This window comes from Phodopus roborovskii, unplaced genomic scaffold (assembly GCF_943737965.1).
Source record: "Phodopus roborovskii unplaced genomic scaffold, PHOROB, whole genome shotgun sequence".
In the NCBI taxonomy this organism is placed as follows: domain Eukaryota; kingdom Metazoa; phylum Chordata; class Mammalia; order Rodentia; family Cricetidae; genus Phodopus; species Phodopus roborovskii.
Genome location: NW_026126542.1, coordinates 585,146 through 729,324, shown reverse-complemented (window position 1 = coordinate 729,324; position 144,179 = coordinate 585,146). Strand labels below are relative to the sequence as shown.

General features: G+C 44.5%; 1 protein-coding gene across 3 annotated transcripts; it reads left to right on the top strand.

Moving 5' to 3' along the window:
• The first annotated feature begins 54,718 nt into the window (after positions 1 to 54,718).
• Apba1 (amyloid beta precursor protein binding family A member 1) lies at positions 54,719 to 119,002 on the top strand. Of its 3 annotated transcripts, none has more exons than XM_051200125.1 (12): positions 54,719 to 55,989; positions 82,462 to 82,557; positions 85,778 to 85,817; positions 87,163 to 87,308; positions 100,226 to 100,258; positions 101,247 to 101,333; positions 102,387 to 102,572; positions 105,280 to 105,459; positions 107,343 to 107,555; positions 116,854 to 116,973; positions 118,072 to 118,212; positions 118,869 to 119,002. In XM_051200125.1, exons 1-12 carry the CDS (start codon positions 54,790 to 54,792, stop codon positions 118,938 to 118,940), a joined length of 2,514 nt encoding a protein of 837 aa, XP_051056082.1. In that variant the 5' UTR covers positions 54,719 to 54,789; the 3' UTR covers positions 118,941 to 119,002. The 3 variants fall into 3 exon arrangements, with proteins under 3 accessions (XP_051056082.1, XP_051056081.1, XP_051056083.1); XM_051200124.1 differs by having other exon boundaries at positions 100,223 to 100,258; XM_051200126.1 differs by lacking the exon at positions 100,226 to 100,258.
• The last annotated feature ends 25,177 nt before the right edge of the window (positions 119,003 to 144,179 follow it).

Sequence of the window (144,179 nt, the reverse complement as noted above, 5' to 3'; positions counted from 1 at the left end):
CCCATTTGATCCTGGACAAGTTACTCCATTTTTTTTTTAAAACCTCGAAGTACTTAGCAGTAAAGTAGGTCTAACCCCAGGCTTGGGTTACTGTGAACACGAGAATGCTTTTATTACACAAATGGATGTAAAATATACCCCCTGTCTATACTTTAACTGGGGAACTAAAGTAGAAACAAAATTGAGCAAAAAATATAAACATTCCTTCTGTAGTTGAAGTCTGTATGAATCACAAGATTGTGGACAGGAAATCGCTAACTAGGAGAATATGATATGATTTGGGCCCAAAATATCCCCAGATGCTGTGTACTAATGGCTTAGTCACCAGCCTAGGGCACTATTGGCAGGTGGTGAAATCTTTAATTCACCAGGAACATGCCCTTGAAGAGGATACTGAGATCATTGTTTCCTGGCTACTGGGAGATGAGTGGCTTTGTTCTACTGTGTCTCATTCCCAACAGGATATTCTCCCTTGTGTGGGTCCAAGCGATTGTGAACTGCCACTTCTGAGACCATACACCTAAATCAATCTTGCCCCATTCCAGTAGGTCATCTGGGGTATTTTTTTCCATAGAAACTGGCAGCTGCCTAACAAGTGTGTCCTTTTTGTTGCCTTCCACTGACACTGACCTTCTAGGAAGCAGAACTCAATTATGGAACTCCATGTCCTAATCCACTTTTGTCTGCCTAAAGAATGGTTTTCTATAAAACTATGTTTGACCAAATACTTATTCACATCCATCCATCCAGCATCCACCCATCCATTTATGTAACAAGCACTTAGTGCTTTGTATGTGCTGACATGGTGCTCGGTGCAAGGGTGTTCACAAAGACAATGCCCCTGTCCTCATGGAGCTATGTACTTAAAGTTTGCAGTTTTGATACAAATGATTTGTCTCCAATGCAAATCTCTTATAGCACACAGACTGCATATGCACTAAGTGGATGGTCTCTACAAGGGGATAAGCAGAGATGACACCAGTGGTGTGCAAATTGGGGCCATCTTGCTTCTCCCCTCAACTGTTCACATCTTCCCAGCCTTCTGTATACTATCCCAACAGTGAAAGGTGATTGATTTCTTAGGTGTTGTAGAATATGAACAATAGCATTTTAGAAACTACAGCTTGGTATTTAAAGCACATACACAGTGTGCTTGTTTTCAACCGGGTTGTAATCCACTTCTACCCAGAGTTCTGAGTGGAATTTAGAAGAGAAATCTGTGAAGATGAAATCACTCCCATCCTTCCAATTGGATGAGTAGAGCCTCAAAAGATGATTAAAATCTTGGCCTTAAATGCCTTAGGCTCTGCATGCTGGGGTGCCACATGCTTGCAAAGGAAGCCATGGTGTGACAGTTGTGCCTTGCTGGCAATTGTAGGGTCTTCAAGACTTAGACTACTTCCATGGTTAGATTTTGTGTTCCAGTGTAGCCTAGTGAGCACAAAGGAACACTGGGTATCTGTTTCTCCTGGCATGGTGGATCTGACCAGGCTCTCCCGCCACAGCACCTGGGATGATCTCATTTTGCTTGATTTAATTTCTCACTCTAGCGTCTAGAGGGAGAAACTGCAATCGATGTTTGCTAATTCGCCCTTAGACTCATTTAGCAGTTACCTGCTCAAGCTTTGTGTGAGCTTGATTAAGAAGTGCAGAAGAGAGTGGCCAGAGTCCCCAGAGACAAAAGGGTTTCTGTATCGAGACCAGTGTGGGTTCTGGTACTTCCCTACATTGCTGCCATACAGGAAGAATTCCAGTTGTGAATTCCAACTGTGTAACCTTAGACAACTCTCTTTACCTCTCTGGACCTGTTATGAATATATATATATATATATATATATATATATATATATGATATAAGTTAAATAAAACATTCCCTGGAATGTTAGCCAGATGACTTTATACTTGACCTTGGTTGAAAGGTCGATCAGAGAGAGTTGGATGACTTTAGATAACTAAAGAAAGCATTATTTAGTTACTCACAGAAATCTGCCTGCCTCTGCCTCCCGAGTGCTGGGATTAAAGGCATGTGCCACTATCACCCAGCTTAATTACTGTATTGTATTAATTTTTAATGCCCATATTCCATTTATGTTAAGTGATACTTTGGTTGTAATGTTGCTGTCCTTTACAAAATTTCATGTGGATAATCCAGACATACTTGCATACTCTTGCAATCCCAACACTCAAAACACTAAGCATAATTAGGAGTATGAGACAATCCTGTAATGTATAGTGAGATCCTGCTTCAAAATGATAGTAGTTATTATCATTAATTCATTATTATTATTATTATTTAATTGAATAACATTTCCTCATGCTGTTTCTTCACTCCGAAGCTGTCTCAACTCTCTAACCGCCTTCTCCTGATGGTCCTGACTGGTCCACGCTCTTTCCAAAGCATCCCCCTCAGTTTCATTGTTCCTTCTGCATCAGGTGTGCCACAGTGGGTCCTCATTAGAAAATAAAAAAGAATCACGAAGGCTACACATAAAGTAGGGTTGGCCTCTCTGGGGCTCCCCAATCCTACCTTTGTCCCCTCCCTATATCTGTACAATATCTCATAATTATTTCAAGTTTTGTCACTCTGAGTCTCCTTTTTACTCACATAGTTTCTTACTAATATATTTCCTGTGCCCTAAAATAGTAATGAACAAGCATAGCAACTTCCAAGAACCAAGTGATCCTTTTTTTGCTGGTTTAACCTCTTATTCCCCAGAGACCTCACAAGGTCTCATCCCCAAGAGTTCAATAAGAGACTGGCACCTTTATTTTTTGTTGCAAGCTATCCCCATAAACATGGGGTTTAAAAATATTAACTTATTAATCTGCTGACCTCCATTTTCAACTCAGTGTACAGAGAAGCAAATGTTTGCCCTTAAGATGGAAGGCAGGGGGGCGGGGGTGGAGAGAGGGAGTTGTATATGGAGAGGCCATGGCTATGATGCAGGAATGCAGGACTGAGGTTCTGTGCTGATGGTTTATAGAGTTTAGCAAGCTCATGATGATTCTGGCAGCCTTTTGAAAATCAAGCACCCCATGTCCCACATCAGCTAGGAATAAATGCAGGTGATGCTTACCCTGACCAGAGACTGACTCACATCCGAATAGCTATCATTCTTAAGATGTTTGCTTTATTAGAAAAACATACTTGGAGATGTATAAATACACGTGCATTAGCACATACACCCACAGTTATTATTGTGCTTATAGGAGAAAAACGTTGGAATATCACCAGTTTCATTAACCTGATAAGACAAAGGTAGAAGGGACACAAAGGGACAGGTCAGGGTAGAGGGAAACCACTCAGGAGTGCGGCAAGATGACAAGGCTGAAAGGCAGAAGCCACTCTTCACTCAGCTCTGCAGCTGTGGAAGCTGAGGAAATTGACAGCCCTGAGCCTTCCCAACCTGTCAGTGTGATGTGTATGCCTCATCAAAGTCCCTGCTCTCTGCAGCGGAGTGCAGTCTCCCAGGGAGGACATTAACCCTTGCCGTTGGGTTGATTCATTCAGAACATTGCAGCAATAAATGGATGTGGAGATTGGGCCTGAGAGAGTGTGAGTGTGTGTATTCGAGTATGTGCATGTGCATGTGTGAGAGAGTGTGAGTGTGAATGTGCATGTGAGAGAGTGTGTGTGCATATGTGCGTTTGTGTATGAATGTGTGTGAGTGTGCATTGTGTGAGTGTGTGAGTGTTTATGTGTGAGAGTGTGTGAGAATGTGTGTGTGTGCATGTGTGTGATTGTGTGTGGTGTGATATGTGTGTGTTGTGTGTGATGTATTCATTGTTTTTGTATGATGGAATTTATTAGAGTGGCTTACATCACAAGAGGCTAGATACATGAAGTATGCATACAGTGAGAGGATGTGAAGGCGCTTCCTAACAGAGCAGCACACGCATGAGGCAGCAGCTGAAGGGAGCAGGGAGCAGTGGACTATTCAGTCCACTTCTGCTATTTCCTTCGCTGGAGGTGAGTGCCGGTGGCTGGGGAAGGGTGGGGTGAAGCTACAGCAGCAGCACATTTCTTTTTCCCGGAACATGCAGGAACTCTGTACATACTCTCATTTTGTTCCATCTCATCACTGAACTTTGAAGGGTCTGTAAGGCAGAATGCCAGGGAGAAATTTCTGCACTGCCTGTGCCCGAATCGCTGCAATGTTCATAGCACGGCTGAATCATTAGCAGCCTAAAATTTCTGGTAGCATAGGCAGAAATTAATTCAGTGTGAAGGGATACAGGGTGAACATTCCTAATCTGAAATCCCAAACACCCCAAAAGCCATAACTCACTGCTCAGAAAGTCTCAGGATTTGGGCATTTCAGATTCTGTGGATGCTTGGCCACTCAAGTCCACACTAGCATCCCATCATCTGAAAACCTGGGACTCCAATCCCCTGTATGTTAGATAAAGAATACCAAGCCTAGAATAGTAAAAACATTGACATGATCTGTTTTTTCCTCTCAAAAGATTAATAATTAATGGAATCTTATATGACTATGAAAATGATAGTTACCAACACTAGAAACATGGAAAACTGTAATTTCCCTTACACAGTGATAAATGTTCATTACAGAAGCTGAAAAAAAATGTACTAAGGTAATTCTACCATTCACAAACTGCCATTTGTATTTGGCTCTCTCTCTCTCTCTCTCCTTCTGCCTCTCCCTCTCCCTCTTCTTTTCCTTTTCCTCTCTTTCTCTGTGTGTGTCCACTTAAAAATTATGGTCGTAATTACATAGTTTTATATTTTATATGTATCATTATATTTATATGTTACATTCTAGTGAGGATTTTATTATGCATGTAATTAAATATTCTCAGAAAAGATAGCATCAATGTAGTATTCCATATTATAGAGAAATAATTATTTCAGTGAATTGTGAGGACTTCATAATTAGAATTAATAATGCTGGAATTATCAACAAAATGATTTAACAAACCCGGCATTCATTTATTCAATAATTATCATATTTGCCATCTTAAAAGTTCTAAAGTTACCAGTTGGCAATAAAAGCATGCTTCTGCTTCAAATCCCACCTGGCTTTAGGTTTACAAAGAAATAAATGTTGCATGGAGGGCAAGAGAAGTCTGAACAGTGCCTTCCTAACACCATAGCTTCTTAAAAACCCAGGGAAGTCGACCTCCTCACAGCCCCAGAGCAGCGGAGAACCAGGGAGAAAGAGAGCTCTGTGCACTGTGAGACAGGTCTCCTGGAACTCCCCTCCACCCCTGTCTGCAAGGAACCCAGAAGGGACTTGTTTTATTGGGCTCAAATTGTTCTAGTTAATTTATTAACATAATATTGCTTTTCTCTGAGCACATTCCCAAACAAGCTAAGGGGGCAGCCCAGAGTGTCCTCATAGACTTCAGGGATCAGTGGCTCTGGAGTAAAGTGTGATCTAATTCAGAGTCTGCTCACATTCGCGTGTGGGTCCTGCAGTGCTGTGTAGGAGGGGTAGGAAGCTGGCCTGCAGCTGTGTTGTTCAAACTTGTCATTTGGGTGAGAATGATATAGAGAAGGTGATGGGCTCTTCCTCACTGAATTGCCTGGCTCTTTAGACCAGCAGCAGAGCTAGAATGGGGCACCCTGGGACTGTAAAAGCTTTGTCTCCTTTCAAGGAACCATTCTGTCAAATTCTGTTCATAAATCTTTACTAGAAAAAAAGCTCCAAACTCTTTGGAGAGTGACTTCAAATTTAAGATAAAGAATGTGCAGGTGTGGCAGCACATGCCTCTAATTCTAGAATCCAGGAGGTAAAGGCAGGTGGATCTCTGTGAGTTTGAGACCAGCCTGGTCTGCATAGGGAGTTCCAGGCCAGCCATGGCTACAGAGATAAAACAAGATAAAAAAATAAATTATAGAATAAATAGTCTCAATAATAGTCATATGTAATGATGAGAACTCCTAACTTTATGCTTTTACAGCTACATTTAGGATCTAGGGAGACGAATCAGTTTGGTAAAGCATGTACTGTGCAAGCATGAAGAACTGAATTCGAATCTCTAGCACCTATGTAAAAGCCAGGCATACTTATGCCTGCCTATACGTCTAATATTGGGGAGGGAACGGAGACGGTTGGTTCTCTAGAGCTCTCTGGCTCAGTTGGTGAGCTCTGGGTCCAGTGAGAGACCCTGTCTCAAAAGATAAGGTGGAGAGCAACAATGGAAAGCTCTCGATGTCTGCCTATGTCTTCTACACACATGATCTAACACATTAATCTGCATATCCACATGCACACATGTACACGTGCAAAGACATGCATTTCATGCATACAGACAAAACAAATAAAAACCCCTGTGTTTATGTGCTGGCTGCAGCTTGTTTTTCTAGTTCTAACTTTGAGAATCATGGCTGTGCATGCTGACACGTTCTTTCTGCCCCAAGAATCCAGTGTTGAACCTCCTTGGGTACCATGCCAGATTAGACCCAGTGCTTTTGCACAGTATGCCCCAACATTCTGCATCCTTCAAAAAACAAGGAAGACATTCTGCTTTCCAGGAAGCCTGCCACAGCTACCTAGATTTTGACATCTGGGTTTTTGGTAAGATTCTATGAGTATTAGGTGATACTACCATATTGATATTGTTCTTCTATAATGGATGCCTACATCTCCAGCCATGGGAAGCCAAGGATGTGTCTTAATCCTTTGTGTCCTCATTGCCTAGTATGTAGTAAACACTCAGTACCATTTATATTAAACACAAATGGATTAGGAAAGTTGTGTTTGGGAGGGGCATTTTTTGTTTGTTTGTTTGTTTTTATGAGTGTGGTCACTTGCACATGCTAGGTAAGTTCTGTACCACTAAGCTACATCCCCAGGCCCACCAAGTGACTCTTACTAAGATGTGCTGAGGGCTGTAGAGATGGATGTGGAGTATGGAGACAACCAGAGATCAGTTCCTAGGATCCAGCTGAGCAACTCACAACCTCCTGGAACTCTTGCTCCAAGGGGCTCCAACAACCTCTTCTGACCTCTTCAGGAACCTGCATTCACATGCACAAACCCATGCATGTATGCACATACATAAAATTAGTGAAAATAAATATTTTTACTAGAAAGATGTAGTAAGCAGGCTTTTAGTCCCAAGCTTGTACCATGCTCATCTAGAACAGTGGTTCTCAACCTGTTGGTTGAGACACCTTTGGCGGGGTAGGCAGGATCCTACATCAGGTGTCCTTCATATCAGATATTTAAATTATGATTCATATCAGTAGCAAAACTATAGTTATTAAGTAGCACTGAAATGATTTTTTGCTGGGCTCACCACAACATGAAGAACTGTACTAAAGGGGCAGAGCATTAAGAGGATTGAGAAACACTGCTCTAGAAGTACTGGCAGTGTGTTATGTGCCTCTTCAGGCTTCTCAGACGCCCAATTAATATTCTGAGACTCTGTGTCAGAATATGTTTAAGCCTCTCCTCAATCCTGACCCACCGGGCAGGAGGCCAAGAATCCCCAGTGTGTATCTTAGTGAAAAGTGCATGCCTGTCAGCCTGACTTAATCCATTCTGGAGCTCCATTCAACTACTCTTATCTGTCTAGGAAGAAGGAAAGACTCTAGGAAGTTCTTTTCCTGGGGTGTGGGGCTTTTGAATCAGTGTTATCCCAGAAGAAAGCAAGGGGACCCCTCCCCATTTTTAAGCTTGGACCTCACTCCTGTAGTTGTGCAGTGTGGATGTTGCTGTTGTTTCAGAAGACTGTTAACTCCTATGCACAAAGTTTTCCTTTCATGGTAATAGCAGCTTTTGTCCCTGGCAGCCTCATTAGTGTGCATATTAGAAACAGGTGCTTAGGCTTTTCAGAGTTGTTCAGTCTCTGCACTGGATCATTCTTTGTAGGGGGATCTATTAGTCAGGTTTTAAAAAAAATGCTTTTATTAGCAAATACTGATTAATAGTGGGCTTCATTAGGACATTTCTTACATGTATATAATCCATTTGAATCATATCACTCCCCTTACCCTCTCTTGACCCCACACTACCTCTGCTAATCTTTTTTTCTCTTCCCTACTAGTCCTCTTCTACTTTCTCTCCTGCCTTTGGGTTGATGGGTATGACTCAATGGGTTTTATTAGAGCTCTTTATGGGTGTAGGGGTACCCCACCAGTGGCTAAGTACAAAAGAAAGTCTCACTCCCTCCTCCTCAACCATTATAAATTCTCAGGGGGAGGCTGGGGATGACGGGCATAAACCCCTTTCTATGACAGGATGTTCCAGAGTCTTAAGTTTGTGAGCTCTTATTTCTGTAATCACAGATTCTATAAACAAAAGAGTATAATAGCCATGTCATACCTAGAAGTTGGGATTGCATAGCAGTCCTGCCTCACACCACCTCAGCCTCAGCCTCCTCTCCATGACTATCTTAGTCTTTGTGACAGAATGCTTTAGAGAGCTAAAGGAGGAGAGACTTATCTAGTCCCATGGTTTCAGTTCAAGCCCATTGCTTAGGGCCTGAGGAAAGTTAGATCACGGCAAAGGAATGTATGATTTCCAAGGAATAATCCCCAATGACCTGTTTCCTCCAATGAGGCCTTGCCTCCTAAGAGTCCATTCAGTTATGAACTAACTCATCAATAAGCTTATTCATTGATAGTGTCCTTGTGATCCAATCCCCCTTAATAGTTCTACCAGTAAAGGGCCAAGTTTTCAACACTTAAACCTTTTAGGGAACTGTATGTGTTTAACCATATCATATAGACTGTGCAGTGTATGAAGTGTAGTAGCATACCTAGCCTTTGCCTTTTCCATCTACAGCACACACACACACACACACACACACACACACACACACACAGTTGAGAACCAATGATACACATACACTATAATATGTAGCAATCAATACATGTAACACACATTCTCATACTTGTATAGCATGGAAAGTTCTGTTTGGATTTCATTTATTATATGAAAACCTATGTGATGTGATTATGTGTAGAAAGCCACACTTCAATGAAAAAAAAGGTAACCCCCTGGAAAGGTGGCAAAATTAGCCTGTAGCTAAGCGAGCATTACATTGAAGGAAGGGGTCAACCTTTGTTTCTTCCTCTTCTACATCTTTCAGTTTGGAACATCCTCTCCCACTAACAGATCAGTTTGTGGCTACAAGGCACTTCTGCAAAGTTCATGTCTGAAATTCTGGCCCAAATACAGCTCTAATATCCTTGTTGGCAGTATCAGAGCTGATGGAGATTGTGTAAGACATGCCAGACACGGTCCAAGCCTTGACTCCCATTGTTTTCTTTGTCTTTATGACAGTCCCACTAGGCAGACACTATTAATGCCACCATGTAACACCTGGAGAGCCAGATGTGAACCATGAGTACACACACAGCAACTGAAGAGCAGGACTCACTCTTAGCCACTTCATTGTGTCACTGTCCAAAGAACCCATACATTTGCTTTTCAAGAACCTCAAATGATCTCAGTTCTAAGCTACTTATGTAGGTGAGTCCTCTTCCACTGCTGACAAGAGGGTCAGAGTTCATTTTCTTCAGACATACTAATAGTTCTAGCAGAGATGACCAGAAACTTTGGGGACAGGCTGTTGCTTCTTCTGCTGGCATACCCATGATAGAATGCATGCATTCTGGCCATATTTTTGTGGCAATTACGGGGAAGATGTAATTAGTTCTCTTGTTTCAAATAATGGGTTATACCATAAAAACTAGAGTGCTTGGCTAGACTCTTTCTCCCCAGATTTAGACATTTACAGGAAAAAGTGAGACATTAGCAGCCTAGAGGGAGCTGTAGTTGCTACTTAAGCTTTGCTCTGTCACTACTGTTAACATGGGATCATGGACCTTCTGAGAAATTTCACATGGTGCATGGGGCCTTTTCAGGACATCCTAGTGGTGTCTAGTTCTTCTATAATTGAAACATGAACCCTTGCCCCAGGGACAGTTGGGCAAAGCAACCAAGTAGCCTAGGCCGAACAAGAATGCAACCACCCCCCTTTCTTACTTTGAATTTTTGATCGAAGATGCTTTTTTTTTTGAGGGCCGAAAAAGGAGTTTTCTGGGGAATCTTCCAGCACAGGCCAGCCTTCCTTGGTTCTGAACAGAAGACCACTGTCTTGCTCTAGAACAGTAGAAGTCACAAAATCATTTTAAAATAGAAAAAGGAACACGATCAGGTAGACATGTGTTGTTTTAGAAAGGGCACTGTCTTCAGAATGGAGGATGTTTTAGGAAAGACTAAACAGCTAAAAGGGAACGGTTGGAAGCCATGCTGAGGCCAAGGTGCAGAACACCTTGGGTATGAGGTGGTGTGGTGGACCTCACTAAACAAGTGAAGGGCTGGCTGATGAGAGGACCTGAAACTTGGCAAAAGATGGAGTCTCAGTTACTGTCGCAGTGCTACCCGGTAAATGGTAGATGTCGGGCTTTTTACCCAGATACCGACAGAAGTCTTGTGAGAGAAGCAGTGTGATAGGAGTAGAAGATAACGTGCTCTTAAGGGAGAAATTACAACAGCTGCAAGGTGATACGTGATAGACCATTAGCTGTCTGGGTGTGAAGCCCCACAGAGGGCTGACGTAGGGAGACGCTTCTTGGATCATTAGTGGGTACTCTTAAGGGAGTAGGAATGGGCAATTGGTGCACACTAGCTGGGTGTTTTCCTCAGCTCTCACACAGTTGGTCTAGGGCAGAGGTATACCACAGTGTTTCATGACACACTGGGAGGCCCTGGAGTAGGGAGAACACTTTGCAACCAGGAGGGGCTTTGGGCAGGTGGCCTCTGAGATGACTGACTGACATGCATCTCCCTTCACCTTTATTTTCCTGCTGGGACTACAAGATTAGAACTGGGATTTTCGGATGCTTCCTTTATTTTTGTTTTTTGTTTGCTTGTTTAGTTTTGTTTCGGCCTTATGCCCCATACTATCCTAGGAGCCCCAAAGGAAGATGGCCTTTCTTCTTCCTTATTTACCTGCTCTGCATATTTTCAACTAACAACTATTGTATTTCTGCAAGTGTTGCTGGACTCCGGACTCAAAGGGGTAGATGTGTTCCTTTGGGGCCATTTCCACTTTGTCCCTGTTTTGAGCTAGTGTGCATGAGGCTGTTAGGAACGTTGGGGGGGGGTCTCTGTTTCATTGATCATGAGCAGAAACCCAGAAAGGAGGAGTTGCTGGAGGATATGATCATTAGCTTTTCAACTTTCCAGAAACAGTGTTCTATCTTACACAGCAGCTACCCCACACTGCATCCCATTAGCAATGCTCTATGGTTCTGGTTTCCCCCGTCTTGCCCAAACTGTTTTCTGATTTTCATACAATAGCCACTCTGATAGCTGTGAGATGTCATCACCTCTTCCCAATTGCTCACTGACTAGCGCATACATTGGTTATTCACTTAGAAACGTGACAGATTGAAATCATGACTTTCCCTGCGGCCAACTTAGCAAGAGCACACAGGGATCATGTGATCTCCTAACCTCACTTACAAAGACGAACCCACCTCATTGAAATGCACACCATAACCTGTGAAAATGAAAGGGAATGGGCCTTTGGGAGCTCAGAAATGTTGCAATGGAAAATGAAGACATGCTTTTGTTTTTAAATGTTGCTGTGATGGCTCTATTAATATTCATAAAGCTCTTGAGAGGAGATTGTCATTTGGTATTGAGTCCATTTCAGGTGTCACTGGGTTCAGGTGTTACAGGGATTAAATTGCCCCTACTCTCCAGTGTGCTTCAGATTAACTGTGCTCGGGTGTGAGTTCCATCACTCGTCTGCCTGAAACAGAGGCATGTTTATTAGAAATGCAGAAGTCAGAATGAATGCTTGGGAAGAAGTTCTGGAATTCGGTGTTGGGGAGACACTTGGGGGAGACAGAGCTGTGAGACACCTGCAGCTTCAGTGAATGCCTCATTGAGGAGCTGCTACATCACTCTGTTCTCAGAGTGAGAAGCTTGTATTTCTTGACACTCTGTCCTAGTGACAGAAGCCTGGTGGGTACTATGGAAATAATTAGTGCTGGCAAAGCTAGAGGGCCCTCCTTTCTATGCTTTCTGCATCCCGGGGAAAGCTGATCACCAGGATGTCAGGGGCCAGGGGATGCTGAACTGCTTAGAGGAGACCTGGTCCTTTAGCGATCTGGTCTTGATGGACACTAGGTGAAGTGGGACAGGCTTATGGCTCTGCCCTAGTTTGATAACCATGCAAATTATAAACCATGTAATGATATTAATCTGCATAGTAACCGTTTTACTTCTGAATTAAATGGAATGTTTTCACTTCAGAGGATAGAAATTGTGTCTTGAGAACCATGTCAACAGCAGGGTGACTCTGCACTGCAGCCTTTAAGGGAAGTTCTGATGTTGTTGTCCCCTTTGCTAGTGAGAGGGGACAGTCACTTGCAAGGTGCTGCTGCTGTTGTTTTCATTTCAATGTCCACTCTTATGAATGGGGAAAATAAGTCATTTCTAGGTAGAAAAGTGACAGCTGGAGCTGGCTATCCTTTTTGCCTAAATGTATTACCAATGATAGAACCAATATGTGCAAGATTCTGAAATCCATTTTATTTAAGGTCTTTCCAATTTTGGTTCTCAACCTTCCTAATGCTGTTCATCATGTTGTGGTGACCCATAACCATGAAATTATTTTTGTTGCTACTTTATAATTTTGCTACTATTACGAATAGTAATATAAATAGCTGTGTTTTTCCAATGGTCTTAGGAAAGGGTTGTTTGATTCCCCCAAAGGGGTCATAACCCACAGGTTAAGAACCATTGGTTTATAGAATAAGATAAACTTGAGATTTATGTGAAAAAGGATCCAATTTACAAATAAAATGGCCTGGTCTAGGGCTGCCAAAGGCCAGGGCAAAGCTTAACAGAAGACTTTATGTGTCATCTGATTTCAATTTCTGTTCAAGAAAACATTTATTTCCAAGGAAATACGCTAAATTGTATAAACAACCCTGTATGGAATTGGTGGTGACAGTAAGTGTTAAATAATTGTTTTTCTACAGTGTTCCTGTCTGCTGATACTACTTATTAGACTGGTTTTTAACTTTCTTGTTTTTGTTTTGTTTTGTTTTTAATCAGTATTATATAAGAGCACCATCTATATTTAAGTTCAGAATTAAAATTTTCTATCTGGGGGGGAGCTGGAAAGATGGCTCAGCAGTTAAGAACACTGGCTGTTCTTCCAGAGCACATGAGTTAGATTCCCAGGACCCACATGGCAGCTCACTCCAGTCCCAGGGCATCTGATGCTCTCTTCCAGCCTCTGTAGACACTGCAACCACATGGTAGATGAAAGCAGAAATACAAGTAGAATCAGTAAAAATTCAGTGTTTTGAAAGTACTAAAAATATTTACATTAAAGAGTATAATCTTACTGTGGTTGAAACCTAATATTTGACTTGACTTACAGGGACCATCTATTTCCTCTTCAGTGTACATGGAAACTACCCTCTATATTTGAAGTGCAGCTAATGATTCTTGGGAAAAATAAAAAATAACCTGACTTAGGAAAATGACCACCTTTCCCTCACTTTTCTGTTGAAGATCAACTAGCAGAAATGATTGCTCTAGTAGACACAGTCACCTATACCCTAGTCTCCTAGACCTACAAGTAGTAAAGTATAGGTTGGGCAGAGCCACTGTAGCCCTAAGTCAGTTCCTGTCAAGGCTCCAGTGAGCCTGCGAGTGTGTGGAACATGATGTCCCTCGTTAAATGTCCCTTGATGATGTGATAATGATTTGTTCTACTCCTCATCTGAAGTTTCTTCTTGACTCAAGCCCTGAGAGCATTGTATACAACGGTGGCATCACATTGTATGCAACAGTGACATCACTCTTGCTGTAATATTCCTATTTCCCCAAAACACTGAGCCAGTGATCCCCACACCCAGTCAGTGTGCAGTTTGTTATGAGCCCACAGTGAGTCACACCCTCACAGAAGCCTACCACTGCATAATATGCTCTTCAGTGCAGTCCCTCATCACAGTACCTTTCTCTGGGCACTGACTTACACACTGAGGCAAGACCCTGCCTCATTGTGCATTGCTATGTCTTGCTATCTTAATCTTCTCCTTGACTTTAAATGATTTCTCTAACCCAAGGAAATTACAAGAGTATGGTCTTTGGTTGAGTAGTATTTGAAAAAGATTACTTTACATAGAGTAGGCACTCTTATCTGTGGTTTTGCTTTCTACAGTCATCCATGGTGTGAAAATAGGATGCAGTACATTGAGGAATTAGCCTATTCAGAAATACAGACACAAGATTTACACAAGATTTCATTTATATGCATTACAGTATATTATTATAGGTCTATTTCATTATTAGTTATTGCTAACCTCCAACTGTGCCTAATTGATAAAGCATACATTATCATAGTTATCATACATTATCATACATTATATAGTATTTATGTATATATAAAATATGCGATGTCACTATACAAGGTTTCAGGCATCCACTGGTGGGCTTAAAAATTATCCCTGCATAAAAGGGTTTGTCACTGTATCCAACATATATGAAAACTATATTACTATATTTAGTTATCCAATTTTATTCCTTTTCATGAACTACATCTTTCTTTGTGTCTGGAACATTAACTTACACATGATCTGCTTCCTGGGCAGGCAAATTAACAAAATAAATTATTTTCCCATGTTTAATAATATTAATTATTGATGATGGTTTGCTGAGTGCCATCTGCTTTATATGTAACCACATATTTTATCCTCACAACAGCGCTCTAAGGTAAGAATTTTTATTGTCTCTCTCTTTCAGATGAGGAAACAAAGATAGAGATCTAGTATAAAATAGCTAGTGAGTGGTAGTGGGGCTGTCTGGACACCACCAGTATTCTAACTGCCCTCATTCAAAAACAACTTGCTTAGGACAAAGAAATGACTTTAAAAGGCAATCAGCTTTTTGCTGGGGTCCAAGTCAAAGGTTTCAGCACTGCACTCAGTTTACTGGGCATCGGTGAGCCCTGCCCATCAGGCACACAGATCATGCAGCATTAGATCCAGCTCATTAGAAAGCAGATGGTAGTCAGGTACTGTGGCACACACCTTCAGTCCCAGCACTTGGGAGGCAGAGGCAGGCAGATCTCTGTGAGCTCAAAGCCAGCCTGGTCTACAAAGTGAGTTCCAGGACAGACAGAGAAACCCTGTCTCAAAAAAGAAAGAAAATAAGAGATGGGGGGAGGGAGGGAGGGGGGCAGGAAGGGAAGGGGAGGAAAGGAAAGGAAAAATAATAAAAACAGGCAGTTTTGCTCAAGATAGCTGTTATAGTGATGACCAAGATTTAAGTCTCTACCTAGGGAAACCTGACTGTTAAGCACTCAAAAGTCCGTAGGTGAAAGGAAGAAAGTAAGGGGAACATGCAGCTTCTAGCAGTACGGTAGGCAAAGTCCATGCAGAGTTATAAAAACTGGTTAAACTTTTTCAAATATCATTTTTAGTGTCATGATAATCGAGATCAAAAGAAAGAAAAAGAAGGGTGGGAGAGACGACCCAGTGGTTAACAGCACTGCCTGCTCTCGCAGAGGACCCAGGTTTGATTCCCAGCACCCACACAGCAGTTCACAACCATCTGTGTTACCTCCAGTTCATCTGATGTCATCTTTTGATGACATCCAAGGTTACCAGGCATGTACATGGTGCATAGACAGGCATGCAAAGCACCCACATATACAAAATATGCTTTAAAAAAGAAAGGAAGGAAGGAAGAAAGAAAGAAAAGAAAGAAAGGAAGGAAGGAAGGAAGGAAGGAAGGAAGGAAGGAAGAAGTCAGCAGGTAGGAGAAAGGAAGGGGGAACTCAGAGGAGCCAGACAAGACACGTCATGGAGCAGGGGTCTGCTAACCCTGGAAACAGATGCCTGCCTTAGTTCTCATCTCTAAGGGCAGTAGATAGGACTTGACTGTGCATGCAGAGAGCCAATGCACAATAAACTCTATAAGCTGAGTGCCTTCTGGTTCTTCTCAAGAGGAGAAATTAAATCTCTGTCCACTCTTCTATGAACTGATATTCTGTGTGAGTTCCCATCTTCCCTCTTGGGACAGATGTCTGAGGTGGGCTTAGAAATGAAAGGGTCATAAGGCCATAGGCTGATGAATCACTTTGACTTCTGTAAAGTTCTTAAGTATTAGCTAAAGCAAATTGGCACCATGATATAACCTGGAATTTTAGAACACCAAAGAGGAAGGAAGCGTTTTAAACCTAGAGGGTAGAAAGCCAATAGCCACAGGAAATAGTCCTCAAAGGAAATGTGATTGCATTGACAGGGTGGAGCTTTTTTGGCAATAATAAAGACTGAAAGCCATTGGAATAATCTTTTCAGAATATGAGAAAAGTAAGTATTGACCCAGAGTTCTATACCCTGTTAAACTATCACTTCAGGGTGATAATGACATGGAATCACAGTGAGAAAGAAGAAAAAAATTACAGATAAACACAGCAATCTTCAAAAGCATTGTGTTACATGAAAAGGCCAGAAACAAGAGTAATTATTGTGAGATTCTGTTTATGTGAAATTTAAAATAGGAAAGAATTAATGGCTAGGAATAGCTGTCTGAGTGGCAGAGACAGGAACTGACAGACAAGGGTTATGAGAGGGCCATCTGTGCAATGAATTGGTTTAAATTGATCTGGATGTTATTCACATGGTTGTGTACATACCCAAAGCTTATTGTCCCGAATAGCTTTTGTTCATACTCATATGCCACATTTTACTAGTGTGCATCTCAAGCCTCCTCTACAAAATGATATTGTTCACAAAGAAGTGGTTAAAATTTTTTTCTTCAATTTTGTTTTTTTAAATAGTAAGGAACTATAGAAGACACATTTTCTGAAAAAATGAGGTAGAACTCAGAAGTCTGTAATGGGTTTTAATAATGAACAAGAAGGGGATAAGTAGTAAGTATTTTCATTTAAGCAAACCTTGACTAACAACAATAATGACTTTGATGGGAAGGCATCAAAGCCAGATAGAATTGACACACTAATAGCCATGAGAGGCAGGAAGTAGGAATCGGAGCCAGAAACGTCCAAGTTCCTTGTTTTACTCTAGAGAAGGTAGGGTGCTGTTTAACTCTGAGGTGATGTTAGGGTAGTGGGGGAGGGGTGATGATGAGGAATAAGCCCCTTGTCTAAAGTTTGGTGCATTTGTGATGGATTTGTATTTCTTTCTTTCTGATCCTCAGAAGTTCACTTCTGAGAGAGACTGGATAAAGTCTTTCGCTGAACCACTTCTTTCTCTGAAGGAACAGATTAAGTATCTTTCTTCCTCTGGTAACATCATTGTATTTATGTCTAGTAAGAGCCCACAGGGTTGGACCATAAATTGAATAAGCAAGTGGGTTTATCATGGTGATTATATAAATTCTACTTAGATGGCTATTTGTCTCAGCCTGATATGTTTATAGCATCACTCATTATCATGGCTACATTATCCAAGGTTTAGGTATTCCTAATTTATAAGCCCAGAGTACCCTTTGCCACTAGTAAAGGGTGCAGGTTAGCCCTTCTCTTTGTTAGGGTTCAGTGTCTCTTAGGGTTCAGTGTCTCTTCTGAACTTCTTATTGACCTAGAAATTCCACAGACTGCTCCATTTTTAGGCCGGTGGAAAGCAGTGATCCCAAAGTAGCCCAGCAGTCTCCCACAGGGAGCTTTCTTCAAGCCCGAAATGATTCCTGTTCTTACCATGGATCCCTGACCCCAAGAGTATTTTAGTTGAATGTACACGGATTTCCCTTCTATGCTCTGCCTTTGCAAATCAGATACCAGGCTGTATTCTGGAGTCTTTCTTAACTTCCTTCAGTTCAGGCTTTGATCACCAAATTATGTATCCCGTGGGTGTTTTGGTTGACACAAAAGGAACGAAACAATCTGTCACCATTTATTTTACACTATAACTGAAGAACTGAAGCAACTATTGAGGGCGAGGGCGAGCTTTGTCCTGTCGCTAGAGATTAAATACAGTGAACAGATCTGTGCTTTTCAAAACAAATGTTATTGGCCCCATCACAGAGGGAACATAACTGTGCTTGGTCACACACTCAACCTGGGCATCAGAATTCTTTACCTGGTAGAAGCTGCCCCTAGCAGCATTGTATAAACCCTGACAGACTGTCCATCTAAGTGACTATGTCCAGCATGCCCCTGGTTTCCTATATCTAGACCAAGACTTTGCACTTTAATATGGGAACAAAATGATCATTTGGGAGGCCGTGGCTCAGTCTTGATGATGAGAGGAAACTTTATTTTATTTCACATATGGATATATTTGAATCGATTTCATATTTTTCACTTGATATAGAGTTGGAGACACATCATGAGGAGTAATTGCTGTGCTCTAGGGTGACCTATGAAAGACTCAGTTCACTACATCTGAGTCCCCAGCTAGAGAATTAGCTTATGCTTCTTCTCAAGTAACAATTCATGTCATATTATAATACAAAAGTAGATTGTTTTGTTGTTGTTGTTGTTTTCTCTGCTTATGCTGCATAGACTGTTTCTTCATTTTAAGTTCAACTTTAGCTTAGATTAATCAGGTGTCTAAATCATATACAAAATTTTACAGTTAAGTGGACAATAGCCTCATTGTGTAACCAGGTTATATAACTTTTATGAATAACGATGAGGTCACACCCCACAAATGAGCAGACAATTCCCTAATGAGAAAATCAAATAGCCAGGGTGTGTTGAGAAACTGCCCAGTCCACCAGAGACCACCAAAATGTGAATTAAAGCAAGCACGATGCATCTGCCCTCATCTTTAGGTTTCTTATTTTTAAAATTTTGATTAAACTTGGGAGGTTACTTAATGGGTAAGGTGCTTGCTTACTGGACAAGCATGAGGGCCTGTGTTCAGATCCCTAGCACACAAACAAGACCCAGTGTCTATAACCCCAGTACTAGGGGTAGGGTGGTGGAGACAAGTGAATCCTTAGAGCTCACTGGCTGACTAACATAGCTGACAAAGACAAGTGGAAAACTCACTGATAAATTCTATCTCAAAAATAAGGTGTAGAGCTAGAGAGATGGATCAGTGGGTAAAGACTCACTTGTTAACATGTCTGATAATCAAGTAGGATTTCTATAGCATGGATGTCCATGCATATCTCTCTCTTCCTCCCTCCTTCCCCCCTCTCTCTCTCCCTCCCTCCCTCCATCTCCCTCCCTCTCTCTCTCACACACACACATATACACACAAATGATGATGAGATGATGATTAAAAGACATTCAATTTTTGATGTGTATTATTAAAATGATAAATTTTCATATGTATTATCAAAGAATTTGCTAAATGTATACCCATAGCAATTTATGTTGTTAATTGTTCTACCACTTATACTTCCCAAGGGTGTCAATATTCAGTGAGAGATCCCTATCTCTCTACACCCTTGTCTATATCAAAGTGATCATATTTTTGTTGTTAAAAGTTTTTTTCTAGATTTTTTTTAAAATTTTTATTTTATGTGTACAGCTGTTTTCCTGCAGGTATGTGTGTCCCACAATCATACAATGCCCACAGTGCCCACGGAAGCCAGAAGAGGGTGTTATGTCCCTCAAAACAACTGGCATTACAGATGGTTGTGAGCCACCATGTGGGTGCTGGGAATCCAACACCGGTCCTCTGGAAGAGCAACCAGTGCTCTTAACTACCAAGTCATCTCTCCAGCCCTGCCATGATAGTTTTTAAGTGTTAGTAGTGAGTGAGCCCATTGTTGCATTTATGGAGATGTTTTATAACCCAGACAACATATCTATGGAAAAGAAAAATGCTATTTTAGGTAGCCCTGGTTTCCCCTGCTCACCTCCCCAGACAGGTGATTATGCAGTATGTGGTGCTCAGCTCAGGGTGGACATCCATTCCTTTTGTCCTCTTTCCATACAGCTTAAGGCAGTGATTCTCAACCTTCTAATGCTGCAAACCTTTAAGGACCCCAACCACAAAATTATTTCTTTATAGCTGTAATTTTACTATTATCCTTCATTACTATGAATCATTGTGTAAATATATGAAATGCAGGATATCTGATATGCGACCACAAGAGAGTCACTACCCCACAGGTTGAGAACCACTGGTCAAAGGACTTTCAAAGCTGAGTGAAAGACTCAGAGCTATAGCTTGGTTCCTGTCACACACTGGAAATATGCAAATGTCACTGAAACTTGTCTCCATTGTTACATCATCCACTACTGTTTAGAAAAAACGTGGACTGTCTCCAAGCACAATGATTGTCCAGTAGTGGGATGTTCTTGTCTGCTGTTGACTTACTTAATTCTGGATGCTTAAAAAATTATGTAAATGGCGCCTTCTCAGGACATGTTAGAAACACCGGAATGAATTCTCCATACTATTACCTGATGACATATTATCCTGAGGATGCACTGTCTTGTGAAGGGATCTGATTTCTCCACAGATGTTTTTAACTACAGAACCAGGATGAGACCAGAAAGCTCACATATATACAAAAGCTCATCACTGGGATCCAAGATCGTCACCACATGTGTTTTCAACCTAAAAATAGCTGCCATTCCAAGCTATTTTTAAAGTATATGTCCCATTTGAAAGCCAATGACAAAAATCTCACAGTCAAAATCATTCTATTTTAATGTAGCAAACACAGAAATTGAAGTATTTTGATTGGAGTGGCACTGAGCACTGTGGTAATACATTGCTTATGATTTATTAAAGCCACGGAGATTAAAAAAAATAGCAAAGCTGCCATAATATTTAGCCATAGAAACCAGGCAGTGATGGCACACACCTTTAATCCCAGGACTCGGGAGCAAAAGCAAATGGATCTCTCTGAGTTCAAGGCCACCCAGGGCTACATGAATCTGAATCAGTGTAAAAGAGTAACGGAGCTAACACATTTAACCCGAGGACTCATGAGAGATATTTAAGACAGAAGGAAGGTCTCAGAGCTGGCATTCATTCTCCAGCCACATTGAGGAGAGGCAGCAGTCTGAGGCTTGGTGAGGGCTCATGGAGACAGGATCAGCCTGAGAAAGAGGTAAGAGCTCGGGGCTGGCTGCTTTGCTTTTCTGATCTTCAGCTTGAAGCTTGATCCCCTATACCTGTCTCTCTTTTACTTTATGTGCTACAGAGCACTGTTGGTGTCGTCCTCTCTGCACTTCAGACACATCTTTGTTGTCTATTTAAGTTCTCTGAAAGCTCTGTGTGCCGATGGAAACTTCTGGGGTCTGTGTGCTGCTCTTTTGGAATAGAGATGTTTGAGGCCTTCAACACCATGAGAGAGTCAGCTGCATTTGCATGGCTTCTTCAAGTAGGGGCCATGCAATACCAAGTTATTGGGGTCTTAGGGTAAAGCATGAAAGGGCTTTGGGATGTGGCAATCTCAGGTCAAAGTCTGGCTTAGGTAGATACTAAGAATATGACTTTGTTTACCTAATGCCCTCGGTCTGATTCTTCCTCTGAAATATGGGGGAAATGTGCACTTATTTGGTGAAGCAGTGAGGATTTAGGAAATCCTATATGACATATAAGAATAAATATGTGGTTATTACTAGGTTATCAGCACAGGTGAATCGCATATATCAAAGATAATCCATGTGATATTCCAGAGTCAATATATGGTAATTATAATATTTACATACGATCTTGACCAACAGTACATGCTGGAGGGGAGGCCTTGGAATAAGTTCCTTATTGACTGACTTTAAAGCTGCACATTGTGGATGACATTTAGTGGTTACATTTCTTGTCTGAATGAGGAATTTTCATGGGTTACCCACACTTCTTCCACAACTTTCAGCTCATTAGCATGCTCCGGTGAGAAGGCTCAAAGGTCACTGTTGTTTTCTGAGACCAGGAAAGAGAATCCTTTTTATCAGAAAAGCCAGCAAGCCTATAATGGACTCTATCCACACTTGTTTGCTGAACCAAATAGATTGAACTGGATTCTTACTAATTGTGATTCAGACACTTTATAGAGGGTAGCAAAGATGTGTTTGTTCTATTTCTGCCAGAAACTTGCAATAAAGCATCCACAACAATTTGTAAAAATATCTATGCTGATAACTTGGAACTCTCAGCTCATTTCTTTTTTAAACTTTTAAGTAAGTTTTTGAGAATTTCTATACATGAATACACTGTATTTATGTAATTTCTACCTTTCTCATCTACTCTTCAACTCCCCCCATTCCTTCTCAAATTATTGACTTCTATAATTATTATGGATATGTACATATATATGAATATATATGTATATATTCATATATATGTATATATCCTCCTGAGTACATTTAGTGTTGCTCCATATACATGTGTCTAGGGCTGGCTAATTGGGACTGGATAACCTATCAGGGCTCTCACATCTAGAAAAAAGTAATTCTCCCTCTAAATCCATTGCCAACATATAGTTCTTCATCTAGGGTGGGACCTTGAGAAATATTCCCCATGTCCATTGGTGTGTCGACTGCTGTAGTCATTATGTAAGTAAGTCTTGTTTAGGAAACCATAATGTTCAAATTTCATGGGTACTGTATCCCAACCATATCTAGCAGATACTGTCTCAGGGCAGGTCTCCTGATCCTATGGCTCTCACAAGCTCCTCAAATCCCTCTCTCAATATGTTCCCTGATCAATTGATTTCTCATGTCCATCTAGCGTAGTTTTCAACTCCATTAAGATCTGTCAGAAACACTATCCACACAAGAAGTAACACTGATACTCATTACTGAAAGAATGGATGGATGGAAAAATTATAGTATATTCAGAACAGTATTCTAGTCTATAATAAAGAATTCTGAGGAGCTGTTTGATCTAATCTTTGAAATTACTTGTTGAGCTAATGAAGCCAGTTACTAAAGAATATTTACTGCAAGATTCCATTGTTATGACATCCAAGAACAAGTAAAACTAATCTACAGTTATGGAGATATGAATGGGAGTCATATACAGGTTACAGATGGGGTACTGGATGGAAAAAAGCTAAAAGTTTTCTGGGGGGGGTGATGGCAGCATCCTGTTATTCATAGATAAAAGGATAAGCAATCGTGCCCAGACAAACTCACCAAACTACATAGTCACAGTCTGTGCATAGACAATATGTAACTCACACATTCATTTACAATGGTGACCAAGAAAGGGAAGAATGGATGTGGTAAAGGTAGGCTATCAGGCCCTCCTGGGTCTGGAGAGATGGTTCAGTGGTTAAGAGCACTGCCTGCTTTTCCAGAGGACGTGGGATGGATTCCCAGCATCCACGTGGTGGCTGACAGACATCTGTAACTCCAGTTCCATGGGATCCAGTGCCCTCTTTTGGCCTCCTTGGGCACTGCATACATTGGTCCACAGGCCGCAAGCAAAACACGAATACACATAAAAATTAAGTTAAAAGAAAAAAAACGATCCTTACAAGGTTTAAGTTTATGTAACCACTAATATGGTAAAACATGTTCTCTATTTTACAGAGTTTATAGTCTATAAATTCTAGTATATCGATAGATTATGTTTTATTTATAGAATATGAACTCTCTAAAAATGAAAGTATCGTTGAACCCTGATCTTAAAACCAAACAAAACTTGCCAGCGTAGCTTCCTACAGTGTGAACAAATTATTTCATAATGTTTAAACGTTTTGCACTGAAATAAGATTCAATATAAACAACACTAACTTCAACAGCTAGAGGGCGTGTGTGTTTTAAATTCCAGAGTGACACTTTTTTTTTTTTTTTTAAATGTCTCTTTGGATGCATTGCTATTTTCATCTGGAAAAAAGAACACGTTGTTTTGTAATTTCATCTGTGCACCTTGGGTTTGTTAAACTTCTCCATGGGAGAAGGGGCAGGTACATTGCCTGGAGCTCAACAGAAGTGTGTGTGGTTGAACTCTGTGTAAATTGATTTTTCATGCAGGACGTCTTCATTTTGTGTGTAAGAAGGAACCATCAACTGGTTGCTCTCATTTGCTCTGGGGTGTGTGTTTGCTGAATTGTGAAAAGCAAATTGTACCATGCCGGGTGGAGGCAACATGTAAACTGAGTCTGGACAGTCATCTCCCAACTTAAGAGGACCACCTAATACTTTTCATTAGCTTTTACTCTTCAATACCTTCATGATGGTTAAAAAGATCCATAGACCATCTATCTGCTGGTCGAAGCTATTTGTCTGTCTTATTCATGCAGTCATTTGGCTGTGTACTTCATCCACAGGAACCTTGGCCCCCAGCCCTTTTTTGTACCTTGGGCCATGTGACATTTCCTGAAACCCTCAGAAACAATTCCATTGCAGTCTCTTAGTGACAGTCATTTCTGGCCCCTGCTGCGTGTCTCTACCTCTCTGCTGTAAGGGCAAAGCCCACATCTCCAGCAGAGCAGCCACTAAGGTACCTACCTGAGAAAAATAGAGCCTGCATCTGTCTCTACAGGAGGTTCTTCTTCGAACTGAAGTGTTTCCAAATCACCATTTCATGGTACACAAGATTTTGCCTCAAAAGATTGCATGGAACCTCTTATTTTGTTCCAGCAACAACATAAAAGGTCACCCAGACTATGTTCAGTGACCAAATAACAATGGTAGCAAAAGAAGAAAAAAAATGATTCTGAAGTTCCATAGGCTAAAATAAGAAGGCAAAGACATTGTATTGTTAGTTTTGAATATAGACATTAAGATCCAAAGCCCCACATATTCCTGTGAGCCCTGTTTTGGGATAGCAATGCAGAGCAGCTGGGACACATCACCTGAAATCTGTCCCTGAGACCGGGTAGCTAGTTGGAGACTCAGGTGTGTTTGTGAGCACTTCACCATTACCTGAGCACATAGGACACCAACACCGATTTCTTCACAGTACTTTTGACAGGGTCTTAATATACATCTCCATTATTTCCTCTTCGTGTATACTTGTCCATATATATTTATTCATACAGTACAACAAATCAAATGTCTGTGAGATAATAGTAAGTTGTTTGTAGGTGTTGGTAAGCTCATGGTCTCCTTTGAGTCTACCTCAGGACCCTTAAACTTTGAACTTTCTCTTCCCTCTATCTCCATTCTTCTCCCTCCCCAGATAACTAGGCATTCACTCTCCTCTCCTGCGACTTCACCTTGCTCAGCCCCTTCCCAGTCCCCTTTCAGAACTCCAAGTATGTATTTGTATTGTTAATTCTAAGTTCTATGCCAGTTTTATTCAGCCCATGTTTCTAGTGTTTACACACAACCACACATATCACAGAAAGTCAAGAAATGTATGCAAGATGGAAGAAGGAGTGGATGGATGGTTTGAAGGCCATTGATGGGCTCTATAATATACTGGGCATCATTCCCAGTAAAAACCCATATGCATGAGCAAACTAACTGGCACTCACAAGACAGATTGAAGACAGAGGAGGTTGGGGTGAACTGATTCGAGTTGAGCTAAGAAAAAAAGGGGGGACTTTCTGAAGGCATTTAGGAGGGCTGGGCAAAGGAGATGTGGCTCTGACCACTGGGGGGGGGTGTGCCATGAACCAAAAGATTCAAGGCCCAACCCAGGCAACACTGTATGTACCTGGTCACGTTGTATGGAAGGAATCCCCTCACAGAACCAAGTGGGGGTGGGTATGATGAGTCCCATTTCTCAAGTGTACAAGCTGAGCCTAAGACTTTGATTTTCACATGCTCAGTTCTAGAGTTGTTGCCTGGTCTTTGACACCTGATATGCAACAAGACTTTTTTTTTTTTTTTTTTTTTTTTTTTTTTTTGACAATCTTGAGTTTTAAAAAGCAATTGGAAAATTGTCCCTTCTCTGTCTTAACATAGGCCTCAGTTCCAGGTTTATAGTCACATAAAAACAATTCTTTTTTGTTTTGGGGGTTTGTTTTGTTTTTACAAACTTATTTTAGAAGCTGTCTTCCCTTTTTCTTTTTGGATACTGGCTTAATAGTCATCAAATTCAATTTAAGGTTCTTCACTCTGCAATTACACATGCTCGCCACACGAGGTCACTCACAACCCAGTGAGGGCAAAACCTTGGCACCTCTGAGTAGTGATGAACTTGAGAGTTAAAATTTATAGGCCCTGTCATGAGTCCTGACAGGATGTAAAGTGATGACTCACTAGATGGAAGTGGTGGGAAGTGAGATTTGTAGCTTGGAAGAGGACCTGGAGTGGAAGGGGGTTGGAATGCGAGAAGATAAAAAAGGCCAAGGCTCCTCACTTACCACTGTCCTTGCCTCTGTCCCCTGCTCTTGTAGGGTTGTAGGCGGTGTGCTGGGTGAGAGCCAGGGTGACTGGCCTCCCACAACCAGCCTCTCAGATGACTGACAGGCTGCTGAGACCCATGCCCTGGAATTTGTTTTAAGAATAATTGCAGTATGGGGATGTGCGCTCAGCCATGGCGTGGTATTGCAGCATTTCCTTTTCTACCTGCTCAGCACCCTGGGCTTTTGAGGTTCTCCCTCAGGTTCCCTGTGGGCTCTCTTTCACCTTGCCCTCCATGAAGACAAGCTTGTCTGCCTGCCTCTCTGCCCGTGCTTTAGGAGGTCCCCTGCCCACAACCCCGGGCCTTTAGAGGCTTCTGCTGCCTTTCTGTCTTCACCAGCGGTTTCCACAACAAGGGTTCATTCTTCTCCGGATAGATCTGAAGTGGATGACCTTGTCTTCCTCAACCGGCTTTGTGGAGAGCCAGGGATGAGCAGGATGTCCAAACTGGGGCATCACTGCACCGCGGGCCCTGTGGGCATCTATGTCCAAATGGCATTCAGTGAGGCATCCTCCAACATCGTGAGGCATGGCCTTTCTCTCCTGGGGTTTTGGCTCTCGCTCCCCCTTTTCTGTATGCCTTTGGGTACCTTTCCCTTCGCCCCCCCCCCACCCACATTATCTTTTGGTTTCCTGTTCCCGCTGATGGCTCTAGCAGCTTCATTCAGCCTTTTGTTGGAACTGTTTGCCCGATGTCAAGCTTTAACTCAAATTGTCTTGAAGAGCTTTGGGCGTGTTGTTTTCGTTTGTCCCCAGGAGCAAGCATCACAACCCCCCACTGGGTTCCTTTACTTCACCTGCCTGCCCTGGGCCTGACACCCCCTGTGTACCCCAGAGGTTGTTTATTATTATTATTATTATTATTATTATTATTATTAAATAAATATGTGCACTGCTGATCTTATTTTGAAGGCATAGCAGGAAATGCACTGAGGTATTCTGAATCCCCTACTTCCTTTTGTCTTGAGTGCCCATCTCCTGGTACGTTAAGAGCTTTCACCCCCAGTAACTTCTTCTGAGCAGACCAAGGTGCATTTCCTTACCACCTGCACTAAAACAGGAACAGCTGCCTCTGTCTGCTGTGAGTATTCCTTTCGGATTGCTCATGTAACAAATGACTCATTCTTAAGGCCGAAACAGGACAAATGTATCAGCTTACAGAACTGAACACTAGAACCTGACCCAGCCTCCTCTGAACTGAAACTGGGAACTCTGCTCCTTGCTGGAGGCTTCAGGGAGGACCCATTTCTTTGCTCATTCTGGATGGCAGAACTCAGTCCCTTGAGGTTGTAGGATCGACGTCCCCATCTCCTAGTGACTGTCATCAGAGGGCAATTCTCAGAAGCTTACATTGTCCTTCTTCCACTATCCTCAAAGTCACCTGTGGGTCACCCATCAAACCTCTGATTTGGGGGGGGGGTCTCACACCCTGACTCACCTGAAAATGTCTCCCTTTAAGGGCTCGACATTAGGCTGGGTTCAACCTGATCATCCAGGATAATTTTCTCATCTCAGAATCTACTCCCTTCCCCCAAGCTGCAAGAGCCCTGCATGAGGCAGGACAGCATGTGCCTGAGCCCCAGTATTTGATGTGGACATTTGTGGTCACTGTTGTGCTGCCTAGCACAGCGCTTCACAGATCTTTCCTGGGAAGGAAACCCACATGGTGGTTATAGCTGAAAATTCAGGTTGAGCTGCCGAGTAAAGCACATACAGAAGACAGGGAAGCCTGTCTTCTGCAAGCCTTGCATCTGTGAACCTGGCCAAGGCTGTGTGGGCTCTCTAGTCTTAGGACACTGCCAGTAGCTCTAGCTTTGAAGTATAATAAAAGAAACTAAAAAAATTTATTTTTAAAAAGAAAAAGGAAAAAAAAAAAAAAAACAAGCTGGGCATGGTAGCTTACACCTATAGTTTCAGCACACATGTAAGCCGGAGCAGGAAGATTGCTTCAAGTTCAAGATCACACTAGGTTACAGCTTGAGACCCTGTCTCAAGTAGGGGGAGGTTAAAATCTATTAACATTCTGTTGCTGACATCCTTTCTTCTCTTTCTAATTGCCCTTCCTTGGTGAGAGAACCCAGGTTTTATTTGTGCATGAACCAGCTCAGAGGAGGAAGCAATGTTCACAGGGAGCCTCCCATGGACATCCAGACCATTACATGAGGCTTATACACTCTCCCACCCACAACTCTCCAATATAATTAAACCACAGCAGCCCAGGCAGAATGCCTCATGGAGCAATTCCTCAGGGAGCGGAACTGTGGCCAGGAGAGGAGCCTCCAGCCTGAGTCGGCCAGTTATGTCACAGCAGGGCAGATGGATGATCTGGTCGAAAAGTTTTGGTTTGTCCAAGTCTCATAGATTTGTCTGAAAGGCAAAACACTGATTTTTTTTTTTTTATGATCAAATGGAATCTAGGCCAGAAAGTACACACGATACCCCCAAATAGAAACAACACTCTCATACCACTGAACTGCATGCAAAATTCTCAGTCTAAACTGTGAATTTGTGAAGTAAATTTATCTTAAGGTCTGGACTCATCTCAGTGCTAGAGAGGTTATATTAGCAAATTCAAGCAAGGCCCCAAGTAAGGTCTGTCTTCAGCACTTGGTTGGGGGGTGGGGTGGGCAGGAGGAGTTATAATTTCAAAAGTCATCATACATTAGAAAATGTGTGTCACAGAAGAATAAAGACATTGTTCTGGCCAGTGGCAGCTGAGTTGAGTCTTCACATGTTTCTTATTTCCACGGAAGAAGTGACTTCCACCTGGGTCTTCCATGACATTTAAAAACCAATTTGTTGAAGGTCACCCAGCGGTACGCTAATTGGCTTACACATCCTGTTTTCAAACTCTCTTTCTAGTATCTAAAAAAGCATTTAAGGGATGAACCCAACATAGCAAGACTCCGGAGGGAGGCTGGAGAATGAGCATTGTGAATGCGAGTTTAGAAAGGTTAAAAATCCTAGCAGGGGCTTGGTCCCTGTCATCACTGTGTTCTCTAAATGGAGAACCCAATCAAAGACATGACAAAGAGCAAGAACAAAAAGATGCCCGAGTTTTGTGTCTGTTGTCATCTTCCAGTGTGTCGGCGCTGTTTCCTATGCACCAAACCCTGCATTCTTGTTTCTATTGCTTAGAAATACTGTTTGCAAACAATAGAAACAAGTTTTTAGAAAATGACTTAGGGCAAGGAACAAGCTGAGAGGCGATATCTGAAGGGCATATAAGTGTCTTATGGGTCCCAAGAGCCAAATTGTGGCCTGGCTATCAGAGGGACTGGACTAGACAGTTTGAGATTAGGGTTCAGATTTCGGGTTGGATTTATTTTGTTTTTGCTGCAGTTCCTCTCATCCAGCCTTTCCTTTTCCTCTTCCAGTTTCCCTGTGCCTAGTAGCTCACCCACCAAGCCCGTTTTTGTCTAATCTTGATAAGATATAGCTCCTCGTGGGTTTATCAGCCCTGATGAGACTTGAAATCTTTTGCTAAATTTGTAATAAGGAACCATGACTTCCCACTGTTCAGGGTCCCACCATGGATCAGTTGGCTAAGTCTAGGTAGGAAGAACGAGGCTGGCAGCTGCCAGGATTTCAAGCCCTTGGGATGGCAGGGAGGCAGCTCTGGAGAAAGGAGACTTACAATAAGCTACCGAGCCCCCCAAAGGTGTCTAGGAGTCTGACTAGAGAACCTCACATTGGTCTCTAGGCTGTAAACCCAGGCGTGGATGAGAATGGACAGATGGGAAGATGGACAGTCATATTCACCATGCATCTTTGTTTACAGCAACTACATGGGTACCATTCTCTGAAGACTGAGTTGAGACTATGAGAAGATGAGAACACATGCTTTCTAGATATGTATCTCTTCTGATGGATTCAGGCAGTTAGTTCAAATTCCTGTTCCTAAATTAACTGCATCTTGTAGTTATAATATGCATTTTCAATCACTAGGCACTGATTGGAGGGCCATTCCTATGTGGGAAGTTCTGCCATGCACGGCATTTAAGGACCAGTGTGTAAGGTGAGGCATAGGCCCCAAAAGCTATGGGTCTATGCTGGCTGACAGGCAGTGAATTTTATTTTCATTTGTCCCCTCTTTGCTTGTGTTATTATGAACATGTCTGAAGACACTTGACTATGTGGAAGCATAGCAGATGCGTATGAATAAAAAAATTGATAGGATGTTCATTCTGAATCTTAGAGAATGTTTAAAGTGACTACTGCTGTATTATTTTCAGTCACACTCAGTAGCAGGAACTCGGCCAACAAACAGCTGATGCGCAAAGAGTCTTTGCAGCCTGATATAAGAAATATTTAGGCATGACTTGCAATTTTGTATGGTGGTGGTTGAAATGTTTTAGAAATTTAGAAATATCCCTTAAACTCTCCATAAGTACTAAAAGCACTGACATCACTGTTTCATGAACTCTTTTCATGGACATTGCAAAAGGGAAAGGCCGATTGCAGCTTAACCGTCAAAATCCTGTGGTGGGGAAGAAGTTAGCATTGGCACATGGTTTCTTCATGCAGGCTGTTGGCTCCTTGGAAACCTCTCTTTGTTTTATTCTCATGGCAGACATGGGCACTGTGTCTGTACCTGTTTTATCCAGAAGGAAACTGAGTTTAAGATGCGTGAAATTTATGTCAAATTATGTGGAGCTAAATTAATGTGCTTTTACTAGTGTTTGTAAAATACCCCTCGGGATGAAAACTGCAATGAGAAAGACACCCAGTTAGCACATTGGGTTAAGTGGAGAAGATCAAGACATTGCTGAGATGGCAGAGAAGCTCATGGCTTCAGCGTTCAGTATTTAAGAACAAGCCAGACTATCCAAGTTCAAACCCCAGTCTCACCACTCAGCTGCTGTGTGACAATTGAAGAGTCACTCACCCTAGCCGTTTCTCAGTTTCCTCCTACTAAAGTTGAAGGTGGGCAATAACCACTTCATAGAGTCGCTCTAAGGATGGATATCATTTAAACGTTCAATATAGCCCATGGAACACAGGGAAGGCCCTTCACAGCCCGGAGCATGCGCACTTGTGTCAGCACAGCTGCGGGCAGTGTTGAGCATGGTGGCTTCATCAGTGGGCCAGGCTAGAAAGGATGAAGGACACAAGATCAGGCCTTTTCTGAACATTATAAACACTCCATTTCATGATGGCCTTTGGACTTCTTTCCCCCCTCTGGGCAGGGAAACCAACAGTAGTGAAAAAGCTGAGATGCCTGGCAGGCTGTGTTGCACCAGAAGGTAGGGAGGCCAGCCAAATGGGGCAGGAAGGCATAGGGGCCAGCAGCCCGCAGCTCTGCATATGACCAGGACTGTCAGGGTTTCTCTGTGTTCATCGGATATCAGCCCCCACCCTAGGGCCATGGGCTTCTTGACATCCATGGGGTGCCATTCATGGCCACCAAGGAAACGGTGATAATTGGGCCCAGAGGAAGAAATTGGACCTTGAGACAGAGGTGAACACAATGCAGTTTGAGGCAATTGGCCTGCAGCCTGAGGTGCAGTTGGCTGTCTTCGGTGTTCCTGGAAGGAAAAACGAGAGGGGCTCGCTTGCCCTCTCTCTCCTTCCTAGTCATCCTCAGAAGAGAAATTACTATTCATGACTGATTTTGATTTGCCTCAAAGAAATACAACCACAGAAACACTAAAGCAAAATGCTGAATTTCTGTAAACCATGAGAAATTATCTATCTTAAATACAGTGATGGTCTGATCTAACACCTAAATCTGGATAGTTCTGAGAACCAAAGGAAGCACTCAGCATGACTAAAATTATGTAACTTTCCTTGGAAGATGGTTTGGCAGCTTCTTAACAAAGCTAAAAATATGCTTTACTGTACATATGATGATCCATCATTTAACCACTTGGCACTTGCCCAAATGTGTTGAAGAAAGTTTCCATAGAAATCACACAGAGTGGTGCTTATAGCAGCAGCATTGATCGTAATTGACAAAATGCATCAGCAGCCAAGATGTCCTTCAACTGGCACATGGATTTTAAAATTAGCATTCTGCACTAAAAAAGAAGTGAGCTGTCAAGGCATAAAAAGACATGGAGGACTCTTCGGTGTGTCTGAAAATCCATGTGCTAATGGGTCACTTACATGTGTTTCTCAATGTATAGTGAGGTTCAATATTCACTGCAACTGAACCTCACTATAGTTGCAGTGAATATTAAATCCTCAGTGCATGCACTGCTCCTAGCCTGCTAAATGTCCTTGCTTGGCAACAGAACACACTACAAAGTACTAGAGTTTCCCTGCAGATCTCCTGGCTTCCTGGAAACTGTAGTTCACAGGTGCTGCCCCAGTATCTCCAAAAGAATATGCCTTCTGTCTCTACGCTGGGAAGGAACCAACATGCGCATTACTCTCACACAATCAAAAAGCCAAAAAAGTATAAGTCAGCCATCATGGAAGGGATTGTCTGCATATGATGTTCCAGAACAGGCAAAACTATCAAGGCAGATAAAAGTCAGTGATTCCTAGAAGCCGGGTAAGGGGATGGATAAGAGAGAAGGTCACAGAGAACTTGAAGGACAGTGAATGTGTGCTGTTTGATGTTAAGATGGTGGTACATGTTCTAACATCTATCAAAACTCAAGGAACACACACCAAGTCTGAACCCCAGTATAAGCCATGGGCATGCTGGTATGGTTCACAGACTGTAGCAAATGTTCCACTTTGGTGATGATGACAAAGGCTGGGAAGACTGAGGGCAAGTGTGGAGAAGGGGTCTACATGGTCTAAGCTTGCTATGCTTCTAGTTCTGTTTTGCTGTGAACCTGGACTTCTCTAAGCGGTCCTTAATTTTTAAAACTGTGCTGTTTGCACATATTTATTAGCTCTGCCATAAACTGTCACACTCTAAAACAATTTGCAAAAATATTTTTATCAAAATGGGATTATTTTAAATTAGAGAGCAGGAACATATGTTCACCTTGCTTCTAAGCAAGTTGCTATTAATTGAAGCTAAGAAGAAAATAAATGTCAGCTTGCTTATTAATTTCAGGAGAAGTAAATTGCTTTTCTGCAGTGTGTTTGCACTTTGTACTAGAGACTGTACCAAAAGCTTTCCTCCCCCTCCTTCTATCTTAACTGTAGGGATTTGTTCTGTAATTTCCAGTGTACTGATGCTGTTAAGTGCTTTATAATATGTTGATTTAGAGACTTATTTATTTATTCACTCAAAAGTATTTATTGACCTATAACTCAATAGCGAGAAAACAACAATAAAAAAATGAATAAAAACAGAAGCACTTGAGTAGACACTTGACACTTCTCTAAAGATGTGGTACAAATGACCAGTAGGTATATAAAAGGATGCCGCTGACAAATGCCAATCAAAATCACAATGAGGTGCCAGCTCACACATATTAGAAGGACCACTCTAAATGTAAATGAGTTCTTTAAATGTCTCACTTATTATTTTATGTGCATTGGTGTTTTTCTTGAATGTGTGTCTGTGTGAGGGTGCCAGATCCCCTGGGACTGTAGTTACATGTGAGCTGCCATGGAGACTTTGGAAATTGAACCCAGGTCCTCTAGAAGAGCAGCCAGTGGTCTTAACTGCTGAGCCACCTCTCCAGCCCAGAGAGATTATTGTTTTTTTTTTAATGTGTTAGACATAGCTTATTGCCCAGCAACCTCATTTCTAGGTATTTATCTAAAAGAATTGAAATAAAGATCTCACAGAGGTAGCCACACTCGTGTTCTCTGTAGCACAATAGCCAGGATGTAGAAACAGACTAAATGCCCATTGATGGAGAAATGGATAATAAAATTTACACATGCAGTGGAATAGTGTTCTTGCCATTTGTGGCAACACAGATGATCCAGGAGGATCTTGTTTAAGTGAAATAAGCCAGTCATAGAAAAACAGATACTGCATGACTCACGTACATGAAGAATCCAATATAGTCAACTGACAGAAGGAGAGGGTAGAATGGCAGCTGCTAGGGCCTAGGGAGGAGCAAGGAGAAGCTGCCATTCAACGAGTAGAAAGTTTCAATATCCAAAGTAAGAAATGCCCAGAGTTCTGCTGTACACCTTAGTCATAGTTAAGAATGCCATATTATACTGTTTAAATCTTCTAGGGTATGCCCCATGCCCTGTATTGTACTGTTATAATAATCAATTAGCACTGGTTAATCATCATACAATAGTCCTCTGCAGACACAGTGTAAGGAATTTAATAACATATATGAGGGAGGGAGATAAATGAATGTGTAATATGTCAGATAACAAGTTAAAGTAGCCATGGTCCTGGGGACTCTGATTCAGGGAGTGTCTCTTCTGTGATGACATTTGAGCAGAACCATAACAAAGCTCTCTGTCTTGTCTGGGGGACAATAAATTCAGGTAGAGGGAATGCTGGCATTTCACGAAATTGCAAGGAGGTCCCTATGCCTAGGGGTGTGTGTACAAGTTGAGGTCAAAGGTCATTGAGAGTAGAATGGGGCATCGTTACATCATTACGAGAGATATATGTCCCAGCTTACATTTAGGCACAGTTGCTGGAGCCTAGAAGTCAATTGGCCATCTCCTGATAACATGGTGGGGACTGTGATAAAGAACATGGCACCTGAGGAAAAGCTGAACCCATGGAGCAGTGGGGTGAGAACCCAGCCAGAGAGTGTAAGGCAGAGCTGAGTTTAAGGAGAAACTCGGAGATAGCAGAAGGATCAATGGTCTTGCCTAAGCAATCTGCCTTACAAGTGACAAAGCTAGAATTAAAACTCACATGTTCTTACTTCAAAGCCCAGGCTGTGCGCTAAGAGGGAGAGCTCTGGACCAGGGGTCAGAGCAGCTTTGACATTTTCTAGTCATGTGACTTTGAGTCACACTCTGGAAACTTCTTTGACAAAGCCCTGTAATACACCAGGTAGGTGAATAATGATGAACTCTGGTCCTGGCTTGGGGTGGAGAATGCTGAGGGGCTGAACAGCCCTGTTCCCATTCTCAACATCCCTTAAGCAAGGAGTTGAGACCAGGAAAACGCTAAGGTTTTTCTTGTCCTTTGATCCCATGGGTTTGGAATAGACTCCTTTCTTCCTCTCACATCAGACACACAAGGGCACATAGCACAGATACACTCTCCAGAGTGTTTTGAAGGTGTCAATGCCTAATTAGAATTTTTAATTGGGAGAAAAGGGTTTGGACACTTTAGGTGCAATTAGTGCAGTAGATTAAAATCATTTAAGTGGCCTCATTCACTTCCCAGACTGTTTCAATTGATTTTATAACTCTGCCCATGTAAATGACCAGGTGTCATATGGATAGCTAGAACCACTCATAGGTTTTAATGAGGGTCTTTTTGTCAACCACAGGGAAAAGGAAGAAATCGTTGCAGCATGTCTTTTCACTGCACTTGTTGGGGAGGAAGCTTCTAATTCTTTCCAGAAATTCTTCAGAGGTAACAGGAATTGCTAAGACTCGAGGAAGTCACTTGTCTATATGTATTACAGCATAAATATGTAGCATAACATTAAGGGCTTTACAAGAATGAGAATGCCTTTGAAACCACTAAATTGTACATTTACATAAGCTACAATGCTAAATGTTATGTATGATTTACCGCAAAGAAAGGTGTGTGTCGGGCCTAGCAAGATGGTTCAGCAGTGAGGGCAATTTCCAATCAGCCTGACAACCAGAGTTTCATTCCCAATGCCAAATGGGGGAAGGAGAACACTGACTGCAAAGAGTTGTTTTCATACTTTTCTGTGTGCACTATGACATGTACACACACACACACACACACACACACACACACACACACGCAGAGAGAGAGAGACTCACACACATAATCTATTAAAATGTTTATTCAAGCTGATAAAATTATTGAATTTCTTGCATTTACTTTGATATAATGCAAGAGGGGGCTACAAGTGGGGAGAAGTGTGGAAGGACCACAGTTTTGGCCTTTATCCTGTCATCAACCCTCACAATCAAAGTGAGAGGATAATAGCAATGTTCTTTCTAGTTTCACACACTTTCAAATTTTTCCATAATATAGGTGTACTATTCTTAACCACTTAATCCCACTCTCTGGACATTCTTTCATAGGAATGACCATACCCACACATAATGGCATATATCTATGAGAACATTTCTCAAAACTTAGATGTGAGAAAGCCTAATTTTGATGTTGCTAATTCCCACTAATCATTTGTTTCTGCATGAACAGACACCAAGACTCATAGGACACATGGGGGAAAGTAGCATCATAATAGTTAAAGACTAAAACTCCAACAGAAGGAAAGACAAGTCAGGAAGCTGTAAGACAAATGAGAGCTCTTGCCCATATGTTCAGAGAGCTCCAAGAGCTCATAATATCCTTACAAGAAGAAGTGTAAAGCAAATGGTAGAGAAAGGTGCAGCTCTTAGACAGTAAGTGAACATGGATTCTAAACTTCAATAAAATGGTTTGGGGGACACAAGACAGAAAGTCTAACAGGTTATAAAGTGGGGAAGCAAGCTTTAAACAGAAAAAAAGCTAAGAAAATCCTAGGTTCTCTGAGGCACTGATGTCTGACCAGAAATGTAATCAGAGTGTTCTCAAAGCCCAAGAAAGGCAAGCTCTTCAGGTTGCAGTGGCCTTTGCTGTACAGACACCAGGTAAGGTTCCCAAACACTGAGAATAAGAGAAACATGTTAAAATATATCAGAGGTAGGTGACTACCAAGGCAGGTGCTAGTCTAGTCCAGGGCATCTCATCATCCCCATGGCATGCTGAAATCTCATTGCTGAGCCATGCCCTCAGTTCAGCAGAGGATCATCATCTACAGACTTCCAAACCAAACCCACAGACAAGGCTTTCAGTTTACAGAGATCTCCAGCTGATGTCCTTGTAATCAACTTGGAACAAAGCTGAGCAATGGCTTCAAGCAATAAGCAAATGGGGGGGGGGTAATGACCCTGTAGCTAAATGCTCAGTGATCAGCTAGATGGTAAGGAAGTGATCAAAGCCTTGTGAGACTTAAGGAACTCATAACATCATAGAAAGTTTGAGATGTACTCTAAAAACAAGGAAGGAAGAAAGAAAGAAAGAAGAAATAAAAGACAGAGAGAAAGGAAGGGAGGAAGGAAGAAAGAAAGAGAAGGGAGGGAGGGGAAGAAGGAAAGAAGGAAGGAAGGAAAGCAGGAAGGAAGAAATTCTCAAGGGACTCAGAAAGTGGTGCATCAAGAGACTACTAATGGGAAATTAACTAGTAGCTGTGAGCTAACTCAGAGGCTGGACGTTGACCTAGTAGAGAAAAGAAAGCCTCCATGGAGATGGAAGGAGACCCATCACCCACTTTATTTGACTGAGACACCAGAGAAGCTGACATCATGGTGACAACATACTTTCCCTTTTCTTTTGGCCAATAAGATGAACGATTAGAAGAATGACCAAGGAGTTTAAGATAAATAATATTCATATTAATTATCACCTAACTGTTAAGTAAACTATACCACGGCACGTTAAAGCGGTCAGTGAAATTTAGGGGAATTCTATTTGAACTTGGTATTAGGAAATCCCTTTTCATTGACATAGGAGTAATGGCATTAGAGGACCAAAATACTGTGACACCAATCTCCATGTCACACCGATGGATATTATTTGCATAGCAATGGCAAAGCAAAGCTGTGCATCTGTTGCCAGCATTTTGAGTCACCCTCTACACTTAAGTGCAGAAGACTGGATTGTGGCTACAGGATATAAGTGTTAGAATGACAAGTAGCAACTATAAAACTGTGATTGACAGGAGATAGGAGGCCAGACAGTAAAAATTAAAGTGGAAAGATGGGTGGATGTATCAGTAAGAGAAGCCAGAAATGCTAATTAGAAAAATATTTTAAAATTTCAAAGTAGCCAATAAAATATAATTATCAAGCATTGGGGGACAAAAGCAAAAAGAAGACTTCAACTGTTTATCTTTCATGACAGGAATTCAAGAGGTAGTGCCATGTATGTACACATGACAGGAATTCAGCAAATAGTGATGTTTGTATGTGTGTGTTTGTATGTATGTATGTATGTATGTATTCATTCATTCTAGGGCTGTGGAGATAGCACACCTAGAAACAATAAAAGAAGCACTAAAATAAACTCAAGTTAACAGCAATATAAAAGGGTTATTCTTCATATTCATGCTAGTCAGCTTTTCTTCGCTGTGACAAAATGCATGAGAGAAATCAACTTAAAGGAAAAAGGGCTTAGAGGTTATACTCCACAGTCACTCCCTTCTTTTGTTTCTGAGCTGTGGGTGAGGCCGAACATTGTGGTAAGGATCGTATGGTAGAGTGAGGTGTAGAGAAGTAGAAGGAACTGAGGACACATCTCCCCGACCTGCTTCCTCCGACTGGACCCTACTTCCTAACAGCCCATTCAGTAACGAACCACCCCCTGTTAAACTTAGGATGCTCATGATCTAACCCCAAGTCCCTGCCTCTGAACACATCCTCCTGAGGACCAAGCCTTAACAGCTGAGCCTCTGGGGACACCTCATGCCCAAGCTGTAATAATACTCACTTCCTTTTTTTTTTTTTTTTTTTAAGATAATTTCTTCTTTCCTGGCATCACTTAAATGTTCGGTGCAGTGATTGTCTAGAGCAATATATAATACCTTCACACCAAAAGTTAATTTTCTAACAGTGGCATGATTTGTGTTTCTCCATATGGTTTTTAAAGGACCCAGGGCTAGCCTTCCTTGCTGTTCCATTCATTCGCTCTCGGGTCCCTGAGTCTTCTGCATTCAGTGAATGGGGAGAGTATATATAAAAAGGCAAGTTCTCTGCATAAATGACAAGCTGCTTCTTCTCTCCTCCCTTTGATGAGGCCTAATGATGGTCCATCCAGTTGTAGAGAACTTGCAATGTAGTTTTTGATGACAATTGAAGTGGCTCAGTTTGTTTTCTGCTACTGTAGCAGAGTACCTGAGACTGGGTGCTTTTAAAAGAACAGAGACTGATTTATTATGATTCTGGAGTCTGGGAAGACCAACATAGTGGTGGCATCTGGTGTGTACTTCCTGCTGTCTGACACATGGTGGAGAAGCGAGCACAGAAGGCAGTAAGGAAAACTAGGTTGAGCATCCTGAGATACCTAACGCCATCCTGCAGAAACAAGCCTAATGGATTAGTGTGGGCAGAGCCTCCTATGCCTCCTAAAGGCCTAGCCTCTTCCCACTCCTTGTATCATTGTTATCATTGTTGTTTTCTTTTGTTTTGTTTGAGACAGGATCTCCCAAGGCTAGCCTTGAACTTATGATCCCCTTATTTCAGCCTGCTGGTGTTAATGTGCCACTCTATCTAGTTCCTATAATAGTATAATGACAATCACATTTCAACATGATCATTAAAGGAGACATTCAGCCCATAGATGTAGGGATGAATTCAAGATTTTGGTGAACAATAAGCCAGTCTGTTTCCAAATATCCACGTGCAACTAGTATGTATGTGCACCCTGGAAAGGTCAGGGTTCCAGATATGGGAAGAATGATTTGCTTTGAGTTACTTGTACATTTTTAATTCCTGGTCCTGATAGCTTTTATAACCACTTAGTAGGTCTGCCTCTTGCGAGATCCATGTCCCCTTTTTGGGTGATCACCTTGGCACTGTGGTGAAAGAGGGGAAGAAAGTTCAGAAAGAGATCTAGCAACCAGCTGCTGCTTCCAAATGATCATGCCTACGGACTACCTTCCCACTCCTGGGCCTCGTTATCTGTAAACTGAGATTCTTATTGCTGTGGAAGTACTTTCAATTCCACCACTTTATAATTATATCGACAAGTGAATGGACAGCATATTTCTGGAGAGTGATGTGAATGACCACAGCCTAGACTGGAAATTCCCATCAAAGTATAACTTTTGAAGCCATCTTTACCAACCCCACCACCATCGCCCCACAATCTGCCTATAGAGAGATTACTCTTGAACAGTGAGGCTCAAAAAAAAAAAAAAAACCGGGGTTGGATGCTAGAATGGAATGGAGAAGCCTGACAAAGAGTGAGGAGTTGCAAAGCATAAACAGAATGTTTACAGGGGTGCAGTCCTACCTCATCACCTTCCTCAATGAGGGAGGGGTGTGTTTCCCAGGCTTTCTACATTGAAAACAATAATTGTCATCGTATACAGCAGGCAAGATTTTCACTGTGTATTTGGATTTTAAAATAGGTTCCTTGTTCCAACATCGGAGCGTACTTATGCACGAGAACCTGCCCAGTTCTCATTCCTGCCTCTGCACCCCAAAGGGAGCTACTGGCATTGCTTTCTGATTTGGACGCCGACAGGTGCTGTAAGGTCGATGAAGCTCGGTGTGTAAGCATGAGTGGAACCACCCATCGATTCACTGAGGCACAGGCTGGGATGATGAGTTTGGCTGCAGCAGGCTGGAAAGTCACAGTGGCAGCTGTGAGATGAGAACTACCAATGGATGAGCAGGTGCTTTGTGAGCCGGAGTGTGGGAACTGGCATGGTAAGAGGATTCCAGAAATAGCAGACACATGGTATGCAGGCATATACACAGCCACGCACGTGCACGTGCAGGCACGCACACACCCATACACACAGAGAGAGAGAGAAGAGGAGAGATAGAGAGAGAGAGATAGAGATAGAGAGAGAGAGAGAGAGAGAGAGAGAGAGAGAGAGAGAGAGAGAGGAGGACAAATGTTTGAGCCAGGAAAGAAAGAGAATCCTTGGCCCAGTCAGGTTCCCGTCAACCACATCAAGCCTTAGAATCAGGACAGTGACAGAACAATGACAGGTAAGCTTCAATGTAAGATAACTTTGTTTCACACACCTATACATAGACATACTTTAATATAAATACACAGAGATATGTTTATATACATGTTTAAGAGCAGTTTAGGCTTGTGGCAACATTTAATGGTGAGTGGTGAGTCCTCGCACACTCTTTTGGGGTTTTTTTGTTTTTGTTTTTGTTTTTTTTTTTTTTTTTTCTGAGACAAGGTTTCTCCTCTTTGTAACTTTGTAGACCAGGCTGGCCTCAAACTCACAGAGATACGCCTCCCTTTGTCTTCCCAGCACTGAGCTTAAAGGCATGTGCCACCACTGCCTGGCTGTAGTGAGTCCTCATGCACACATACATTGGTTACAACTGCTGAAGTATTGGTAGATCCTCATCACCCAAAATCTCATTAGGGTTCACTCTTGGAGCTGAACAGTCTGTGAGCTGACAAATGCAGTTTTATTCTTGTTCTTAGTGCTATGCTACATTTACTGAGCTAATCTTTCCAACATCTACTGGGGAGGGGGCTATTGCCACTCAAATTTGGAAAGAGGGCACGGAGGCATAGGAAGGCTAAATGACTTACTCAAGGCCATAGGCCTGGCTTGTTTTAACTAAGGCTTGGACACAAGCAGTGGCCTTCAACTTGTTAACCGCCCTCTATCCTGCCTCTGCCTTCAGTCCCAGGCCCAGGAGTTGCTTTCCCCTCCTACCCACCCCCATTGCAGGTAGATGCCCCTGCTTCTCCAGGCTTCCCCAAAGTCTCATGGCCACTTTGGAGAGTTCTTGAGTAACTTGCCCTGCTGTTTCTGGCAGTGGAGCCTCGAGCACTGAAGGGCAGGAGCTGTGGGTTAGCTGCCATACCCTTGAGGGTCACCTTTGAAGGAACCCTGACACAGAAAGGGACAGGAGCTGGGAGAGATGGAGGACAGGTGAGCACCTCAGCTACTGCGTGAGGGGCCAAGGGGCCAGGCCTAGGAAAGAGCAGTGCAGACTGGAGGAGGCAGAGTGAGCCAGCCTCCTTGAGAGATTGACGCTGGTTATAGAATACTTGGTCCCGGGACACAATGACATCCCGGCCTTCACTCACTCGTGCGCATTCCCGATCTTCTGTTATTTAGGAGGGGAAATTCTGAACTTTTGTTTGGTGAACAGGTGATGGTCCTGTAAACACAAAATCATTTCCTAAGCTAATTGTTTTCTATTTCACTTTTTATATTAAATTATTTTATATTAAATGTTTATTTCTTTAACAACTTCAGACATGTACCTAATGCGTTCTGTTTACTCTTACCTCCTGACCTCTCTTATTTTCCACCTCTGTCAACTTCTCTATAAATCACTTCCTACATTCGTGACTTTTGTTTTGTTGTGTGACCCATTGAGTTTAGCCAAGACCATCTGTGTGACCATGGGTTTGGAACTATCCACTGGAACCTGGTGGGCCCACCAATGGGTATGACTCTATGTCTCCCTGGATTTATCATTAGCCAGTAATTCAGTAGAGAGAGATAAGGGCCCCATGAGCCCACTCCTGTTCATATCTGACTATTGACATGGCCAACGTTATACAGACCCAGTGCCCGTAACTAGGCTGCTTTGAGCTCTTGTTTGTAATAAATTTGCCATGCACAGACGATGGCGTTTCATAGCTCTGTTCTCTCTGTCATCTGCCTCCTACATTATTTCTATCCCCCTTCTGTGTGGTTCCCTGAGCATTAGAGGGGGATTATAAATGTCTTCTTTAGGGCTAAGCAGTCAACAGTCACTTATCCTTAGCTATTGTAAACAGCCAGGAGCCTCTGTATTCACCATTCACCACTGTTCCCAACAAAAGAGAGATTTTTTCCTAGTTAAGTCCAAGAGTAGCATTTATCTGTTTAGATATTTAGAAGGCAACTTGATGCGATGTCAATTTAGCTAAACAATACTAATAACTTCCTCACTAGGGCCTATGACTTCCCCAGCCACACACACACACACACACACACACACACACACACACACACACACACACACAGGGTATACATGGTCAGGAGTCTTGAAGAACAAGTCTCAAATCCAATCAAGATCAGTTGGTTACACGCTATCCATGCCATCCACTGTTGCACACGTGGGCTCAACTTACATAGTACACTGCTATCATACTTTTCACTGCCGGATAAGATCATCTATGGCTTTCCTCCCATTGCAGCCTCCATAGCACTTTCTGGCACTAGGAATGCTATCCAGAAGGGAAGAACTTCCTAGCTCTTTCTAAGCTTGATTTCTCTATATTCCGCAATCAAGATGTGTGGTGTCTTCAGCAATAAGATTGTGCCATCTAGTTCCAGTGGGAAGGCAAGAAGAGTGTCAAAAGCTTGTAGTGTTTTAGGGTCTCTGTAGCCTCCCTTAACAACAGCTCAAGTAGAGACACACCTAACACTGGAATGTTTGTTTAGTAACCCATGGCTTCTAGAACCAGCATTGTCCAGCCATGTTGAGTATCTCCCTTCTAACTAGTTTTTAAGTTTCATTTTTGAAAACTTGTGATTAGCTTACAAAATAGCAGGTTTCCTTGAGGTATTTTCTTTTATACAAAATTTGGTTTCCCTTCCCCACCCTTTCCCATGTCCCTATCTTCCTCCCAACTTAGACCTCCCTCTCATGCTCAGTATTCCCTCTTCTGCTTTCGTATCACACACGTTTATTACCCTCCCCACTCCTTTCCCTTCCAGCTTCTTATTCCATCCACACAAGCCTCTTTCTGATTCCCTCCCCTTTATACACAGCCTCTCCCACATAAACACACACATTTGAAAATTAGAAGCTAGGATCATATTAAAGACACTATTTGAGGATCATTGTCTTTCGGAGCCTAGAGTAACTCAATGTAGCACTTTCTAGTTTCATCCCCTTTCCTGCAAATGCCATAATTTCCTCTTTCTTACAGCTGAATAAAATTTCATTATGTATACACATGACTCTTTCTTAATCCATCCTTCTGATGAAGGGGATCCAGGCTATTTCTTTGATATTGTGAACTGAGCAGCGGCAAATATGGATGAGCAAGTATGTCTGTGGTAGGATATGGAGCTCTTTGGGTATGTGCCAAGGCATGGCAGTCTGGATCACACGATAGTTATGTTTTAAGCTTTTTGAGAAACGTCCACATTGATTTCCAAAGTGGATGCACCAGTTTACACTCCCACCAGTGTGAATATGGTGTCTTCTTCCCGTATCCTCTTCAGCCTTGTTGTCTCAGTCAGGCTGACTGAGATGAGATGGAATCTCACAGTAGTGTTAACTTTGCGTTTCTCTGATGGCTACAGATGTTGAGCACTTTAAAATGCTTTTATTGGCCATTTTTATTTCTTCTTTTGAGACCTCTGTGTTCAGTTCATTCGCTCACTTTAATTGGGCTATTTGTTTTCTGTTGTGTTTTTTAGTTATCTGTATATTCTTATGTAGTGAGGTAGTCCTTCTGTAGCACTGACCACGCCCATTGGGGGGTGGAGCGATGGGCGGAGGTGACCTGAGGAAGGAGGTCGGAGGGGGCCAGGAAGGCGCTCTCTTTCTGGCGTGACTCGGACAGGAGAGGATCGGGTTGAATTTCCTGGTGTTCATCTGTCTAGGTTGTAAGTTATTTCTCCCTGAATAAACATCTATTCGGCCTATTTGTTTATCCTGACCCTTATTTACCGCAATATCTGGTGTCAGAAGTGGGATATTTGTTTATCCTGACCCTTATTTACCGCAATACTTAGATATGAATAGTAATACATATATATGTATAGATCTTTGGGCAAATATTTTCACTCAGTCTGTAGGCTCTCATCCAGTTAACCCAACAGCAGGACCAGGGAGATGGCTAAGTGGCTAAAAGTATGAGCCATACAAACCTGATGACTTGACTTCAACACCCAGGACCCACATAAATAGCTCTCAGATCAGCTAGCCCGGAGTGTGCAGCCTGACAGAGACAACAAGAGGCCTGCAAGGAGGAGGCAGAGGAGAAGGAGGAGGAGAAATGGCAGCTTTTATCATTCCATGGAATCCCATTTGCACAATGTCGGCCGTATTTCCTGAGCAACCATGGTTTTACTCAGATAGTCCTTCCTTCCTATGCCTACTATCTTAAAGTGTTTTCTCTACTTTGTCCTCTAATAGCTTTAGGTTTCATGTTAGGGTCTGTGATCCACTCGGAGTTGATATTTGTGCAGATAGTGGATAAAGATCTAGCTTCGTTTTGCTGTGTGTGGGTTTCTGGTTTCCCAGTGATACTCATATTTGGGGCATCTAAGACCTACTCTCTTTAATCGACATGGTCAGTGAATTCTAATGGGTTTGCAGATTACCCATGAATCATTTGGAAGGGGGAGCATTTTCCCACCTTTCCTTCTTCATTTCTTTCCCTATAGACTTTTTGCTAATGTAAGGAAACAGAGCTAAACTGCCTTGGGAGTCTGACTCAATATGGGATTTCTGGCTCATCAAACTCAAATTCAAGTCATCTCCATTGTTGCTACATAGTAGTTGCTTAATGAATTTTGTTTTTAGGGTTGTGGGTAAGGACTTCTTGCATGCAAGTGTTTCAAATTACCAGGGTTAGTCCTTGATTCACAGATTTGAGTATGAAGTGAAAATATTGTTCTTGTAAAATGGTCACGAGACCCTCCGCTGACCGAAGAACAAAAAGGAAGTCCAGAGACAAGGCTTTAAATTGATTATTTGTAATTAGGGCCATAGCTGCTGTTCTGGTTTCTGTTTGGGGAAGGAAAATGAACACAAAACTAGGAAAATTAGAGAAGAGCGAGTTAACTGGTTTTCTAATGAGCCAAATAATTTTCAAAAGTAACAATAGCAGTAAATCTGAGGTGATGTGGTCTCAGAGGAAAGATTGTATTTTAATGAATTACTGTTCAATTTGTCCTTAGCTGGGAACTCCCCTATCTCCTTCTTCTTTCACAGTATAACTTAATGAGCCTCTGAAAAGCCACATAGCTGAAATGATTTCAGAGTCTTATCATCTGTAACTCTATGGTGTTGGTGATAGTGGGGGTTGGGGGTATTCCTGTACAAAAGAAATATCAGTGAAATGTTCTAGATTGGCTGCAACAGGTGACTTAATAATTTTGAACAGCAAAAAGCATAAATACTGCAGGGGTTAGGAAGGAAGGTGGGCCATACAAAAGTAAATTATAACAGGAAAACCATACCAAGTTCCTCTAAGCCCTCTGTAAGTTATGAATTATATAGATATGTTTGATTTTATACCAGAGGCATTTCACAGAAATTTGAAGAAACTTAATCGGCTTTGATTTCCAGACAGTATCCCTTGAGGTTTCTGTAAAAATTGTAAAATCTCCCCTCTGACTTTCTGTGGTTGCCTGGAGCTTATCGTGTGTATTTTATTGGAATGAGACTGATACATGAGTGATCTGATCATTAAAGTGTAAGGAAAAGAGATAGAAAGTAAGGAAATCTGAATAGGTTTAGAAATGTCTTCTTAACCAAAGGCTGGCCTGTGATAAAGCTTTGTGGTTGGAATGACTAAATTCATCCTAGTGGGTAATTTATCATGCTGCTTGGTTAGTATTAATACTGATTTCAAGGTGGGATGAACGTAATGGACCTGATTTTGCAGAAATGGCACAGGGGTCCATCCATTCAGTTGTCTTCCACAGTTTCTCCAGTGAGGGAGGATAAAGCCTTGTTATGAAAGATGGGCCCACTGACCAGTTATTCTTTTTTTAAATTTTTAAAATTTAAATTAGAAACACTCTTATTTTACATATCAATCCCAGTTCTCTCTTCCTTCCATACTCCCCCCTATCCTATCCTCTTTGTGCTCCCCAGGGAGAGTGAGGCCTTCCATGGAGGATCTTCAAAGTCTGTCACATCATTTGGGGCAGGGTCTAGGCCCTCCTCTGTGTGTCTAGGTTGAGAGAGCATCCATCTGTGGGGATGGGCTCTCAAAGTCCATTCCTACATTAGGGATAAATACTGATCTACTATCAGAGGCCCCAGGCCTCCTGACTACCTGGTTTGGCCCTAAGCTGGTTTCCCAGCTATCAGTCTGGGGTCCATGAGCTCCCCCTTGTTCAGGTCAGCTGTTTCTATAGATTTCTCCAGCCTGGTCTTGACCCCTTTGCCCATCACTCCTCCCTCTCTGTAACTGGATTCCAGGAGTTCAGGTCAGTGTTTAGCTGTGGGTATCTGACTCTGCTTCCATCAGCTACTGGATGAAGACTCTGGGATGGCATATAAGGTAGTCATCAATCTCATTATCAGGAAAGGGTATTTAAGGTAGCCTCTCCACTATTGCTTAGATTGTTAGTTGGGGTCATCCTTGTAGATCTTGGGACATTTCCCTAGTGCCAGATTTCTCTTTAACCTATAATGGCTCCCTCTATTATGGTATCTTTTTCTTGCTCTCCTCTACTCTTCCCCGACTGAATCTTCAGGCTTCCTCATGCCCTTCCTCCTCCTCTTCTACCCTTCTCTTTCTCCTAACTCCATTTTCCCCCTCCCAATGTGCTCAGGAGATCCCTTTCCCCTTCTGTGGGAGACCATGTATGTCTCTCTAAAGTCCTCCTTGTTTCCTAGCTTCTCTGACGTGTGTGGATTGTAGGCTGGTGATCCTTTGCTCTATGTCTAAAATCCATATATGACCGAGTACATACCATGTTTGTCTTTTTATGACTGGGTTACCTCACTCAGGATGGTTTCTTCTAGTTCCATCCATTTGCCTGTAAATTTCAAGATTCCATTGTTTTTTGTTTTTCTGCTGAGTAGTATTCCATTGTGTTTATCCATTCTTCAGTTGAGGGTCATATAGGTTGTCTTTTAGGAGAATTACATTTTTAAAACATAAGAAAGTATCAAGAAACATGAACATTTAAATGAAAAAAAAAACAAAACACTTATAGCCAAATCTTTCCAGTGATATATCTGGGTGTTTGTTAGGTTAAAAAAAAAGAAGAAGAAGAATTCTGAAGAATTCTGGGCATTGGTGACTCACACCTTTAATCATAGCACTCAGAAGGCACAGGCAGGCAGATCTCTGTGAGTCTGAGTCCAGCCTGGTCTACAGCGTCAGTTCCAGGACAGGCTCCAAAGCCATACAGAGAAACACTCTCTTGAAAAACTAAAAGAAAAAGAAAAATCAGATATAACTATGACTATACAATGTTGAAAATTATTCACTGGCAGTTTCAAAACCCTTCAATTAACTTAGAAATCAATTCCAACATAAGAGTACCCAGAGAGCTTTGAACAAAGGCAGAGCCCTCAGAACAGGTAAGGGATGAGAGTCTGCCAAGGTCACCATTCTAAACTCGATTATGCCAATTTAAATGTTGGTTTTTTGAAAAAAAATCAATTGCATTACTTTCTGGGCTCAGCATAATGTAACAGGAAGAGCACAGCAGAGTGCCAGCAGTTTGGTTTCCAACCCTTTCTGCACCCAGTGACCTTGAACTATTTATGTAAGCCGCATGGACCTCTGCTTCCCAATCAGGAGCTGGAGCTAATGATCCCCACAGAGATGGTTGTGAGAGTGAGAAATTAGTATATGGAGCAGTGTGTACAGGTGGAGCCTGTGGCTACATTATTTAGTGTGGCGATGGGTTGTTATCTGATGGGTTTATGTACACCTAGTCTTATTTCTAGGTGGACTAAAAGAGCCCTAACTGCTTGTCTTCTGTCTGTTAGTCAGGGAAGCATAATGCTAAAGAATATATCCTGGGTCCAATATTCATATTAATAGTGTTTTAATTTTTGATTCTTAAAATTCTATTTTGACCTCTTAAATGCTAACTATGGTGTGTTCGGAAAATGTACCAATAAACATCAAATAGCAGTTATACTGAATCTGTTATTCTAAGTACCATACTAAGTGGCATCATCCATATGATGACCCTATCCTGTAGATACTATTTTTATGACTGTTTAGAAACTATAAAACACAGCATTTGTTTTAAATTATTCAAAGTCAAAGCTGGTGAGCAATAAACCCAGGGACCAGAGTTGTTGACCTCTATCTCCTAAGCCTGTTGTTTTGATGACCACCATACCATATTACATAGAGTAAATGATGAGATAACCTTCTAGAGGCTTGGCAGTTGAAGAATCCCAAGTACCATTGATTTTCAATACTTGTAAATAAGGTGATGGTACCTCTTTTGAGGTTTAAAAAAATGTGGCTCAATAGTACAATATTACAGTGAGACAATATTTTAGTAACTTCAAATCCTGTAAATTAACTTTCAGAGCTGCTCCCAAAAAGGTGTCCAGTGCCCATGAGACATGTAAGTATAGGGTCTACCAAGCCTGGTTGCAAAGGATTAGGCCTCACACACCCATCCTGGGTAAGTATTAAAAGACAGGATCAGCTACAATTGTGGATGGAAGTTCAGTCTAGCTGGCAGTCTACATATAAGATGCCTGACAGTCATAGCACATTGCTACCCAAACTGTTGGCTTTCTAAATAAAGGGGGGGGGGAGCTAATAAAATAGGCCAGTCAAGGAGGGTTAAGTGGCTTCTACTGAGCAAAAGAAATTGAAGTATCCCAGTGAATGAAGGGCAGGAGGCCTCTGCTCTGGTGCAAGATAAGAGGTAGCAGCTGAGACCCTTGGCAGGGTTCTCATGTTCATCAGACTTCTTGTATGAACTTCCTGTTTTCAGTTCCTCTGGGGGGCCATGTCATGGAACTAGGGAGCAAAGGTGGAGCCTGGTGCGGAGGTTCTCATTAGAGTGTCACCGTCATAGTTTTGATTACAGCTGTACTATTTAGAATATTAACCTTGTTAAGTGGGCTAGCTACTGTGACTAATTCTGCCATCTGTTAATACACATAAGCATCCTACCTTAGATAAATTAGTAGAAAGTCAATGGGTATTCAGATCAGGTAATGTACAGAGACACAAGAACTTAGTATCAGGGCTACTTGTAAAGGTGTAGCCTGTACAGGACCTCAATAGCATTGTGATTCATAAGACTAGAAGGGAAGGATGGGAGCCCTCATGTCTTAACAGCTGTGCCCTTAAGGATGGACATGCTACTGTCAGAGATGACCTGAGAGAACGAATGCCCCAACCTCAGACTCCTTCATGTCCTTGTCATGCTGTTTGTTGGCCAAACAGAACAGAGGACTAGACACCTATTGGAATGTCCAAAGAGGCTGGCCTTGCAGAGCACAAGCAGGCAAAGCAGCCTAGTGTCTATGGAGGGGGAAGTGAAGATGTATAGCTCAGCTTCACCAGCAATTAGTTGATACCTAGCTCTCAGCAACATACCTGACTCAGAATCATTGCAGGTGCCATCTGCCCAGTCATGCTTCATGATGCCAGGTGCAAAGTATGAGGTGGAACAAAGTGTTTAGCTGGAGCATGATAGTTCTGTGTTAGAAGTGTTTTTTCTGACCATGTGACCTAGCTACATGATTTCAGGAAGGAGAAATGAAATGCATGTCCATCTTTAGGCTTCCATTATTACTAAATTTAACTTCTAAAAGCATCGAAGTTCCTTTAATAAACCCTTGCCTTTCTTCATTTTTGTCTTTTATGTTATATTGAAAAGAAATGCATTATATTTAAAGGAGCTGGCCATCCAAGGTTCTTGAGATTCTTTGAACTCCTTATGGGATGTTTCATAGTTGATCTAACTCAGGAAGCGAGGAAGGTTTCATAAGATAGGGAATACATGTGTGTTCTCACTCCATCATCCTTTGTGAGACACATTAGGAACTGGGGAGATAGCTCAGATGAAATACTGGCAAGGAAATCAGTTTGGTCTCCAGAACTTTTATTTTAAAAAGAGCCATGTGTGGTGTTGTGAGCAATTGCAATCCTCGGGGTTGCAAGTAGAGACAGACAAATCGTTAGGGCTCACTAGTGAGCTAGCCTACCCTACTTGTCTAATAAGTTCTAGGTCAGTCACACACTCACACACACACACACACACACACACACACACACAAAGAGAGAGAGAGAGAGACAGAGAGACAGAGAGAGTTACAACATAGCTTTTGTTCTCAGCCACATCTTTCTTCTAAAAGTACTTTTGAATATCTCGAAAATGGACAGGCAATTGGCAATGCTTTGCAAGAAGTTAAGGAGAGATGAATGAAAGTAAACATGCAGCCCTCCCTTCTATCAATCTCAAATTAATATGTATATTGGTCAACAGTATCAAATACCAGGATTTGGCCTCTGAATGCTGAAATTATGTATTCTAAGCATTGTACAGCAGCAGAATGCCTTCTTTTGTTTATTTTCTCCATGCTGTGGAATATTCCTGAACTGGGAACCAAAAGTGTTCTGTGCTTTCCCATTGGCAGCCTGCAGCCTTCCTCAGTCCTGCCGCACCTTCATGCTGTAGTTGCCCCCAAGGATGAGACTTTCCTGCCAATGTCTCCCTGGTCCACAGCCCTTTTATACCCAGAGGGAGGAGTTTCCTTGAACCCTTCCTCCCTTTGCTCTGCCTCTTGAGGTGGCTGGACCACTATCAAAGCCCCAGTTGGATGGAAGTGTCTTTCTCCTAGGCCTGAGCTCTTGGATGCTAGTGAACTCATAAAATGCAGAACACTTAAGAACCACAGCACTTAATGGGACCAGGTGACATAGCAGCCTCCATTATTTTCACTATGGGCTCCTTCCATGTCTTGAGCCTATGTCTGTCTTTGCATTCATCACAGGTATTATAATTATTAAAACTATCTATCTTTGAAGGCCAGAATCCTGTCTTAGAAACATTTGAATCTCCTTTGCACTATACAGTGTCTGGCATGTGTCCAGTAAAGGCCAATGGGGTCTGTTGTTCTTTTGCTGCAGCTAATGCCTATAAAACACAAACACTAGACTCAGCACCCATGTGGAGTTTATTGAGAGAAGGGAGAGAAAGGGGGTAGCTGGTGGCCAACCAAAAGCAGGAGAGAAGCGAGAGAGAGAGAGAGAGAGAGAGAGAGAGAGAGAGAGAGAGAGAGAGAGAGAGAGAGAGCAAGAGAAAGTGAGAGGAAATCCAGAGAGAGCAAGAGAGCGACCAGAGAGAGAGGCTTGCTTGGCGGGCTTGCTTTAAAAGGGGGGCTTGTGCATGTGTAATGAGTCCTCTGGCAGCCAGGTAAAGCTGATGTAGGGATGACAGGGCCATGAACATCCCCCACATTGTTGGGGGTGGGGGGGTCAGCTGGCTGCTAGTTCCTAACAGGGTCCACAGACTCAAATGTGGGAGAATGTTACATCACTAGAATTCTTTAATAAAAAAAAATGCTCTGTTGTACTCAAACTACATGCTTTTAATATTTCCACAAAGAACTTTCCCTATCAGGATCTGGTAATGCAGGTATACAAAAATTCCATTTTTGTTGAATCAATGTATCTGCTAGTCATCTACAATTTAACTTGGTGCACATTAAGATTTCTTTGCAATACCTCTGTGAATAGAAAAGCCTATTTTCTGTGAAAATAGTGACTTTGTCAGTTCTGTACTTGCTATCAAAATCTGTTGGCCGTTCAGGTTATTATGTTTTTAACAATGACCCCACACAGCCGAGATTCTGCATAGCGACAGCACCTAGGGACATCTGCTGTATTCCTCTCAGTGGAAACTTGTCATGTGGGCTGGTACACAGGTCATTGCCCGTGTGCTGTGTTGGTGTCTATTATCTGTAAAGGAAATGGGTACCGTGACTTTGTAATGTATTGAGTATTTGTTTTGTGTTTTCCACAATCTACTGGAGGCCTCTTAACCAGTTAACCAGCTGTGCCTCAGAAGCAACACTTGCTTTTTCTTTCCCACTTAATTCACCTTAGTGAAAGTCTCGGTGATGACTATTCTTATTTTTAGGACATTTTCTTATATTCTGGCCAGTTACTGTTCTCTGGGGTTTAATGATAGGAATCCACTTTTTTTTTCTTTTTTTCCAGAAGAGCCTGACTCTGATCTGGAACTCTTTTCAATTAGGGGACAGTAGGTTTGGCCATCATTGTTTTCTATGGAGAATCAGTGAGGGGCGGATCCATCACAGTGGGGGCCAGGATATGATACTCTGCTTGAAGGTAGATATGGCAGCTCCAACACAGCCTCCCTTTCTGCTTCATCTGTTGGTACAGAACTGCTGTGGCTGTGGTGAGGAATTGAATGGACTATAATGAATGTTGATATTAAGAGGTGATTGGATGCCCCTATCTTCTTGGGGCTATCTGTTACATTTAGGAGTATTTATTGTACAATGAGAGAAATCCAAACATGCTATTAAACCCATGTCCTCATTTGCTTCTGTTGCTGCGATAAACGACTCTGACCAAAATCAATTTGAGAAGAAAAGGGTTTATTCCATCTTACAGCCTCCAGTCCATCACTGAGGGAAGTCAAGGCAGGAACACAAGCCAAGCAATGAAGCAGAAATCCCAGAGGAATGCTGTTTGCTGACTTGCTCAGCTACCTTTATTACACACCCCAGGGCCACCTGCTTAGGGATGGCACCCACAGTGGGATGGGCCCTCTGGCATCAATTAGCAATCAAGAAAAAGCCTCACCGGACATGGCATTGGACCAATCTGATCTAGCCTATTCCTTGATTGAGGTTCTATCTTCCCCGGTGACTGGATTGTGTGAGTTGACAGCTGGAGCTAACTATGACAGTTCCTTTACCATAGGGTTTCTGGAAACCCAAAGAATCCTGCTTGGTTTCATTGTTCATTATATTCTTTGGGTCTGTTTCTATATACACTGTGCATGTTATGCTTAAAAGCTAGTGTGTGTGTGTGTGTGTGTGTGTGTGTGTGTGTGTGTGTTGGGTATTTGAACTCAGGTCCTCTTGCTTTCACAGCAATTGCTATCACCCACTGGAGCCACCTCCCCATCCTTTAAAAACCTGCTTTTGTGATGAGAATTGATAAAAGCTGGAATCAATCTTTAACTGCAAGTTTCCTCACAAACCGGTAGAGACCTACTCTACCTACACTTTGAAAATTAGCCATGTACTCTAGTTTCAGGTATCATGGCATTCACAGAATTACAGAATTTTAAAGCACGTGGGGAAAGTTCTAGGAACTGCCTACTTGGTGTATTTGTCAGAACTCTGGTTTCTAGGGTTAAGTGTTTCTGAGTCGAATGAGTTAGAGAAACCCTGCGTTTTATAACTTCCTCCTCTTGGATCTTCACTGTAAAAAGTTACCTGTCAATCAGCTGGTCCCAAGGTTATTTAACCAGAGATTCCATTTTTTATTCCTATGTTCATTCTGCACCCAAGAAAAGAACCTTGTGTCTCTGTGGCGGTCTAGAAAGCTAATAAAAGAATTAGGGACCTATTGGTGATTACCAGCCTCCCTAGAAAGACTGCACCTTTACACTCATAGCAATGGCGTCAAAAAATTGCAAGATGATATTGGCCCCTCCCCCGAAATGTATTTAAAGAGTTGCTTCCAAAATATCCAGGATCCTAGTTTAAAGAGATTTATCCTTGAGCAGATGTGGAAATGTGCCAAGTGGCCCATCCAATTGAGTAATACTCTAACCATCGACCTCAGAAAACGCAAACTGAATAGCATGAGGAACAAAATGCTGGCGAAGCTCTCAGTCTGGGGGCTTGGGAGGGAGAACGCAATAGGCAATTCAACAAGCAAATATGTAATTACAAATTAGGATACGTGCATGAAGAAGAACGTACTGTCAGGTGAAGCTTATATTTGCAATCGTGTCTTAACTGACCCAGATTCAGAAGGAATCAATAGCGGGTGATTTTCATGTCCGCCCTGATGCTCAGAGCTCATAGTTACCATTTTTGAGCCACACAGCAGTCTCTCTCCTCGTTTCTTTCAGCCCCCGTGGAGCAAAATGAGAGCGCAGTGAGCCAGCTCAGCCTCTCCCCAGCCATCCCCCGACGCCCACCATGAACCACTTGGAGGGCTCCGCGGAGGTGGAGGTGCCGGACGAGGCGCCAGGAGGGGAGGTGAACGAGTCCGTGGAGGCCGACCTGGAGCACCCCGACGTGGAGGAGGAGCAGCAGGCGCCCCCGCAGGCCGCCGGCCGCCACGGTGCCCTCGATGACCCCCGAGCGCAGCTGGCTCGGCGGCAGCAGCAGGAGGAAGAGGAGCGCGGGGAGAGCCTGGCGCGCTCGGCCAGCACGGAGAGCGGCTTCCACAACCACACGGACACGGCCGAGGGCGACGTGCTCGCCGCGGCCCGCGACGGCGGCGCCGACGAGGCGGAGCGCGCGCACGACCCCGACGATGAGAGCGCCTACGCGGTGCAGTACCGGCCCGAGGCCGAGGAGTACACGGAGCAGGCGGAGGCCGAGCACGCCGAGGCGGCGCACCGGCGCGCGCTGCCCAACCACCTGCACTTCCACTCGCTGGAGCACGAGGAGGCCATGAACGCGGCCTACTCGGGCTACGTCTACACGCACCGGCTCTTCCACCGCGGCGAGGACGAGGCCTACGCCGAGCCCTACGCCGACTACGGCGGCCTCCAGGAGCACGTGTACGAGGAGATCGGGGACGCGCCCGAGCTGGAGGCGCGCGACGGCCTGCGGCTCTACGAGCAGGAGCGCGATGAGGCGGCCGCCTACCGCCAAGAGGCCCTGGGCGCGCGCCTGCACCACTACGACGAGCGCTCGGACGGCGAGTCCGACAGCCCCGAGAAAGAGGCCGAGTTCGCGCCCTACCCGCGCATGGACAGTTACGAGCAGGAAGAGGACATCGACCAGATCGTGGCCGAAGTCAAGCAGAGCATGAGTTCGCAGAGCCTCGACAAGGCGGCCGAAGACATGCCCGAGGCCGAGCAGGACCTGGAACGCGCCCCGACCCCAGGAGGAGGACACCCCGACAGCCCCGGGCTGCCAGTACCTGCCGGGCAGCAGCGGGTCATGGGACCTCCGGGTGGCGGTGAGGCTGGGCAGCGGTACAGTAAGGAAAAGCGAGATGCCATCTCGCTGGCCATCAAGGACATCAAGGAGGCCATCGAAGAAGTGAAAACCAGGACCATCCGTTCGCCTTACACCCCCGACGAACCCAAAGAGCCCATCTGGGTCATGCGCCAGGACATTAGCCCCACGAGGGATTGTGACGACCAGAGGCCCATGGACGGAGATGTAAGTATGTACAGCTCCAGGCTGGCTGGCTGGACCCCAGGCCCTGGGGAGGGGAGACTTTAAGTTCTGTGGCCTTGCGAGGCCCAGAAAGGATTTTGTGGGTAAATGGGCTATGGGGACACTGTGCACCTCCCCGTGGTAGTTGTACCCGTGTGGCACTAGCAGAAGGGTGTGACCTGGCTTATCAGACCCATAAAGGCATCCCAGTGCCTTCCAAATGATACCTGGGGGACTTGTTGAGAGTTACATTTTGAGTCAATGCCCACCCCCACACACCCCTCTTGGTGCTCACTGAGAAATTTTCTCAGTACAGTCCCAGAATCTGTATGTGTGTATTGAGTAAGAGGAGATTTGGTTGGAGAGGATGTTCGCAAAACCTTCCGTCCTGGAAGTACAAGATCTGCATGGGTTCCTGAGAGGAAGGAGTAACCCACGTGAAAAAGAACAAGGCCTGAGGAGATGGGATAGGACGGTGGCCTAACACAGGTGGGGTGGGGATACAGTTCTAACCAGAGTCAGGCCTGTTCTCCGGTGTGTGCCAGCACCTGGGGAAAGAGGAGTAACTCCGCTAAAGTCAAGTCTGTGGGCATTCCCCGCCCCCCAATCAATCAGCAGTTCAGCTAATCACACTTAAGAGGCAAAGGATGGGAATGCTTACACTCTGCACACACACACACACACACACACACACACACACACACGGGGACACACACACGCGGGGACACACACACACACACGGGGACACACACACACACACACGGACACACACACGGGGACACACACACGGGGACACACACACACACGGGGACAGACACACACACACACGGGGACACACACACACACGGGGACACACACACACACGGGGACACACACACACACACACACGGGGACACACACACACACGGGGACACACACACACACACGGGGACACACACACACACACACACACAGGGACTGCCCGTAGGTAGCATCTGCTAAGCTTTCGCCACTTCACAGAAGGTATGTTCTCTATTTAAAACCAGATGTGCTTCTCTGTATAGAGCTACAGGCAGAGCTGTTGCCACCTCTGTCAACAGCTTCTTTGCCATTTTTGAAATTGGAGACCGTGTCAAGCTCAGGTGTCACAGTCTGTTGAAAATAAATCAAGACGACTAACCTCTGCCCCTCTGCCTTGCTATAAAGATGCCTTTTGCTCTAACTCTCCTTTTTCTGGACTCTCTGGTAATTTCTACGCAATTTCATTTTAAAATGGAGCTTGAAGTCGGCTGAGGGTCAAGAGGTTAAATTCCGCTTCATTTCATCTGATCTGGGTGCTGGCCCCTCCATCACTATTCTTAGCTGTATCAGCCTCCTGAAATGACCTACTAACCACTTGACCATCCAAACGTCACTCTGAGCACCCTCCAGGACAGTGGTAGGGCCAGGACAGCTTTTGTTCATTTGAACTGGGAGGACACTTTAAACCTCTTGTGTAATGTTTTACTCAGGAAAAAAAAAAATGTAGTTTGTTACAAAATGTTGGATGATACTTAAGATCCTGAGCCATCAGAACTCATCTTGATGCTGAGGAATCGATGAGTAGGGCTTACCAGGGTATGAAGGGTTAACAGAAAGCAAAGCCAAAAAGCTATGCCGTAAAATATGCCCCATCTTCCCTAAGCTGTTTGGATCTGTGGGTCATGTTTCATGTGCTGTCCTATACTTGTAGGAAAGACCTTTATTTACTCCCCCTTTGATGGTATTATTCCACATCACCTCAGCTTCAAAAAAAGCATTTACTGAAATCTCATTCCACACATGCTGTCATAGAAAATGGAAAGACACCATTAAAAGTACTGCAGCCTGCAGTCTGCAAAGGTCTTGTTAAAAATGCAGATCATCCACCTTCTTCCCAAAGCCAAGGCGCGCAGGAGGCAGAGCCTGCTGATCTGGTGTTTTGGTTTTGTTTCTCAACTGTATAAAAGATTAAGATCCACTGACACAAAGAGGGGGACCCATTTAGGAGCTGTGGGCTTGAGGCTTTCTTCGACGAAAGGCTGTGCCACTGTGGTTAAGGTCTGCAGAAGCAGGGGGCCCTGAAATGAGAAGGCACCAAGGAACAGGTGAAGGGTGACAACAGCCATATTACCAGTTGGCAGAGGTAATTGCTAACAGTTAATTTTGCTTTTGACTGGCCTGCCCAGTCTTCTGTAACCCCAACATTGTATATGTACAGCAAGCAGGCATGTGTTTGCTGGTGCAGTAGACAGAATGAGAAGTTAGGATTATCCAGGAGAACCCATTCTCCTTACTGATAGATGCTCAGCACCAGATGAAAATAGTTATTTTCTGAAGACCTGAAAAAAAAAAAGACATGGACTCTAGGCCTAGTAAGGATTTTCTATCTTCTAGGTATGTTTGAGAACGTTCTTCCAACTCCCTCCTTGAAAAATACTGATAGTGAATTATGTGTTCTGAAAAGTTCCCTGTCATTCAGGGACAAGTGTCTTGCTATCAGCCAGCACAGTGCATGCTGGGAGATCTGAAGTAATTTGAGTGGCAGTGCAGACTGATAGCTGCTCATTTCCACTCTCTCCTATAACATCTTTAAAATGATAGTAAGGCCTTAAAAAAAAAAAACAGAAAATAAACAGCAGAAGATGAGGATAGTAAACTATTGTTGAATTCTTTGGTAATCCTGGACATTTTCAGGCTGGGCCATCTTTCCAGTTCCCTTTTAAGTAGAGAGGCTTGCACATCCTCACCCCTGGAAATCCTAGGAGGCAATGCCAGTGACATGTGCATTCGGAAGTGTATTTCTGCTGGGCAGGAACAGCAGAGGCCACTCTTCTTGCTTTAAGTGCAACAAACCAGAAGCCAGATGGTAAGAGTTGGTGTGACCCTGAGCACAGCAGGGATCTGCTTCCCCAGCGTGAGCAAGGTTCCCTGGTGACCCCAGTAAGGCAGGGAGGCAACCTCAGTTGAGGCCACAGCAACCAGGGGTGTGGGGGTGAGGGTGGGGGTTGGTTTGTTCCCGCTGCATGGCCCAATCAGTACTGAGTAATTCACAGGGAAGGTTTCTGCTTCTTCCTTTCTACCAAGATTTCTGAGGTTTTGAACATAGACACCTCAGAAAGGCTCAGGAACTTGAAACAGCCCATGCTGCAGATAACAGGGGTATGAAGACATGCTTGGGAAAGAACAGGAGACAGTGGACCTTTGGGTATCTCTAGTATGTGTAGCCAAGTGATTCTTTCCTGCAGATGTGTGGCCTCTATATTAAGGAGGCATGTCATTGTCACCCTAAACAAAAACCCAAATAAAAGAGGTGGGAGGGACTCCACCACAGGAAATATAGGGAGGGAACCGTTCAGGTGGGTGAAGGAGAGTTACTAAGATGGCTACTATGCAGAAAGCCAAGGCAGCAGGCAATCCAGAGCTTCTGGGACTCCAGTAGGAGGCACCCAGAAAGACAGCAGAGAGATCCTGATGGGCATGGAGAGAGAGGAGACAGCAGAGAGATCCTGATGAGCAGAGAGAGAGAGAGAGATCCTGATGGGCATGGAGAGAGAGAGAGAGAGAGAGAGACAGACAGACAAAGAGAGAGAGAGAAAGAGAGAGAGAGAGAAGACGGTGGAGCGATCCTGATGGGCAGAGAGGTCCTGATGACCCGGCTTGAGGGAGTAGAGGTGGTTTGGAGATGGTTTAGCATACACACATAGAACACTAATCAAAAAACAATTGTAACAATTCCCATTTCCTTTAGTTATTGTCCTTTCTGAAAACAGATACGGCAGCTAGAAATGCAGTACTGTATACATGCAGCTGAGCTGGGAAGACCATTGGCATAGTCTACAGAATGCAAACACTGAAAATCAATTAACCAGAAACTAGTAGAAAGGACACAGACTTCATCCCTTACAGTTGAAGCTAGGAAATAATGTCTAACCCTGAAAATGAAAGTGAGGCCATACAGGTACATTACTTCTGCCCAAGAAAGTAAACGTAGAAGAGAGTTGCAAAAGAATTGAAAATGGAACCATGAAGTGAGGAGCAGTGTAAAAGAATCTGAGTTTTGCCCTAAGCTATACAGTATGATTTGACTTTGAAAACTAAATTTGTGGATTTATAAAGCAACAGTTCACTGAACAAAGAAATTATCTCATTGCCCTGTTTTCCTGAACAAAAACAGAGGAGGGCAAATGCTTCTGTTGTGTTTTGTGTTCAATTTATAGGAAGGGAAGGACTACTTTTCTGACTGTTGACCTATGGTAAGATGGGTGCACTGCTGTATGCAGTGTTTGCATTGAGCATGCGCACCTCCATTTGGCTGGCATTACACACGTAACAATGAGGTCGATAGGAGGGATATACTTCCTGTAGACCACTGCTGGACAGTAAGGAATCTGGAGAGTTTAAAAGCCGTGGACTCACAGTGTGTTTAGAGTCTGGGAGCCTCAGAACACTGATGAGGAAGAACACATTAAGAACACTACCTGCAGTGGGAATGATTCAGGCTGGGGCCAAGTGCAGTGCATTGATTTCCACGGAGATGTGAATAATTATATAAGTTCAGAGCCTTCCTTCAAGGATGAAGTGTTTTTGAGAGCTGCCTTTTACCAGGGTGAAAGCACCACAGTTGCAGCATTTACAGCCCATGCTGCCCCTGCAGATGCACATTGAAGTGTCATATCCCAGCAGGGAGTGGTACTCTCTGTAGTAAGACTCAGTTGTCAATAGCAACCACAAAGAGGAGCCATTTTCCTGTGAATCATGAGGACCCAATGTGACCAGGGTAATTTTCTTTAAAGATGTAATAGTCTTAACTGTTACATCTTCAAAATGAAAAGGCTTGACCTTAAACTCCCATTTGGAGAGCAAATGATTCATTTCGGCTGTGAAGGGGATGCAGAATGTTTGCTTTGTTCCCTTCTCTTAGACTCAAAGTGCTACCTCCAATTATCTTTACCTCATCTCTAGAATTTCACCTGTCTGTTCAGTGCCCAGGCAAGCCCGGTTGCCTGAAAGCCATCTGCCTACTGATATCAAACCGCTGCTGTAACCACTGGAGAAAAATCTAATGATGACCCACCACAAATCAAGTATCCTAGCTACTCCATGCTCCATGGAATTAAAAAGAAAAAAGTTATGGGGAAGATTGTTTTAAAAAAAGAAATACAAACAGGCTTCAACATCTCTTCACCCGACTCCGCTGTCAAGAGGAATTTTTCTCTCTGAATTGTCTCATCAGACAACATATTTGTGAAACCATGGGGGAGAGTAACAGGGAAACAAATGGCCAGTTTTGGCTGATAAAATTTTGTTCCTAGAGTTAGCATACAGGGCCACAGTTCAGGAATGTGACCGGCTCACTTAGGAAGTGGGGGCTCAAGAAACTACCCAGGACTTTAGAATATTTGTGTCACCCTGTCCAACATTTCACCCTCAGTATTCCGTGTCCTAAGTGAACTGGGGAGAAAGGGCAGGTTCAGGGAGAGCAGCTGTACGTGAGCCCTGGTTACATCCCAGGGACATGCAGTCCTTCAAAGTCATGAAGCCTGAGTTGTCTGTCCATAGTGGGATCTCCTTTAAGTTGAAATTTCTTCTATTATAAACATAGCTGGCATCGTGCTTTTAGTGCAAGAGGAGTTTCTCGGTAACCATAAGACGTTTGCTGGTGAGGAGTCCTCTCTGGAAAGGACCTGTAAGAGTATGGTGTATGGGCTCCATGTGGAAGTTATGGCTACTGTTTAGGGTGGGTCACTGGCAAGCTGAATTAGGTGCCTGGCTCAGTGTTTCCCCTCACCTTCTCTGCACTAGGGGTTCAATCTGCTGTCTCCTAGCATACAGACCCTCACTACTCCACTTATCCTTGTCCTGGTCCCTCCCTTCAATGACCCTCGTTTCCAGCTTCTGCAATAAGCAACAACCCAAACCACCAGCCTTTTTTTTTTTTTTCCAGGACTGTTCTAAGTAAATCAAACTAACCTGCTGGTCAGTGAAAATGGAACATGCACACATGCACTACCCCCTTTGGGGTAACAATTATTTTATATTGGCATCCTGTTCCCTTTCCAGAGACCAATGCACAAAGTATGTCTAGGCAGGGTTTTTTTCAACATTAACACTGCTTAGTCAGAGTCAAAAAGCAGCCACCTTCTCGCTGAAGTGGAGACAGTTATAGCATTCTGGGAAGTAAAGGTCTGTTCTCGAGTCTATCCCGATCACCTGCACCCCTGTGCCCACTTTAGTTTTTCATTTCAGAAAGCTGATGCATGGAAGCAGTGGCGAATACCCTGGCTTCAGCTGGGTCTTAGATTCCTTGATGTCGTCCCCCCTTCCCTGTCTTGAGTTCAGCATCCAGCCTTCAAGGGTCTTGCTTTTTTTCTTAACTGTTGCTAGGAGACTGTCAACCAAGGTCAAATGCACTTGCTAGTTAATTAAGACTCATTAGCACCACCTTGCCCTGTTGACCTTGCTGCTGTGTTGTCTACAAGGACAAGTAAAAAGAATTGTGTTGCTGCCCAGGATTCTGTTTCTGTGCAGGGTTCCCATAAGGTGCTCAGAACTAAGGGCTTCCTTGCAGAGGGCCATGGGACTGTACAGCAGTGACAACTAGTATTTAACAAGTTAATCCACTAGATGATGCTGGGGACCCCCACTTGGCAAAGCCATGGAATTATTGACTGAATGACTGGTCCTGTAACTGTCTCAGGCACCATTGCTATGCTGTTCTTCCCATAGCCCTTTGGTGGTGTGTTTCATATTTGTTGGGCACACACATAGCTGTGGATAGTCAGAAGATAATGCTTAGGCTGTATAATTTTGATGAATACAAATAATACTAGGATATTTTACATTGCTCAGACTGACAAGATTCTCAGTCACAAAGACAGCCTTTTACACACACAAGCTAACTTTAGACTTCAGAGTAAATTCAAAGCAGGCTGGTTGCCCCTAGAGACAAATATACAAGGTCATTTTCACAGGTATTGTTTTGCTAATTCAATGTCAGAGTTTGAAGCAACTTTAGCCTGCTTGTACTCCCCAACCTCAAGGTTGAGCCAATTGTTTACTTCCTGTCCAGGAACCCTCACCAACTTAGAGCTACCTGCAAGGCCACTTGCTCACGGGCTTGTCGTTGTGATGTTGAAAAACTATGTGACTTAAGACATGTTATGAGTACCTGAAAAGTAACATGTCATTGTCCAGAGTCTGGTGGTGAGAGAGGCAGAGCAGAGGAGAGTCGGGAGACAGGGGCGATGAGGCAGAGTGAAGGAGCAGGGATGAAGGGACAGCAGAGGCGGAGAGATGCAGGAGAAGGATGCCATGGGAGAGAGAAGTGAGAGATGAAGAAGTGTGAGAGAATGACTGAGAGTAAGAGTGTAAGAGTGAATGATGTAAAAACATAAGTGAGAGAGAGAGCTGTGTGAAAGCTATTGCTACATGGAGGAGCTGTGCCTAGAAACTGTCTAAAGTGCTATATGATAAGAGGATATGTAAATGAGATGTATAGATATGGCTGTGGGGAGATTTGTAACTGTAATAGAATATAGAAATATGTAACTGGGCAGGAGAAAAATGTTTGTATGTAAAGAAAGATTGTTGAGAAAGAGAGATTATATAAGTTGAAGTAAAGGAGGTCACCATTAGGAAAGTGTGTGCTTGTTCTTTTCTCTTAGGTTACCAGCAGAAAGCTTATGCATTTATTCTCTTCCCTCCTCGCCCGATAGAAAAGTCTAGCTACCCTCAGATGAGAGTTTTTTCTAAGTCCCACTATTCTGAGGCTTTATTACCCTGGAGCAGATCTGGCAGCTGGGATCCCACTCTCTGCATCAATTCCTTCTTGTGGATGGATCTCCACCTGCTCATAATGTTCTGGCCAGCCACAGTATTTCCAGGAACAGATAGCAAGGGATGGAGTTGAAATGGGATACAAAGTCAAGCAGACAGAATTTAGGATGAAGGTGTGTTCTGTCAGAACCTGATTCCGCAGGTGGGTCAGTTCATTGCTGGGATATGATATAGTGTTCTTGGGGCAGGAGAAGGACCGCCTATGGTAGGTCCGTTTCTCCTGATGTTTAAATCTGAAGAGGACCAAACCCCAAGTAAGCATCCTTGACTCAGGTTGGTCCACTGCTTGCTGTGAAAGAATGCATATATCCCAGGTCACTCTTTGTTATCTTCCAAGTTCAGACTGTTTAGATAAAAATGACAGACAGATCCTGTAGTTCTAACACCCCAAGGCTTGAACAGAGTGTAACCATGGAAGCAAAGGACTGGACACAAAGATGGCAGATATAGGTTCCAGTTTATTTATCCCCATCAAGCAAACCTTGGAAAAGGAAGGAAACCTGCTGCTTAGACAGTCACTTTCTATTTAATTGAATGTTTGGACATATAGGATATTGTCTGAATGAGAAATATGGCCCAGCCAAAGGGAGCGATGCTCACTCCTTTTCCTTTTAAAGATATTTCTACTTCTATTATTTTTTAATTCATTGATAATTTCATACACATATATGCACCAAATTTGCATCCTTTTCACCCCATTGTCCTCTCTCATCTTTCTTTCCCATTAAACCTCTTTTTTCCCCAAATGCCTTCTCTGACTTTGTCTTTTGTTGTTGTTGTTGTTTGATTCACTGAGTTTAACTATGGCTGCTTGCATGAGTATGGGTAGTGGAGTTTTATCAATGGTTACAATACTGAAGAAAATGACACACCCTCCCCCAGCACCCATTAACTGCGCATCATCCCTCAGAGAGCATGGGACCTCATGAGTTCTTCCCGCAGTTGTAATGGCATCTTGTGCAGGTAACCCTAGCTTCATGAGTCCAGTGGCTGCATCACGCCCTGGAGGGAGCGTGTCACAGCGCTTCCCCCTACCCCTGGCTCCTACATTCTTACTCCCAGTCTTGTACAGTGTTCCTGAGCCTCGAAAGGGATTTTATAGAGGTCTCATTTGGGGCCAAGCACTCCACAGTCACTCATTCTCTACTCTTTGACTGGTTTGAGTCTTTACATTAACTGTCCCGTACCTCCATGTCTAATGTCAAAGGGCTCAGATGGCTCTGTCCTTCAGGCTTTGCTACCTGCAACACACTTCTATCTCGCGGCTGTTCCTCCGCCTGCAGCTCTTATTGGCAGATATCCCATGGCACTGGCATCTCCAGCATCAAGGAGCCTCCCGTGCAATCCAGGCTTCACGTTCACAGATTTAGGTAATGGCCTCTTAGGGCTTCTCTGCAGGGACCCCAGTGCCACGTGGCTGGCCGCAGCAGCTCTCTTTAACCTCAGAGGAAGGTTCCACAACCCCTTTTCTTCTGTATCCTTCATGACTCTAAGGTCAGAACCACAAGGATAATACTGACAGGTTTGAAGGACCAGGTAGAGTGGATAGAGCCTGGCCCCTCGAATCGCATTTGTAGCAGCTTTCCTTTGTTGTTCCCTTTCAGGAAAATTCCTCTGGCTTTCCCTTTTTACAAGGGAAGCTTAGCTGGGTGGGGGCTTTCCCTGAGGGCACGGACCCTTTATTCCATTTTTTGAGCAGACCTTTCTTCAATCTCATCTCTTTCTGCATGAGCCTTAGTTCCAACATTAAGTTTCCTGGTATTCTTTTTCACTTCAAACTGTACATTTTGTGCTTTTTCTCACCTTGCTTGCCCTCTTTCATTGTAGACTGCTGATTGATTGCTAATAAATAACCACAGGACAGAGTCAATATGAGGTTGTCTTGAAATCTACTCCACCAAGGAAATTAACCCAGTGCTTTTCATTTAGCCTTGGGTAGATCCTAAGGGCAGAAAGCGGCCACATTCTTTGCCGAAATATCTCTCAGTTGTGATATTGTTCCCCTCTGATATCTCTTGAGCTGGGTTTCCATAGTCCGTGTTTCTCTCAGCATTGTTATATTCCAAGCTCCTACTAGGATGCCTTGTTAAGCCCTACTTCAGCATTCAACTGCTTTCCTAGTCCAAAGTCCTAGAAAGGCCTTCCACATTCCTCTAAAAACAAAAATTAAAAACAGCATCATCAGGCCTGACATAGCAGTATCCCACTTCCTAGCACCATCTTCTGATTTAGTTACTTTTCTGTTGCTATTATAGAACACCATGACCAAGGCAACTTATAGAAATGGTTTCTTTGGGGCTTTGAGGATTCCAAAGCCCCATTCCATACCCAGTTTTTTATTTTTCCTCTCAACTTTGTGGTTGTGGATCAAGCAGTAGGCTTTTAGCTACTGGTCCAGTACCTGCCTGCCTGTCACTGTGCTCCCTGCCATGATGGTCATGGACTCTAACCCTCCAAAACCATAAGCCCCAAATAAACTCTTTATTTTATAGGTTGTCTTGGACATGGTATCTTATCACAGTAGTGGAAAAGTAAGACTATCTGCAACCTATTACAAAAAGAAACTTCTCTTGACAGTTGAGAGCAGCATTGATCTATAGATATGAACGTGTGTGTGTGTGTGTGTGTGTGTGTTTGTTTGTGTGTGTGTGTTTGTTTGTTTGTGTGTGTGTTTAAAAAGCAGTTTGATACCATGTCCATTTATAATAGTAGATTCTCCTCCAGAGCCTATGATCTTCCAGCCATGGTTCTTGACCAGATTTATAGTACCTGCTATGACTCCTTCCTGTGGATCAGGCCTCAGATCCAATCAGAAGGTTATTGGTTAACCCATAATAGTCACACCACTATTGCACTTTTGGGTAATCTTGTCGGGGAGGTTGTTATTGTACCTTGTGAGGTTCACAGATGATTTTGATTGATGACTTAATCTACCCAGCAGTGAGAAAACTTCAAGCTTAGACTCAGTTTGATTTCTCAATGTCCTACAACCCAAGTGTGACATGACCTTAGCAGTAGGATCTTAGGATCTAAGTCTGATTTGCAAAAAAAAAAAAAAAAAAAAAAAAAAAAAATGCATTTACAATAGGCTGTAATGTTTTGGAAGCCTCTAGCTCAGTGATTCTTAACCTTCCTAACGTTGTGACCCTTTAATATAGTTCCTCATGTTGTGGTGACCCCCAATCATAGAATTATTTTGTGCTACTTCATAATTGTAATTTTGCTACTGTTATGAGTTGTAAATATTGACATGCAGAATGTCTGGTATGCAACCCCCATGACCCACAAGTTGAGAACTTGCTGCCATAGAGCCTCCCTGACCAATATCACATAGGGAGATATCCCTCACTTGGTACTAGGATTTCTGTTTAATAAGGTTAGGCCTCCAGAAAGAGCATTATCCACCCATATAGGGTGTTTTTGTTTTTACTATGTTTACAAAATGGTAAGATTCCATAGAAGTTCTTCATAGCATCCTTGATGTTAGTTAACCCCTCCCATTTCCTGTATCCTATCCCACTACCCTCATCCCTATTTAACCCTTTGCACTATCACTCCTATATTTACCCCCTACTTTCATGTCACGTGTGTGTGTTCTCCTGTTCTCCTGCCCTAGTTTGGTTTCACTTTGCTGTGATAAACATCACAGCCAAAAGAAACTTGCATGCAGGGATGTGTGTTTCATCTTATACCTTACAGTCCCTCATCACAGAAAACCAGAGCTCAAGGACAGAAACGAAAGCAGAATCCATAGAAGAACACTGCTTACTGGCTTGCTCTCCCTGGCCCTGTCAGCTTTCTTAGAGGTGACACCGTCCATGTTGGGCTGGGCCCTACCACATCAGTCATCGAGAAAAAGGTCCACAGACTTGCTTACAGGTCAATCTGATGGAGACATTTTCTCAGTTGTAGGGCCCTCTTCCCAGACAAAAAGGGTTTTCCTCCTATAGCATTTTTTCCTCTAGTAGATCCCTTCCAGATTCTCAGCCTTTACAGGCATTCCAGTTTTAGCCTGCTACACTGAAAGTGCATAGCTGAAATCTGTGTGTAAGACAGAGTATGTGCTGCCCGTATCTCTGGGCCTGGGTTACCTTTATCAGCCTATTTTCCCTTTCCATCCCTTTCCCTGTAATTCCATCTTCTGGTGGAACCCTTAGCATCTTTTTTGTATAGACTCATACCATCTGCAAACAGGGGTGCTGTGGTTTCTTCCTTCACTGTTTGTACCAATTTTACCTCCTTGTCTCATTGCTTTAGCTGGTATTTCAAGTACTATATTAAATAGGAGTGGAGAGAGTGGACACCCTTGTGTTATTTCTGATCTTAGTGGAAATGCTTCAAATTTTCTCTATTTAGCATAATGTTGGCTATAGGTTTATGTCTTAGTTAAGGTTTTTATTGCTGTGACAAGACACCACGATAATGCCAACTCCTATAAAGAAAACATTTAATTGGGGTGGCTTGCTAACAGTTTCAAAAGTTCAGTCCATTATTATCATGACGGGGAGCATGGCAGCATGCAGGCAGATGTGATACTGGAAAAAGAGCTGAGAGTCCTACATCATGCAGACAATAGAAGTTGACTGTCACACTGAGGGATGCTTGAGCAAAAGAATCCTCAAAGCCCGCCCCCACAGTGACACACTTCCAACAAGACAACCCCCCCCCAATAGTGCCACTCCCTCTGGGGGCCATTTTCTGTCAAACTACCACATTCTAATCCCTGGCCCCCAAAGGCTTATAGCAATATCATAATACAAGAAATGCATTCAGTCCCAACTTCAAAAGCCCCATAGTCTGTAACAGTTTCATACTTGTTTCAAAGTCCAAAGTCTCTTCTGAGACACATGGCAATCTCGTAACTATAAACCCCCTGTAAAAAATCAAAATCAAACAGCAGATTACATACTTCCAACATGTAATGGCACAGGATATATACATTACCATTCCAAAGCACAGGTAAGGGAGCATAGTGAGGAAATATTGGACAGAAGCAAGATAAAAAACAAGCTGGGCAAACTCCAACTCAGCAGCTCCATGTCTGATGTCAAAACACTCTCCAGATCTCTTACTTTGTTCACTGAAACACACTTCTTTCTCTTGGGCTGATTCCACTCCTGTTAGCAGCTTTCCTTGGCAGGTATCCCATAACTATGGTGTCTTTTAACATCTTGGATTCTCCAAGACGACCCAGGCTTCAACTTCACAGCTTTAAACAATGGCCTCTCTACTAGGCCTCCATTCAGGGACACCCCTGACACATAGAAATAGAAGAAAGAAGGTGGAATAAAGCCGCTGAGGCCAGGCATGTGCCTAAGGGTTATTGTGCCTTGCTGGTGGTGGTTGTTTATAAGTACATAGATGGGTGGGACTGTTGGTTGCTTCTCCCCTTTGTAAACTTGTATGGCACCTTCTGGTACCATGAAATCTGGTCCTTAGGTGGGAGACTTTCAGATCAGTTCTAGCTCAGGGGCCTCCTTTGTCTGAAGTGTGTGGTGTCTGCCTCTGAGGGACAACCAAGGGCAATAGCAATATCCTATAATATTTGGGAGTATTCTTGGAGAACTTTGACCAACAGCCAAAAAGAGGGCTTCTCATGCCTGGTGTTTTTGTTAGTTTTTGGCTCTTGGAGGAAGCATTGTCAGATGGGGAATTTTCATTACAACTTTGTACATATAGTTATACACCAACTTATGTGTATTATAGGTATTTTAGGTAGATAATTAATTGTATTATTCCTTAGACCTTTTTCAGACATCCTTATTGTTTGTTTTACCCTCCTTCTTCTGTATTTTATCACCATCCCTTTCCATAGCTAGAGCACCCTCTACCCAGTTTTTCCCATTCCCCTGTTGGATCACTTATACCCTGATGCCCCCTCTCCATTGCCCCCTGCCTCCACTCCAGCAACGGCCCCTTTTCACTTTCCTGGTCTCTACAGTGCATAACTCCCAGGGTTTGTACTCACATCTGAAGATTTTGAGTTAGGAGCTTTAATTTGGGATAATATGTGATGTTTGTCTTTCTGAGTCTGAGCTACCGCACTCAATGTGGTCTTTTCTAGTTTCACGATTTAATTTTCTGAATAGTACTCAATAGTAAATAGGTGGAACTAGATCTCTATTGATCCCTACTACATTTTTATTATCCATTCAGTAGTTGAAAGACATTTAGGTTGGATTTTGCCAGCTATACATGTGACAAAGGATTAATATCAATAATATATAAAGAACTCAAAAAAAAAAAAAAAAAAAAAACCAAAGACAAGGAAGGAAGGAAGATAAAATGATCCATTCAAAAAATGGGCCTGGTATCTGAACAGAGAGTTCTCAAAAGAATGGGAAAAAAGGCTAAGAAATAGCTCAAAAACATGCTCATGACCCCTAGTAGTTGGGTAATTCAAATCAAAACAACTTCGAGATTTCCTCTTACCCCAGTCAGCTACTCGTCAAGTATACATTGTTTGGGGATTAAGAGTTAAGAGGAACCAGTAGTACTGTATCAACTAATCTATTAGTAGTTGTAGGTCTGAAGAGAAGATAAAAAAGGCAAGAAATCTTGGTGAGATTAGTGGTTAGTATTATTATGCTAGCTGAGAATTGGAAGAAGGAACTAATGGGGTATAGACAAGGTAGGGGGTAATAGTTTTTGGTTTAAGGTATACTGAAAAGAGGTATAAATGTGCATTTAGATCATGTAGTACAGTCTCATTGCTTGTGGGGGGGTGGGTTGAGTCAGAGACCTTGCATATCAAAGCAGCCTAGGAAGGTTTGGGGAAGAGGGAAAGTAAGAAAGAAAAGGTACAAAGCAGTAGGGACCAGGTGACTTACTGTACGTACTGACTAGTTATTAAATAGATAAAGAATAAGCTGCAGAGAAGAAGTAGAGCTGGGAGGAATCTAGCTTTTGTCATGTGGATGTTTCAAAGAAATAGACGCCAGAGGGAGTGGCATGATTAGGAGGTGTGGCTTTGTTAGAGGAGGTGTGGCCTTGTTGGAGGAAGTGAGTTACTGTGGAAACAGGCTTTGAGGCCTCATATATGCTCAAGCCATTTCCAGTGTCTCAGTCCACTTCCTAATGCCTATGAATCAAAATGTAAGAACTCTCAGCTCCTTCTCAGCTCCTTCTCTAGCACCATCCATGTCTGCCTACATGCTGCCTTGCTTTCTGCCATGGGGAGGGGTAGCACAAGCAGATTGCAAGTTCAGTAGCCCAGTGCACAGCAAGCCACCATGTCCTCATCTGCTGAGAGGGAAGGACAGTGACTGGGTGCTGTGCTCCTTGAGAGAAATTGAGAACAATGGAAGCTAGGTGGTCACCTGATTAGCCAGCTCAAACATGGTACTGGATTCTCAGTGGTCACCAAGGTCAGAAGCAGGAGATCTTGGTGGAGACATGCTCACCAGAAGTATCCCTTGTTGGTAGTATACACGGTTTGTGTGCATTGAGGTACATTGACTAGCAGTTACTGAGCCACCTGGGACCTGGGCTTTTATGGTCCTTCTGAACCTTATAGAGACCTTGAAAACTTTTGGTCCTTGCTCCTGATTGGCAAGGGCTGCCTGACTCTAAGGCACTGGTCATTATGCCCAGGTGCTTGCTTCTGCTCTCAGCGTGCTCTGACGTCAGTCAGGACATTGAGCAGGAGTGCCTCTGTCTCATCAACTACTTTTTTGTTTTCTTGTTTTTTGTTCAAAGTGTTCCCTACAGAATTGAACCTGGGTACTTTGAAAGAGGTCCATGATCTTAATCACCAAGAAGTCTCTCCAGTGGGCTGAGAGTCTTGGTGTGCTAACCTCACAGGGTTAATTGGGGCGAGGACTAGCCAGCAGTGGGCACTAGGCACTCCTCCTTGACCTCTGAGCACAACCTGGCAGTGGGTCCTAAGTCTTTGCACATTTCCTGACCTAAAAGCATGACTAGCAGTTGAGTTCTAAGTCTTGCTTCCATCCCTGACCTGTTCATCACTTTTCTACTAAGCTAGAAGAGAATTAGGACTGTGGTCCCTAGTCACAATTTGAAAGTCTATCTTAAAATTGAGCTGATATATTCTTCACACAAGGTGTTGTACAAGACCCCAGGGATACTGTATGTCAGCCAGAGCTCTGTCTGCACAGTGTTCCACTGGAGACCAGTCCTTTGTCAAGTCCACGGCCAGACCACTCCACCTGTTTGTCTCTTCAGGCTCTCATCTGAATCCTTATTTGATGTCTTAGACTACTGCCACATAACATATCATCCCAACATTTAGCAGCTTTGCAGCCTGTATATCTGTCACACTGCAGAGCCTCTGTGGGGCTGCAAGCTGGCATCGGGGTCGGGGGTGGGGCTATTACCATTGTAAAGCTTTCCTGGGAAAAGCTCTTCTCCCAAGCTACCATGCTGTGTGTAGGATTCAGCTCTCCAAAGCCAACTGGCAGGCAGCCTTGGTTTCCCATTGATCTTGGCTGGGATCTTCTCAGTTCTTTGCCCCATAAGTCCTGTTTCACATTTAAAATATGCAAGACAAGAAGGCTCCTGAGCCTGATGGCAAGATGGAAGCCATAGTCCTTGGTAACCCAATCAGTGAGTGGCAATGCACCACTGTCATTTTATTTCATTGTTTAGGCTGATAGATGACCCACATGACCTTCCCAGGGAGAGGATTAAACAGGGGTTTGACTTTCAGGAAGTAGAGATCTTTGGAGGTACCAGAAAAGTGTCTCTCCCATGTTTGGGATCAGTCATTCTATCAGCAAAAAGCAGCTGGCCTTAAAAGCTAAGGGTGTATTCTGCCTCTGACCTCATCAGCCATTTCCAGGTCCTAGGTGGTTGTTCCATCTTGTGGCTGTGAGGGAAAAAAACCCATGGGTCCCAAAGTGACTGGTGGACAATGAAGCCAGAGTGTGTGTGAGCTAGCACAGAGGCAGAACAGATGGTTTCACCCAAGAGTGTAGGGTGAAGGGACACTGTAGACATTTTAAGAGAGAGGGTTTGTCTGGAAGGACAAACATATCCTTGGCATGCTCTTAGCCTGAATTTATTTTCAGTCTTAAGAGACTGCCAGTGTCCAAAGAATCTGCTGTGAAGACTGGTGAGTTGTGGCTAAGCATTCAGTCTCTGTGCCGGTGGGTCTCCTTAGACCATGGGAACAGACATGCCTGCTCTACTGGGCTGTAGCCTTCATCCCTGCTCAGTTGCACTTGGGCCTCTCGTTGACCCAGTGTATTGCATGAATATTGTTTCTCTCTGGGCCAAGATGTAGGGATGATTGGGGAGCATGCCATTCAGGGGAATTGCTGGGTTGGAAGAGGCCTGCAGGGTGGGCGGCCTGCAAGGCGGGCTGGCCTCAAGGACAGCTGTGGTCCCAGCACTATGCTCTCGCCCTCCAGTGTGGCATGTGGGTCCTGTCCCTCATGCTTCCATCTCAGCACCGTCTTGCTGCTGGCAAAGTTTTCCATCACAGACGTGATCCATAATTGATGCAGCCTGAAGAAGGGGATGATGAATAATTAAGTAGGTTTCAGGTGCAGAATTGCCATTAAAGGAAAGGAAGAATGAAAACAAAACAGCCAGGACAAGGGGTTCAAGTTCCATCACGCCAAAAGGATGCTGTGTGTAGATGTTTCCTACATCACAGAAGGCTTGGGTTTTGATTTTGAGTCTTCTGTTGTCTGATAACTCATGTGTGAGCAGCTCATCTCTGGCTAATACCTGAGAAAGTGGCAAGCTTTCCCTGGCAGCAATGACTCCCCTAGCTTTGTTCTGATGGCTTCAAAACCAAAGTAGCTTCCAAGAGTGGTCAAGGGAAAATGGCTTTACCAAAAGCCAGAGAGAGTTAATTGGCAGAGAGTATTAGTCTGTATACTTCATAATGAACATCTAATGATTTCTCCCTTTAAAAGAAATATCAGGAGAAAAAAAGCATAGATAAATGTCTAGCTCAGTCATTTAGGAACACTCTGAGCACAGTCCTGCAAATGGCTTTACTTCTTGAATGTTGGTTACTAGCCACAGGAATTGCTGGCCACTGACTGAGGCTATGGTGGGTACACTCTGATTGCCAACAGGACTCATCAGACTCACAAGAATGGAGATGAGAAAGATGGGCAAGTCCAGAGATGGCAGTCTCTGTAATGCTGCCTCCCACAGGCCACAGGACTTGACCACACATAGGAAACTACCTGTTTAAATGGCAGGTTTCCCAGCTATAGGTTGCTTTAGATCCTATGTGCTTTGATCTACCGTTTAGCCCTTCCCACAGCCATTAACTGCTAATGGCTGACAGAGGGGCTTGGTGGGCAGGAAGCTGACTCTCCTGTGAGGGTAAGGGACTTTGTGCAGCCATGTCCCTCCCTGCCACCCCGGCTCCATCAATCAGTCAAGAGTGTAAGAACTTGGGAGGCCTCTCATCTTCTAGCACCCACTACCTCAGCCTCCCTGTGTTCTCTCCAGCTCAGTTCTGCCCAGCTCTCTCACTCAGGTCTCCCTGTTGGCTCTGGCCCAGCAGGTATGGTTGTTTTTGAGACCAAACCGTGCTGACCAAGAGGCAGCTCTTTCTGGTTTGTCAGAGCCCCTCTCACTTGGCAGCACGTGGAGAGGTTATTAGAGCACAGTGACAGTGTGCAGTTAGTGGTGGTGGGGAGGGTGGTTTCCAGAAGCTTGTGCTGTTGGGCCCAGCCAGCAGCTGATCAGAGTTCCCTGATCTCGCCCCACACACCCAGGTGCATCCCAATCAAGGCCTGGGAGAATTTTCAGCCACCCCTTCCTCCTCTACCAGAGCGGGACAATTCTTCACAGGTTCTATAAACACAGCTGACGTTGGGTTGTGTGAAAGTCTCTGGTAGCACCTCTGTGCTGCGTTTACTTCCCCCAGAAATAGTAGGTGCCACTGACAACAAGGGTGGGCCAGATTCTTCTCAGAAATATCAGCTGATGATGCTGCACCAATGACTGCAGACAGTCCCGGCCACACAGCACTGAAGGGTTAACGTAGAGGGTCAGACACTGCTGGTGGTCACATCTCCTGTTACCAGTTGCATTATTGACAAGGGCACCCAACACCACCAAGACTGTCCACCAAGTGGCACTGAGATCGGGATTTCTTCTCGGCACCTAAGTGGATGCTCTAGAGCTCGCCCGTTGCCCAGACAGTAGTTGGGAGGATGGAGAACTTTTGGATGTACCAGTTTGAAAGTCAGGAAGACGAGGTATGTGCCCCTTGGGCTGCCCCGGGGTTTGCTGCCTGGCTTCAGTTCTCTGCTCCTGGCCCAGTTAGACTGTTAGCTGCACTCTGCATTTCCCTTGACAAGTAGGGAGTAGGTGGAAAGAGAGCATTGCCCAGGATAGAAGGAGATGAGCTTGGAAGTGAATGGTGGCTCAGAGAGCAAAGGCCATCTGCACTGAGCCAGGACCTGGGAAAGGGGTGCTTGCTGCTGTATCTCCCCCATGACTGCTGCTGTTGATTCTCTGTGTTCTGATGGATGAGTTCATCTGGACACCTCATCCCCCCATTCTAGGCTGTGGCATCTTTCACTGTTGAGGGCTGACACCTATCAATGGCTATTAGTGCCTTGTGCACAAATAACTGCCTGGCTGGAAAATGAGAAATGTGCCCCTGCATGGTGCCAGGCACACAGTGAGCCCTTTGAAAATGGTAGCTGTTGCTATTTCTAGAAGATGTTGTGTTACTAGACATTTCAAGTGTAGCTGTGTCTCTTCCTTTGCCTACTTTGGTTTGAGACAGGGTGTTTCCACATAGTTCAGGCCAGCCCTGAACTTGCCATGTAGTCCAGGGCATTCTCAAACCCTTTCTCCTCCCAGTTTCAGCTTCTCATGTGCCAAGATTACAGATGTATGCCACCGCAGCTGGCTTGGTTATATTCAGTTCAGTTACTTTTCTTTATATTAAGTTAAAAGTGCCTGGCCTTTGCTCCCAGAACCTAGGCGAGTGACCCAGAAGGCATGAGAGGTCCATCAAGGAATGACTGGACTAGAAAGGGAAACGAACAAAAGGCTTCCTCATTTGTCCAGTCTCATGCATTTCAAATACATTAAGTGAGGCTATTTGGAGCAAGATACCCTGTCTATAATACAGGCTTACTATTTGTTGGTTTACCCTTACACTGATGGTTGCTGTATAATTAACTGGTTAATCTTTTGCCTTGAGAACATGGCCTCAGAAGCTTAGAGCTCTTGTGATGATAGCAAAAAAAAAAAAAAAAAAACAAGTGATTTTTGTGTTGCTCCCATGAAATCACCCCCTGAGCTGAGTGCTGCCAAGCATAGCTCACTGGAGTCCTGGCAGCTTCCACACAGGGTTAGGAGCTTAGGGACAGGAGCTGAAGGATGATGTTGGTGGGAAAAGAAAGAACAGAAATGGCTTGGAGTAGGTTAACGAGCAGTTCTCTCCAAATTTTCCACCAGTATTAAATGAATCCATTATGAATGTATATGCAAAACACTTCATTAAGCCCAAGCTATTATCATCTTAATGACATAATTATGCTCATTCAATGCCTATACTGACTTTGCTACTTCGCCACATTTAAGGAAATACAAATGTGCATTGATAATGTTTGACTTATACTGTGGAGTGGATAATTACGCACTACTTAATCAGCTCCAAATTTCAGAAGTGTGAACTTGCATTGGGGAAACAAAAAAGCTCACCACATATTTGGGTTTTATCAAAATAATTCTAAAGTGGAATAAGGTTAATATAAAGCAACTCAGAGAAGGAAGGAAGCAGTGTGTACTGTTTGGGGAAAGGAAATAAGGGCAGGTAAGCCAGTAAGCCAAGCATAAACAGAGCACCATCTGGGAACACTGGGAGGCAGAAGCGCCCCAGTCTCGAAACAAAGTAAGAACTGGGGCATGTGCCATGGCCCGCCCTGTGTATCTACATTTGAGATCCCATGTAGAAAAGCAGTCAAAGCAGAATGTTGTCCGGGCTGGAAAGGATTGCACAACAAAGTGTTCAGTTACAGTGTATGTAAAAGCCACTTCTGTGAGTACCGGTGCCTACTGTGGTGTTCACTCTACTATTGTGGGAGTGCGTGATATGCAAACAAGGATGACAGAGGATCATCTAGAATGAGTGGAGAGCCATGGGTACTAATAACCATGTGTGTGCTCAGAACTTACCCGACTATATAAAACTCATTTTCATTTGCTTTATCAAATGATACAAGATAGGTGTCTGTGTATTTCCTGTTCATCACACATATTGAAATCCTGTTGTATCTTTTATGAGGGCCTTTGTCTTGGGTACTTGGAGAAGAAACATATAAATTAATTATTATCCTGCCTTTGTTGTGCTTATTGAAATACTATGCCAAAGTACTGTAGTTTTATAATGTACAAGGGAAAAAGTCAGGCAGTCCATGAATGGCACAGACACAATGCATGCAAGCCATTCAAGAGGAAATCCTCTCACCTAAGAGGATTGGGAAGATTGCATAGGAGAGAGAATACTCAGAGTGTGCCTTCTGAGGCAATTGCATATTTAGAGTCGAGGCGAAGGGCAGAAACATGCAGGTCAAAGGCTGGAGACCATAGGATTCTGTTGGGCTTAATGAAGATGAGTTAGAACAAAGTGGTAGTGCTGAGGGGAACAAAGAGATAAAGCCGAACTTCAGGGTGCTATAGGTACTAAGATAGTGCTCTTGTATTCTAGACCTGTTCTCCAAGCAAAGAAGGTAGATTAAAGGCTTGAATTGAAACTGGCTTGCCCAGAGAAAAGAGAAAGTAGGTCCTTGGGGAAGAAGGCTTGTATATTCTTAGTAGGTATATTGGCTCCTTAGTCATGGGGCGGGGAGGGGAGTGACAGAAAGGAAACCCCTGTGTCTCCAGGAGTTGTTCTCTGTAGGTTAAATGACAGAGTAATGCAGTCCCAGGTAGACTGACCAAACTATATAAGTTTTCAATATTTCCTTTCTCCCTGCCCTTCATCGAAGTGAATTTCTGACACTGTGTTTCTTTGGAAGAGAGAAGCACCAGTATTGCCTGGGACTCAAGGCTAACTAGAGCTGGTGGCCATCTTTCATAGGTGTCCTCACTCAGTGGGGTACTGGGGTCATCTGGGCTGTGCTGGAATTAACAGGCTTAGGGCAGGTGGGCGTGTCTTTGCAGATCAATCATTCCAGCAGTATCACTTTTAACTTTCAGATCCTTGGAGCGCTTTCTTGCATGGGAAGCAGCGGAAGTGCTGGAAGTTACACACAGCAGTTGTAGACACCCGCCCCCAGCCAGAGCCACTAATGAGCTATTTTTACCAATATGCGGTTGAAGTGTTGGAGCTTATGAATTAATGTAGTCTTTGCGGTGTGGTTTTATAGTGCCTCCTGCTTGCTTTTCCCCTTTATCCATGAGTGAAATTTTAATGAGGAAACAAAATGAGACGAAGAAAGCATTCATGGCTTGCTGACCCTCTGAGCCTCTCTTAAGAGGAAAAAAAGAACAATGTGAGATTGGAATTGTAAAAGATTGCTCATACTAGGTGAGTGTTGTGTAGGTGCCCAGACCACAGCTGCCCATCAATGTGCTCTCACACCAGCCAAGCTTCCTGTCACCCTCAGCAGGTGAGTCAGAACTGTCTTCCCCCTTTCTCAGGAAGGGTCACAGTGGGCAGGCCAGCCTCAGAGCTATGAGCAATGAGGACTGAATTCAGTCACTAGTCTATTAGACACCAGGGGTCGAGAATTTAATCACTTTGTCATCCTAAAACACAAAATACGCTGTTGTGTGTTCAGCCATGATATCAAATTAAAACAACATAGTCATTTTCAAGGGGAAAATGTGTTCCTGTGATCACACTGTTTTATAAAATGGGCTCTTGGTGTTACAGAGTCCTATCTCAGGAGCCTTCAAGAGCCTTCAAGACGCAACCTACTGTCGTATGAGTTATACTTTAATATACTTTAATATGTATAATATGTATAATAAAGTAATGAGTATACTTTAATAACTACAGACTCGGGAGTCCCTACAACAAATATGGGGGGTTTTTTGACAGGAAAGGGGCCTGTGCAGCCTCTGCTTCCTCTCACAGGTGCGCTCTCATCACAGCTGTCATGTCAAGATTTGGTGGTTTATATCATGGCTAAACACATAACATCGTATTTTGTGTTTTTAGAATGACAAATGGTTAAATTCTCAAGTCTGGTGTCTAATAGACTTGTGACTGAATTCAGTCCTCCCTGCTCATAGCTCCGAGACTGGGAAGGTGACCTGTCCTCTCTGACACTTCCTGAGAAAGGGAAGACAGTCCTGATCCACCTCTTGAGGATGACAGGAAGCCTGGCTGGTGTGAAAATTGTTAGGGTATTGGTTTGGGGGGGTACAATTTACTTTTCAAGAAAAGTTATCGAAGTATACAATCAAATAGCCTTCTTCATTCATGGGTGACTTTGGTTGCATAAACGGAAAAGAGTTTTAAAATTATGGTCAGTTGAGTGACAGCGTTTCCTAAGGGCCTCCCTCAGTCATGTGACACTCCTGTTCTTTCAGGACACTGCTGTTGTTGTCATCATCCTTCCACATGTGGCTTTGTGTTTGCAACATCACAGGCTGGGGATTTATAAAGAGTTTGTTTGCTTCGTAGCTCTGGAGGCTAAGTCCTGGGCACAGACTTAACCTGGTCTGCCAAGGCCCTGTGTGCCATGTGAGAGCACGGGAGAAGGCAAGCATGTGCAGAAGAAAAGGGTGAACTCTGTTCTGGTTTGATTTCTGTCTCAAAGATAAACACCATGATCCACAGCATCTTGGAGGATAAAGTGGTTATTTTATCATACCCTTCCAGGTTACATTCCATCACGAGGTGTCAGGGCCAAAACAGGAACTGACGACAGAGGGATGCCACTTGCTTCTGCTCAGCTGCCTTTTTTTCTACAGCCCAGAACCTCCTGTCCAGGGCTGGCACTACCTAAAGTGGGGTGGGCCATCCTGCATCAATTAGCAATCAAGAAAGTGCCCTCATTCTCTTTTTTTCCTCTCAAGCCTAGATTTCTCCTCCTATGTATTCTCTCTGCCCACCTGCCTATCCCTCTCCTGACTAGCTATTGACTGTCCACTTTTCACTTAGACCAATCAGATGCCTCAGGCAGGCATGGTGAAATAAATGCAACCCATGTTCACCCTGTTTAAAAAGACAGCAGGAACAAATGTAACACACCTCCACACAGTTAAAGTAACATTCCTCAGCATAAACAAAAGGAACACATCTTTGCCCAGTTAAAGTGGGGTTGAAGGCAACAGAAGATTTTGAAGCAGGCATTTAAATACCTTTTGCTTCATCCTTGTAAGGGTTAGGTCTGTTTGAAGGTGTTTGTGCATGCTTGCCTTGGTCAGTGAGCAGCCATTTGTAGCTCTCTATGAAAAAAAAACAAAAAACAAAAAAACAAAAAACTCGCTAGAGCCCAAGTTAGAGTCCTCACAGGAAAAATACATTTCTAGAAGTCAAGATGAACAATGAATGTTCTACACAGAATCAGAGAACTCACTACTGACCACTAAAAGATGTCATCCCAAGGAGGCAGTGGGCAGTGTGGTCCCTTACCTTCTTCAGTGCACGTTGGAAGTGGTATAACCAGGGTATCACACTGAAGGCATCTGTCTGTGCCTCCCTTTGCTAAGCCCCTAACTACTTTGAAGGCCTAAGCCTAGGCACCTGTGTGATGATGGAGACAAGATTTCTACTGCTGAAGAGCTCTTAGGGCTTAGGCATACACAAGTTTAATATAAACTACAGCACATTCCATAAAGGAGACATGAGCTCTGATTGGCTTCTAAGAAATCCCAGAGAGGGGTGAGCTTCTGAACTGAGCATTGAATGTGGGGGGAAGGACAGGATGCTGTGGACCGAGGAAACTCACCAAAGCCTGTACATGAGCTGATGGCTACAGCACCAGGTGTCTGGGGAGAGGTGGGCTCCTGGTTAGGTCAGTGTGGGGAGTGACCAGCAGACTTGTGTCCTCCTCATCCACAGCATTCTCTGGTGGGCACCCAGCACTACCCCACCTACTTTACTATGGATCTGGGTTCCGTCTTTCACATCCCTGCCCACTGTCTAGATAGATTTCAGTGATGTGGGAAGACAGGCTATTTGTAGAATATTGGAGTAGAAAATAAATAAGTGGGAAATATGGGGCTGTCTGTCAGGTAGGTCCATATGAAAGATGTCCATGACCCTGAAAGCAAGCAGTTCAAAAAACCCAACTGCAGTGGCTTCCCTAAAGCTCTGAGGGAACCTGAAAGTCTTTGGGACAGAGAAAATTACTTTGGGAAAAAAAATCAAGTCACAAATATCAAAAGAAGCCCTTTCAATGTGAAAAAAACTGGGGAGATTTAAGGTATTAAATTCTCAGCCTTTCCACATTAATTTTGAGTCAGCCAAACAGTGCTAAATCTTACTGCAACCAGCAGCTCTCTTGGGCAATGACTGGAAAACGCTGCATGCTTCTTTTGAAAGGCATGCAAGACTGCTTTACTGTGGCTAGGGGCCATGGGGCCTGGGATACTTTATATCTGCTGTCTTCTTCTGCCTGTCCTCCTGCCTTCACTGTAGTGACAGATGTCTCCACATCACCATGTAAGGGGTTCCTGGACCCTCACCTCCCTGCTTAGAATCAAGCAATATGTCCAGAGACTGTGGGCACATAACTTCTTAGCTAAATAGTGCTCTTCGCTGCGTCATCTATTGGTGTTCCCTGTATTTCTTGTAATTCTGGCTTTTTGGAAGAGCCCAGGCTCTCATCCCCACACTGGGAGAATACACCCTGCATGGTTACTCTCACGTCACATGTGGGCTCTCAGATCTATCAGCCACAGCTGGGAAGCACCGCACTGGCCCTCCAGTGCCATCACTAAAGAATTGGTAACCGTCTGTGAGGGCGACCCAAAGATTTCAGGACCACATGGAACTTTCTGGTATCATAGGGGAGTGTTTCCAGACCTGTATTTGTCACATGGCTTGCCTACTTTGGTCATTTCATTTAGCATGTACTTAGGGGGTACTTGTGTTCTGTGCACAAACCAAGGGTTCATGCCCACCACTGGTGCCTGCCTGTGCCCACCCACCAAGGCACCGCCACACTAACTCAGGGGCCATGCTCCCTCAAACCTGTCTTTCTAAGCCTTACTTCAATCCTGTCATTTGACAGAGGGTCTCTAAAGTATGCCGCCATGGTCCAAAACTGTGGTTGGAACGTTGAAATGTCTGACTTTTCAGAGGCCTATGCATTAAGAGGCAGCAGACAGACATCTGAGCTGACAAAGACAATTCAATGACCAGGTTTACTTTTCATTTTCCCATTCAGATCATCTTGGGCAGGTGGCTTGAACTTTTGTAATCTAAGTATTTGTAACTTTCACTAGGAAAAAAATAGCATGCTGTATAATACACCTTTAAGTTTGATGCCTACCGTAAGTCCATATTTTCTTTAAAATGTTAGCCTAATGGCAGAGAAAGCCCCAAAGCTGTAGAACTCCTTTGAAGAGATGGAGTTGAAAGTTTGGGTGGCCGGGTCTACTCAGTGTGGTTGGTAGTTCTTGCCACGGAAGCGTCTCCCACTGCATCGTCCCCTCAGGGCAGTTCTGTTTTTAAGACACTTGTCACATCCTCGGTTCTCACTGCTGTCTGTCCCTTTTGCTGTGTTCCAGTCTCCTTCTCCTGGCAGTTCCTCACCCCTGGGTGCTGAGTCATCAAGCATAGCCCTTCATCCCGGTGACCCCACAGAAGCCTCCACAAATAAAGAGGTAGGGTACCATCTTCATTCCTGTTGCCTATTTTGCTTCACCCCAATAAGGCCCTGAGGAGATATATTTCTTCTCTGATGTGTGAAGATTGTCAGTGAAAGTCATGATCTGTCAAGTTTGGTAGTCACTGGCCACAGGTGTCTGGTAGTTATTGAACATGAGAATTCACACCCTCAGGCATACACACCACTTGGCATTCCAGGTGCACAGTACCATCTGCAGCTGGTTACAGACCTTTTGCATCACAGGACACTGAACCTCAAAAACTATCTGCCAGCATCTTTTCCAAGAGAACTTTCTGTGTAGATGGAATGAGCCACTTTGGTATTGTCAAGGGTACTCACTAGCCTCAGATGCCCATAGAACTCTTGAAACATGGCCAATCAGACTGGGGGACTAAAATTCTCATTTTAACTATAGGCCAGAAGCTGCTCAACAAGGAGGTTGTAAAGTTCTGTGTTTACCTCACTCATGGGGGACATACTGAACTCTGTTAGAGCTTTTAGTCATGAGATGTGATTTCTGGGGCTTGAAAAGGATGTGTATTTTTCCCTGAGTAGAGCCACTGCCTCCTTTAACACCCCCTACCCTCTCATCCAAGGTGATGGGCACTGCCTACTGTGGGTCCACACCAGGTGACCATAGTCCTGCACAGCGATGTGTGGGCCCAAGTGGGGCCAGCTGTAGATGCTCCTTCATCAGCCCTGAGAATCGATGAAGAGGTCCACCTCATGCTTCCTCACTGTGCTGACAATTTTATGTTAAATTCAGTGAGGAAAAGAAAAGCGTTTTTACCTAAACAAAGATTGTGTCCTATTTATGAGAGGGAAGTATAGATTTATTAAAGTTTTTCTAGAAATATGTTTTCTCCTCACCTAGTCTGTGCAGACTCTGCCCCTGGAACATAGGTGACAGAGCCACGGTCCCTGCTGGCCCCTTTTGCCCTTACTTGGTACTTTCTTTACTCATAGCACACTGGTGGGTAAGAAGGGAAGAGTGGCTACTGCAGTGGCAACAACAGAAACAGACATTAGCATCTATTAAGCATTTGTGGTTATTCCCGGCACCAGGCTGAGTGAGTCACAGACTGAATCTCATTGGAGCCCTTCAGTGGTTCTGGGCCGTGGGTATCACTCTCCTCGTATTAGTTCTGAAAGCCAGGGCTTGGGTACCTTAGGCTACACAGCTCACATGTGGCCAGCAGTGGTCTGAATCTGAAGTCCTGTGGGCCTAGGTTCTGAACTGCCAGGACCTACTGCATCTGGTGTGGAAGTGTGTGGTCACGCTTCCAGTTGTCATGACTATGGACTATACCGACTTCAGGTGACCCCTGATAAACCTTGAAGCCCCGCTTTAATTTCCTCTGTTGTTTTTACTTTATCTTAGACAGGGTGTATTGCTGTGTCCAGTGCTGGAGTGATAGGGGTTACCCTCCACATCCAGCCTAGCCCTTAATGTCTTGAATGAAACTTTCTTAGTTCTTGCTAAGGGTCAACCAATGTTCGTCTCAGTCCACATGTGAGAAGGCAGGTCTCATCAGGTATCTGAATATTAAGCTTTCAATTAGCATCAGCTTAATGGAGAAGGTAATGTGTTAGTCTCACAGTTCCTGCAAGGCTTGGCACAGGGCTCTGCATATCTTTAGAAATGATGAAAATCCTCATTGTATGCAATAGATACCCTTTCATTTAAAAAAAAAAAAAAAACTATTTTTAAGTATTACCCCAGAACAAAATAAATCTGATCATGAGCTAACAAATGGAGAGTAGCCAATGTACCAATTGCCTGCCATTACTGCTCCCAAGTAATTCTCCTGTCTTGTAGCTTCTACTAAAACAGGTTTTAGCATTCGGAGAAGTGTCCTAGTAGCCCAAGAAAACTGAATCAGTTTTTTAAATGTACCTGGAGACTAAGCCACTTTGATGATGCTAAGTGATTTCTTGTTACTTCCCCCCACCTCCGAACACTGATAGTAAGGGCAGGAAAAGGATGGGAAATGGTCTTTGGCCCCTGTGAAGAAGCTAGCTGCTTCTGCATAGCATGGACTCTCTGGATGAGAGCATGGGTGCCCTAGCCATACCTTTCCTCATATGCTATGCAGTTTCCCACAGAAGCATTACCAGCCAGGAGCTTCCGTTCTTGGTACCCAAGAGACCCAATTTCTTTGACATAGGTGCCATTCCTTCCCAGTGAACACATTTGCATGGGGTCCTATGAGAGTTGCCCTGTGTGGTCTACCATGCAATTAGTGTGGAATTCCTGCCACTGGCCTGAATGATGAGGTGCGCCAATGTTAGCATGCTCTGCATAGTAACAGGACACCCTAGTCCTCACCCACAGCCTGCTCATCTAGCCCATCAGGTACCCCAGAGCATACTGTCATCTAGCAGGTTGGTGTACTGAACAGATGCCCTCCTCTAAAACGCACATGCCCCAACAGTAATCTTGGCCATGTAAATCCTACCTTTTGCCCATTTTAGTGCTTACTTTCAGATCTGAGCTGTCCTCTGAGGCCCCACACATTTCAGCTATGATACCATTTGAAGCAGAAATCATTTGGAACAGAAACGATTTCTCTGCTCTTCTCTCCTGGAGAGACATAGGTGCTTATGAAAGGAGCCTGTGGCAAGCTTCGCTTCTTAGCCTGCTGGTATAGAAACTTCCAGCCAGATTCTAGAAGGTGTCTACCTCACCCCATCCAACAGTGCTGTTAAGGCTGACACAAAGAAATGCCAGTATTTCAAACTTAACCTTTTATTTTAAAGAAACACCAATTTGTGACTTACAGAATATGGAATTTTTCAACTTAAGTGAAAGATTACAAGGTGCAAGAGTTTATTTTCCTTTTAACCGATACCTTTGTGTCAAAGACCTAAAGGAAACTCTGCAGGGAATCTTACTCTCAAGAGTACAGTCATGCTATTGGTGCATTTAGCAATCAGTAGTTTTCCCACACTGAATACTTTTTTTTAAAGCTTCTCTGGAATGTAGGGGGATTTTGATCACTTCAAACTTCAGTGGGCAATTTGGGGTTTTAGGTAACCTTAATAGTAAATGCATACGTTTATCCACATTTTGCTCTTTCTAATGAAAACTGGTCGATAACTACTTAACAAATGCCACCGGTGATGGATTTCTTTTTTATGTTGCATGGACACTTTTGCTAATGCATATTTCATCATGCTCTGCCCTTTTTGAAACCTCTTTGTCTTAATTACAGTCAAGAAAAAGCTTGGCTTCTTTCCCAACCTACGTTGAAGGTAAGAAAATATTGAATACTGGGGTCACTCATGAATCTTTTAGTATTTGAGGTCACTGAATATAAAACAAAATAGGGAGAAAGACCACAAACTTGCAATATTGAATACTGGGGTCACTCATGAATCTTTTAGTATTTGAGGTCACTGAATATAAAACAAAATAGGGAGAAAGACCACAAACTTGCTAACTCTGAGTATCCTTAGACTGACAGTATAATAGCTGTGAAACCTTTGTTCTTACTACAGACAGAGGCTGGGATAGCCAAGCACTAAAGCTATGCCCCAAGCACACTGTGGAGGTCCTGACTAACAGCCCATTTCTGTGTTTTGACTACAACCTTAGTTGTGAATAAGTTTTAAGTTTGTACTCTGGACAGCAGCTTCTCATGAGGAGAATGAAAATAAAAACCCCTTCAGATTAGCCCTACAAGAAAGAGGGGAAGCAAATTGTTTCCATTTCAAGTTATTTCATTTCTAGAACCTGAGGTTTCACAGTGGGTTATATTTTAGTCTCCTCAGAATTGTCATTCAAGTCAAAGAAAACATATTTTACTTGCAATTTAAATGACTGTCTTTAGTGAGTCTGTTATAAGTAACAGTTGCAGACATGCTTTAATTTGGGGTGTGGATTTTTGGTGATTGTGATTAAAATCAGATGTCCCTCTATTTAAAACAGATTTAATTTAGTGGATGGGTGAGTGAGAAGAGAGCAATCTGATTTTCCTTGGGATTGATCTCAGTGTGAAGCCAGGAGCATTGTGGTCTGTCAGTTGACAAGACTGGTGCTATCAGTTTTCAGAGTTAGAGTCTGATGCCATTATAGAAAAGAAATATCCCATGTTTCCTCCATCACAGACCAAACAGAGGAGGAAATAAGGGAATGGTATTTTCCATTATTACAGCTTTCTGTTCCTTTAACCATAACAGACATATAGTTTATAGACACATATGACAGGCATGCAAGTCAAAATGAGTATGGCACGGCCCTTGTTGCCAAAGAGCTCATGTTCCAATCCCTAGTACTATGTCGGGGGAGTAGGGAATTGCTCCACCTAAGGCTTCACATGTCAGGCAAGTATCTATAAGCAAACTTTCAACAGTCTTCCTGTCTCAGCCTCCCAAGCAACTAGGATTCCAGGCCTGGCTAAGAGACATATTTTTTTTTTATTTACTGTTGGACTTTGATTCATAACCAAGTAAATTATATTATTTTCTCTTGGTAAATTACTCTTAAGATATCTTAGACCACAAGTGTAAACAGTGAGCTTGGGGGTTGGCATGCAACATCCAGTATGTGGTACCCTTCCATGACATTATTCACTCTGTATGTCTCTATGTGTTACAGTCCCTGGACCTTGTGATCCTGAAGACTTGATCGATGGAATTATTTTTGCTGCCAATTACCTTGGCTCCACGCAGCTGCTCTCAGACAAAACTCCCTCCAAAAACGTACGCATGATGCAGGCCCAGGAAGCTGTAAGCCGGATCAAGGTGAGGGGTTCTGCATGGTTTGAGGGGTGGCTGGAGGCACCTGAGCAGTCAACATCAGACCACAGCTCTTAGTGGCTTAAGACACTGCAAGCAGGACTTATTCCTGCCTAGCTAAAAGCCTGAGTCTATACATATAAATGCCATTCAGGTTGATCTTAAGAATACATACATATATGGCTGTGGACTTTGCTCTTTAGGCCTCTAAGATGAGGTTCCAGCACAGGCTTTCTACTGACTAGAGGCCCCTGATGAGAGCAGTCCTCTGTTAGGCTCTATTCAAACGGTCTTGCTTCCAGTAAAATGAGTGACCAAATCTTCACTTGAGTAGGCTGAGGGAAACCAAGAAAATCCCAGCTTAAACTAGTTTGAACACACTCATAACCTATTTTAATTAGTTTTATCAAGACTTAAAAGGAGAAAGCCAATTGGATACATCAAGAACCAATTTCAATAATTCATAAGTAGCTTGAGCTACTCAGAATCAGCCTGTAAATGTGGAACTCTATAATTCTAGGTGGTATTATGGTGGAGATTCTAGAAACACCAAAGCAGCAGGGACATTTAGTTCATGCTATCCAAATGCCCTCATGCTGTCAGATGAAACACACTCAGAGCCGACATCACAGCTTAAGCCCAGAACCAGAAAAGGGAAATGTTAGTATACACCAATTTATTCTTTCTAGTTTCCTCTGCCCCTCTCTCCTTTGGTACCATATAGCCTGGTGTGGTTATAGAGACTGAGAAAAGGACAAGGGAAGGCAGTTGATAAAGGAAAAGAACCCTTGAGCACTCCCCTTATGTAGGACTTCAGGGGACGGTAAAGGTTAAAGTGGGTCCCTTCCCCCTAACCCCAACAGCTCAGAGGAAACTAATCAGTAGAGGTGCCAGGTATATCGGGAAGGGAGATTTATTGTGGCTCATGGATTCAGAGGTCTTAGTTCACGGCTAATCTGTGGTTGGGTATGGTTTCTGTGGCTATAATGAAGCAGAGCAGCGAGGCCGAAGAGCTTGGGGAGAAGTGATACTCACCTCATGAAACAGAGAACTGCATGCTGATCCTCTCTCCAACAGCCCTCACCAGCACTCAGACCTGTACTTACCACTTAGTGTCTCTCAGGTCAACAGAGAATCAAGTCAACAGGAGTATCCACCTCTTGTCTGTAATTAATCTCCAAATGAAGAAAACAATGAGGATGTAACTCTGCTTAATACCTTTTCCAAATCTCCCCTGGTACACTAGACAAACTTTCAGCTATGAGCCCCTAAGAAAAAGCAAGTTAAACACTTCCAACGTACAATGACTAAGTTCTTAATTCCAAAGGGGAAGAGTGATGACAAGAAGGGCATGAGCTGTCATACCCAAACACATAGCTAGCAGAATCGAGTAGCATCTGAGGAGAAAGGGGTGGCATAATGAACTTCAAAGGTCTTGGGCAGCTTCACCTGCACACTTGCCAATTGTAGCACACATGGGCTTGTCTCAGATGGCTGTATGCACTGTCTGGAACTTTAGTGGTATATACGTCCTGTTCTTGCATCTCATTTACTGGCACCTCCATTTCATCTGTCTTTACCCTCATTTTCATACACCTAGAGGGCTACCCCCAGACCAGCATCTCATGGCAAACACAGCTCGAGCAGTAGCTGGACCTCCTTGGATCGTGGCTACAGGAACCTCTGAATGTCTGGGCAACTAAGCACAGCAGAATGATTTCTATGACAATAATCTGTAGGCATCTGTATGCACACAGGTCACCCCAGCAGCCTTTTCTTTCCAGGAAAAGTCTTCCAAGTCATTTTACATTTTTATATCACTAAGCCTGCAGTGAATAAGATCTTGCTGATTCCTGAGGTGCCTTCAAGACATCTTCCTATCTTATAACAAAGTACTTCTCTCTTTTTTGAAGGGTATTTTTTAGAAACCACACCTTCTGTAGCCTCAATTTTTCATGGACTTTTAAACCAAACCGCAAGGTTTTCACATCTTTCTACCCTGCTTCTTGCTCCCTGCTCTAACTGTAAACCTGACCAAAAGCAACAGCAGTGTCCATGCAATAGCCTGAATCGTGGCTGTCTAAAGCTTTAAAGTCTCCAGATATAGACAAACTATAACACAAATAGCCTCTGGTCTAATTCCAAATAAATCCTCATTTCCATTAGAAACCCCATGAGCAGTTTTTATTATCTGTGGTGTATTGATTTGAGCTCTCACCATCATCACCCCTTGAGGCCCTGGTGAGAGAGAATTCTGGGGACTCTTAACATATATCTCCAAACTTGTGAAGGCTTCTGGACCATGTAGTCAGATAGCCCTGAGGATAACACCCCTCCTGGTACGGTACCAGTGTTCTGTTCATTTAAGAGGAAAGGTGGATTTCGGGTCACAGCTGCAGAGCCCATCATCCTGCTATTTCTGGGCTGTGGCAGAATAGAGTATCAAGGCAGGAGCAAAGCTGCTTGCCTCATGGCAACCAGAAAGAAGCCAGGCTAAGACAGTAAGATTGTAAGTTCAAGGCCAGCCTGGGCTGTATCACAAGTCCTGTCTCCAAATAAGAGGAAGCATCAGATCAGCCGCCCACTCACACTGCATTTCCCCAGGGTACTGTGATGTTCTCTCATTGCTTCATGAGGTATCTGTCCATTGTTGCTGCTGCTGGAGCTTCCCTGTGTCAGTCCAGTTCTCTCCCTTAACTACCCTCAGTCATGTAGTAAGCTGTGGCTTTTAAGACACCATGGATATGTGAGGAATTAAGGTGTGTAAGTGGATACTGTCACAACACTGATGACACTCTTGATGTTGAGTCTGGCTGAGCAGTTATTCCACCTGTCAGGGATCCATTTCAGCCACTTCATCTGAGACACAGACACCTTGCCTGTGCCTTGATGGCCCTTCGTAATATGCATGTCGTATCTTAAAATGAACCTCTCCCAGGGTAATGGAAAACAGGAAGATGGGTTCTTTTAAGAGAAGCTCCTCTAGCCTGGTGGTGGAGCACACCTTTAATCTCAGCACTCAGGAGACAAATTTAGTTAGGCAGATCTCTGTGAATTCAAGGCCAGCCTGAACTGTTTCACAGAGAAACCCTGTCTGGAAAAACCAAAGGAGAGAGGAAGAGAGAGACGGAGACATGTATCTTGCCTGACTCCCACCAAGAAGGCACCATGAAAACAAAGTAGTTTGACCCTCACACTGAGTTTTCAAACTAGGTAATGCTATCAGTAGAACATCGCTGACTGAGCTGAGCTGCACAAGTGAAGTGTGTTAGTCAGGTTTCCAATGCCATGACAAATACCAAAGATAAACAAAGAAAATGGGTTCATTTAGGTTCACGCTTCCACAGGTGTGAGCTCAAAGTCACTTGCCTGGGTTGCTTTGGCCAGGAGTGGTCCAGTACAACATTGGGGAGTTCATGGTGGAAGAAGCTGCTGTCCTCATAGTGGCCAGGAAGCAAAGAGAAAGGAATGAGTCGGGGACCTGATAACCCCTTCAAGGGCATGCCACCAATAACATGACTTCCTTCCACTAAGGGCCCCACCACGTCCCAAAAGTACCACAATGCGATGACCAAACCATTGCACATGGACCTTTGAGAGAACATTCCAGATTCAAGTCACAGCAGTTGGCCTAACATTCCAGATTCAAGTCACAGCAGTTGGCCTAATTACTTTGATTTACTTCACTGTGTGGTCTTTTTTCCATTGTCTCCATGATCTTAAGTTAATACATCCCCAGCACAGCTCTTGAAATGATGCATACATCTCTTAAGAAAAACAAGCTGGTTTTCAAATGGAGTCTCTCATTCAGACTGCAAGGGGGACAGTTCTGCAAAACACATAGCATTAAGTAAGGTCCATGAGTGAGTGGTGCTAGCAGCCTCCCCAAGGCTAACCATACTACAGAGACCTGTCACAGCTTGCTTGATGACTTCCTAACAGATAGGAACTAGGTCTGTGCTTGGGGATGGGTAGAGACATCTCTGGGCTGGAACTAAGTATGTTCCACACTCTGAAACCATCCAGAACAAAGCCACACATGAGAATTGTATCAAAATACCAACTTGTGTGACCAGGGCCACATAGGTGTTCTTTCTAGAATGAAGCAACATTCTGACTTTAAAGGTTCCTGGAGACTCCTTGCAACAGAAAACTGTTACCTCAAGGTTAGTTTTGCAGAGGTTCTACTAATCAGATCCTCACAATCTGGCCTTATATGGGGCTTTGAACTCCCACATATGAGTGTGTGTGTCTTCTACTCCTCGTATGACACTTAAGGGCCAGGATGGCAATGGCAGGCAAGCAGCAGCATCCTCCCTCGCCGGCTCCCTTGGCACCAGCTATTTCCTCAACTGCTTTCTTGCCGACATACTGGGGGCTGACAGTGTGGTCCATCTCCTTCAAGTCCATCTCCCTCATGAAAGAGCAGACCCTTTACTCTGAAGCTCCCCATAGACCAGCACCCAGAAATCCCAGAGCTCAGTTAAACCTAAAACTAGATGATGCTTTCAAAACGAGCAAGTAGCCAACTGATTATAAATATGTTTCAAACCTGCCCAGAGCAGAGTGGGTATTTGAAAAACATGTATTTATCCTTCACATCTAAGTTGATGTAGTGTGAGATATTCCCTGTAAAGTAGTAAAATTAAATGGTTCCATTTCACTTACAGCTTGTAAGTATCATTTTACAATGTGCTTCTGTGTGCTGGAAGGAACTGCTTGCCTGTCAATAAATATTTCCTGCTTCGTGTTCCTTTTATATCCATCTAAATGCTTGTCAGAATGACACTGCACACAACCATAGGCTTTTCCCACTTTAAGTAGAGATGACACTGTAGTCCATCCCACCTGGAAAGCAACTGAGTTGGGAGCTGGCTCAGACCTGTTTGCAGATGGAGAAAGGATACTTCCCCAAAGTTCAGTGGGCTCCAGAGCACAGTCACCCACGCTCAGGAAAAACCACTGTCTAATCTAAGAGGGTGGATACTATGCTCTTCCTACAGAGAGCCTGGCCCTTCCAGAGCAAGTTCTTCTAGGGTACCTCAGCACAGGGGACACAGAGCACAGCAGGACCAGTAATTCCAGTGTCCACTTAGAGAGGAGGAAGGGAGGAAGGAAGGAACTTCGGTTTAAAAGGCTGTTTCTATGGAGAGTTTTGTGATAGGCACTGTAGAAGTAAAATTTAACCAACACCCAGTCTTAAACCTTGAGCAACTGGCATTCCAATTAGACCAAAAAGACTGTTAGGGTGATACTACTGCATGGCAAACTGAAGGGTCTGAAAACAAAACCTTGTTCCATCTGTCAATACAAAGAATAAAGCAAGTCTCAACAGCAGCAGCAGAATTAGAATTCTCCTGCTGTTGCTTTCCCCAAGTTTGGTTGGTTCCTTCATGTGTCCTTTATGCCTTTGTCACTTACCATCTTTTAGAAGAAATACTCTCCTTGCAGAAAGTGTGCATGCATGTGTGTGAGTGCACGTGCGTGCACACGCACACACACACCATCAACAATAACAAACTTAAAGATGAATCAGAACCATGAGTCTCAGAATGTGGTCGAGGGACCAGCAGGCCAGCACTGTGTAGAAACCTGATGGACATTCAAGCTCTCCATCCTGACTGCAGACTTCCTGAGACAGACACTTAGTGAGAACCAAGAGTCTGTAGTGAAAAGCTCTGAGCCTACTGTGCATGGTGGCCTGTAAATTGCTGCCTAGAAACATTATGAAGCATTTTCTCAACTGTATTCTTCAGAACTCCAGTCAAGCTGAGTACTTGCCACTCTGTATATTTCCCCAATGCATTTCCTTGTTAAAGGCTTGGAGAATGGATTTTCTAAGATGGCTGGACATAGGTGTCCGGCACTCACCTTCCCTCCGCAAATAAGCAACAACTACAAGTAAAGAGTGTGTGGCTGTTATTTTGAGCTAAGTGATTGGGTTAAGGTTCAAAAGTCTAGGATAGCATAGTAAGAGAAACACAGCCAGGGGACAGGGAGACTAGTCTGCATGTACAGTGCCCAGTAATGAATCATAACCAACAAAGCTGCAGGCAGGCCATAGTACAGTGCCCAAATGGAAATAAAGCCAAATGCCTAGCAAACTGCATACTGACATAAGACACATCTTCAGGAGAAAGGTACTCAGAAGCCCACCCCCAAGAGTAGTCATGATTTGCCCACCCCCAAGAGTAGTCATGATTTGATCTACTAGATGCAGAAACCTCAGGATAGGGACACAAGAAGTGTACCATGTCTAAAAGGATGTCACTCTTCAGCAACAAAGTCCAAAGAAATCAAAATGGAAGAAGTACATGCTAAAGGATTTTAAAATGCAGATATAAACAAGCTCAGTGAGATCCAAAAGAATATTTTAAAAGCATCAAATGAAATTAGGAATACAAAGCAGGACAAGAATGAGAAATTCAGAGATTTTTAAGAACAACCAAATAGAAATCTTGGAATGAAAAGAGACTGCTTAACCAGAAAATACCAAAAGACTAGATCAAGTGGAAGAAATTACATCTGAATTTGAAAACAGGTTTCTTGAATATCCAGTTCAGACCAAACAAACAAACATCCACAGGAAGAAGGCAGAGAAGGGAAAGAGAAAAAAGAAAGCCAGGGGCGATCCTATAGCCCTATAACCCCAGCATTGCTGTTATTCCCACACTTGGAAGCTGATCAGGAGGACTGAGAATTGAAGAACAGCCTGTGCTATATAGTAAGACTGTTCACAAAAGGGTGTAAACTTTTGTAACACTCTAAAGTGAATAAATATCTATGTCATCGGTTAAGGACACAGGAAAATTATTCCATGAAATAATATCAGGAGACTTCTCTAATCTTTGGAAAGATATGATCATCCAGGTATAAGAGGTCTATGGAATATCTAATACTCCTAACAAGAAAAGATCTTCACCCCAGCATTATAGTCAAACTGTCAAAATAATTTTACAAGCTGCAGGGTGAAAAAACAATCTCTGTCACTTCTACTGTATGCACAGTAAAACTGCAACAGACTCCTCAGCTGAATTCCTACAATCCTCTAGTCTGTGAAGGAATGGAATAGCACACTCCAAGACCTACAACAAAGAGAAGCCAGCCAGAATTACTCAGCCAAGCAAGACTCTTTTCAGAAATGGAGAATTAAGACCTTCCAAGATAAACAAAACTGATTTATGACCCCCAGACCACCTAAGGGAAACCTACCCACAGAAGTCAAAGAAAAGTAACTACCATCACTAAGGTCTGTGATAATGTAAATCCTCTTACAAGAATAGCTACACAAAAGACAAATGGAAAAGAATCAAGCATTACCTCTCCAACAGTCAACCCAAAGGTAAGACAGGAAGAAAGGAAAAATATCCCCACAGCCAAAGGAAAATCATCAGGGCCTGTAGAGATGGTTCGCTGGGGAAAAAGCCCTCGCCACACTGTCAAGACCTGAGTCTGGACCCTGAGCACCCATGTAATCGTCTGCCTGTCCTCCTAGCACTAGGGAAAGTAGCAACAGGATTCCCAGGGCAAGCAAGCTAGCTAAACTAGCTGATCAATGCACTCTGGGTTCATTTGAGAGACCTTGCCTCAGTATATAAGGTAAACTGAGGAATATGCCTCTGCCCTCCACCCTCACAATACATATGGGCATGCACCTATCACATACCCATGAAAACATCAAAATGACAGGTGTAAGTCCTTACCAATCAACAATAGCCTCTGATGTAAATGAACTAAATTTTCCAGTTAAAACTTAACGGACATGCTGAATGGATTACCAGCAGACAAGAGCTAATCTGCTTTGCAAATAATTACACAGAAAACATAGGGGAAAGTTGCAAAATGACACCCATGAAGGAATCCTGGAATAAGCAGCAATAACTATAGGAATAGGCATTAAGACAATAACTTTAAGAAAAGATAAAGGTAGTCACCACTTGATAATAAAGGATCAGGTCAATAATAAGATATGTTAATATGCACCTAAAGTACCCAGTTTCATACACAAACATTTTGACATGTGGAGACAGGTTCCAATACAGAAATAGTGTGGAATTTCAGCACTCTGCTTTGGTTAATGAACAAGTTGTCCAGACCTCCTCCTAAAGTCAAATCAATACCAGAGTTAAGTTATAAAAATAAATCATGTAACTTCATACCCAGTAACTACAGAACACATTTTCCTCAGTTTAGGATTTCTCTGAAACAGATTATGTGTTATGTCACAAATTTAAAAACATTGAAATCATATTCTAGATCCTTTCTGATCGCAATGATTGATGGAGCTGGAAACCAGTTAACAAGTGAACCTCTGGATGAACATAAAGTGAAGCATAGGGCTGGGACAACACAGGGCAGTGACTCACTGAGGAACTGAGGGAGATTAGTGCCCTTCCCAGGCCGGCAGTCGATAGCTGCTAGAGGAGGGGAGTCGTTCTTGGAGGGTCTATCAGTTACTTTTCTGTTGCTATAATAAAACACCACGATCAGGGCAGCTCACAAACGAGAACGTTTAGTTGGTCCTACAGTCAGGGAGTGTAGAGTCCATGATGGCAAAGGGAAGGCATGGTGGCAGGAACAGCTGCGCGCTCACATCTCAAACCCTAAGCAGGAGGCAGAGAGCACACTGAGAATGTCATGCGTCTTTTGAAACCTCAGAGACTGCGCCCAATGACACACCACCTAATCCTTCCCAAACATATCTGCCAACTGGTGACCCAATATTCAAACATATAAGCCTATGGGGGCCATTGCTACTCAAACTACCCAGGGAATGTGGCTCCTGGTAGGTTTCCCATGCTCCAGTGGATGGCCTACACTAGTGCACATGTGGGCAGTACTAATTAGACTTAGTAAGTTACAAAAAGCAAAACAACAGCAAATGACATGCAGTTACAAAGGGAAGCTATTGGGGGAAGGGGACATTGGTTTACATTTTTATTGTACACATGGGGGAAATTCTCAACAAATAAAAAGTTATAATAGAAATACAACCCAACTGTGAGAAGGAGTAACACACCCTATGGTAACATCCTACGGTTACATTTAAGAAACTTTGCAAATGCCCTGTTGAGGTATCTCAAGGACTTAGAAAAGCAAAAACTAAACTAAATGCAAAATAATAAAGATCAGAAATAAAACAATACAAAAGATCAGCGAAGCCAAGAGTTGGTTGCTTGCAAAGATAAAGATGGAAACATAAGTGATTCAACAGAAAGTTAATGCATTAATGGGATGATTAAGAACTGCTGACTAGTTAGAAAACCCCTGAGGATATAAACCACATGAATAGAATAGTAATAAGTGATGGACAGAATTCCTACCATACAGCAATGCCCTTCATATTATTTAAACAGTAGCTCCCATAATCATTCAAGCAAGGACTATAAGGACCATGGTGTGTTGCCCACTACAGCCTTGCCGGTAGTGCCTTAGAAAGATTTGGGGGACAGACTTCTTGAGAGAGTTTTGCCCCATGTCCTTATGGTTTGGAATGTCCCTCCCCAAACAGCTCAAGCACTGTGACTGAAGCCTGGGCTAGCTTCCTTGCCATCCTTTCTCCCTGGATTCTCACTTCATTTTTGACTCCTCAGCCAGATACTAGAGCCGTCCTCAGAGGCACAGATGCCTTGGGTTACCCACACACAGAGTGGTGTCTTCGTCTCCATTCTTTCTGTAATCTGTGAGGCTCGTGTGGTGACATCACAAATGCTGTCGAGGGATTGTGTGTTGCACACTTTTTTGTTCAGACCATTCGTTATCATTTTTCTAATCTGTCTTTATTAGCCCATTCCAGAGTTCACATTTTTCCATTCTTTAGTGACTTCTTTTAAATATCCAAAATTATAGTTTCATTGTAGAATTAAATGCTCTGTCACTGTTGCTTTGTCTGAGTCATGTCATTCCCCAGCTTGCTTGGAGAGATCAGTAGAAAGGATGCTGCTGGTACCTGTCAGGCCTCTGCATATACTATTGCCTCATTCACTGCTCATACTGGAGTGTAGGGAGTCCTGGGAGGTAGGTATTACCAGCCCCATTTTATGGGAAGCTGAGACATTCCAGAAGAAAAGCCTAGGTAAACTGCACAAGGGAGGAGAGACAGCAGGGCTAGATTGCCTGGGTCTGAACCACTGTTCTGCTACTCACAGCTGTATGACACAATTACTTAGCCTTTCTGTGCTTGTTTTTTTTTTTTTTCTCCTCCTCCTGGGTGGCTTACTATAGCTCCTGCCTCAGAGGGTTGCTGTAAGCTTTGACAGTGACCTGTGAAATGGTTAGAAGGGTCCTGGCTTAGGACCATAACTCAATAGATGCTATCTGGGTAAAGAATAGATAGGCCAGTTGAAGCCCTCCCCACAGTGTGACCAACCTAGAGGGGCCATCATCAGTTGAGTGCCCAGCTCACACTGAGCCTGAAGTGAGCGGAAGGGACATGGCTCTTCCCAGCCATCCTTGGCCTTGTGGGGTTTCTATTAGCCTCTTCCAATCTCTCATTCAGGCACTGACTCGCTCATCTTTTCAGTGTTACATCTAAGTGTTATAATTTGATGCAGAATACTTAGAAATCCAAGTGATTTCAAGATGGTATTGCTCTACCTGCATAAAATTTTTTCAGCTTTGTGAAAACCATATCAGATACCAGTCATGAAACTCAGTTTGTCTTCTTCATCTTTCTGTGGTTCCAGAAAAGAAAAGAAAAATAGATTCTGGGTATTTTATTGATGAGTTTCCTAGAGTTGAATTTTGTTGGGCTTTCGATAACAACAGGAGTAGGAATTCCTGGGCCATTCCATGTCATTTCAAGAGAGGCAGAGAAAAAAAATCTAAGAGGAGGTTAGCAGGCAGATGAAAACCGACTCGGGTCAGAACATGCAGAGAAGGCCTCTCACTCCACATGCGTCTAACTGGCACATAACCACATCCGCTTAGGGCCTCGTCAGCGGCAGATGCACACCCACTGACAGGTGGTTAGTAAAACAACTACATATGTCTTCCAGAGCAGATTGCTCACCTTACAGTGGGGAAGCTGTGTGGGAGTGGGGTCATCCTCCTTCCTGGGTGTACCAGCAATTAACTATGTGCTGTTTGGATGACTGAGTCATCCAGTTCCCACAGTGGGATAATGCAGACAACACAGCTTAGTCACTAGTGAAATAGAAATGCGTTCCTGAGAGCAAAGTTTTTCCACCAGGTAAGTACCCAGGAATTGAGAACAGCCTTATCCACCCACAACAACCAAGCTTTACCCACCCACCCTGTCACAACAGACAAGCCTTACCCAACAACCCATAACAACACCCCATCCTTACTCACCACCCATTACAACAGCGCAGCCTTACCCACCCACCCCCAACAAACAGCCACGCCTTTCCCACCCCCATCTCAACAGCACAGCCTTACCCGCCACCCCTGTCACAACAGCCAACCCTTACCAACCCATCACAAAAGTTCAGCCTTATCCACTCACATCCACTATAACTAGACAGTCTTACCCATTGGTACCATAACTATCACAATAGCGCAGCTTTACACCCTACACCCATCACAGCAGTGTAGCCTCACATACCCTCCAACCCATCACAATTGTCCAGCCTTACCCACCCATCACAATGATGCAGCTTTACCCTCCCTGAAGCCATTGTAACACCTTCAGTGTGGTCACTAACTCACATTCACATAAAATAGGTCAAATATACAATTGAACTGCATCCCACAAGTGTAAACTATACCTGTACATAGCAGACACAGACATAATGCTCAGTGCTCTGCTTGGAGCTTTTCGTGCATTCATTTTATCTTTTAAAACAGCCCTATTACATAGACCATTTTGATCCCTATTTCACATAGAGAAACTAAGGCATAGAAATGTTAAGTGGCTTGCTCAAAATCACACAAATAGTATGTAGCAGAAAATATACTTAGATTTGGAAAGTCTAGCTCAGCTTTCATTAACTGTGATATCCTTTAATTATAAGTACACGGAGAAATGTGTTCATTTTAGTTAGGTACAAACTATATTCATCTTATAAAATGTAAGAGGAAATTATTGCTGCAGATAAAAGAGGAGGAATGATAGATCGATTCAATAGGAGGACATACCACCCTAAATATATATGCGCCCTATAACACAGCTACAAAACAGAGCAAAGATCAGTGGAACAAAAACAGTACAAAGACAAGTCCACAGTGAGAGCTGGTAATTTCTGCACATCTTTGTCAATAAAAGAACAGGGAAGGCACACACACAGGCCCACATGAGAGTTATCTTCTTAACTGACACCCAAGAATGGTTGCTTTGCAGTGCATATGTCTTCAACATCAGCCACGTGCTGGATCATAACATCTAAGACAACTAAGACAATTTTCAAAAAGGCTGACATCTTACATAGTGTGTTCTCAGTCCACAGTAAAATTGAGTCCATAACTGATGCCAAGGATAGCTAGAAAACCTCCAAATATGTTGAAATTAATAGAACAACCCTAATTGAGGGTTCAGAGAACTCACAGCTGAAGTATTGTAATGTGGCAGTAAAGAAATTGCAGTGCACAGACTGCAAGACAACTAAAGCAGGGCTTAGAGAGGGAGCCAAAGCTGCAGTGGAAGAAAAAACTTTGGATAGCAGTAGCTTTTTATCACAAGCTGAGGGGAAATTGAGCAAGTCAGTCCCAAATAAACAACTAGAAATAAAAATGTAAGGCGAAATCAGTGAAATAACAAATCAGGCATGTGATAAAAACAGAACTGAAAGTAGATTCTTTAAACTGGCAAATTACAATGAAGCATAAGAAGTTTCTTCATGCCCTTAAAGTGGGGTGTTTAAGCCCGTCTTCTCCCACATGCACTGTATGCCCCTAAGCAGTGTTAGCATGTCAGTTCCTCTTTCTAACTATTCTCCTGTCTCTGTTTGTTCCATGCTAAGCAGACGGCCCAGAAATTAGCCAAAAGCAGGAAGAAGGTGCAGTACAAACAACTTCATCACTTGGTGTTACGCCTGTCCTTTTCTTTTATGTTTTGCCTTTTTATGATTTTGTGTTTTTGTTTTCTGCATCCAGCAAGTTTTTTGTTCCAATTCGTTTCGAATCGCTCCATAAGCCAGCCTTTCTCCAAACTTAGTTGCCTCAAGTGGCCATTTTCTGTTGCTCATTTGGTCATTTCACTTCAGAGGAACGACAGGGAGCAGATTGGAGATGCTAAATGAACCCTCTAGTGTGGAAGCTGCAGCCATTCAGGAGCAATGATGTGGCAGGGGCCTGGGACTACTCAATTGCAGTACATTCGATTTGAGGATTTCTCAGATTGCTGGATGCAAAAAAAGAAAACTCGCTAATAACCACACATGTGCAGGGTTCAGCCCTAAATGAGGCAGGCTGCACTTTGGGGATTGTAGAGCTTCTAGGTATTTGTAAATTACTCGGAGGATGTGGGGCATTGGGGGCTCTTTTGTAATGGGGTGGCTGCAGGAGCAGGCAGCTGCTTCTGTGTTGCTGTGGTGTTGTGTGAATATGAAGACCCTCTTACCAGAACCGCATCCAGTGGCTTCATTTGCACCTACTATAGACATTGTCCTCCATCAGCTCTGACAGTAAACTGAGTGACTGTTCCATGGTCCTCACTATGAGTTAGCTGCTCTTACCCTTCAGCCTCCAAAACCCTTGCAGAAAGGGCCACTTGCCATCATGTCCAGAGTTAATCTGGTGCAGTGACTGCTGCTGTAGCGGGAGCAGCAGAGGGGACTCTTCATTCCCCTGTAACGTAGAGATGCTAACTCTTGCCCATGTGTCCATCCTCTCTGTAGTACCTTCAGCTTTGGCAATTTAACCCTTGAGTCTGTGTTGCCGTTCTGGTGACTGTGTCTTGGTAACCCAGTGTGTGAGCTAACCTTTTCCCATGCTCCTGGGTTAAGGTAATATAGTAAAACTGCTTTTGATGCACTTTCTTTTTAGGCTCCTGAAGGTGAATCTCAGCCAATGACTGAGGTGGATCTCTTCATTTCTACCCAGAGGATCAAAGTGTTGAATGCAGATACACAGGTACCAGCTTGCTCCCACTGTTCTCAGAGGTGAAGGCCAATGGCCTTTCACACAGGCTCCCCCTACCTATAAAGTGGCTATCCCCAGGTTTTAGGTTGCTGCAACTTTGTGCTGAGTCCTGGAAACCTGACTGGGGTGACAAGGGAATGAAGAATGGACAGACACACACACACACACACACACACACACAGAGAGAGAGAGAGAGAGAGAGAGAGAGAGAGAGAGAGAGAGAGCTGGGATCTAGTGGACCATCCGTGTGTTCTGATGGAGATGTCCCAGCAGCAGCCTGGAAACTCAGTATGTTTACTTTATACACATCTGAACAAGGAGGCAGGTTTAGTTCATCTCAGTAGTAGGTCCCTCTAGCAGATCAGTCTCTGGCTACAAACACTGGGGAGGACAAAAATGGGTTCCACATTCTCCAACAATATTTTTTTACATCTACACATGGACCAGGGGAAGGCTTTGTCATCCTCATGGATCTGAGATATTGGGACCTTTGATGTAGCTGTGCCCATCAGTGATACACATTCACTGTGGACTTCATCCACTCCCACACTGGGCTGTAGTCAAGGTCAAAGACTTTTGTTCACAAAAGTCTGAAGCTAGGTAGGATTGTGACTAATTTCTTAAAGCACAAAGGAAAACTCAGAATGTGTGTGTTGTCTGTCTCTCAGCTGAATTCTCTGGGAAAGGGGAATCATTAGCCTTAAGGAATTCTGTTTAAAAGTGCACGGTGCATGCACACGCACACGCATACGCACCTACACCTGTGGCATTTAGATTTTATCTTTTCATCTTCAACACCAGAGAGTCTACACAGTATAAAATGTTTGATATTTCTTGTTTTTCTCCTGTATATATCTCCTGTTTTTCATTGGCCAAGGAAAATGCCTTGGGCCTAGGTGGTGGGATTCAGAGTTCTAGCAATAAGTGCTTTGCCCTGTCCCACCCCAGCTGGGTTCCATCCTTAGCCTGGGAGAGGAAGAAGATGCCATCTCCCAAGTACTTGGGTCCTCCATGCCACTCACCTGCCCCACCCTTCATGTCTAGGAGCCTATGATGGATCACCCTCTGAGGACCATTTCCTACATCGCAGACATCGGGAACATTGTCGTGCTGATGGCCCGCAGACGGATGCCTCGCTCCAACTCCCAGGAGAATGTGGAGGCCTCTCACCCATCCCAGGATGGAAAAAGACAGTACAAGATGATCTGCCATGTCTTTGAGTCTGAGGACGTAAGGCTGGCTTCCCCAACCTCCCTCTGGGTGACCTGAATAGCTACTAGGTGGCCAGTTTCTCAGGACCTGATTCAGTCTGGCTCACCATAAATTAAATGTATTTTTTTGAGCACCTACTGTATGTCAGGCACTATTCTAGAACTGCAGATGCAGGGCTGAATAAAGTACATGAGTGATTCTTGGTGCAGGTTGAAGGGGGTAGAAAATAGAGAGATAAATCAACTTAATAAATTAGATTGGGGGAATGCTTTGCTGAAATACAAAACAGGGTCAACACAGAAGGACAGGACTAGTTCAAGTAGGGTAATCGCATAATTATTTTTTTTTTCAAGGAAGGGACATTTGAACAGAGACTTAAATAAAATGATATTGGAAATAGCAAGTGCAGAGGCCCTGAAGCAGGGGAGTTCTGAGTTTGCTTGGGGAGGAAGAGCCAGCAGACTTTGAAAGAGGGTGACCCAGATTGCCACTCTAAACAGGTCTTCATGGCACAGGGTGTTTTTAGAGAGAAATTCAGAGCTGTACAGAACTGTCCTGCTGTCACAGGTAGCGTCCCTCTTCCTCCCAGCCCCAGTGACAGGAACATCACCCCCTTGGCCCAGACCTTATGAATATGTTTGCTGCTCTGTACCAAGCCAGGATCCCTGACTCCATTCTAGCAGGAGGTGAGGTCAGACAAGGAAGATGCCTTCACAGCAGGCATTCTCTCATCCACGATGGCTCTACACCTACACTGCCTTAGCACCTGACCTCCCCCACCCCTGGGCACTTTTCCTCCTGGGACTTGCTTACCTAGCTGCAGTAAATTACCCACCTCAAGAAGTGAGGAGGCCAAGGTAGTCAGCCCCGCACTTCATAGAGAACCAGAGCTGCCACAGTTGTGGCTGCCGCCAGGAGACCAGGAGATGCTGACATTGACCTTCAAGTCTTAAGCAGCAATGCCCCTTCCTGTCTCCCTCTGCACCGTGCTTTAAGTAAGGTTGAGGCCAGGATGCAGCACAAGAGAAATAGATGGTGCCAGGAAAGTTCATGAGTAAAAATGCAGAATTTTTAGGCTCGTGGCTCTTGCAGGACAGAGAGAAGGCTCACCAGCCTGTGAGATCCCTGAAGGACCCCTGCTGCCTCCATCTGGCATGGAGTTCATAAAGAGTCGTTTCTTCCTCTCTAGTTTTTATCTAATCTGGGGAAGAACAGAATGACCCCAGTGGCTTTGTTTCCACCAAACTCTGGAGCAAACGCACCGTTCAGTAGCTGAGGGCTGAGCTGGGCTGGGCCCTCCCGCCTCCCCATGAACAAGCAGGTACAGGATGTCTGTGTGCACAAAGACCAAAAGAGTGTTGGGTAGTGTCCTCTATCAGGTTCTCTCCCTCAGTCAGGGGATCGCAGACAGGCTTGAAGCCACCCTCTTAAAGCTAGGATTATAGACATGCACAATTTTAGTCCAGTCCTCATGGTTATTCAACAAGCACTCTTAACCACTTTATTTTCTACAAAATAATTTATAGCCACAAGGGAAATGAAAAGGGAAAAGAGGTTAAGATTAAAATCATGACATTATAAATGCTTGGGTTTAGCCATCCCCAAAAGCATCATGAAGCAGCCAGACCTGCTTCCTTAAGTTTGGCTGTGAGAACTATATTGTATTTAATGTGATACTATAGATTCTTTCTGACATTTTGAATTGAGGGCTAAGCAAGAATCCTTATCTACACAAGCAGAATCTCCATGAAGCATGGTGAATGAACAGGCTGTTAAGGATGTGTGTAGTTGGATTTTCCTCTGTCTCCCAGTCCCACTGGACCAGTTTCTCTCCCTCCCACTGGTTCCCCACAGCTGCTTATGAAATAACACTCTAAGGCTGATTATTAAAGTATATTTGTTTGGCCATTGGCTCAGACCTATTACTGGCTAGCTCTCTCATAAATTAACCGATATCTATTAATCTATGTATTGCCACGAGACTGTGGCTTACAGGTAATTCTCCAGTATGTTACTCCTTTGGCGGTTATATGGCATCTCCATGACTCTGCTTTCCTTCTTTCTGCAGCTTTGTTTGGATTTCCCACCTAGCTATATTTTTTACAGGCCATTGGCATTTAGTCATCAACCAACAAAAACAACGCATATTCATTATTCAAGGCATACAGAAGGACGTCCCATGTCAGATGTGATCACTGACAACTTATGCTATGACCACAAATGATATGGATGATTTTAAAAGACATGAAACTTACTTATAAAATCTCAAAGGGTCATTTTTCCTTCACTTTGCATAGTATTACTCTTAAAATCTGCAGTGTAGCCTGGGCAACCAATGAGTTCTTGTATTTAAACAAACTAGAATCCAGCCATGGATTCTGTGATTAGAAACAGGTGTTGCATAAAATGAATGTCCAGTGAGATATCTAAAATTGTGCAGGATGTAGAAGAACTTGTCATTGTGTATGACTGTCCTTTGATTAGTAGGATGTCCAGCATCTCTGACTCCTGTCTCCTGAGTGCCAATGACTCCCTTATTAGCACAGACATAATAACAAACAATGATTTTTTTCCAAATAGTTTCTGCTAGGCACTGGTACCCTGATAAAGAATGACTTGGTGATCTGCTGTTTAGAACCCTCAAATGCCACAAGGAATGATCCAGAGGTGCATATTCCAGGAATTTCCCCATTTACCACTGTCTTCCTCCATGCTGCTGCTACAGGCCCAGCTGATCGCACAATCCATAGGACAGGCATTCAGCGTGGCATACCAGGAATTCCTCAGGGCCAATGGGATTAACCCAGAAGACCTCAGCCAGAAGGAATACAGTGACCTTCTCAACACCCAGGACATGTACAACGATGACCTGATCCACTTCTCCAAGTCGGAAAACTGCAAAGATGTAGGTACTTCCCAGAACTTGTTTCCATGCTGAGCCAGCTGGCTGGGGCCCTAGAGGGTGGGGCAGCCCCACCCACACCCACACCCACCCACACCCCACCCCTGCTGTGGAAGGAGAAGCTGAAAACAGCAGTATGGACAGCACATTCTGTGGCTCACATTCCTATCTCTGACTTCCTCCCAGGAGACCCTGTCATTAAATACTATCAAAAGCAAGTATAGCTGATGGCTGAACAGCCTCTGCCTGTTGAGGGAATTCTAAAGGTATGGATACAGGTCCTGCCCTCTGTCCTTATGAAGCCCACAGTCTAGGAAAGGGCACTGAAAATGGTCAGTGACATGCCAGCTCAAGCACTGATGAAAGACACTATACTTGACAAGAGAGAGATCACATGATCACACAATAGGCGCTTCACCCTCTGATGTTGCAGACTGAGCTCTGCAGGATGTCTGGAGGGAGCCAGAGCCAACCAGGCTGGTCTGGACTTCTAGGTCACTGGAATATTCAGGTCAGCAGAAAACCCGAAGGTTAGAATCCTGGGTGTCTTGGGTTAGACTCTTTGGACCACAACCTAGAAGAGGACTCTTGTTCAAGAGGTTTGATGGAAGCCTGCACTTAGAGCAAATGCAGAGTTGGGGGAGGTACTGAAGAAGACTATGGACTTTCTGGGCAAGACCTTCCTTCTGAACCACAGGGACTTAGAGGTAGCTGTACCCTCTGTCCATATTGACCTGGAATGTGTAGGGATATATTATTGGCTAGGCCTGCCATAATAGACCCCACAGATGAGGCAGCTCCAACAGTAGACAGGAACTGCCTCTTGCACAAAGTCAAACTGTTGGTAAGTTTGAGTCCCCAGGGTTTGGAAGAAAGGCTGTGTTCACACCTCTCTCCTTGGCTCACAGATCTCCTCATGGGGAGAACCTCAAATCCTAGTGTCATCTTCCATGTGTCCTCTTATAAGAACACCAGTCACACACTGGATTGGAACATGCTCTAGTCCTCAGTTTAGCTCGGTTGCCTACATGAATACATTTGCTTGGTGTTAAGACACAGGAGGAAGATTAGAACCACAACACAGGAGCTTAAGTGATGGGGAACCATCCAGTGTGTATCAGGACTGTCTCCCACTTGGCTTTGGGAAATGCTTTAGGGAAGGAGCCCACTGCTATTTAAGCTGCTGGGAGGAGTGAACAGCATCTGTGATGGTGGCTTTGCTGGGCCCCAGTATATATGTATGCAGACTCCACTGAAAGGGTCTTTCTTTTCCTGGCTTCTCTGCATAACCCCATATACTACCACTGTCCAGTACTAACTCTTGCCTCTGTGCCAGCCACCAGAGGTCACAAACACACTATGTCCAGGATCTGTTCTTGCCGTGTGCACCCCTGCCTTTTGGCCATGGCAACTTCAGGGTCACTCTCTTTCCTTGTCTTCCTCCTTACAGAGAAGTGTTTCATGTATTAATTTTTCACTCAAAAATCTTAAATACCGAAAATAATTTACAGAGCACTGTGAAATGAGAAAACCTGTGCCCCAGCCTCCAAAGGCCACTTATGGATTAAGGTGTAACAGACACCAATGCTCTCACTACAAAGCACAGCTGATATTTCAAAAGAAAACAGAAAAGCCTGGTGCCCTTGTGTTTGTGTGTGAGGCCAGATTGGTCATATGAAATGAGGGTGAATGCCGAGGTCTAAACAGGTTTGTGTGAAGTGATGTCTTACAGCCCTAGATGCCATGCATGTAGAGAAGATAGGAGCTCACCTGGACTGACATCCTCAAAGAACTCTCTTTTCCCCCCACACAGGCAGGGGACCAGCTCTGATACCTATCCCGTACGGCTGCTGATACGGGCTTTCTACATGTTTTCCTCCTTCCAGGTTTTCATAGAGAAACAGAAAGGAGAAATCCTAGGAGTCGTGATTGTAGAATCTGGCTGGGGATCTATTCTTCCCACTGTGATCATTGCCAACATGATGCATGGAGGCCCTGCGGAGAAGTCAGGGAAGCTGAACATCGGGGACCAGATCATGTCCATTAATGGAACCAGCCTGGTGGGCCTGCCTCTGTCCACATGCCAGAGCATTATCAAGGTACCAAGGCATGACAAAACCTTCTCAGTAGCAGACCTGAAATGATGTGAAATGTGACAGCCATCCAGTTCTCAAAACTTGTGAACACATTTAAGCCCAGGCACTTAGGAAGACCCAGTTACAAGCGGTATGGACTTGTACTCAAAGCAGCTCACCCTCAAGTTACCATTGTAAGTTTCTCCATAGGTCAGGATCACAAGTAATATGTGAGGCTTACATAACACCTGCATCTAATCCAATGCTCATCATAGGTATAACTCATCAGTTAACTCACTTCCTCCCACGTAACCCAGACTCAGCCCCAGCATGATTTCCCTCCGTTCAATAACTCATAGTCCCGATGTATGTGATGTGATTCACCACCCTCTTTAAAGCTCATGGGAATGCTTCAGCTCCTCAGAGGATCTCTAGTGTGGCTCAATCTGCTCCTTTCCGAGCCACTGCTTGAATGGCACAGGGAAAAAACCTGCTCTCGTCCACAAGATGCCATCGCTACAGAAGAGTTGCTTAAAGAAAGTGATTGTGACAATTTGAGGGAAAACTGGGTTTTCTTCTTAGCACTGTGGCATCTGTATACATAGCCTTTCGAGGACACTGATCCTTGTTGCTTGTGAAGCCTGTATGACACTATAGCATCTTTGGCCCCAGAACCCCAGCAAGTGGGCAGACTGGGGTGCTCAGCTTTCCTTTGTCCTGGGGGTTTCAAGGAGAACACCACCCAGGAGGGCAGGGAGTGAATACATCTGTACAGTAGTCATTCTTTGCCCGAGAAAACCCTCAAAGCCAACACCCTCATCCAAGGAGCTGGGGCAAGGCTGCAGGTGAGCATAGGAGGCAGGGTGACAGTCATCCGTGAGGTACACTTGTTGCTCAGTATACAGCCACATGTGGAGAAGTAAGTTCTGAGAGAGGTGTCATTAGGCATTTTTTATAAACTTTTGTTGTTGTCTATACATTCCAACCAAAGGTTCCCCTCCCTCCCCTCTTCCCAGTTTCCCACACACACCTCCCTTCTACCCTGCCCCGTCTATTCCTCCTCTGCAGTCTCTCTTCAGATACAGACAGGCCTCCCAAGGATATCAGCCAGCTACGGTACATCAATTGCAGTGAGACTAGGCTTCTCTTCTATTAAGGCTCAGTGAAGCAATCCAGCAGGGGGACCAAAAACAGACACCAGAGTCAGAGACAGCCTCTGCTCTCACTGTTAGGAGTCTCACAGGCAGACAACGTTATAAAACTATAACACATATGCAGAGGGCCTCGGTCAGTCCCATGCAGGCTCCCCGGTTGTTATTCTGTCTCTGTGAGCCGCTATGGGCCCAGGTAAGCTGATTCTATGGGTTTTCTTGTGGTGTCCTTGACCTCCTTGGCTTCTACAATCCTCCCTCTTCCATAATATTCTCCAAGCTCTGCCTAATACTTGGCCTTGGGTCTCTGCATCTGTCCCCATCGGTTGCTGGGTGTGATAATTTGAATATAATTAGCCTCCATAATCTCATAGGGGGTGTCACTATTAGTAGGTGTGGCTTTGTTGGAGTGGGTATAGCCTTGTTAGAGAAAGTGTGTCACTGTGGGAGCAGGCTTTGAGGTTTCCTATGTTCAGGATACCAGCCAGTGTCTCGGTCAACTTCCTGTTGTCTACATATCAAGATGTAGCCAGCACCATGTCAGCCTGACACCGCCATGCTTCCCACCATGATAATAGCAGGCTAAACCTCTGAAATCACAATTAAATGTTTTCCTTTGAAGATTTACCATGGTCAGGGTATCTCTTCACAGCAATAGAAACCCTAACTAAGACACTGGGTGAAGCCTCTCAGATGACAGAATAGCAGATTATCATTAGGAATCATTTCATTGGGTTTTTTTGTCTTGTTTTTTGTCAGTTGGGTTTAGTTCTATTCTAGTTCTCTGGGGTGTACCACCTGTGGGTCCTGGCCCTCAGGGGTGAGCTCTCTCTCAGGGAATGGGTCTCCATCTGTGCCAGTCATTAGTTGGTCACTCCACAATTTCTTTGCCACATTTACTCCTAGCACATCTTGTAGGCAGGACAGATTATAGGTCAAAGGATTTGTGGCTAGGGAGACATCCCAATCCCTTCACAAGAAGTCTTGCCTGATTACAGGATATGGCTGTTTCCAGCTCCATATCCCCCATTGCTAGGAGGCTTAGCTAGATTCCTATAGATTCCTGGGAGTTTCCATTGTTCTAAGTTTCTAGCTCAACCCAGAGATGCTACCAGATTCCAACTGTCTCTCCTAGTACTTTCTCCCTCCGTCTTCCCCCATCCTAATCTCTTCTGTTCCCACCCCTATTCCCCTTTCCAGGCCCCTTTCCCTGTCCACTGACAATGTCCATTTTATTTCTCCTTCACAGTGAGATTAATGCATCCCCCACTCCCCTTGAGTCCTCCTTGTTACTCAGCTTCTCTTGGTCTGTGAGCTGTAGCATGGCCCTCCTTTACTTTACAGCTAATATCCACTTATGAGTGAGTACATGCCATGTTTGTCTTTCTGAGTCTGTGTTACCTCACACAGGATAACCTTTTCTAGTTCCATCCATCTGCCAGCAAATTTCCTAATATCATATCATTGTTTTCAACAACTGAGTAATACTCTATTGCATAAATGTATCATAATCCCTTTATCCGTTCTTTAGTTGAGTTACATCTAGGTTGTTTCCAGTTTCTGACTTTTATAAATAAAGCATCTATGAACATAGTTGTGCAAGCACTGGCACAGGAGACAGCTTCCTGAATAGAACACCGATAGTGCAAGCACTAAGATTGATAATTAACAAATGGGACTTCATGAAACTGAGAAGCTCCTGTAAGGCAAAGGGCACTGTCAAAAGGCCAAAATGACAGCCCACAGATTGGGAAAAGATCTTCACCAAACTCACATCTGACAGAGCTGATATCCAAAATATATAAGAAACTCAAGAAACTAGACATAAAAACAAAAACCAAAAAAAAAAAAAAAAAACCAAATAATCCAATTTTTAAAATGGGGTGCAGATCTAAACAGAGAATTCTCAACAGAGGAATCAAATGGCCAAGAATCATGTAAAGAAATGTTCAACATCCTTAGCCATCAGGGAAATGCAAAGCATTAGGCAGTTTTGTCATTTTCCAAACATCAAAGAGTATTTACATAATTTAGGTCAGTCAGTCACCTGATGTTGCCTTGTGGTAAAACCAAGAGAGACAGTAATTGTAGGACCCATGAGGTGGCTAATAGCGTTACACAGCATACTGTCTTATGATTAATGTGTTTTAATGAGTAGGAGTACAGTGTAAAATAACAATATAAATACAGCAAAATAAATATGTAAGCTAGTACCATAGCCTTTATTAAGCATTTTGTTCATACATGTATGTGCATGTACACATGCTTTACTTTTATGCATAAATGTTGGCAATGCAGTGAGCTTACACAAATGTCACCAAAGACATGAGGAGTGAGTTGTACTGTGGTGTTAAGATGCCTGTGGAGTCTTCAGGTGTCTTAGGATTGCTGTGAAGAGACATTATGGCCATGGCAACTCTTATAAAGGAAAACATGGTAACTCTTATAAAGGGAAAACATTCGATTGGAGCTGGCTTACAGTTTCAGAGGTTTAGTCCATTATCATCATGGCAGGACATGATGGCATGCCAGCAAACTTGTTGCCAGAGAAGGAGCTGAGAGTTCTGTACCTTGATCCACAGACAACAGAAAGTGAACTGTCACACTGGGTGTAGCGTAAGCATATGAGACCTCAAAGCCCACCTCCACAATGACATACTTCCTCCAACATAGCCACACTACTCAAGAAGGCCACACCTCCTAATAGTGCCACTCCCTATGGACCAAGCATTCAAACACTTGAGTCTATGGGGAACCATACCTATTCAGACCACCACACCAGGTAATAGGAATTTTTCATTTCCAGGATTGTCTTATAGGACTGTGTCGTATATGTGGTCTAGTTGACTAAGATCGCTGTGCAGCACATGGCTATACAGTAATGATGAGATCAAAAAGTCTGCTTAATGCAGAGATTCATTCAGATATGTCTAATTGACCTTAGTTAGGTGCTCAGATGAACCATGGAGAATTCATGCATGGACAAAATCATTACATTGCTGAAAGGGGGTATAGCAACATAGAAGTGTAAGGCTGCAAGAGGAGAGGAGGAAACATCTGACTTTGGAAGTTTAATTTGACTTTGATAAAGTTAAAGTCCAGGTTTGCATCAGGAAGGACAGTGTGTTTAGAAGTTTCTGCTTGAATTGGCAGCCAATGGGCTGGCATGGAGTCCAGGGGAAGAACTCAGCCTGACCTGCAAGGGTTGATCTGGTGTTGTCATGGTGACCTTTCCTGAAAGGCAGGACCACTGCCCACTGGCTTGTCCCCTCCCTTCTGTCCTGTGAACAGATTATGTGTGTGTGCATGTGAGAACTTCAAGGGCCCAGACAGTGGGTAGATCCTCACCGAGGAGCTGGGCCTGGCAAAAAGAGGTGACTGGCCCCACAGTTACAGAAGCCAAGGGCTACGCACCCAACACTGAACAGAAGGTGGTTGTGGATTAACTCACTGAACTCATGGCTTCTGGTTGCTCATGAACTTCTATGCAGCAGGTACTATTGTCACTCACTATTGCTTGAGTAGGGAACTGAGACACAAAATAGCAACCACACAACTGGCCCTTGGTAGAGACAGATCACTCAACTAGTTAAGAGACATCCCCAAGGCACTCCCACTGTGGACATCCTCAGCCAGAAGTAATATTGCATGCCCCACAAGCCTGGAGACTGCCTTGGCTATCTCACTGAAGACAGTACTACAGGCACAGCGCAATGCACAGGACAGCCCCCTCCACAGCCAAGACCTACCCAGCCCCATTGTTGATCATGTCGGCCTTGAGGATCTGTGTGTGGAGTGCAGCGTTCAGATATGCCAGGCAAAAATTGGTGAGTGAAGTTGGTGAGGGTGACTTTATGGGGAGTTGAACTGGGTCTGGAAAGGATATGAGGTAGGGAGAGGGGTAATTTAGACTGAATATTCCCCTTTAAAATCCATGCTGAGGCCCTAATCCCAGTGGCTTTGGGAGGTGATTAGGTCTTAAGGGTGATGCTTTCAGGAATTAGATCACTCCCTTTATGCAAGGGACCCTACGGGGCTCTCTGCTTCTCTTCCTCTATGTAATGGCAACCAGAAGCCCACAGTCTACAGCCCTTGTCACCTACCTGCCAGCACTCCGATCTTGAGCTTTTGGCCTGCCTAACTATTAGAAGCCTAGTATATAATATTTTGTTGTGGCAACCCAAGCTGGCTTGTGTGTGTGTGTGTGTGTGAGAGAGAGAGAGAGAGAGAGAGAGAGACAGACAGACAGACAGACAGACAGACAGACAGAGACAGAGAGAGAGAATGAATGAATAAGAGAAACGGGTGAAGGTGGAAATAGATCTGGGTTTAAGAAGCAGGAATTTCTGGTAACTCCCAACCTTATGTCAGTGCCTAGCCTTGCAATAAGCCACCCTCTACCTGGAGCCCGAAAGGCTCAGGGTTCCCAGCTGGCCATCCATTAGACCCCAACTTTCCTCTCACCCACCCCAGATGAGGGACCAGATGAGGGACCATGGCATCAATGAGGTCAGCCTAACCACCTTGACTGTTGCCTGCAGACTCCCTCAGCTTTATCCACAAATTACCAATTCAAAGTGAAAGCAAAGCTTGCTCAAATGCAAACGGAGGGGCCCTGGAGCTTCCTGTGGAGGAAAGGTCAGGTCATTTGAAGAGTTGAACTTTGAGCCAGGCATTGGTAGCACATGCCTTTAATCCCAGCATTCCCAGCATTTCTGAGGCAGAGGCAGGTGAATCTCAGTGAGTTTGAGACCAGCCTGGTCTACAAGAGCTAGTTTCAGGACAGCCTCCAAAGCCACAGAGAAACCCTGTCTTGAAAAACCAAGAAGAAAAAAGAGCTTAACTTTGATGTCAGCAGAATCCCCATGACTGGGAAGATGAAAAATCCATGTGATGATGAAAGTGACAACTGCTGAAGAGGGGGCCTGAGAAAGCCGTGGGGGCCTCCCTCAGCAGAGATGCACACAGCAGGCTGGTCCAGGTAGAAACTGCTGAACACTCCCAAGTATTCCGAGATTCTTGGCTTTGTGGAACTGAAAAATGAGATAGCCTGCCTGTGGCTTGCCTTGGCTGAGGAACTCCCAACACCAAATGAGGACTGACATTCAGTAGATTCAGTGCCATTCTTTACGGTTTTCTACACATCACCCCACTCTGCCTGGACCTTGATAGATGCTCACACTGCTGTGCCCACAACCCCTCAGCCATGGCAGGGGAATGTCTGGGCGTCAGAGCAGGGGGATGTCTGTCTGGGTGTCAGAGCTCGCCTGTCATGCTGCTCATTTCAGTAGGTCACCGTCGTCTTGATCAGTCATTGCTTCTCACACTCGCCCGAGCCACCAGGGATCCTGTTGAAGTGCAGGATGTATTCCAACAGTCTTTAATGGGACTCTGCTTGGTGGCAAGCTCCTGGGGAAGGTGGCAGTGCAGCTTGAGGGAGGGACAGGAGTCTACAGTGATGTGCCCTTGTCTTGCCACTTTGATGCCCATTGGCCTTTCTTCCCCCAGATTACGAGGAGGAGAGGAGAATGTGTTTCTAGATACAGAAACTCTCTGAATTCTTTTTTGCCTAGATCTTAACCTTCCCACTTGTAGTTCATTCCTAAAGCAGGGCCATTTGTAGGCGAAGCATGAAAGCATCTTTCTGCTCATGCCCTTGCCTCCAAGTCCTGCCCTCTAGACTTGTTCTTTTCTGACCCGGTGCCCAGCTTCCCTTTTCTTCTCAAGAGTATCATGGGTTTGCACTTGTTGCTATAGCTACCACTCTGGCTTCTTCCCTCCCCGCTATATTTCTTAATTTGCTGTGTCATTATTCACTGTTGTCATGGAAACGAAATGACCATTTATTTAATTGGCACCTCCAACAAAATGGCAGGTTGGAAATCTAAGTTCATGGGACCCAACTTGTAACACTGATTAGGGAGAGCAGAGCAAATCATGTGCTGGTTATTTCAAATTGCCACTTCTGAAGCCTTATGTTGAAGCACATTTTCTCCAGTCTTAAAAATTATTTTGCCAAGGGACCCAACAGGCATCTTAAATCAACTCAGCAGAGTGATGGGAAATTCTTAGGTAATGCTGAGAAAGTTGTTTCATTGGTATATTGTATAAGGTCTTCCAAATGGCCTGGGCAGTTAACAGGTACAAGCATTTAAACAGGTGGCTTTGTGTGAAGGACATAACTCCTACAGGCAGGCCCTGTCACTCTCTGTTCATGTCCCACAAATTCCTGGCAGGTGCTGTGTGACCTGCAGGGGATGTGGTAGGCAGGTGTGGTAGGACTCAAGCTGCCTGGGCTCCGGTGTCTCTCTGTGCTCTCTCTTAGCCTCTCATGTCCCCCACCACCACCACCCCAGTTCTAAGAGACCTAGTAAATCTTATTCCCACTAGCGTTCAGTGCCTAACCCATTTCTTGTCATGTAAGTGATTTTTCAGTGAACAAAAAAGAGGAGGTATGCAAGGAAAAATATAATATATACATAGCCAAGGTCCAGTCTGCCTCGCTTATGGATAGCTTCTTTGATGTCAGGGACCAAGTCTGAGTTTTGAAGTTTAAGAGCTGAGTTTCAGTGTCCTGAGTTAAGGCATTTAGGAAGATTTTATAGAAACTGGACCTGGCAGTATCACCAGTATCACCGTGGAGAAATTCAGGTAGAGCAAAGTACCTAAAAGTGCCCACCTTATGGTAAAGGAAACAGGACAGACTCTCAGGTCTAGGGACATCAGCACTATCTTCCTCACCAGGCTATGCTTGTCTCAATGCTGGGAGCAGAAAGCAGACCCTCTCTCTCTGTTGACATGGCAATGAGACTTGATGTCAACAGAAGGGTGAAATCTGTTACTGGCATCTTATGGAGACATACACTGTCATTCTACTGCACTGAAAATACCATTCCTTCACCAAGCGGTTCTCTAGCCTGGTTCAGACACTGGGGACACTGGCAATGCCAGTGTGAGTAAGAGCATCAAGTCACATGGGGTTATCTTGGACCTGAATAAAAGCTAGCTTTTCCCCAAATCCCTGGCCCTGCCCCCTCAAATTGCTACTCCCCCCTTCTCTCTCCCCAGGAGTGTGCACCCACCCCAAGACCCTTTTAGCCTTGCTCCCTTTGAGGAGAGTCTAAGCAGACCTTGAGCCATTTCCTAGTCAGCTGGTCTTGGCAGATAGGAGTCCGGTCAGGCAGGCTTTAACAGCAGGGCCTCCATCAGCGTGGTGGATGCAAAAATGACCACTTCTATGCACAGTGTCTCTTGAACATGGATGTGAAACATCTTCTTTGGAGCCTCTCCCTGCTGGAGAGCCTGGGCAGGGAAAGAATCAGAGCTTTGAGCATGCTGTCTTCAGAGCATCTGCTCTGGCAAACAGGCAACCCCAGGTAGAACAGGCCATCCTCAGAGCCAGCAGCACTGGAGGGGGCATGTTTATTTCTGGGCTGACTTCTGCCTGGACCATACTTTCTCAGCATGTAGCTGATGAGATGGTAGGTGGGCCTGCCTGAGGGATGGATGATGTGGCTAGTGTGTAGGAAGCGTCAAACCAGCTCTGAAAACCATTTCCGTTCATAATTAAAGGCCAGCTTTTCCTCCACAATTCATTCCGGCCTAGAGGAGGGGCGGGCAGCCAAGGATGAACCCGTGAACAATCTTAATGTTTCATTTCTTCTTCACGATCCATCGCCTCTCAAGGAGCAAATACTCACTGGAGCTTCCAGTTGTAGTGGGAATACCCATGAGCTAGAAGATGTCTCCAGAAGTAGAGTGGGGGAGAGGAGGGCAGAGACCGGAGAGAACAGCTTTGGGGATGAGCTGCTGCTGTGAAGTGTACATCCTTTGTTAGGAGTCTCTGTTAGAGTCTATTGTGTAGAGGAAAGAGCCCATGTCCCATGAGGCTTTGGACCAAGGGTGTATATACCCTCAACTTCCACCCACATGAGACTCTTCTTCTTACAGCTGTCCTTTTGCCAGGTCCCTGGACACAGTCCATTTTCCATTCACCCATCTCACACAGGCAGAATGGGTTCCAGGGAGGGCTCAGGGCGATGGCTCCAGCTCAGATGCACACAGCCTGTCTGCATGTGTGGGTGCTGCCTCTGTGTCCGGTCACGTCTGCTGTTATGTACTCTGCCTGACTCGGTGGTCACCATCTCCGCTGTGCTTTGTTCATGTTCAAGGGCTTAAAGAACCAGTCCCGAGTAAAGCTGAACATTGTGAGGTGCCCTCCGGTGACCACAGTGCTAATAAGGAGGCCAGACCTTCGCTACCAGCTGGGATTCAGTGTCCAGAACGGAATTGTAAGTGCACGTCACACCACACCCTTTTCCAAGATACTGACAAATGGCAATGAAGGTATACTGGATTTTTTTTTCCAGCTTTATCTTTTCATTCAGTAAATACATTTAGGGTTTTTGGTTGTAATTTCATCTGTTTGGGATGGAGTGTACTGTTAAGCGTTCTACCAAGGAACCACAGCCCTAGCCCTAAACCCTTGTTCTTACCTCCAGTGTAGAAATCAGCTATGGAACATCTGACCTGAGAGCATCTTAGAGCCAGAAGGACCCACTCACTCCAGGCCCACCAAACTCCCCTGCTGCAGGTCTTGCCTGCATCAGCTTCTGAATAGTACAGATGCATGGTCCAGGGTATAAAGTCAGCTTTACTGAGCTCACAGTCACTCTTGTTCAGAGCGTAAGGCGTAGCCACCCCAACCTGCCATGCTGGGAGGGCTCAGTCACCAGTGGGCACATCCTAACCATATGCAGTGGCTGGCTATACCATTGCTTCCTCCCATGTCAGAAGTGAGTTTGGCCAAGGACCACCAAATCAAGAACAACAACAGGCACCTCTCCCCCCAAGCCCCACCATGGACCACAGTAGGCTTCTAGAGCCTCTTCAGATCATGCGGTAGTGGTCCCCAAATACAAGCTCTAGCATCAATCAGTTCCAGGGCTAAGCCTGCTTGAGACTAGGGAAGGCTGACTGAAACACTGGCCGCCAACAGACAGGCCCAACACAGATGGAAAGTGGTCAGAATTGAGCGCGCTAATAAGTTCACACCTGTCACACCCATATGCCAAGTCTGCACAAGGCAGCCTTGTGGGCCCCCAGAACCTACTTTTACTGCTGCTGTATACGTGCCAGGGATGACACACGGGATCTTGTGCATGCCAGTTAAAAATTCAACCACCGAGCTCCGTACCAAACCATAGAACCCATTGTTCATAAAAAGAACCTGAGAGATTTTAATGCCCCAAACCTCACCAAGTCAGCTTCTAAGGGGAGCTCATGCCAGAGCGCTAGGGCCCTAGGGAAGACAGTCTTCCTTCCATCCCCACATGGTTCACAGATGTAGCACTGCCCACTAAGTGTAACCTGATGTTTGCCTCTGGCAGATCTGCAGCCTCATGAGAGGGGGAATAGCTGAGAGAGGAGGCGTCCGCGTGGGACATCGGATCATTGAAATCAATGGCCAGAGTGTGGTAGCCACACCTCATGAGAAGATCGTGCACATCCTCTCCAATGCTGTCGGGGAGGTAGGGATGAGACCTGGGGCTGCACACAGGTACTGTGAGTGGCCCTGGCGCATGCTGGCCTTGCTGGGAACCTTCCAGAGCCCCCTTTCCCCTCCCTCGATGCTCCTCCATAGGCAGACCATTTGCCTCAGACCTGGGTGAAGAAGGCTCACTTGCCTTTAACACTCATTCTGTATTGCTACTCTCTCTGTGGTTTCCCAAATTCTCTCATTTTCCCCAATTAACTCCACCAAGTGTGATTGGAAGACACAAATTAGATCCAAGATCACAAAGTCACCAGCCCCCAGCACTGGTGTGGTCCTAACTACATTTCTGGGGTGTCTGTCCTTGCTTTAGTCACAGGCCAGTTTTAGATGGGCCAGTGCTCCCAGACTGCCAAGACAGGAGAGGGAAGCAAGCAGCCAGAAGCCCAGAGCCCTGCTTCCCATGGAGCTGCCTTTATTTTTCAAAGAGCTGTGAAAGCAAGAGCCTTTCACTGGGAAACTAAGCCTTACCCAGATTTTCTTATCATCTGCAGTCACCCCCCCCCCAAACTTTTCAGAAAGCCTGTGGGCTTCACTCTTCCTAAGCCAAGCCAGGCGATTGGGGGTGGGCTATCATGGAAACTGTGTATTATGAGAGGCTCCCCCACAGCTCACCTGGCTTTCCGCCCTCAGATCCACATGAAGACGATGCCAGCAGCCATGTACAGACTGCTGACAGCCCAGGAGCAGCCTGTTTACATCTGAGCCGCACCACCGCCGTGCGGTGCGGTGACGGCATGCATGGAGGACTCTCCTCGCCGCGAATGTGTTTCTTGTGCTGCTGCCCTCATCGTGTGTCCACAGAGACATTCCCCTCTCGCACCCAGCATCTGGTCTTACAAGGGAAGAGAAGAATCCGCACCGACCCCTTTGTGCTCTGTCTCTCTCCAGCTTGCTTTTTTCTGTTCCTTTGTCCCGGGGAAGTTTTGTGTGTGCCCCCTTGAGGGTGGAGGACAGCTAATCTCTACCTGGGATCATTGTGGAGGGCCTTCGAGGGTCTGATAGTGGTTGTCACTGCCCAGGAGGGCATCATCCCTCCCCCAAGAGCACATACTTCCCTGAAGTAGCTCCCAGAGGCAGCAGAGAAGCTGGCTGTGCAGTGCCTAAAACTCAGTTGCTGACCTCCTGCCCTCCCTTCCTCACCGGATGGAAGACAGTGGTGACCGGGACAGCCTGCCCTGTAGTTCGGGCTTCATACATTTTTTTCTGCCCGGAATTCCTGAGCCAGTTTTAGATCTCTTCCACAGTTCCTTTTAGTTTCATTGTGTGTGCTGATACAGGCCTAAGTGCAGAGAAAAGGGGAAATAACATCCTGGACAAGGCTTCTGTGACACTGTAGAGATCCTGGGAAGTCACAGGGCCTCTGAGGCTTCCAAGAGTGTCCCAAGGTGCCAATCAGAGGGTAACCACAGGCAGGTACTATCTTCCTGTGTGCTTGCACACGCACTAACTACAGGTGTACCACACACACACACACACACACACACTCTCTCTCTCTCCCTGTAAAGTGTCTCATTTGCTCTCTACCTGTATTGAGGTAGCACACAGCCTTTGGGGAACACCCAGCACCCTTCTCTTAGCAGGAGGTTGACACATCCAGAAAACGGACAGCCTTGTCCAGAGAAAGAGGCCCTCCTGGCTGGGGCCTGCCCCTCCTGATCCCACGGCTCTAAGACTCCCCCATCCCACATACACACTGGAGGTTCATGAGAGACAAACTGTGATATGGGTATCCCAGTGTCATGCTTCCTGCCCCAAGGCTAAACCAGCCTGAGCCCTTTCACAGACACTTGGGAGGATGTGGCATTTCAAAGGCTAGATAGACTAGATAAGTCACAAAACCAAGCAGACTTAATGCTTGGTGTTGGGCCTAGGAATCCCCAAATGTGCTCCCGAAATAGCATCTACTGTCTTCTAGGTCTGGGAGTTAGCAGCTGGTGCGGAAGGCTTGATGTTTCCATCAGGTGCCTCATGTTCTGAACTATGTCTCAGTCTAGCACATGTGTTTTCGTATTATTCTGAGCCAGTGTCCACTTATTCTTGGTCCAAAGAGCAGTTTGTTTTCATGTGGGACGTGGCTAGCTTTTGCTTTTGTTTTGTTTCATTGATGACCTCAGTAGAGACGGGGGAAAAAACTAATATATTTTGTAATATGAATATAGTCCCTGTTCTCTGCATCTGGGATTTTTATGTTATAGTGTCTATGGAGATGGGAGTTCAGGGAGCAGTGTTAGGGAGGATGGATTTATGGAGGGGAGGGTGGGGTCTGGGGGAGGGAGAGATGGGACTATAACAAGATGAGGAACAAGAGGCTTCAGACAGGGAGGGAAGCAGGCACTCCCTGGGGTCTCTGACCTCATGAGTTGTCTGGGCAGAATCAGGAAAGCCTGGTGTTTGCAGAGATCTGCAGGGGAGCCCTCGGTTTACTCTAGTACAGAAAGTTCCAGTGATGCCAGGCTACCATAGCAGCCTGAGAAGGGACAGGGCTGCCACTGCTAGAGAGCCCTGTGGCATGGGGACCACAGGAGTTGAGCTATCTGAACTTGTTTTTAAGAGTGTCCAGCAGAATGCTCCAGGGTAACCAGGCCCAAGATCAAACCCCAGGAAGTGTGAGGAGCAGGATCAATGCCCGGATTTTCTTCCCCTCTCCTAAGATAATTAATATGCTGGGTATCCAGTATCATCACACACTGAAAAGTGCAGTACAGTGCTCCTCCACCAAGAGTGATGGAGAGGACAAAAGAGATATCATTGCTGGCATTTCAGGCATTTGGGACCTTGGAAAGTCTATTGAGAGGCTTATGCCACTATGGGGACATGCCCAAGTACTGGGACAGGAAGGCAGGAGGACAGCAGAGGCTGGCCCGGGACTGGTCAGGGACAGGCTCCACAAACATGTCACTCCCAGTCTAACCCCCAGATAATCACATCCCAGGGAAAGAGGAAAGAGAAAAATATTTTCCATTTTTGTTGCACCATGGAAGCTTTAAGAGGGCCTGAAAAGCCATGCTTTTCTTGTGAGCTTTTCTAGAGAATTAACAGTTGAGCGTGACTGTAAGATTACCTAGTCTTTTGTGTTAATCAGAGTGGTTCCTCGCACCCTGAGGGAGAACTGTTGGAGCTTGACCCAGGCCCCTGGCTGAAGCCTACCCTCCCTCAGTTGGCATCAGGCTGTGTGGTTAAACTTGGGGTCAGGTCTTGTCTGGCATCCTCATTTACATGGTTACATATGTAAACATCTCATCACCCCAGTGATGAGACCAACTATGTACTCAGCAGCCTTCTCCAAACTGCAAGGCACAAAGCCACTCTGCCCACTCAGTTGGGACATGATGGTGACTCGGCTTTGGGGACAGGCTCCCAGATTCACCACCACCCCCCAAACCCCAGTTCAATGAGGTTGCACCACAACCCACTCTGCCTTTGCCTTCTCCAGCAGGAGCATTTCAGGGAGCCACCATCAGTTCATGAGAGGAAGAAAAAGCCTCGCAGATCAATGGCTAGAGCCCGCTTCCTGAGCGATACCTTCCTCCCACACCGCAACAGGCTCCTGGGGTAGAGCACACAGCAGGCTGCCACCTCCCTGCACACGGGTTTGCTTTCTGAACATTGGCCTTCAGGGAGTCCAGAGTAACCTACTACCTCCCCCATTGCTCCGCCTCCCTCCTGCAGCCCCGCCTCCCTCCTGCAGCCCCGCCCACACCTATGCTCCCTGTTGCACACTGATGAAAACCCACCCACAAAGCCCTGCTCGGGTCTCTTCCCCCACTGGTGTAGCTGTCACCAATGTTTACAACCAAGGGCCACCTCTTGCTGATGTTGTAACTCTGCACCTTCACAAGGCTATCTGTTGGTTTGCGTTTCACCTCTGTCTGCTCCTTTCCCAGGCTAGGGCCCACCTGAGCACACAACTCTGATTTCATTTTCCCTCCACCGAGGCAGTGTGATGACCGTGTGGGAATGAAATCTCTTGTACATACTTAGCACAGCACCTGGAGTATGAACCCGCACCCCCATTCTGTAACGGGGTGCATTAGCGCTTACTGTAAAACATCGGGAGAAGTATAGTATTGTATTTGTAACAATATCGTTCTTTGTATACACGAAACTCAATGATCTCTATATATAAATATAAATATATATAAATAAAATATATCTACACGTGAGCCTGGAATGTTGACACTGCACACCCACTGAATGTATTTCCTCTGACAGTCTGGTCACCAGTCCTGACCCACCCTCCCCTTCTTTGTGCCGTGGCTGCAGTTGTCTGGTTTGGGGTTGTGACGTATTTAATGTGCTATCTCCTTATTTAACTGAACGCTAACGTCTGTATAAGAATTGCTGCAACAATAAACAAGGACTTCACCTCTTAGCCTGGCTGAGTGCCTTACTGTTCGTTCGAGGGAGGATGGGGCTCTCTGTGCAGGGAGGATTTTGTCTTCCTTAATAGGCTGCTGCCAGCTCTGAGGATTGTGGGAGTGGTTGCTAGGCCGGTATTTATCTGGTGAAACTGGCTCAGTGACCTGTTCTCAGCCTCCTTGGGGCTCACTAAAAGAAAGAAATGACCCTTTGGGTGTCATGGGAGTATCATCATTGAGGGAAGAAAAGCCAAAATTAATCCTTCCCTCCACAATAAAAAACAGAAGTGGGCCTGAGCCAAAGTGGGAAACAGTGCCTCAGGGGACCAACCTGAAGATGCTGTGAGAATGCCCCAAAGCCTTTTACCCAGTACTCTCAGCAATTTCACTTTTCAAAGTTTTGTATCATGATTTTCCTGGTGCCAGGGGCATGAGTGGAGCAGGGAGCTCCCAAAAGAGAAGGCTGGTACCCAACTAGTGCCCTGGTCTTCGTTAGAGCATCATCTTCCTGGTCCTTCCTGAAAAACTAGCTGCAGGTCCCTTAGGGTCTGTGTTCTGCAGCTGCTAGAAGCCCTGGGAGGTAGAGGCTGGGGATTGCTGTTTTGTTTGTTTTTTTTTTTTTTTTTTTTTTTTTTTTTTTGTGAAATGTTTTCATCTGTTTTGCATACTGACCACAATTTCTCCTTTCTCCTCTCCTCCAGTTCCCTTCTCCTCCTACTCTCCTCCTACCCCAGAAAGGGGCAGGCCTCCCATGGAAGTCAACAAAGCCTGGCACATCAAGTTGAGGCAGGACCAAGCCCCTCCCCCTGCATCAAGGTTGGGCAAGGCAACCCAACTTGGGGAAAAGGCAGCTCAAGCACCAGGGACAGGTCCTGGGAATTGAAAAGCCTCATGGCAGCATGCTGTGCCCCAGCATCATGGGTCTTTGTCACAAAGCCTTATATCTCTGTAACAAAATACTAGAGGTTGGAAAGCTTTAAAGGATGGTAGTAGACAACTAGCTTCTTGAGTTCTTTGTATATTTTGGAGGCCATCCTTCTGTCAGATGTGGGGTTGGTGAAGATCATTTCCCATTCTGTGGGCTGTCATTTTGTTTTGTTGACTGTGTCCTTTGCCTTACAGAAGCTTCTCAGTTTCAGGAGGTCCCATTTATTAATTGTCGATCTTAGTGTCCGTGCTACTGGAGTTATGTTCAGGAAGCGGTCTCCTGTACCAATTTGTTCAAATGTACCTCCCACTTTCTCTTCTAAGGGGTTCAGTGTGGCTGGATTTTTGTTGAGGTCTTTGATCCATTTGGATTTAAGTTTTATAAATGGTGATAGAGATGGATCTATCTGCAGTCTTCTACAAGTCAGCATCCAGTTATGCCACACCATTTGTTGAAAATGCTTTCTTTTTTCCTTTGTATAATTTTAGCTTCTCTGTCAAAAATCAGGTATTTGTAGGTATGTGCATTAATATCAGGATTTTTAATTTGATTCCATTGGTCACCCTGTCTATTTTTGTGCCGATACCAATTAAAAAGTGGGGTGTAGAACTAAATAGAGAATTCTCAATAGAGTAATCTAAAATGGCTGAAAAACACTCAATATACTTAACCATTAGGGAAATGCAAGTCAAAACAACTCTGAGATACCATCTTATATTCCTGTCAGAATGGCTAAAATCAAAAACACTGACAACAGTGTTTTTGATTTTATGCTGGAGAGGATGTGGAGAAAGAGAACACTCCTCCACTGCCGGTGGGAGTGCAGACTCATACAGCCACTTCGGAAATCAGCATGGTGGTTCCTCAGGAAAATGGGAATCAGTCTACCACAAGATCCAGCAATTCCACTCTTAGGCATATACCCAAAAGATGCACATTCATGCAACAAGGACATCTGTTCAACTATGTTCATAGCAGCATTATTTGTAATAGCCAGAACCTAGAAGCAACCTAGATGCCCCTCAACTGAAGAATGGATAAAGAAAATGTGGTACATTTACACAATGGAGTACTACTCAGCAGAAAACAATGGAATCTTGAAATTCACAGGCAAATGGATGGAACTAGAAGAAACCATCCTGAGTGAGGTAACCCAGTCACAAAAAGACAAACATGGTATGTACTCACTCACATATGGATTTGAGACATAGAGCAAAGGATCACCAGCCTATAATCCACACCATCAGAGAAGCTAAAAACAAGAAGAACCCTAAGAGAGACAAACATGGTCCCCAAGAGAAGGGAAAAGAACAAGTTCTCCTGAGCAAGATGGGAGCAGTGGAGAGGAGGCGAGAAGGAGTCAGGAGAAAGAGAAGGGGAGAAGAGGAGGACAGAGAGGATGTGAGGGAACAGAGAGGAAGACTGAGTCAGGGAAGAATAGAGGAGAGCAAGAAAAGAGATACCATAATAGAGGGAGCCATTATAGGTTTAAAGAGAAATCTGGCACTGGGGAAATGTCCAGAGGTCTACAAGGATGACCCCAACTAACACTCTAAGCAATAGTGAAGAGTCTACCTTAAATGCCCTTCCCTGATAATGAGATTGATGACTACCTTATATGTCATCCTAGAGCCTTCATCCAGTAGCTGATGGAAGCAGAAGCAGATACCCACAGCTAATGCTGAGCCAAACTCCCAGAATTCAGTTGCAGAGAGGGAGGAGTGATGAGCAAAGGGTTCAAGACCAGGCTGGAGAAATCCACAGAAACAGCTGACCTGAACAAGGGGGAGTTCATGGATCCCAGTCCGATAGCTGAGAAATCAGTATAGGACTGACCCAGACTCCCTGAGCATGGGTGCCAGATAGGAGGCCTGGGCAGTCTATGTGGCCTCTGGTAGAAGATTAGTATTTATCCCTAGTATATAAATGGACTTTGGAAGCTCATTCCACACAGATGCATACTCTCTCAGCCTAGACAAACAGAGGAGGGCCTAGGCCCTGCTCCAAATGATATGACAGACTTTGAAGATCCCCCATGGAAGGCCTCACCCTCCCTGGGGAACAGAAAGGAGATGGGATGAGGGTTTGATGGGGGGGGGGGGCAGGGGAGGAAGGAAGGGTGAAGGGACCGGCATTCATGTAAAAAAAAAAAAAAAAAAGATTGTTTCTAGTTTCTAATTTAAATAAATAAAAAAAATATGGTAGTAGACGAAACCCTCCAACAGTTGTCTCCCCATGGAAGCATCTTAAATAGCTCTACTCACCACTGAAACTGCTTTCATGAGAGCTAACAAAACCAGGTGAGAGATCACAGGACCTAGTTTTAGTATGATGAAAAAAAAAGTGTGTTGACAGGGAAGACTCTGGATCCAGTAGCACTAGCTTGGGGACAGGACAGGGTTCCTGGGATCTGCTAGTGCTTCTGGATAGAGACTCTGGACCACCCTGTCACCCTGGCTCTAGGAAGAGAACTAAGGCTCCAATGGAATAGATTTGCCACCTAGCCTGCTTCAAATCCAGCTGCTTTGGTCTTCTACCACTAGTACACCACGCCATACCACTGTGGGTTTGGTCCTGCCCCTCATTACTGCACCAACCGATGGATTAAAACATGAGTCAACGATGCGCTGTTTACAAGAAACTCACTTCTGAAGACACAGAATGGACCAAAAGTGACTGGTGAAGTGATGGCTAATTGTCATTGTGCTCTTAACTGCATCTAGAATCACAGAGGAGGTTGGAAAGACACATCTGGGTGCTTCCAGATTAACTGGGGTGGGAGAGAAAGAAAAATGCAATATAGATCTGAACCTCAGAATTAATAGAAGAAAAAAATAAAAACCAGAGGAGAAATAAAAAAACATATGAATCATTAGCAAAATGAAAAGTTGGTCTTCCCAAAAATAAATTAACAAACTATAAAGAAAATGAATCAAACACAAAAACAGAAGAAATACAGCTTATACTATAAAATACAAAAGCATTAGAGATCATGAGCAATGATATATAAAAAAAAATGATAAGCTAAAACAATTGGATAAATTTCTGTCTCTATACAGGAAGACCGAGGCATGGAGAAATAAAACACTGAAAAGACAGATGACATGAGTCTATATTTAGACAACTCCCAAGAATCCAACAACAATTCAATAAATGAGCTCCACGTAGTTGGAGACAAGACACAAAACAGGCTGGAGTCGGGAGTGTCTCTACAAAGCAACAATGAAATGACTAAGATGGAAAATGATAGCTAAAAAAATTTATCCAGGAGAAGGGCTCCGCAATGAACAGTGTAAAACACTGACAAAATGAACTGGGAAGGCCACACAAGTACAAAGAAAGACGTCTATGTCTGCAGCATCAAAGAGTTGATACTGGTTAAAATGCTCATACACACCCAGTGTAATCCCAATCAATTACCAATGACTTTCTTCCCATACCTAGAAAAAAAATCCCAAATTTGGGAACACCAAATAAATATTAACTAAAGCCAGAATAAATAAATAAATAAATAAATAAATAAATAAATAAATAAAGCAAATTTGAACCCAAAGAACATAGGATGCATCCTCGTATCATCAAATGTGAAAATATACTACAAAGCCATAATAATTGAATCAGGCTACTGATAAAAAAAAAAAAAATATGGGTCCAAAGTACAACAGAACAGACGAGACCATGTTGCAGAGTAAAACTGGACCTCCATCTCTTACCACACAGAAAAACCAGCTCAAGTGAACTAAGGTCTTAACCATAAAACTCAAAAAGAGTAGAAGCAGCCATAGGGGAAATATTTTAGGAATGACGAAGAATTTTTTAATGAGACCCTCCAAACACAGCAAATACAATCAAAGACAAATGGGGCAATATCAGACTGAAAGTCTTACAACAGTGAAGGAAACAATCAAAAGAATAAAGAGAACCTTTTAAAGAGTTCGAGAAACATTTTCAAACTATGCATCTAACAATCCGATAATTTTAGAGTAGATAAGGGGATCGATAGCAAAGAATAATAATCTTAAAACGGGAACAAAACTAAACAGCTAGAAAGAGCAGGCAAACAAATGTCAAACAGGTAATAATAATCTTAAAACGGGAACAAAACTAAACAGCTAGAAAGAGCAGGCAAACAAATGTCAAACAGGTAATAATAATCTTAAAACGGGAACAAAACTAAACAGCTAGAAAGAGCAGGCAAACAAATGTCAAACAGGTGTGTGGCCCAATGGGAAACGTCACTGATCGTCACAGCCTCAATCAGATGAATTCAGTCCATGTGGCCAGTGGCAAAGGAGACAGAAATGCTAGCAAATTCCGTGGAGAAAGAGAAGGAAAAAGAATGTTAATGAGTAACACTGTGTGCAAACTCCTTAAGAACTACATTATATAATTGCCACGTGATTCAGCAGCCCCACTGGGACAAACCCAAAAGTAAAAAGGTCACAATGTTAAAAAAAGAGCTGGGGTCCTCACACCTGTGCACAGCGAGCTCTCCCACTGAGCCATCACCACAGGCCTCTCATTACAGCCAGAAAAGCAACATAGTCCTGGATCAGGCTCCCCAGCTGCCAGCTGCAGGGCTAGAGAGTGGTCAAGACTAATTGCACTTTTAATAAACTTTCAGAAACAAAATATGTCACCACCATGTGCTACCAATTGGAGGGGTTTGGGATAGTCCAAATAAGTGGGACTCCCATCAAGGGAAGCTTTGGGACAGGACAGCAGGCCACGGTATGGCTTTTCCCCATGACCATCAACTCACAATAACCCTTAGGAGGAGAAATGGTTGCTTCTGGATTAGCTGGGGTTAACCATCTAGATAGAACATTTAAATGTAAATAGGTCTCAGTCGCCCTGGCGGCCAGCTATGATGGAGTGTGAATTAAGCTTTTAAGTCACTCTTGAGATGGAAGTAGGCCTTTTGTGCCTTTTGGCCTATTGTTTGCCGCTAATTAACCCCTCTCCAGGCCTTCTCTTCACTCTCTGGCTCTCGGTAATTAACTTTAGGACAACTCAGAAGTTGTTTTTCTTATCAATACCTGCATCTCAAAGCATTGCAAAGGTATCTCAGCTCTCATCTCAGAGTTCTAGAGCCAAACATGACCCAGGAACACAGATTCAGGTTGTCCCAAATACCATGTTCAATGAGATCACAGTTGCAGGACAAAAGACAGCTATAGGTCCAGACACCTTTCAAACGCGTGGGTGGAAACATCAGGTGGGCAGCTCCGGGCTAGCCAGAGAAATCTCACATGAAGTTCAGATACCATGGGTGCCTTTCTTAACACCCGTGTTGGTGAATGGTAGTGATCTGTTGTATCCTAAAAGGGTTCATGGGATAGACAGAAGGGTGCTAGCTCAGACTCAGAGGTAGGCGCAATGGATGGCTAGTAAGGGAGCTAAAAATAGCCCAAGAGAATTTGATTTGGGCTCTGTAACATTCAAACTTTCCACAATCACAGTTCAGTCTGCAACACAGCTATAGGCTTTTTTTTCTGAGAATTTCAGTTCTCAATAACCCATACATGTGTAAATTTTAACGTGTCAATGTTTAAACTGTGAAAATAATGAAAAATGTCAAAAAAAAAATATCATTTGACTCACAATTCTGGAAGATCCAAGCAGCCCCACACCAGTGTCCTGACCAGAGGCCCCAGGGAAGAGAGGCAGAAAGGGAGCCCTTGGCCTGAAGAAGTGGCTAAGCCCATGGGTGGCCTCCCTTTATAACTACCTGATCTAAAGAGACAAGTCAACAACCCATCCCTTTCCTTCAAGACAGCACTGACCTTTCTGGAGAGAGGCGCAGCCTTGTCCTCATCACCTTCCATTCAGCTGTGACTCTTAAGGACCCTCTTCCACACGGCCACACCGGAAGGAGGCTGCAATACCAGCCTGAGGCTTCCACTTTGGGGGCCAACTAACCCTGAATATGGCAGAGTCTCTTCTCCCGACACATAGAGCCGAGTGACCCCATCGTACATGACAAGGCAGGGTGGGAAGATAGATTGAACTCCGCCCCGAGGAACCACTCCCAGAGGATGACTCTCAGCTGGTCCTAGAGAACTGAATCCCCAAAACACCTGAAGGAGGCAGAAGCCGCTTCTCGTTTATAGCCCAGGAGCCTAGGATTTAAGAAATCAAGTTACTGCTCCAGTGGCTACAGCTGTTCTGGACCCCTGCCCCCTCGCCATTTTTAAACCGCTCCTACCCAGTCATGTCCTAAGTAATCAGCAGTGGCCTACCTCCCTGCGAGAACTAGATGGAGATGGGACGAGCAACAGGAACCCTGTTAAGTGAGATAAACGGACAGAAGTTCCCCTGAAAAGGTCACAGACCACGCTCCCTGGCTCACTCAGCTGACCTATACTACTAACCAAGAATTCTATAAAATAGAGCCCCCCTCGGGCCCTGCAGGCTAGTCCTGCAAAGAGAACCCTCTTCACAGAGCTGTGTCCCTGGCTCTCCATTTGCCCTCTGTCTTCCCCACCGCCAGCGGAACCATCTTCCACAGCACCCACCCTCATCGCTAGGGAACAGGGCCACCTGCATTGGGTGACACCAGCATTGGTAGGGAGTGTATCAAGGACAAAGAAGATACTTCATTCTCCTTACCTTACCCCATGGGGAGAGAAGAAGGAAGGGCTTTCCCGGTCTCCGTATTTGCACAAAGGACAATACTCCTCAACTGGAGAATGGACAAGGGACCGGAGAGAGCTTATAGAGAGCAGCTGTTTGGGGGCAAGCCCCGCCCCTCCATAAAGCCCCACCCCTTCGGCCAGCCCCACCCCAGCCATCCTAAGACTCACAGAATCGCTGGGTCTTAGCTTTTTGAAAGTCTTGCTGTATCTGCTCTTCAGTTACGTGACCTCACAGGGCGTGCTCATCTTGTAGGACCCGTGTGTCTATTGCGACAGAATTTTTGCAGCTGAAAGGGAGATCTAAAAACTGTTAGCCCATGAGGACCTATAAGAAACCGAATGGTTGGTTTATTTAATCAACAAGATGCACACAGAAATCACAACCTTTGCACAGTGTTAAAGGCAAATGTGGCCCAGGGTTTCCGTCCCCCTGCACCAAGTGATCACTTCTTTACAGCAGGTACAGGCTGTGTGAGCGCAATTAATTGTGCAACAAGGAGGGGTGCATTTTACATTAGTTACCAAGCTGCTCACTTCAAAACAACTAACGTGGCTGAGAAGGCTTAGTCGATAAAGTGCTTGCCCAGTAACCACGTGGGCCTGGGCTCAACCCCGGCAGCGGTGTAAAGCCTGTATTTGCAGCATTGGGGAGGTGGAGACTCACAGATTGAGCTGGACTGCTCAATCTGTGAGCTCTAGAGACGTTGAGAAACCTTGTCTCAAAAGCAAAGGTGAACAATGGTCTAGGGAAACACTGATGATGTTGACCCTGCCCTCCACATGTGTCTTCACAGTAGCATCCATGCCGGTACACAGGAACACATACAAGCACAGACACCCACGACAGCAAAGGTCAGGTAGACTTACATCTCAGGGCACACTGCTCACCTACCACATGTGAAATTCTAAGTTTGCCCCCCAGCAATGCAAATTATGTTTAATGTAGTTCAGACAATTTTACATTCTTAATGGTTTAGATGGTAACTTTTCTATTATCATACAATTTAAAAATTCCCAGTTGACCTGGAATTAATTTGATGGTAATTATTTTGTGTAGATTGGTTAGAAAGACCCTTTCTGGGACTCGACAGAGGGCTCTATGGGTATCTAATGAACAAGGCTGGAGTGTCAAATTGATGGGCTAGCATGAGTGACAGGCCAGCCTCCTTCAGGCAGCGCTTCACTCCGGTGATTGCAGCTGAGCTCAGCAGGCAGAGGGTAGGTAGCCTGGCAGATGGAGGTGGCTGGAAAAACTGTAGTGCAGCACATTTCTGATTGCTAATTCCTTCGGGTAAGTTTTCAACTTCCCCTTCACTTCCTTTGCTTTCTCCCAGGGAAACCACAGGCTTCAGAAATCCAATGGTAGATTTGGCGCCCTCTGGTGGAATAGTGAGGGAAAAGCAATACCTACAAGATTCCCAGGGGACGGCTGTGGGCATGAGGAATTTTATAGACCTAGCCTGGCTCCCCCACAGGTACTTTCCAGATGAGGACATTGCAGCAGCAGGCACAGTCGGGGACTGTGACTCACTGACTAATGCTCTACTGTGCAAACCTGGAGGCTGACAGAAGCACTTTCTCTTCCTGCTGGCCAGGTCCCGGAGTCCCGCAGGTAGGTTGATTACACCACTGACAGTGACCTTGCTTGTGGGCCACCCCAGAGATTGTCAGATCATTAGGTAGAGACCATGCAATTCAGCGGCACAGACTCAAGAACAGCATGCTGAGGAGATATACACACAGACTATTGTTTCCTAGGATTCTCTCCATGTGACTCCAACTTCCGGCTGGCCATAGGAGCAAGAGTGAGATTTGGAAGGCTAACCAAAGCCAGGGCCATGTAATATGAGGAGTATGGCAGTGCGTATGATGCCACTGTTGATGGCTGATGGTCTACATGGCCAGCACACAGAGGGGGGGAGGGAGAGAGGGAGAGAGGGGGGAGAGGGAGAGGGAGAGAGGGGGGAGAGGGAGAGGGAGAGAGAGAGAGAGAGAGAGAGAGAGAGAGAGAGAGAGGGAGAGAGAGAGAGAGAGGAGAGAGATACCCTTCAGCTGCTAACTCCTGGGCTAGATGCAGTAAGGCAAACCCTTCCTCCAGGCTTCCATCACAAAAGCGATGGGCAGCAGCGGCTGGCTCCATACCACTCTAGCCTCCTGGCCTCAGCTTTTCTTAGGGACAACCAGCCCCACTGGAGACAGTGGTCACACTTTGCCCAAGCCTCTTACTGGCCAGTACAGGTGCGCTTGGCTGAGCTACAGGGAATGCCCCCTCGCTCCCCACAGTGAAGAAGCCAAAGCACAGAAGGGAGCATGAGTTGACTGTGGGATGGTTATCCCAAGCATGATGCACTTCTTGACACCTGCTAAGTAGCTTTGGCTTGGCATCCCTCAGTTCTCTCTGCCATTGCAGGGACCTCCTCATGCTCCCACCCTCCAGAGGACAGTGGGCCATGGCCCCTGAACCACTAATTAAAGGGACCCAAATTGGACCCAGCTGCGTACAGTGCTGAGCCCCGAGGAGAATTCCACAGAGCACTCCTCAAGAGAAGCTAAAGGGAGTACATCTAGTGAGAGAGAACAGCTCCCTTCCATGTTGCAGGATATTTGTTTAACCATGTAGAGATGGGTTGTATTGGTGTTAATTACATAAAATTAACCTGGGCTCAGTGAGACAGGGTTAGCAACTAGTTGGCTAGAAGAACAAAAGGAAAGAAAGAATGAGGGAGAAAGAGAGGGAGCTGCCCAGGGCCAGCCAGGCACCCACCAGACAGAGACAGACAGGGACTAGGACACAGAATGGAAGAAAGGTAAAAAGCCCTGAGGCAAAACCTAGATGAAGAGAAATGGATTAAGTTATGAGCTAGTGGGACAAGGCTAAGCTAAGGCTGAGCATTCATAATTAATAATAAGCTCCGTGGCATGATATGGGAGCTGGCTGGTGGCCCAAAAGAAAGCCTGCTACACTTCCCATGTCCCCAAACCAGCTCTGTTACCTCACCAAAAGAACAAATCCTGGAGAAGGGAGAACTGTGGACTGTCACAGCCTCAGTGACTCCTGAGGGCCACTGATCTTGAGAGAATGACCACAGCCCTTGATTGCCCTCTGGAGGTCTCACCCAACAGTCAGGGATATATATACTCTGCTGTGGGGACGGCCGAGCCCATGGTATGTGGCCACCAGGTCTGATTCCCCTGCAGGGACAAATGTTGAACATATCATTATTAAAAATGAATGTAGGGAACTAGAGAGTTGACTTGGATAATAAAATGTTTGCTATGCAAGTGTGAGAGCTTGGATCCCATCCTGCGGGCCCATTAAAAGTCCCAGTATGGCAGTAAAGGCCTGTGACCCCCAGCTCAGCAAGAAGACCACAGGCTCCTGGGGGACTTGCTGTCCATTCAGTAGAGCCCATTGGTGAGCTTCAGGGTCAGTGAGAGACTGCCACAAAAACTAACGTGGAGCGTGATAGAGGAGGACATTGACTGTTGACCGACCTCTGACCTCCTCACACACATGCACACGTATGAACACACATGTACACAACATCAGAGCAAATCACACTGGTGACAAAGCTACTGCAGCATCAGAACACAGTGCCTTCAAGCCTTTTCACTAGCACCCCACAGCAGGAGGCTCCCAGCGCACAGCTAACCGCACTCAGAGGGATTTACACTCTGCAATTGCACACATCCGGGCCTGATGGACGCCTTTGGCAATCCTCTAAACTAACAAAACTGTCCAAGAAAACACTAATCATAGAAAATGAAGTCTCTGTGTCAGTTGGCTTATGAACGGCACATAAATTTGAAGACGTGTGTCAGAAGGCAGAGACCAGGGTAAAACCAGGATGTTTTCTGACAAGAACACAGTGGGCCCAGTACAGTTAGATCATGGGGTCCATATAGTAAAGGATGGGATAAAACCCTGCAGCAAGAATTCTGAGGATCACCATGCTTAAGGTAGAGCAGATTCCTGCCCCTGAACCCAGTTGGGGCGCACCCAAATCATTGGGCCAAAACTGTGGTGCTCTGGCGCCACCTGGTGGCCCACAGCAAAATGCAGCAGTACTCCTAAACCCTGGAGTACAGTCAGTAGGCAAGTGAGCTGATTGCCCCCATTTCTCTGGGGTGGTCACTGGGATTCTTCTTTCAAAGCAGGTGAGGGTGGGGCAGGGGAGAAAGCCCCTCCCCCTTCTGTGGCTTTGCTTTTCACGTTACTTTCATGAAAAGTAAATCAAGCAGACAGGGGAAGTTATCGAGCTGGAATATACTCTCAGGTGGCTTCCCAGCAACCCTGCCCACATTCCAGAACATTCCCTCTACCACTGTGGCCCCCACTGGGTTCTCAGAATTCCAGCTCATCTAGTCCTGGGGTGTGTTTCTCCTGACCCGGGACTCCCAAGATTTCTACAATGCAGAGATGTATGGATATCCATATGGAGTCTCCTTCTGTAGGATCTGGGACAATGACACCCAAAACACTTCAGAAGAAAATGGTCTCCCTACCCTCTGACCCTGCTTCCCCCTCCAGATGCTAGCAAACCATCAGGCCCTGAGTAACTCCGTGCAGCAACAGCCCTGTGAGCACCGGCCACGCCTAGTCCTGCCCCTGCAACCAACATGTGAGCCCATTGTCTATCGGCCCCCGTGCCGACCGCCCAGCTACCAGCCCCAGACATTTCACCCTGTACCCTGAAGAGTTGTTTTCCCTACTGCTGGCCTGCTCCAGTCTGTAAGTATATGCTCTTCCCGAACACAAAAAAAACTAACCAAGGGATAATTAAAACAAAGAATAATGTGCAAACAGAATTATCTGAAGTATAATCTAACTGAAAATGTACCGAGAAAGCTTCCTATAAAAAAATTTTTTAAAGCCAAATCGTTCATAATACTTCAATAGCAAGTGGTGAATCAAACAGTCTTTTAGTGTTAAGTGGAATGTTTGGGCTCTTTTTAGATTACTGCCGTCAGTCATCAAGAGTGGCTTCAGACTTAATTCTGTGCAGCTGGGCAGAACCCAAACAAAATCCCTGCCTGTCTACAATTTGTGTTCCAGGGAAAGAGATAAAAATAATTAGGAAAAATATATGCATCTATCACATCATGATGCATGCTCAAGAGGAAAAAAATAAGTGCAGAGGCTGCAGTTTGGGAAGAGGGAGGCAGAAGAGGCATGTGTGCGAAGATGAGAGAGTCTAACACAGATCCAGAGCAGCATGCTTGCAATGGCAGGGTGTGCAAAGGCCCTGAGGCAGGAACAGGTCCTCGGCCTATTTAAGGAATAATGGGGAAGTCAGAGCAGAGTGGCCAGACCCCAGGGGAGGAGGGAGATGGGATAAGAGCAGGGGCTAGAAGACACTGCCCAAATACCTGGGCAAGTTGAAAATATGGAGGTGGATGGGGATGACCAATATCCAAAGAGAATCGGGAACCCTAGCAGCTTATAGCAGGCTTCTTTTTAGATTTCTAAATATAAAGTTGTCCTTTCAAAACCCCTCCCACCACCCCATTAGCAGATACTTGGAAACATTTTTAATGTTTTATTATACTATCTTATATATAAATTTGTTGTAGAATAGTTGATTAACTGTGCAGTGTTACATTTGTTTATGTAAAGATGTGCTATATTTGTTTGTTGCAGAATATTTAACTATGTAAAGATGTGTTGCATTTGCTTAACTGTAAAGATGTGTTGGTATTTCACCTTGCCTGCCTACGGCACCTGATTTGTCTAATAGAAAGATGAACAGCTATTAGTGAGGGAGGAGTTAGGTGGGACTTCTGAATAGGGAGAGTAAATAGGAGCAAAGATTTAGGGAGAAGAAAGAAAAAGAGACACCTGGAAAATGGTGGGGGGGGGTACACAGACAGACAGGGAAGAAACAGGACAGTAGGACACATACAATGAAAGGTAAAAAGCCCTAAGGCAAAATGTAGAAGAATAGAAATAAGTTTAATTAAATTAAAAGAGCTGGTGGGACAAGGCTAAGCTAAAGCAGAGCATTCATAATTAATAATAAGTCTCCGTGTCTTTATTTGGGAGCTGGTTGGTGACCCAAAGAAAATTCCAACTACATACTTTTTTTTTTTAAATTGTGCTGGGGATCAAACCCCAGGCTTCAAATATGCTAGGTAAGCATTGTCACTAAGCTCACCTCAAGCTGTGAAGATACTTCTAAAGCAAAACACCTGCCCCTTACTAGATATCAGTCAATTTTGATGATTTCTTTGATAAGCTTGTGTGTGATTCGTATCATAGTTCTTAAATCCCAAACCTTTCCCAAAGCATCAGCAATAATATCAGAAGAAGAGTCCACATTGCCAGTTGTTTACACTCAGAGCCTCACTGAAGGTGGCTAGCTTCCAGGCCTCTGGCTGGGCAGACAGGATGAAGCCCCAGGCCTTAATGCATTGGAGGCATCCCTAGCCTGGTTCTAACATATGTCCAACCACAGCCTCTGTGGTTCCTCCGAGAATCCTGGAATTCTCAAAACATAGCTCTTCAGTCCCAGTGGCTCTACTATCAGCAGAAGTCATCTTCAGACTCCAGGTTGCTCCCAGAATTCACTAACCCCTATCTGGTATGGCATGGAATGTCTTTTCCAGAGCCAATATACTAAACGGAGGCACCTGCCCCCTGCCTCTCTCCAGGCCACTCTGTGAGTGCTGTGTGGGTGACCAGGTATCTGTCCCATCTCGTCAGCAAGTGCCTGGTATTCTACATAACATGAGTGTTTGGGGGAAGTCATTAATTTAGCCAGGAATGTAGAGAAGCAACAGAAACTTCCAGTGCTGAGCCAGCAGCCTCTGGGGCAGACAGGTTTTGGGGTGCCTGCCTGCATCTGACTCATTCTCCTTGCATTTTCCGTGGGGATGCCACCTATCAGAGAGGACTGAGCATCACCAATTCCCACACTACTGTGTACCACCTACACTGCCTGCTGGGTTCCATCATCCACGGCCCCTCTTGCCATTGCTGTTATTTTAACTTCTTTTCCATTCAGTGCCAGGCTCCTGCTGACCAAAGGTGGGCTGAAGGAGAGCAGGGACCTCTGTCCTCCACTCACTGCTCATTTCCTGTGCGTTAACTTTTCCATCACTTCAACAAAATACCAGACAGAAGCAATTTAGGGAAGTAAAGTGTATTGGGGGTGTTGTTCTTTTGATACAACTAATGCCTAAGAAACACAAACACGAGACTCAGAGCCCACGTGGAGTTTATTGAGAGAGGGGAGAGAAAGGGGGGTAGCTGATGGCTAACTGAAAGCAGAGGACGGAGAGAGAAAGAAAGAGCAGAGAGAGGGGGAGGGCAAGCGAAGGGGACAGGGCAAGAGAGAGGCTCTCTTGGCATGCTTGCTTTAAAAGGGGGGCTTGCGCATGCGTAATTGAGTCCTCTGGCAGCCAGGTAAAGCCTGACTCAGCAATGACATGGCCATGAGTGTCCCGCCCATCGTTGGGGGCGGGGTCAGCAGGCTGCTAGTTCCTAAGGGGGGGGGAGTGTGTGTGTGTGTGTGTGTGTGTGTGTGTCAACAATCAAGGAAATTTCAGCCCATCATGCAGGGCAGGCATGGAGGCTTGGAGAAAGGGTGTGGTGATAGGGGCATGCTTGTAGCACTGAGGCAACAGGAAGCAGAGGGCTGGACGCCCTGAAGGCCTCTAACCTTCAAAGATCCTCCTTGTGTGCCCCAGTTCTATTAGCCCCACATTACAGAGGCATCACAACCTCATAAGTTGAGCAGGCTGTTGGCCCTAGTGGGGACCAAGTGTTCAAGCACATGAGGCTTTGGGGGACCTCTCACATTCTTCCATAACACCCAGTATCTGCACTTGAGCCTGGCATCTATTCACCACTCAAAAAGCACAGCTGAGTGGGTAGATCTGTGATCACAGAAAGCTTCCTGCCCAAAACACAGAGCAAGGTGATCCTGAAGGACAGCATCTTCCTGCTCAGACTCCATATGAGACAGACTCTAAGGGAAAATTCTCATGTCCCCCAAGAGCACACCCTGTCACTGTGCTGTGCTTGAAAAGAAATCACAGATGAGGGGGTCAAAATCTTCACGAACAAAATCTTCATGAACAAAGACCAAAAAAAAAAAAACAAAAAAAAAACAAAAAAACAAAAAAAAAGAACGTGTTTACTTAATGCAAGTTTTACTTGACACAAGACTCTTCCAGCAATGAAGACACAAAGAAACATAAAGCAAAAGGTGTGGAGGGAATATATATGTTACACAATGACAGGCATGTGTTGAAGAATTATCCCATACAAAAGAACCAGAATAAGAAATATACCATCCTCCATCAAATCCATCATCAAAGATTAGATATCCCAATGCTCTAAAATATTTCAGAGGACAAAAAAAGGGGGGGAGACATATAAATTAGCTTTATAGAGAAAATATACCTATGTAGAAATAAGATTAAGTCATGTAAGAAAATATACAAATACCATTGTGAATTTTCGAAATAAGATATTAACTGAGTCCCACATTACTTTAAGAAATAATGCATCACAAATTAGTGGGGTTTGTTTAATAATTCAAGAGTTTTGCCAATAGAAACCCATCAATATCATGGTATGGACTCATCTTAATATGATAAATAATATATACTTTGGAACCTAAGACTATTGCTCAATTGGTAGAGGTCTTGCCTAGCATGTATGAAGGGTTCAATCCCCAACATCACATAAACCAGACATGACGGCACATGCCTGTGTTACCAGCACATGATAGGTAAAGATGGTGGAGGCAAGATATTCAGAAGTTCAAGACCAGTCTGGAATATATAAGTCCCTGCCTCTAAAAAAAAAAAAAAAAAAAAAAAATTTAAAGAAAGATAGTGTCAATGGTATTTCCACTAAGGTCAGCAAAAAGGTAAAAATATGTATCTATCAATGTTTTTCCACATTGTACTAGAAACACCAGCCAACCCAACTCAATTTTAAAAAAAAGATAGTTCTAGAAGCTCTCATAATAAATAAAGCCAGAGCTTTTTTGAGGTAGGATCTTGTTATATAGTTCAGACTGGCCTCCAGAGCACAATTTGTGAGTGTCTTGAGTGCTGGGATTATATGTAATCCACACTTGGTGTCTTTATGGCTCCTTCTAGTAAAGTGCTAGTAAAGGGCAGTGAGATGGCTCATGGGACTGGAGTCACAGTGGAAAGAGAGAACAAAGTCCTGCAAGGTGTCTTCTGACCTCTAAAATACTTTGCAACGTGTACATACATGCACATACATGCATGCATGCACGCACGTGCACACACTAAATAAATAAATAAAAATATATATAAATGTAAAAAAAAATTAAGAGAAGTAATGTCATGGTGTTGATGTCTCAACTCCCCGTGTGTGTGTGTGTGTGTGTGTGTGTGTGTGTGTGTGTGTGGTCTATTCTCTTTTCCTCCCGTGTATCAGTGTCCTTGGAGAACTGAGCAATCTCTCATGGCAGAAGCAGAAAACAGATACCACAGTCCCACTACTTGTAGATTTCTTTTTGCAGAGTATTTGGCCCCTGATCTACACAATAAAGCAGCCCTCCCCGCTGGAGGCCTCTGGCTCCTATGTTGGGTTTTAACACTGAAAACTCACCTTCTGAAAGCGGGCAGGGGGCACACAGGAAAAGCAGCTCACGAACAAACACTGAACATTTCCAGCAATTCTCCCTGCTTGGAATTGGCCTGATCCCTCCCTGGGTCCACTGTGACTCACTCTTTCTGGATTAGAATCCACTCACACTATCTGAAGGGGACTGGCAAAGCCTCCACAGACCTGGGACCTACAGCCACTTGGCAAGAGAGAAACGATGATTCATCCGGAATTTTGGCTCTTGCTTTTTTGTTAGGGAAAAACACAGGAGCTTGCCAAGCTACTGGAAGACGACTGCCTCTATGCTCAAAAGCCACAGCTTGAGGCAAGGAGCAGGGTGGCAGAACTTCCCACTCTGAAAAGGACACAACATGCAGATTCTCTCCTGGACCAAACCCAGAGTCTCTCTCCCCTCTCAAACCCCCTTCCAAGGCTCAGGGCACTGCCCTGACCCACTTGGTCCAAGTTTAGCAAAACAAAACAAAAAGACAAACAGACAAAAAACAAAAACAAAACAAACAAACAAACAAAAACCCCTGCTCCCTTCAGATCTGACCAATTCCTCATTCTTCATCTTGTATCTTCTGACATTGACCTGCCTTCTGCAAGGATTTTATTGAATTGGTCAATTGAGAATTATGCAAAGGCTGGGGGTGTGGCTCCTCGAGAGCAGGCTTGCTTAGTGTGCACAAAGCCCTGGGTTCAATCCCAGCCCCACCACTACCACCACCAACAACAACACCACCAGCAACACCACCACCTCCACCATTACACCCCCTGCTAAAAATCCCTGATGTCCAGTGCCCAGGTCAAATCTGACCTCCCCTGATCACTGCACTCTTTTGAATACAGTCTGCACATTCCCTGTAACCAGTGAAGTTTTTCTTTATTGAACCTATTACTTGTTCTCTTGTTATTGCTCTATTTAACTTGTTAGGGGGACTCTTCTCTCTCTCTCTCTCTCTCTCTCTCTCTCTCTCTCTCTCTCTCTCTCTCTCTCTCTTTCTCTCCCCCCTTTTCAACCCTTTTTTTCTCCTCAGCCCTGGCCCTCTGCCTAGGATTCTGTATCTGTTGAGTGACCAGCAGAATGACATGGAAGAAAGGTGGGACCTTCTGGCTGCAGGCTTGACTTGTTTTTTAGAGGCCCCAGGGAGGAACACTTTGCAAACAAAGATGGCTTTGTGGAGACCTTTTCCAGGGCTCCCTCCTCCATCGCTCCGGCTGCAGCAGCCTGGGGAAAGGTAGAGATGGGCCCCTTTGTTTTGCTTAAAGAATTCCTCTCCCACGGGTGGAGAGGTTGGCAGAAGCTCCCTTCCCCTCTGCCAGCTCTTCCTAATACTGAGGGACTCACAGAGCCTTGGGCCTTGGCACCGTAGGCCTCTCCAGGAAATCTCAGCTACAGAGAGGGCACATGCCCACTTGCGCCTGCTCCCTTCCAGTCCTCCTCTTCAGTGTCCCCGGAAAGAACAGGTTCGGGGGAAACTGGGTGACTCAGACTGGGGTGGGGCCCCAGACCAACTTCTAGCCAGTATAGGCCAGAGACACGATTAAGTTCAGAAAACAAACCGAGGAGTTTTGAAAGTTAATCTGAAAGATTGTTTTCGTGGCTGAGCCAGGGAATCTGCAGGTCCCGCTGAAGCAGCAACACTCAAGAAAGCAAACAAAAGCAGGAAGACAAGGGCAAACCCGTTAAGACCAGCAAATGCCAATCTGACCAAAGACTGTCCTTGTCCCAAGTACTTTCAACCTTCAACACACCTTTATTACAATTCGTCAACATGGTCTGGTCTTTTGATTATTCCTCTCTCTCTCTCTCCCCCCTCCTCCCGTGTGTGTGTGTGTGTGTGTGTGTGTGTGTTTGTGTGTGTGTGTGTGTGTTTGTGTGTGTGTGTGTGTGTTATGGTAATGGTAGATACCAAGTTTGTGCAGGTATCTTCTGAGGCCAGCAGAGGGCATCAGATCCCCTGGAGCTGGATTCTAGAAACAGAACTCTGGGAAAACAGTAGTCATTCTGAACCACTGACATCTCTCCAGCCCAGCATGGTAGCCTTGAAATGAAATCTCTGTGGAGATCAGGGTAATTCTAACACAAAGACAGACACATTTTAAGCCATGAGCAATGTGTCCCCCAAACCTGTTCCAACCCTTCCCCAAACTCTGTTCATGGCTGACCTGTACATGGGGTAGCCTCCTGTGGCTCTGGAGTAGCCTAGGTTCTCCTGTAGTAAACATTCACTTTCCTTCACTGTAGACCTAGCCTATGCTGCTGTCTAACTTATATGACACAAAGGATTGGCATGGCTTATCCTACAGGCTCACGACTGCTGCACTATCAGGCATAAAGAAGCCACTTTTGCTAGAAAAACAAAACAAAACAAACAAACAAGCAAACAAAAAGGCTCTCTGACTCCTCACCTGAGCTCATGGAGTAGCTGGAACAGAATAAAAGCCTGGCATCTCAGCCTGTACTTTGTGCCTCCTTTACTTTGGGCCAAGTTCCTGCTAGTAAGCTGCCCTCCAGTCACCTCCTCGGCCTGTGTGCCTGAAAAACAAGACACCTACCTTACCTCATCCTCCTTTACAGCTAAAACGCCACCTCCTGGTCCTAACCCAACAGCACCTTTGATTCCAAGGGCAATAGTCCCTGGTAGGCAGGCTAGGCCACACACAAGATGAGGTGACCTGGAGCAGATCACCTAGAAGAACCAGACTGGGCCCTCTGACAACAGCCATGATTGACAACTTTGAGCCACCTTGAAGGTCAAAAGCTGAGATGATGAGCAGACAAACCCTGACTGAGACTGCTTAAATGTACTAACTTCTTGCCACTGTTCATCCTCTGTTTGAGCCAAAACTTACATCAATACCCTAAGATAAATTTGGGGTCACCAAACCCCCTTACCTGCTGACTCCCCCAGGGGAAATCTCTCTCTCTCTCTCTCTCTCTCTCTCTCTCTCTCTCTCTGCCTTTCATCCTTCCTTATTTCCATAACTGGTATGTTGGGATGGATAGCAGAGCTTGGCCTACAGGGACTGCCAGACTCAGGGGCCTTTGCAGCTAAACCACTGCCTGAATACTGACTTCTTCCTTTGGGCATAACATGATTGTCCCACTGCCATCTTGGAGTAGAGATAACCTTAGCTGGCAGCCATTAACCACTGCAACTAAATAAGAAAAACAAGACAATGCTAGTCAAGTCCATGGCAGACCTGAACTGCAGGGTTAACTGAGGAGACGCCATGGGGCAGCCTCCATGAGGCCATCATCTATAAGAGGGTGAGACTATGCATTGATTTTGGGGACATCCATGTGCTGTGTGATGTTTTTGCTCTTTGGGGCTCTTTGTTCTTTAGGTCTTTTTGAGGGGCCCACCACCCAGTTCCCAAAAAACCATACACAGAGAGACTTATTCTTACTTATGCAAGCCGAGCCTTAGCTTGGCTTGTTGCTAGTCAGCTTTTCTTAACTTTAAATTAACCAGATACCTTTTCCCTCTGGACTTTTATCTTTCCTATTTCTGTATATCTTACCTTCTTTCCTGTTCCTTGGCTGGCTGGGTGACTGGCTGGCTGGCTGGCTGGCTGGGTGGCTGGGTGGCTGGGTGGCGGGTGACTGGGTGGCTGGGTGGCTGGGTGGCTGGCTGGGTGGCTGGCTGGGTGGCTGGGTAGCTGGGTGACTGGGTGGCTGGGTGGCTGGGTGGCTGACTGGGTGACTGGCTGGCTGGGTGGCTGAGTGGCTGACTGGGTGGCTGGGTGGCTGGCTGATTGGCTGGCTGGGTGACTGGCTGGGTTGCTGGGTGGGTGGCTGGGTGGCTGGCTGGCTGGGTGGCTGGCTGGGTGGCTGGCTGGGTGGCTGGCTGGCTGGCTGGCTGGCTGACTGGCTGACTGGCTGGTTGGCTGGCTGGGTGGCTGGCTGGCTGACTGGGTGGCTGGCTGACTGGGTGGCTGGCTGGCTGGGTGGCTGGCTGGCCCCTGACATCCTCTGAAATCCTTCTCTCCTTGTCTTCTTGTTCCTTTCATCCTCATTTTTCTTCCTACTCACACTCTCTGCCCGCCAGCCCAGGCTATCCTTGCTCCTGCCTCGCTATTGGCCACTTGGCTCTTTATTACACCATCAGGTGTTTTACACAGGCAAAGAATCACAGCTTCACAGAGTTAAACAAATGCAACATAAACAAGAGTCACACACCTTAAAATAATATTCCACCACAGCCACGTTATTATATATAAATGTATTGGCCCACCACACTGAATTTGAGTAGAATCCTAACTTCGGTTTGTTGTTGGTACCTTATGGGAGGTGACCAGACTGGCTTGCTCATGTTGCCCCCAGTAAACATTAACATAAGAATTGCATGGTGTTCCAGAAAAGCCAAAATTTTGGAAACAGCAAAAGATTGCATCTTTGGGGAGTTACCAGAGACA

Bases quoted from the DNA above. Each gene is read 5' to 3' on its own strand.
- Apba1 (XM_051200124.1), top strand. From the start codon at position 54,790: ATGAACCACTTGGAGGGCTCCGCGGAGGTGGAGGTGCCGGACGAGGCG. The intron at 87,309-100,222 runs GTGAGGGGTTCT...TTCCATGCTAAG, and splicing joins AAGCTGTAAGCCGGATCAAG to CAGACGGCCCAGAAATTAGC. The intron at 100,259-101,246 runs GTGCAGTACAAA...CTTTCTTTTTAG, and splicing joins TAGCCAAAAGCAGGAAGAAG to GCTCCTGAAGGTGAATCTCA.